At 42.1% G+C, this 144,179-nt stretch overlaps 2 protein-coding genes and 1 long non-coding RNA gene across 3 annotated transcripts; all 3 read right to left on the reverse strand.

Moving 5' to 3' along the window:
- Positions 1–13,144: 13,144 nt before the first annotated feature.
- Positions 13,145–13,618, reverse strand: LOC129039595 (small ribosomal subunit protein eS19-like). The gene has a single exon (XM_054493520.1). It carries the CDS (start codon positions 13,589–13,591, stop codon positions 13,169–13,171), a length of 423 nt encoding a protein of 140 aa, XP_054349495.1. The 5' UTR covers positions 13,592–13,618; the 3' UTR covers positions 13,145–13,168.
- A 20,546-nt stretch (positions 13,619–34,164) lies between these two features.
- LOC134738162 (uncharacterized) lies at positions 34,165–42,942 on the reverse strand. The gene is made up of 3 exons (XR_010123771.1): positions 42,905–42,942; positions 39,246–39,363; positions 34,165–34,268 (listed from the first exon to the last, which is right to left on the reverse strand). It is a non-coding gene; the product is annotated as an uncharacterized LOC134738162 (long non-coding RNA).
- Positions 42,943–52,037: 9,095 nt separating this feature from the next.
- On the reverse strand, positions 52,038–114,736 carry LRIG2 (leucine rich repeats and immunoglobulin like domains 2). The gene is made up of 18 exons (XM_054443359.2): positions 114,264–114,736; positions 92,328–92,393; positions 90,421–90,495; positions 90,128–90,262; positions 89,415–89,558; positions 89,142–89,285; positions 87,877–88,020; positions 87,530–87,673; positions 85,097–85,177; positions 83,594–83,665; positions 83,388–83,456; positions 76,191–76,354; positions 73,389–73,709; positions 71,182–71,463; positions 69,100–69,549; positions 67,543–67,692; positions 64,453–64,743; positions 52,038–60,119 (listed from the first exon to the last, which is right to left on the reverse strand). The coding sequence occupies exons 1-18, from the start codon at positions 114,500–114,502 to the stop codon at positions 59,893–59,895; spliced, it is 3,198 nt and encodes a 1,065-aa protein (XP_054299334.1). The 5' UTR covers positions 114,503–114,736; the 3' UTR covers positions 52,038–59,892.
- Positions 114,737–144,179: the final 29,443 nt, after the last annotated feature.

The raw sequence follows: 144,179 nt of genomic DNA on the forward strand, positions 1-144,179 counted from the left end.
GATTTGGCTCTTAGCTTAAACATTATTGGTATATAGAGTACTACTGATTTTTAGGCCAGGTGCAGTGGCTCACGCCTGTAATCTCAGCACTTCAGGAGGCCAAGATGGGTGAATCACTTGAGGTCAGGAGTTTGAGACCAGCTTGGCCAACATGACAAAACCCTGTCTCTACAAAAAATACAAAAATTAGCTGGGCGTGGTGGTGGGCACCTTTAATCTCAGTTTCTCAGGAGGCTGAGGCAGGAGAATCACCTGAATCTGGGGGGCAGAGGTTGCAGTAAGCCAAGATCACACCACTGCACTCCAGCCTGGGTGACAGAGTGAGACTCCATCAAAAAAATAATAATAATACTGATTTTTTTTGTACATTGATTTAAAGTATCCTAAAACTTTACTGAAGAGGTTTATTAGTTCTAGGAGCCTTTTGGTGGAGCCTTTAGGGTTTTCTAGGTATAAGATCATATCATCGGTAAAGAGAGATGGGTTGGATTTCTTTTACTAGTGGATGCCTTTTATTTCTTTCTCTTGCCTAATTGGTCTGGTTAGGACTTTCAGTACTATGTGGTGAGAGTGGGCATCTTTGTCCTGTTCCAGTTCTCAAGGGGAATGCTTCCAGCTTTTGTGCATTCAGTATGATGTTGGCCATGGGTTTGTCATAAATGGCTCTTATTATCTTGTGGTGTGTTCCTTCAATGCCTAGTTTGTTGAGAGAGTTTTTATCATAAAAGGGTGCTGGATCTTATCAAAAGCTTTTTGTGTCTATTGAGATGATCATATGGTTTTTGTTTTTAATTCTGTTTGTGTGGTGGATCACATTTATTGATTTGTGTCTATTGAACCAAACTTGCATCCCAGGAATAAAACCTATTTGATTGTGGTGAATTAACTTTTTGATGTGCTGCTGGATTCGGTTTGCTAGTATTTTGTTAAGGATTTTTGAATCTATGTTCATCAGGGATATTGGCCTGTAGTTTTATTTTCTCATTGTGTCATTGCCAGATCTTGGTATCAGGATGATGCTGGCTTCATAGAATGAGTTAGGGAAGAGTCCCTCCTCCTTGATTTTTTGGAATAGTTTCTGTAGGATTGGTACCAGCTCTTCTTTGTATGTCTGGTAGAATTCAGCTGTGAATCCATCTGGTGCAGGGCTTTTTTTGGTTGGTAGGTTTTTTATTACTGCTTCAATTTTGGAACTCAATATTGGCCTGTTCCAGTTTCTTCCTGGTTCAATTTTGGGAGGTTGTGTATTTCCAGGAATTTATTCATTTCTTCTATATTTTCTAGATTGTTTGCATAGAGGTGTTCAAATAGTCTCTGAAGATCTTTTGTATTTCTGTGGGATTGGTTGTAATGTCATCTTTGTAATTTCTGATTTTGCTTATTTGAATCTTGTCTCTTTTTTTTCGTTGTTAATCTAGCTGGTGGTCTATCAATCTTGTTTATCCTTTCAAAAAACAAACTTTTGGTTTTGTTGGTCCTTTGTATGAATTTTTTTCACCTCAGTTTCATTCAGTTCTGCTTTGATTTAGTTCTGTCTTTTCTTCTGTTTGCTTTGGGGTTAGTTTGTTCTTGTTTTCTAGTTCCTCTAGGTACAATATTAGACTGTTAACCTGAGATCTTTCTAACTTCTTGATGTAGTCATTTAGTGCTATAAACTTTCCTTTTAATGCTACTTTTACTGCATCGCAGTGACTTTGGTGTGTTATGTCTCTGTTTTTATTAATTTCAAAGAATTTTTTTATTTCTGCCTTGATTTCATTATCTGTCATTCAGGAGTAAGTTGTTTAATTTCCATGTGATTGTGTGGTTCTGAGATATCTTCTTGGTATTGATTTCTGTTTTTATTCTACCATGGTTTGAGAGTATGCTTGGTATGATTTACATTTCTTAAAATTTATTGAGACTTGCTTTATGGCTGACCATGTGGTCAGTCTTAGAGTATGGCTGATGTGCATATGAGAAAAATGTATATTCTATGGTTGTTGGTGCAGTATTCTATAGATGTCTGTTAGGTCCAATTGATCAAGAGTTGAGTTTAAATCCAGAATTTCTTTGTTAGTTTTCTACTTCAGTGATCTGTCTAATAGTGTCAGTGGGGTGTTGAAGTCCCCCACCATTATTATCTGACTGTCTAAGTCTTTTTGTAGGTTTAGAAGTACTTGTTTTATGAATCTGGGTGCTCCAATGTTGGGTGCATATACACTTAGGATAGTTAAGTTTTCTTGTTGAATTAAACTTTATATCATTATGTAATGCCCTTCTTTTTCTCTTTAACTGTTGTTGATTTAAAGTCTGTTTTATATGATATAAGAATAGTGAACCCTGTTATTTTTTGTTTTCTGTTTGCGTGATAGATCCCTTTACTTTGATCCTGCGGGTATCATTACATGTGAGACACCCTCTTGAAAACAGCAGACAGTTGAGTCTTGTTTTTTAATCCAACTTGCCACTCCGTGCCTTTTAAGTGGGGTGTTTAGACCATTTACATTCAATATTAATATTGATATGTGAGGTTTTGATCCTGTCGTCATGCTGTTAGCTGTTGTTTGGTAAACTTGATTGTGTAGTTAATTGCTTTATAGGGTCTATGGGCTATGTATTTAAGTGTTCTTTGTGGTAGTAGGTATCATTCTTTCATTTCCATGTTTAGAACTCCCTTAAAGACCTAAAATTCCTTTAATGTTTGCTTCTCTGGAAAAGATTTTATTTCTCCTTTGCTTATGAAGCTTAGATTGGCAGAATATAAAATTCTTGATGGGAATTTCTTTTCTTTAAGGATGCTGAAAATAGGCCCCCAATTTCTTTTGACTTGCAAGATTTCTGCTGAGAAGTTCACTATTAGCCTGTTAGCTATGTTCCCTTTGTACATGATCTGCCCCTTCTTTATAGCTGTCTTTAAGGTATTTTATTTTATTTTATTTTATTTTTGGAGACAGAGTCTCGCTCTGTCACCCAGGCTGGAGTGCAGTGGCATGATCTTGGCTTACTGCAAGCTCTGCCTCCCAGGTTCACACCATTCTCCTGCCTCAGCCTTCTGAGTAGCTGGGACTACAGGCGCCCGCCACCACGCCTGGCTAATTTTTTGTATTTTTAGTAGAGACGGGGTTTCACTGTGTTACCCAGGATGGTCATGATCTCCTGACCTCGTGATCTGCCTGCCTCGGCCTCCCAAAGTGCTGGGATTACAGGCGTGAGCCACCACACCTGGCCTAAGGTATTTTTCTTTCGCATTGGAAGGTGCAATGACTATGTGTCTTAGGGATGGTCATCTTGCATAGTATTTCACAGGGGTTCTCTGAATTTCTCGAATTTCATGTCAACCTCTCTAGCAAGGTTGGGGAGGGAAATTTTCATGGACCGTATCCTCAGACGTTTTCTGAGTTGCTTATTCTCTCTTTTTCTCTCTCAGAAATGCCAATGAGTTGTAGGTTTGGTCTCTACATAATCTGACGTTTCTCAGTTGTTTTGTTCATTTTGTAAAATTATTTTTGCTTTATTTTTGTCTGACTGGGTTGATCCAAAGCACTGGTCCTCAAGCTCTGAGAGTCTTTCCTCAGCTTGGTCTAATCTGTTGTTCATGCCTCTAGCTGAATTTTGAAATTCCTATAGTGAATTTTTCTATTCCAGAAGTTCAGTTTGGTTCTTTCTTAAAATGGCTATTTCAACTCTTGTATCACTTTATTGGCTTCATTGGATTGGGTTTCAGCTTTCTCCTGAGTACCACTGAGTTTCTTTGCCATCTAGGTTCTGAATTCTGTATCTGTCAATTCAGCCACATTTCAATCTGGTTAGGGTTCATTGCTGGGGAGCCAGTGCAACCATTTGGTGGTAAGGAAACACTCCTTCTTCTTGATTGCTGGAGTTCTTGTGTTGATTTTTCCTTATCTGAGAGAGCTGGTGTTTATCCTTTTGAAGTTGCTGTTATTTGGATGGGGCTTTTTGTTTTTATATGCTTTTGTTCTCTTGAGGCTTTGACTGTGGTGTGTATTGTGTATAGTTGATTGGCTTCATTTCTGGGTGTTTTCAGAGGGCCAAGGCTCTGTATGGGTTATTGAGTTGTGGCTAGATTCCTGTACTGGGTTTCACAGTCAATGTGTGCTAAAGGAATTTTTGATTGGTGGTATAATTCAGGCCGCATTCCAGTAGATGGAGCTTAAGAGTAAGGGCCAGCAAATAGGCTGTCACTCAGCTATGTGCCTCTTTTATATTTCAGGGCATTCACAGCAGTGCTCTGTGGAGGGAGAGATGTCTGGCGTGAGAGATGACCCCAAGTTTGTTCCTAGGCCTTGGAGGAGCACCCTGTAATCATTGGCATCATGCCTGCATTTCCTTAGCCCCAAGAGGGCCCCTGGGAGGCTACACTCCCACCTCCCTTGGGTGGCCAGAGTCAGTGGTTAGGTTGCCAGGATACCCACAGCTCCCCCGAGATCCACTGGTCCTCTGTGTTTGACATAGTCAGAGTGGGTTATGGAGTATGTCTGCGGATGGTCTGTAGATGCAGTGGGTCAAGACTGGAGGATCCTGAGGCAGGGCAGTGTTGTCATGGGTGCACAGCTGGTGCTTCACCGGTGACTCATGACTGGGGGGGTTTGCTCAGCAGAAAACTGTGGGGACTACCCAGCTTGTGCTCCCCTGACTGAATCTCCTTCCGGTGTCTGCCCCCATAGCAGACCCAAACAGCTAGTTTTGTTCCAAGCCTTCTGTGCCCAGATTGCTGGGCTGTTAGGTGTTCTGGGCTGAGGGGCTCCCTTGGGCAGAGGCTGTGGGCTGTTAAACAGGATACACCCTTCCCAGACTGATTTTTGTGGAGGGAGGCATGCCCAAATCTCACACTAGTACATGAACCTGCACCTCACTCTTCTGAGGTGTTCTGAGAGTGGGGGCTCCTCACCTGCTTGAGCTCAGGCCACAGATCTGAGCTCAATACCTCTGAGCTATGTGCTCAAACCCTGGTGAGTTGGGACCTGCCCCATGACTTTGTCCTTTGGCCCCTTGGGGTTGAGCAATGGCTGTGCTGAGGAATGGGGGAGGCTGAATCATTCCCAGGCCACCAGCAAAGCAATCAGGTGGGGCAGTGGAGGGTGTGCTGTGTGCACGCTCTTGCACAAGCAGCCAGGCAGGGGCCTTAGGAGGAGCCAGTGGATAGGGGGGTGTGCAGATCAGATGCACCCTAGTACTACAGGAAAGACAGCTCTGCTCTCTCCCAGCCTGGCAGTCAGCAAGGGCTAGAGTCACTCAGAGCAAAATGGAGAGCCTTGGAGGATGGACACCTATGGTCACATTTTGCTGCGGTTGTCCCCCATGCAAAACCTTTTGGGCTTAGCACAGGTTCGAGTTCTGCCTCTGCCTACTTTCCAGGCAGTTCCCCTGCAAATTCAAATGTCTGTGGGGGTCATGGGATCTCTTGTAGCTGAATCTCTTCCTTAGGACCTGCTTAGGGCCAGGAGCTGGTCCTGGTGCTCAGCAACTCTGTGAAGTATTCCCAGCTTCCACCCTCTTCAACTTTAGTGTCTGTGTTGCCTCTCTATTGACTTTCTGTATTTTCTCTCAAAAGATCTGTTTGAAGTGTGATGGATTAGTCAATTTTTGGTTTCTCTCAGTGGGAGAGGCATTTCCTGGCTGCATCTAGTCAGCTATCTTGTTCTTCTCAATCCTTTTCAATTTCTTTCATCAGTATGTTGTAGTTTTCCTTGTAGAGATCTTTCACTTTCTTGGTTAAATGTATTTCTAGGTATTTTTTTAAATTTATTTTTGTAGCTATCATAAATAGAATTGCCTTCTTGATTTCTTCCTTGGCTAGTTCATTAATGTTGTATAGAAATGCTGTTGATTCTTGTGTGTTCATTTTGTATCCTGCAACTTTACTGAATTTATTTATCATATCTAAGAGTTTTTTTAATGGAGTCTTTATGTTTTTCTAGGTATAAGATCATATCATTAGAAAAGAAGGACAATTTGACTTCCCTTTTCCAATTTGAGTGCCTTTTATTTCTTTTTCTTGCCTGATTGCTCTGGCTAGGACTTTCACTCCTACGCTGAATAGGAGTGGTGAGAGGGGACATCCTCGTCTTGTTCCAGTTCCTAGAGGAAAGGCCTTCAGCTTTTCCCCATTCTGTATAATGTTAGCTGTGAGTTTGTCATATACGGCCTTTAATTTGTTGCGGCATGTTCCTTCTGTGCCTATTTTGTTGAGAGCTTTTATCATGAAAGGATGTTGAATTTTTATCAAATGCTTTTTCTGCATCTATTGAGATGATCACATGGCTTTTGTCCTTCACTCTGTTGATGTGATGTATCACATTTATTGATTTGCATTTGTTGAATCATATTTGCATGCTTGGGATAAATCCCACTTTGTTATAGTGGGTTTTTAAAATGTGCTTTTGTATTCAATTTGCTAACATTTTGTTGAGGATTTTTGCATCTGTATTCATCAGATAGATTGGCCCAGAGTTTCCTTTCTTTCTTTTTTTTATTTTGTTTCATCTTTGTCTGGTTTTGGTAACAGGGTAATGCTGGATTCATAGAATTAGTTGGGAGAGGTTTCTCCTTTTCAATTTTCTGAAATAGTTTGGAGAATTGGTGTTAATTTCTTTTCAAAGGTTTAGTAGAATTCAGCAGTGAAGTCATTCAGTCCAGGGCTTTTTCTTTTGTTGGGAGAGTTTTTATTACTGCTTTGACTTCATTACTTGTTATTAATCTTTTCAGGATTTTCTGTTTCTTCCTGTTAAAGCAAACTATGGCCTGAGAAGGAATCCGTACTTCTATATTTCAGTCCTTATGGATGAACTGTAACCTAGCTTAATAGGCAGACAAGATTGAAAACCTAACTTAGGAGTATGAGCCTGGAACAATAGCTGAGTCTTGGCCAGTCCCAGTGGCCATATTTCAACCACTCATAGACTGCTAAGTGTTCATACTGTGTTCAAATAAGGCAAACACCAACCTTTAACCAATCCAGTTGTTTCTGTACCTCACTTCTGATTTCTGTACGTCATTTCCCTTTTTGTGTCTGTAAGGTTTTTTTTTTTGTTTGTTTGTTTGTTTGTTTGAGACATAGTCTTGCTCTGTTGCCAGGCTGGAGTGCAGTGGCACAATCTCAGCTCACTGCAACCTCTGCCTCCTGGGTTCAAGTGATTCTCCTGCCTCAGCCTCCTGAGTAGCTGGGATTACATACAGGTGCCCACCACAACGCCCAGCTAATTTTTTTTTTATTTTTAGTAGAGATGGGGTTTCACCATGTTGGTCAGGCTGGTCTCAATCTCCTGACCTCAAATGATCCTCCCACCTTGGCCTCCCAAAGTGCTAGGATTACAGGCATGAGCCACTGTGTCTGCTCTGTCTATAAATTTGTTCTGACCACAAGACATCGCTGGAGTCTCCTGAATCTGCTGTGATTATGGAGGCTGCCTGATTCGCAAATCGTTCATTGTTCAATTAAACTCCTTTAAATTTAATTCGGCTGAAGTTTCTCTTTTAACATTTCTGATTCAATCTCAGTAGGCTATATGTGTCCCAGGAATATGTCCATTTACTCTCGCTTTTCCAGTTTGATATTGTATCATTATTCATAAAGTCTCCGATTATCTTTTGTATTTCTGTCTTATCAGTTGTAATGTCTTCTTTTTCATTTCTGATTTTATTTGGGTCTTCTATCTTTTTTCTTGGTTAGTCCAGCAAGTGATTTATCAATTTTGTTTATATTTTAAAAAACACAACTTTTGTTTCATTGATCCTTTGGTGTTTTGGGGGTTTTTTTTCTTTTTAGTCTCTATTATGTTTAGTTCTGCTTTGATCTTTATTATTTTTTTCCTTCTGTTAATTTTGGATTTGGTTTGTCCTTGCTTTTCTAGTTCCTTGAGGTGCATCATAAAATTGTTTATTTGAAATCTTTCTACTTATTTGCTGTAGGCACTTATTTGCTATGAACTTCGCTCTTAGCATTGCTTTTGCTGTATCCCACAGGTTTTGGTATATAGTGTGTGTTTCTATTTTCATTTATTTCAAGAAATTTTTTTATTTCTTCCCTGGCCCAGTTGTCATTCAGGGGCGTATTGTTTAATTTCCATGTATTTGTTCAGTTTCCAAAGTTCCTCTTGTTATTAATTTCTATTTTTATTCCACTGTGGTCTGATAAGACACTTCATATAATTTCAATGTTTAAAAATTTTTCGATACTTGTTTTGTGTCTTAATATATCATGTATCCTGAAAGAATGTTCTGTGTGCTGATGAGAAGAATATGTATTCTGTAGCTATTGGGGGAAATGTTCTGTAAATATCTGGCAGTCCATTTGGTCTAGTATGTAGTTTAAATTTTTTTTTTCTGTTAATTGTCTGTCTAGATGATCTGTTTAATGCTGAGAATGAAGTGTTGAAATCCCCAACTATCATTGTATTGGAATCTATCTCTCCCTTTAAATCTAATGTTTGCTTTTATATCTGGGTGCTCCAGTGTTGGGTGCATATATGTTTAGAATTGTTATGTATCTTCTTGCTTAATTGATCCCTTTATTATTATATAGTGATCTTCTTTGTCTTTATTGTCTGTTTTTGACTTAAAGTCTGTTTTATCTGATGTAAGTATAGCTACTTCTGCTCACTTTTGGTTTCCATTTGTATAGGATATCTTTTTTCATTCCTTTACTTTTAGTCTACATGTGTCTATGTGTGAGATGAATTTCTTTTAGGCAGCATTTAGTTGGGTCATGTTTTTTTCTCCATTCAGTTAGTCTATATCTTTTCAGTGGAAAGTTTAATTCATTTACATTCAAGGTTATTATTGATATGTGGGGACATATTTCTGTCATTTTATTAATATATTTCTGGTTATTTTTTGTATCCTTTGTTCCTTTATCTCTCTTTTATTGTTTATCACTTTGGTTTGGTGGTTTTCTGTGGTGATAATGTTTGAGTATTTTTCTTGTTTCTGAGTTTACTCTATCTTTGGTTTTTATATCTGTATGTGTTTTCATGATGGTAGATATATTTCTTTCACTACTGAGTGTAGGATTTCTTAAGCATTTCTTGTATGACTGATCTAGTTATGATGAATTCCCTAAACTTTTGCTTGTCTGGGAAAGACTTTATTTCTCCTTCACTTATGAAGGATAACTGTGCTGGTTATAGTATCCTTCACTGACCATTTTTTTTTTCTTTCAGCACTTTAAATATATTATCCCGTTCTCTCCTGGACTGTAAGGTTTTTGCCAAAAATCTGCTGTTAGTCTGATGGGAGTTCCTTTATAAGTGACTGCCGAGACTAGCTCGGTTGGGGAGACCCTAATTCAGCAGCACTAGAGGAATTAAAGACACACACACAGAAATATAGAGGTGTGGAGTGGGAAACCAGGGGTCTCACAGCCTTCAGAGATGAGAGCCTCGAACAGAGATTTACCCACATATTTATTAACAGCAAGCCAGTGATAAGCATTGTTTCTATAGATTATAGATGAACTGAAAGTATTCCTTATGGGAAACAAAGGGATGGGCTGAAATAAAGGGATGGGTTTGGCTAGTTGTCTGCAGCAGGAGCATGTCCTTAAGGCACAGATCGCTCATGCTATTGTTTGTGGTTTAAGAACACCTTTAAGTGGTTTTCTGCCCTGGGTGGGCCGGGTGTTCCTTGCCCTCATTTCAGTAAACCCACAACCTTCCAGTGTGGGCGACATGGCCATCGTGAACATGTCACAGTGCTGCAGAGATGTTGTTTATGGCCAGTTTTGGGGCCAGTTTATGGCCAGATTTTGGGGGGCCTGTTCCCAACAAGTGACTAGATGCTTTTGCTGTTTTTAGAATTCTTTATTTGTCTTTGACTTTTGACCGTTTAACTGTAATGTGCTGTGGAGAATACCTTTTTGCATTGTATCTATTTGGGAATTTCTCAGCCTCTTGTATCTGGATGTTTAGCTTTCTTGCTAGACTTGGACAGTTTTCATCTATTATTTTGTTAAATAACTTTCATTTTGTCTTCACTTTCTAGGACTCTGAAATTTTGAATATTTGGTCACCTCGTGGTGTCCTATATGTCACATAAGCTTTGCTCATGTTTTAAAATTTTTTTCTTTGTTTTTGTCTGACTGGTTTATTTCAAAAGACCTGTCTTCAAATTTGAAGCTCTTTTCTTCTCCTTGATGTAGTCTATTGTTGAAGTTTTCAACTGTAGTTTCTATTTCATTCAATGAATTCTGTAGTTTCATAATTTCTGCTTGGTTCTTTTTATGATAACTATCTCTTTGGTAAATTTCTCATTCATACCTTGAATTGTTTTTCTGATTTCTTTGTATTTTTCAGGATTCTCTTGTATCTCACTGAGCCTCTTTAAAAATCAATATTTTGAATTCTTTTTTTAGGATTTTATAAATTTCTTTTTTTATTTAGATATGTTACTGGAGAATTATTATGTTCCTTTGGAAGTGTCATACTTCCTTGCTGTTTCATGTTTCCTGTGTACTTATATTGACATCTGTGCATTTGGTGTAACAGTTGCTTCTTCCAGTTTTTGAATTTGCTTTCATAGGGGAGGACTTTTTCCTGAAGATGTATCTATGGTATTGTTTGTGTAGGGAACTTTGGCCTTGATTCTGGGTGTGTACAGTAATGTAGTCTCTGTATGATTTCTATGGCTACAGGCAGTGTTAGTGATGTCTGTGATTTCTTCAATGGCTTAGGATGAGGTCATTAGTGGAGGCTGTGGTGAAGTATTGCTGGGGACTGGGACACCAGGTGGGCCAGTCTTTGGGACCTAATGGTGACAGTGGTAGGCTGAGTGTGTCTGTCCTTAAGCCCCAGGGTGGCATATGCTGGCACTAGTGTTCGCAGGTCCAAGCATGCTGATTCTTGGGCTTCCAGGTGGCTTGTTCATATGCTGGTGGCAGTGATTGGCTGGCAGGTGGGCAGCTTCTCAGGAACCTGGACAGTAGGCATGTTGTGAGTGATGGCAGTGGCAGTGGTGAGACAATTCTCTGGGTCCCAAGCAGTATGCAGTGGTGTTGGCAGTGGCTGCAATGGGCTGGGCCGTCTAGTCTCCAGGTCTGCAGGTGTTGTGTGCAAGTAGGTGCCAGCTGTGGTGGTAGTGGAAGGGTGGGTGGGGCCAACCTCAGGCCCCCAGGAGGAGTTTTCAGGTGCTGACACTAGTGGACTGGGCTGGATGAACCTCAGGCCCACAGACTGTGTGCTCTGGCATGGATTAGGGGAAAGCCAGCCTGAGCAGGCTTGTAGTCAGCTTGCCACAACAATGGTGCATACTGGCACTGGCTGTGGGAGGCAGAAACAGAGTGATCCCCAGGCCCCCAGCAGAATGCTTAGGGTGGTGGCAGCAGCAACTGCATTATGGCCCTGTTCCTGGAGAGGGTAAAGTTGCTTTCAGTGGCAGCAGTTATATGTAGGCGAGCTTGGTTTATGTTTCAGACCTAATGGCAGCAGCCCTTTCACTCACACTTTAGCCCCAGCAACTTAGTAACAACAGCTATGGGCAGAGGATTCTGTCTAGGCATGTGAAAATATGCAGTGGCTCTGCTTCTGGAGGGAGTGGGGTCAGTGGCCTGCACTTCAGCCTCAGTGGCAGCAGCCAGCGGTGGTAGTAGCTGCAGGTGGGGAATCTCAGTGGGCACCAGGGCCGTGGAGATGCAGGCACTGCTGGGCCCCAGGGAGAGTGCCGTTTGCATGGTGTTGGGCTCTCAAAATAGCACCTTATACAGTTGCTGCTGATGCCTTAGGGATGTGTGGGATCCAGTGTGAACTCCCTCTCTGGGGCAGTGCCATTGTGTGGTCTCCAGGAAGCTCTCTGTTTTCGTCGCAGGGCCCCCGCGGGTCAGGGGCTCTACCATGGCTAGGACTGCAGGAGTCCACGGTGAGAATGTCGACCACGAGGCATCTTTCGCTTCCCTTTTCTCCACAATGGGGAGTCTCTACAGACTCCTAGCTGATCCTGGCTGAGCAGGCTGCCTTGCTTCCCTTTTATTCCTTGCCTTAGGTGTTTCCTGACACTTCTCCATTGAATTCCAATGTTCTTTTTTGGATGACCTATTTGAAATGTGACTATCTACTCACTATTTAGGTTCTTCTTTGTGGAGGAGGCAAGTACCAGCCATCTTTAAGCCCCTCTGACTTGAACTTCTGAGAACCAGAATCTTCCTAGAGGCCTTAAGTACATGATGAGATGGTATCTAAGGAAGATGAATCTGTTTATTTGCAGTAGTGGAAGAAAACAGTGGCATAAGTAATCACAAATAGCAGATTATTATAAAACGATGTAGCAGGTGCCATAATATCCTCAATCTGTTGTTTTCAAGCTATGAGTTTCAGAATGCTAGGACTCCTGGGAAAGGCCTTGGGGATACTAAGTGGGGTGGGTGGATGAGGCAAAGCTGAGGGGAAGCGGGACTCAGCACCCCTCTCCTTTTCCCACCTTAACTGGAACAACACTGCTTTTATTGTTTTAACACATGGAATTCCAGATAAGGTTTATTTTCTGACAAGAATTTAATAGATCTTAACTGAACAACATCAATTAATTACAGAAATACATAGCCAGACAAATGTGCCAGGAGGGGGTTGTTTGAGGATAAATAGTTTGCTGGGCATTCACCTCCCAGAGCTGTTGGAGATTACTTCACATTTTCACCTGTGAGATCCCAGCTCTGACAAGGGGAAGATTCTCCCGGAGAAGACAGATTTGGAAGTCTGAGGATATGCCTGTGCCTCAGGAAACAATTGAATCTGGCTCACTTTATTCAACACGTTGTGCAGTGGCCTTTCAACTCTTAGCCCGGGGGCCTGTCTCAGGCCCAGTCAGGCTCTGTCTTCAACTTGATTCCCTCAGCAAGTTCCAAGGCCTACTTTCCTCTTCCGGTAGCTACCCCCTGAGGCAGATTTGGAGTGGGGCAATTCCTCTCTCCCAAACCCTCTCCCCTTCTCTTTGTTACCCCAGACAAACATTCAAGAGCTTTTCACCCTGGATAACTAGACCAGGGTAACAAAAACAACAAACCTAGGGAAGTTACACAGGTTCTAGATTCTTCTAAATATATTTTGAATACCCTGGCTTTTGTCTCCTTCACAAGAGATAATAATGGATAAATTCTGCCCTCCACATTTATTGATTTATTTTTATTTTATTTTATTTATTTTTACGAACGAGGCAATTTATTAACCTAGCATGGTTTGTTCTAATGCTTCTTGTTGTCAGCTGCCACCTCTCCGGTGATTCTGTCCACATCTCTCTGTCCCTGAGGTGTCAGTTTGTGGCCCCCATCTTGGCCCTTTTCCACCATTTTCAGCCCCTCCAGGGCTTGGAGGACCTGGTGGGCCACGCTCTTGGAGCCTCGACTGAAGTGGCTGGGCATGACGCCATTTCTTTGATGTCCCCCATCGATCTTGGTCATGGAGCCAACCCCAGCGCCACCCCGGAGGTACAGGTGCCGCGCTGTGGAAGCAGCTCGTGTGTAGAACCAGTTCTCATCACAGAGAGCAAGCTCTTTATGCTTGGCCACCCATTTGGGGACTTTCAGCTGCCCAGACTTTTTGAGAAATGCTGCCAGAGCTCTGACGAACTCCTGCTGGTCCACATCTTTTAGAGTAACTCCAGGCATCCTGCAGCCTCTGCGCTGCCAGCCAGGAGAAAGGGCCACATTTATTTTTAAATGACCTCACCAATGATCTTTCATTCAGACCTGACTCTTAGATGCCCCCAAGGAATGATGTGAGCCCGCCCCTTGTCTTAGGAGTTCTCTGATCTTCTGTCCCACATGAAAAGGATCCCCTTTAAGCAGTTTCTCATAGTCATGCTTTTATCCCATTACTTCATACATGACCTTATACTATGTGTTCTGGGTTCTTTTCTCTTTTTTTTTGAGACGGAGTCTCGCTCTATCGCCCAGGCTGGAGTGCAGTGGCACAATCTTGGCTCACTGCAGGCTCCGCCTCCCGGGTCCACGCCATTCTCCTGCCTCAGCCTCCCGAGTAGCTGGGACTACAGGCGCCCGCCACCATGCCCAGCTAATTTTTTGTATTTTTAGTAGAGACGGGGTTTCACCGTGTTAGCCAGGATGGTCTCGATCTCCTGACCTCGTGATCCGCCCACCTCGGCCTCCCAAAGTGCTGAGATTACAGGCGTGAGCCACCGCGCCTGGCTGGGTTCTTAAGGATGTGTAACAAATCACCCAAAATTTGACGGCTTAAAATAATGATTTACTATCTCTCATGGTTTCCACTGGTTAGGAATTTAAGGAGGTCTCCGCTGGGCAGTTCTGGCTCAGGGTCTGTCATACGCTTGCAATAATATGTGAGCTGAGGCTACAATCATCTGAAGGCTTTACTAGGATAGGAGGATCCACTTCCAAGGTGGCTCATACACATGAATGGCAAATTGGTTGCTGGCTGTTGTCCAGGGACTCAGTTCCTCTCCGTGTGGGCCTCTCCACATTGCTGCTTGAGTGTTCCCATGGCAGCTGGCCTCCCCCAGGGCAAGAAGTCCAAAAGACCAAGATGGGTGCTGGAATGACTTTTATAACTTAGCCTTGAACATCATACACTATCAATTTTACCCTCTTTTACTAGTCACAAAGGTCCAGCCCTGATTCAGTGTGAAAGGGGATTACGAAAGGAGGCAAGGGTCATTGGAAGTCATCTTGGAGGCTGGCTCACCATACTATAGAAGGGCCAGAGGAAGACCAGGCTCAAATAAAAAGAAAAGGCAGCTAGTAGATGCCCTGGAATGCAAACTAGGTATTGAGTGAGTAAGAGAGAGTCTCTGCCCTCTTGAAGCTTGTAATCTAGTGGGAATGACAAGTTTCATATGAATAATTGCACTTGGAATAAGACCCAATATCCTGAACCTTGCCCCTACCTATTCTTTTCTTCTCCTCATCTCCTTTCTCACTGAGCACCAGCCACACTTCATTCCTTCAACAGGCTGAGCTCTTACCCTCCTTAGGGCCTTTGTACTTGCTATTCCCTAGAATGCCCTCCCCAGATCTCTGCATGGCCGGCGCTTTCTCACCATTCAGGTCTCTGACTTAAATGCTACCTGATATTTTCTTGGGTATTTGTTGTCTGCCTCCCCCTGCTAGAAAGTAAGCCACGTGACAACAGAGCCTTGTTAAGTCTCCTTCACTTCTACCTCCCCAGACCTGAAATGGCACTTGTTACATATTAAGTGATGAATATATAGCCTAATGAGCAAATGAAATACCCACTTTCTGACCAAATTGTATAAAATTTTCCTTCTAGAATATTGTAAACTCAAGCTCTATCCCTATTTCTTGGCCATCTTGCAATCCAAAGGTTGGTGAATTACAGACTTATTCTACAATCTAACCTTGCGGATTCCTTGCCTGTGAGCAAATGGGTACCTCTGCCACGCCCGATTTCTAGATCTAGTTACTTATTCCCAGGCCGACTATATTATTTGTATTTTTCCACAGGACTGAGTCCTCCATTTCTGATTGCCTTTCCTTGGTTTCCTGTCCCATCTTTCCTCCCTCCTCCAAAGGAAGGGCAATTCCAGCCTTGTTTTGCTGCACTTGGGTTTTCAGCTATCTTGGGCTAAAATATTGAAAGCATTGCTCATTAGCATCCCAGATTTCCTGCTTTTCAGGGGAAACGACATGATGAGCAGGGCCCCATGTGTATTTATTTCGAAAATATGTTTTTTAATTTGAAAGCAAATGGACGCTGCAGGTCTGCAGGTCATTTCACCTGCTGTGGCATGTGATTAGTGAGGCCTTTTCTCTCTGGGTGGTGGTGCCAGCTAATGGACTCATGCTCCCTATGTATGTTTATCTTCAGTTAATTAAAATTTTGCCAAATCTTCCTCACAGCCCTTGTGCACAGCAAGGCCAAGCCTTGACTTGTGGCACTGATCCGGGCTGGCAGGGTGGATGGGGGTTGTCATCCTATTAAATATTAATCTAAGAAGGCAATCAAGCCTGTGGGCTTCCACCCCTGACATTTTCCCGCTGAGAAGTCACAAATCGATGCCAGAGCTCCATGCTTGTGGCAACTCTTCCTGCCAGGCCTGAGTCAGCAAAAGACGCAGTTTTACCTAACAGTTATTTGACCATAAATCTGAGTATAATTCTGGGAGATCTCTCTTAAATACTGGAATGAATTACACACACATCTACCTGGGAAGGGAGTGTTAACTAGCTGGTGAAACTGCACCTTATGAATGATATGGGCCACTTTGCCAGGATTTATTTTGAAGTTACGGGTCAGATGAAGACGCTATAGCAAGTATCCTGTACTTCAGATGGCAGTTTTGAAAATCTGCCTATACCAGGGATTGGGGAGGAGATTAAAGGTTCAGTTGGCTCCCAAAGCCTCCATTGCCCCATTTTCAGAAATGTGGACATTGCCTCCTCACAAGTTCACCTTCCTTCAATCACTTCAGTCACCTTGCTTCTGTCCTAACTGCCAAATCATTTCGGCAGATTCTTCTGCTGACAAACATGAAAGACAGAGCACTCTATTGTGGGCTGAATTTTGTTCCCCAAAAAGATACGTTAAAGTCCTAACCCCCAGGACTGTGAATGGGGCTTTAATTAGAAATAGGATCTTTGCAGATGTAATTAATTAAGATGGGTGGGCCCTGATCCAATGATGGGCGTCCTTATAAGAAGAGATAACAGACACACGCAGGAAGACCACCGTGTGACACGGGAGGCAGAGATAGGGGTCAGCCATCTACAAGCCAAAGAATGCCAAGGAATGTCAGCAGCCATAAGAAGCTAGGAAGAAGCACATGCGGATCTCCTAGAGCCTTCAGAGAGAGCACGACCCTGCCACCATATTGATTTCAGACTTCCAGCCTCCAGAATTGTGAAAGAGTACATTTCTGTTGTTTTAACGCAGCAAGTTTGTGGTACTTTGCTATGGCAGCTCTAGGAAACTAACACACGCTCTACTCCTAACCCTGATGCTGACGGCCATGGCCGTTTGCCTCCTCTGCAGACCTTGTTGATAGGCTCAGTCACCCTGATCTCCTTCCCTTCCTGGGAGCAAGTGGGAAACTAGGCTAGGAAGAAAGCCTCATCACATCTCAAGTCTTGCCCATGATTTTTGAAACATCTCTGCCCACACTCTTGCCTAAGTAGGGGTCAGTGAACATAATAATATCTCTTTAATGAGGGAGAATGTCACTCTGCTTCAGGCGTCATCACTCTAAATTCAGGTCTCATGGGCTGGCATCACAGATACAGAGAGAATAAGAGGGATACATTTGTACTGACCCTGACACATGTTCTAGAAATCAAATTTTTATTTTCACATTCCTGGCTAATTCTTTGTCTCTTCCAAAAGTTGAATGTTATAGGCCGGGCTTGGTGGATCACCTGAGGTCAGGAGTTCGAGACCAGCCTGGCCAACATGGCAAAATCCCATCTCTACTAAAAATACAAAAATGGCTCACACCTGTTATCCCAGCACTTTGGGAGGCCGAGGCAGGCGGATCACCTGAGGTTGGGAGTTCGAGACCAGCCTGACCAACATGGAGAAACCTGTCTCTACTAAAAATACAAAATTAGCCAGGCTTGGCAGCACGTGCCTGTAATCCCAGCTACTCAGGAGGCTGAAGCAGGAGAATCACTTGAACTCAGGAGGCAGAAGTTGTGGTGGGCAGAGATCATGCCATTGCGCTCTAGCCTGGGCAACAAGAACGAAACTCCATCTCAAAAAAAAAAAAAAAAAATTAGCCAGGCATGGTGGCATGTGCCTGCAGTCCCAGCTACGTGGGAGGCTGAGGCAGGAGAATCATTTGAACCCAGGAGGCGGGGGTTGTAGTGAGACAAGATCACGCCACTGCACTCCGGCCCGGGCAACAGAGTGAGACTCTGTTTCAAAAAGAAAAAAAAAAACGTTGAATGTTACAAAAATCCAGTTAAATGGAGGGTTTGAGCCAGGGAAATCTCTAAGAATAAAGGCTGTACAATATTTTGTTGTCTTGATGTAGCTAAGGAAAGGGACAATGAACTTGAGGTCAGAAAACTTAGGCCTGAATTCCAGCTCTGTTCATCCTTACAACATCCTTGCAGGGTACATATAATTAGCCCTGTGTACACGTGGCCAGATGAGCTGAGGCTGCTCCTTGTCCCACCTCAAAACAGACTTACTTACAGGAACTGGGAAGGTGGCTTCTGCTTGGTCTTTGTTTTGCTGAGTGGGATACACAAGCTGAGGGTAGAGATGAACTGCTCTGGACAACAGAATGAGTTTTAAGAAGTTGTAGAGGTAAAAAAGAGAAACAAAATTATTAGCAGGGAAAAAAAAATGTGTGAGGCAAGATGAAGAGGAGTGGCTGAGGAGGAATTTGGCTTAGTTTCTACTGTGTGGTATGCAATATGTATCTTCTTCCCTATGTCTCCAAAAAGATCTAATTAATATGTTATGGATTGGAACTGATTTTGGAGGTGGACATCTGATGAGGAACAGATTGTCCAAGGAGATCCAGCTATCCCAGGGCTACAGAGAAGCTGATGTCCAGAGAAGTTCAGCTAACCATAGGACTGTAGAGTGCTGCTGCTTTCCACAGATCTGACTGCCACATTACTAGAGGCCTGTTTACTGCGGTTCCTTTAAACTAGTATATCATGTCGACCTTTCAGCAGAAAATTACAAAGCATACTAAAAGACAAAAAACACAGTTCAAAAAGACAGAGCAAGCATCAGAACGGGAGTCAGATATGGCCGGAACATTGGAACTATCAGAACAGGAATTTTTAACACTACGATTAATATGCTAAGGGCTTTAATGAAAAAATAGATAATATGCAAGAACAGATGGGTAATGTGAACAGAGAGATGGAAACTCTAAAAGAGAATAAGAAGGAATAGCTAGAAATTAAAAAAAAAAACAATGTAACAGAAATGAATACCTTTGATGGGCACACCAGTAGACTGGACACAGCTAAGGAAAAAATTTCTGAGCTTGAGGATATGACAATAGAAACTCCCTAAATGAAAAGCAATCAGAAAAAAAAGATTTTGAAAAACCCAAAAAAGGATATCAGGAACCATGGGACAAATACAAATGGGGTAGCATAGGTAGAGTGGAAATGCCAGGAGAAGAAAGAGAGAAAGAACCAGACGCAATATTTAAAGCAATAATGACTGATAATTTTTCACCCAACCACAGATCCAGAAATCTCAGAAAACAGCAAGAAGAATAAATGCCAAAAACAAAACAAAACTATACCTGGGCATATCATATTCAAAATTCAGAAAATTAAAGATTAAAAATAAATCTTAATAGAAGCCAGAAGAAGGAAAATAAACACCTATAGAGGAGCAAAGACAAGAATTATATCACTCTTGCCAAGTGCGGTGGCTCAGGCCTGTAATCCCAGCACTTTGGAGAAGCTGAGGCAGGTGGATCACTTGAGGCCAGAAGTTTGAGACCAGCCTGGCCAACACAGAGAAACCCCATCTCTACCAAAAAATAAAAAATTAGTCGGGCATAGTGGCACACACCTGCAGTCCCAGCTACTCAGGAGGCTGAGGCAGGAGAATTGCTGAAACCGGGGTGCGAAAGTTGCAGTGAGCCCAGATTGCACCACTGCACTCCAGCCTGGGTGACAGAGCGAGATTCCGTCTCAAAAAAAAAAAGAATTATGTTGAACTCTGACTTCTCACCAGAAACCATGCAAGCATGAAGAGAGTGAAGTGAAATATTTAGAGTATTGAGAGAAAAAAATCCACCAACTTAGAATTCTGTCCCTGTGAAATTATCCTTCAAGAGTGAAGGAGAAATAAACTTTCTCAGACAAACAAAAATTGAGGGAATGTGTTGCTGGTTGGTCTGCCTTGCAAGAAATATTAAAGGAAGTTCTTCAGAGGAAAGGACAATTATGTAGGTCAGAAACTCAGATCTATACAAAGAAAACAAGAGTATCAGACAATGAATAGGTGAAGGTAAAAATAAAAACTTTTATTTCCTTATTCTTAATTGGCCTAACAAAGAAGTTTAGTAAAAATTATAATAGCAACAGTGTATTTGATTATGCCTATATTATGCACATATGTCAAATATATACACACACATAAATGAATATATATTATTTATTATATATGCTTATGTATAAGTAAAATGAATAACAGAAATGATATGAGGGATGGAAGAGAGGAATTAGGAATATTCCATTATTATAAGATACTTGCCAGCAAACCACCATGGCACATGTATACCTATGTAACAAACCTGCACATCCTGCACATGTATCCCAGAACTTAAAGTAAAATTTTTAAAAAAAGAAACATTAAAGTATTTCTATTTTTATACAGAGGGAAAAAAAGATACTTGCCCTACTCATTTTATTTGAAATTAGACTTGGATTAGTTATAAATAGACATTCCAAACTCTAAGGCAACCAGGAAAACAAGTAAAAAAAGAAGTACAACTGATATGCCAAGAGAGGAGAGAAAATGGAATCACATAAAATGCTCTGTTAAAACTACAAAAGAGCCCAGGCAATATAATGAGACCTCATCTCTACAAAAAAAAAAAAAAAAAAAAAAGCTTGGTGTTGTGGTACATGCCTATAGTCACAGCTACTCAGGAGGCTGAGGCAGGAGGATGGCTTGAGCCCAGGAGATTGAGGCTACAGTGAGCTACGATCATGCCACTACACTCCAGCCAGGGAAACAGAGCAAGACTCTGTCTCAAAAGAAAAAAAAAAAAGCCAGAAAAAGTGGAAGACAAAAATAGGAACAAAGAACAAGGGCACCCTTCTACTAGAAATGGACAAATCCAGCAGGCAGAAAATCAGTAAGGACATAGATGAGCTCAACAACACCATCAACCAACTGGATATAATTGACATCTCTAGACTACTTTATCTAACAACAGCAGATTACACATTCTTCTCAAGCTCACATGGAACATTCATCAAGATAGACCACATTCTGAACCATAAAACACACCTTAACAAATATAAAAGAATAGAAATTATGTTTGCTCTCAGACCACAATAAAATTAGAAATTAATAACAAAGATAGCTGGAAAATACCAAAATGCTTGGAGAGTAAGCAACACATTTCAAAATAACACATGGGTTAGAGAATAAATCTCAAAAGAAATTAAAAAATATTGTAAGCCAAATGAAAATACAACTTATCAAAAGTTGTAGGATGTAGCATAAGCACTGCTTGGGGAAAATTTATAGCATTGAATGCATGTATTACCAAAAAAGAAATATCTAAAATCAATAATCTAAGTGTCCTCCGCCTGGGTGACAGACTGTGTCTCAAAAAAAAATTAAAAACTAAGTGGCCACCTTTGGAAACTAGAAAAAGAGCAAATTAAGTCCAAAGGAAGCAGAAAAAAAGAAATAATAAAAATTAGACCAAAAATTAAAGAAATTGAAAACAGAAAAGCAATAGAGAAAATAAACAAAGCTAGAAGCTGGTTCTTTATTTTTGTTTTTGTTTTTGTTTTTTGAGACAGTCTTGCTTTGTCGCCCAGGCTGGAGTGAGGTGGCATGATCTCGGCTCACTTCAACCTCCGCCTCCCGTGTTCAAGCGGTTTTCTTGCCTCAGCCTCCTGAGTAGCTGGGACTACAGGCACTTGCCACTGCACCCGGCTAATTTTTATATTTTCAGTAGAGACAGGGTTTCACCATGTTGGCCAGGCTGGTCTTGAACTCCTCACCTCAAGTGATCTGCCCGCCTTGGCCTCCCAAAGTGTTGGGATTACAGATGTGAGCCACCCCACCCGGCCTGAAGCTGGTTCTTTGAAATTATCAGTAAAATCAGTAAGTATCTAGCCAGACTAAGAAAAAGAGAAGATTCAAACTATTAACATCAGAAATTGAAGATGAAACATCACTATAGATCCCATGGACATTAAAAGAATAATAAAAGAATAATATGAACAATTCTATGCCCACAAATCTGATAACCTACATGAAATGGACCGATTTCTTGAAAGAAATAATCTGCCAAAACTTACACTGGAAAAAAATAGACAATCTGAATATATCTATTAAAGAAGTTGAATAAATAATTAATAACATAAATAACATAAATAAACAAAACATGACATGCCCAGATGGGTTAATTGGTGAGTTCTACCATACATTTAAGGAAAATTTATACCATTCCTCTACAGTCTCTTTCAAAAGACGGAAGTAGAGAGAATGCTTGCTAACTCATTCAATGAGGCCATTACCCTGATATCAAAACCATCACAAGAAAAAAAAAACTTTGAACCAATATTTCTCATGAACATAGATACAAACATTCCCAATAATAATTAGCAAATCAACTCCAACAATGTATAAAACTAATTACACACCGTGACTGTCTTAGTCCATTCAGGCTGCAATAACGAAATAACATAAACTGGGTGGCTTAAACAACATTTATTCTTACAGTTCTGGAATTTGGGAAGTCCAAAATCAAAATGACAGCAGATTTGGTGCCTAGTGAGAGCCAGCTTCCTGGTTCACAGATGGCCATCTTTTTGCTACATCCTCACACGGCAGAAGAGACAATGAAGCCTCTGGGGTTTCTGTTTTAGGGGCACTAATCCCATTCATGGGGGTACTGCCCACATGCACTAATCACTTCCCAAAGCCCCACTTCCAAATACCTTCATGTTGAGGATGAGGTTTCAACATAGGAATTTTAGGGAACACAAATATTCAGTCTATAGCCATGACCAAGTGGGATTTATTCCATGTATTCAAAGCTGGTTTAACATTCAAAAATCAATTAATGTAACCCATCACATCAACTGGCTAAAGGAGAAAAATCACATGATCATATCAATAGATGCAGAAAAAGCATTTGATAAAATCCAATATCCATGCATGATTAAAAAAAAATCCAGCGCAAACTAGAAATAAAGGGTGATTTCCTCAACTTGATAAACATCTATAAAAAACCTATAGTTAACATCATACTTAATGGTGAAAAACTTAAAGCTGTCCTGCTAAGATCAGGAAGAAGGTAAGGATGTCCCCTCTCACCATTGTGTTTCAGCATTGTACTGGAAGCCCTAACTAATATAATGAGACAATAAAAATAAGTAAAAGATATGCAGATTGGGGAAAAAAAAACTGCCCACATTCACAGATGACATGATTGTCTATGTAAGAAATCTGAAAGAATTGACCAAAAAAAAAAGTCTCCTGGAACTAATAATAGAGTATAACAAGGCTCCAGGATATAAGGTTAATATACAAAAGTCAGTCACTTTCCTATATACCAACCATTGCTGATATGACAAGTAAAATTTGAAATTAAAAACACATTACCATTGCATTAGCACTCCCCACAAGAGACCTATCGGGGGACCTGCCCTGTTAATCATGTAGGTTCTTTTCTATTTTTCCTAAGTGTCGGCCGGCTTGAGAAATAAAGGGACAGAGTACAAAAGAGAGAAATTTTAAAGCTGGGCATCCGGGGGAGACATCACATGTTGCTAGGATCCGTGATGCCCCACAAGCCACAAAAACCAGCAAGTTTTTATTAGGGATTTTCAAAAGGGGAGGGAGTGTGCGAATAGGTATGGGTGACAGACATCAAGTACTTAACAGGGTAATAGAATATCACAAGGCTAGTGGAGGCAGGGCAAGATCACAGGACCACAGGACCGAGGTGAAATTAAAATTGCTAATGAAGTTTCAGGCACCATTGTCATTGATAACATCTTATCAGGAGACAGGGTTTTGAGATCAACTGGTCTGACCAAAATTTATTAGTCGGGAATTTCCTCTTCCTAATAAGCCTGGGAGCACTATGGGGGACTGGAGTTTATTTCACCTCTGCAATCTCGACCATAAGAGACAGGTACGCCCCGGGGGGGCCAGTTCAGAGACCTACCCCTAGGTGCACATTCTCTTTCTCAGGGATATTCCATGCTGGGAAAATTCTCCCATTTGCTTTTGAAAGAGAAATATGGCTCGAATGTTCTGCCCAGCTCACTGGCAGTCAGAGTTTAAGGTTATCTCTCTTATTGCCTGAGTAATTGCTGTTATCCTGTTCTTTTTTCAGGGTGCTCAGATTTCATATTGCACAAACACACATGCTGTACAATTTGTGCAGTTAACGCAATTATCACATGGTCCTGAGGCAACATACATCCTCCTCAACTGACAGGATTAAGAGATTAAATTAAAGACAGCCACAGGAAATCACAAGGGTATTGATTGGGGAAGTGATAAGTGTCCATGAAATCTTTACAATTTATGTTTAGAGATTGCAGTAAAGATGAACGTAAGAAATTACAAAAGTATTAATTTGGGGAACTAATAAATGTCCATAAAATCTTCACAATCCACGTTCTTCTGCCATGGCTTCAGCCGGTCCCTCTGTTTGGGGTCCCTGACTTCCCGCAACAGAGACCCTTAGATATAAAAATGCTTATGTATAAATTGTATATGTAGGTATTAAAAAATGAAATCAGTATAAATTATATTCAAAATCTACAGAGGAAAACAATGAAATTCTGATGAAAGGTATCAAAAAAAGAACTAAATAAATGGAAAGATAGACTATGTTCATGGATAAGAAGACTTAATATTGTCAAGATGTCAGTTTTTTACAATTTAATTTATGGAGTCAACACAATCCAATCAAAATACCAGCAAGTTATTTTGTGGATGTAAACAAACTGAGTCTAAAGTTTATAGGGGGAGGCAAAAGACACAGAATTACCAAGTCAATATTGAAATAAAAATCAAAGTCAGCCAGGCACAGTGGTTTACACCTGTAATCCCAGCACTTTGGGAGTCCGAAGCAGGCAGATCACTTGAGGTTAGGAGTTCAAGACCAGCCTGGCCAACATGGTGAAACCTCATCTCTACTAAAAATACAAAAATTAGCAAGGTGTGGTGGCAGGCGCCTGTAATCCCAGCTACTCAGGAGGCTGAGGCACGAGAATCGCTTGAACTCGGGGCAGAGTTTGCAGTGAGCCGAGATCTGCCACTGCACTCCAGCCTGGCTGATAGAGTGAGACTCAGTCTCAAAAAGAAAAAAAGAAAAAATCAAAGTCAGGGAACTGGCACTACAGAACTTCAAGACATACTACAAAACTACAGTTGTCAAGACATTGTGATATTGGTGAAAGACTAGACAAATAGATCAATGGAACAGAAAGACAGCTCAGAAACAAACTCACATAAATGTAGTCAACTGATCTTTGACAAAAGAGCAAAGGCAATACATTAGGGCAGAGACAATCTTTTAAAAATATGTCAGAACAAATGAACATATATGTACAAAAAAAAAAGAATCCATTTTTATTTTTTGAGACAGAGTCTTGCTTAGTTGCCCAGGCTGGAGTGTAGTGGCATGATCATGGCTCACTGCAGCCTTGACCTCCCAGGCTCAAGCAGTCCTCCCAATTCAGCCTTCCAAGTAGCTGGGACTATAGGCGTGCACCACCATGCCCAGCTAGTTCTTTAATTTTTTTATAGAGACAGGGTCTCCCTGTGTTGTCCAGGCTAAAAAAAAAAAAAGAATTTAGACACAGCTTACATCTTTCACAACAATTAACTGTAATAGATAATAGACCTAAATGTAAAACACAAAACTATAAATTTCTTAGAAGATAAAAGAAAAAAACCTAGATGTCCTTGGGTATGGTGATGACTTTTAAAATACAACACAAAAGACATAATCTATGAAAGAAATAATTGAGAAGTTGGACTTTATTAAAATTAAAGACTTATCTTTGAAAGACAATATCAAGAGAATGAGGGGCTGGGCACGGTGGCTCACACTGTAATCCTAGCACTTTGGGAGGCTAAGGCAGGCAGATCACCTGAGGTCAGGAGTTCGAGACCAGCCTGGCCAACATGGCGAAATCCTGTCTCTACTAAAAATACAAAAATTGGCTGGGTGTAGTGGTGCGCACCTGAAATCCCAGTTACTTGGGGGGGCTGAGGCAGGAGAATTGCTCAAACCTGGCAGAGGTTGAGGCAAAGGTTGTAGTGAGCCAAGATCATACCACTGCACTCCAGCCTGGGTGACAGAGCAAGACTCTGTCTTGAAAAAATAAAAAAACAAAAACAGAATAAGGAAAAAAGTCATAGACTGGGAGAAAATATTTGCAAAAGACACATCAGATAAAAGAACGTAATTCAAAACTTACAAAGAACCCTTAAAACTCAACAATTAAAAAAAAAACCAATTTAAACATGGGCAACAGACCTGAACAGACACTTTACCAAAGAAGATATACAGGTGGCAAGTAAGCACATAAAAAATGCTCAAACCAGGTGTGGTGGCACATGCTGATATAGTCTGGATACTTGTCCCCACCTAGATCTCACGTTGAATTGTAATCCCCAATGCTGGAGGTGGCGCCTGGTGGGAGGTGTTTGGATCATAGGGGTGGATTCCTCTTGGCTTGGTGCTGTCTTTGTGATAGTGAGTTCTCATAAGATCTGGTCATTTAAAAATGTGTGGCACCTCCCCAATCACTCACTCTCTCTCTCTTGCTCCTGCTCTGGCCATGTGATGTGCCTGGTCCCCCTTTACCTTTCACCATGATTGTAAACTTCTTGAGGCCTCCCCAGATGCTGAGCAGATGCCAGCACCGTGCTTCCTGTAAAGCTTGCAGAACTGTGAGCCAATTAAACTTCTTATCTTTATAAATTACCTAGCCTCAGGTATTTCTTTATAACAATGCAAGAATGGCCTAACACATGTGTCTATAGTTCCAGCTACTCAGAGGCTGAGGCAGGAGGATTGCTTGAGGCCAGGAGCTCAAGGCTACAGTGCACTGTGATTGTACCTGTGAATACTGTGAATAGCCACTGCACTACAGCCTGGGCAACACAATGATATTCTGTCTCTAAAGAAAAAAGGGAAGGAAGGTGCTCAACAAGGGCATATTTTCATATGCCATTCAAAAATTACAAATTAAAACATAAATAGATAACATTACACACTTATTAGAATGGCCAACCAAAACACTGACAACGTGAAATGCTTATGGGAATGTAAAATGGTACAGCCACTTTGAAAGACAGTTTGGGCTGGGCACAGTGGCTCACGCCTGTAATCCCAGCTCTTTGGGAGGCCGAGGCGAGAGGTTCACCTGAGGTCAGGAGTTCAAGACCAGCCTGGCCAACGTGGTGAAACCCTGTCTCTACTGAAAATACAAAAATTTGCTGGGCGTGGTAGTACATGCCTGCAATCCCAGCTACTTGGGAGGCTGATGCAGGAGAATTGCTTGAACCCAGGAGGCAGGGGTTGCAGTGAGCCAAGATCGTGCCACTGTACTCCAGTCCAAAAAAAAAAAAAGACAGTTTGGCAGTTTTGTACAAAACTAAACATAATCTTACCATATGATCCAGCATTTTGTATTCTGTGATATTTACCCAAAGCAGTTGAAAACTTAAGTACACACAAAACATGCACACAGGTATTTATAGCAGCTTTATTCACGATTGTCAAAACTTGGAACCATCTAAGATGTTCTTCAGTGGGTGAATGGATAAACTGTGGTACATCCAAACAATGGAATATTACTCAGCATTAAAAAGAAATGAACTATCAAGCCATGAAAGGACATGAAGGAAAGTTAAATGCATATTACTAGGTGAAAGAAGCCAATCTGAAAAGGCTACATTCTGTATTATTCCAACTATATGACATTCTGTAAAAGGCAAAACTATGGAGACAATAAAAAGATTAGTGGCTGCCAGAGGTGAGAGGAAGGAGGGGATGAACAGACAGAGCAAAGAGGATTCTTAGGGTAGAGAAACGGCTCTGTATGATAACATAGTGGTGGATACATGTTGTTACACTTTCGTCAAAACCCACAGAGTGTACAACACCAAGAGTGGACCCTAATGTAAACTATGAACCTTGGTTGATAATGATGTGCCAATGTAGGTTCATAGATTGTAACAAATGGACCACCCTGGGGCAAAATGTTGATAGTGGGGGAGGTTGTCCACGTGTGGGGATGGGGGACATGGGACATTTCTGTACTTTCCATTTAATTTTGCTGTGATGTAAAAACTGCTCTAAAAATGTTTATTAATTGAAAGAAATGAAGGAAAAGGCCAACAATGAAAAGAAAGTTTTTCTCTTCCCTATCCCCAAGTGACCCAGTTTCTTCTCCTGCCACCCTCAAGTTACTCACTGTGACCAGTTTCTTGAGTATTCTTTAAAGATATCCTTGGTATTTACACATATGGCCATGTTCTTTTGATACCACAGTTGCCTCCCTTAGGGAAAAAGAATGTTTGGAGTTAACCTGAGGGAACAATTCCTTCCCTCAACCCTCTGTATGCTTCGTTTAAATTTTTGAAGCTCAGATACCAAATGGAATATAATGGAGTATGTTTTTATGTTTCCTGGGAGTTGGTGAGGTGTACTGAAAAGAGCCTGGCATCTAACATCTGTTGGGACTAAGTTCAAATTCATACCTACGGTGGGTGACTTCACCTTTCTGAACCATTTCCACCTCTGAAAAATGGAGGTAATCATCCCTACCTCCAAGGGCTGCTGTGAGGATAAAATAAGAGATTGAGGGGGAAACATCTGCCACCCTTCTTCCTTCCCCTCCTACAGTTTCTCCAATGCTTTTTAAGAATAGAGAGAAAAGGAAAAGCAAATTCCCAAAATCTACACGCTGTGTAATGATCAGCTTTGACCTAATTCTACTTCAGAATGTTTCCTTCTCTTACCCCCCACTACCTCCCACCCAGATGCCTAGTATAAAGAACTCATGAAAACTTAGGCCAAATGGGAACCTGGAATATTAAAGCCTTTGAGAAAACATCTGTTTGTTCATTTATTACCATGTTTTTGCTTCTGTCTTGTTTGGTTATAAGAGCCTATGGGGAAGTCCTTTGCACTTTAGTCTATACAGGGCTCTTATATCCTTCATTTCACTTCGCAACTCTGGGAAAAAAGAAAACTGAGGTTCAGAAATCAAATGCTTCGGCTAAGAGGCATCTGGCAGAAACGGGGCTAGACCCAAGTTCTTCTCACTGGTTTCCTTGTCTTTTTCTATCTCTAGTTGGCTTTCATGCATAATCGCTACTGCATCAGTTAGGATGCATTTGGCTGCAAGCAAGAGAAAATCCAAGTCACCCTGGCTCATGTAACTGGAAATCCACAGATTCTGTGGCTTCAGAATGAGCTTAAGGCAGTGGCTCTGCTCTCTTCCTCTGCTCCTCCCTTGCTTTCTCCCTCCTCTCTGTGTTGGCTTTTTCCCCCTCATAATCTGGCCCTGCTGTGTTACATTTGTCTTTTTGTTAGGTATCCAGCATTCCCCCAAATTCCAACGGCAAATTGTTGCCTTAATTTCTCTTTTGGAGAAATTGTCACTTGTGTAATGCCTCCCTTATGCTGTGGGGCTAAAGTGGTCAGATCATTCGTCTCCCTGGCCCCCAGCTTGTGGGGAGAAGGGGAGTGATTCACAGCCTTGGCCAATTGGAGGCTCTCTGCTAGACTTTGAATCTTGGACAAGAGCCAGAAGGGCAGGCGGCAACAGTGCCCAGGACCAGGCATTTCTATGGGGTGGTGCTGCTTGCAGCTCCATTCCTGACCACTGAAGTCCTTCTGGCTCTTGCCTCATTTTCCAGGCCCAGCTCTTCAGCTTCTCCCTTGTGGATCCTGGAAGCCTCCACTATTCTGCTAGTAAATTTCCTCTTTGTTCAAGAGGGCCAGAGACATTTTCTATTGCTTGCCATCAAGAACCCCAATCATACCATGTACCCAGCAATTCCACTCCTAGGTAGGTACCCAAGAGAAATGACAGCATATCTCCATATAAAATTTTATACACCAGTGTTCATAGCAGCATTCTTCATGATGGCAAAAACAAACCACGTGTCCATTAACTGATACATGGGTAAATAAAATGTGGTAGGCTGCAGGTGGTGGCTCACGCCTGTAATCCCAGCACTTTGGGAGGCTGAGGCAGGCAGATCACCTGAGGTGGGGAGTTCAAGACCAGCCTGACCACAATGGAGAAACCCTGTCTCTACTAAAAATACAAAATTAGCCAGGCATGGTGGCGCTTGCCTGTAATCCCAGCTATTTGGGAGGCTGAGGCAGGAGAATTGCTTGAACCCAGGAGGCGGGGGTTGCGGTGAGCCGAGATCACACCATTGCACTCCAGCCTGGGCAACAAGAGTGAAACTCCATCTCAAAAAAAAAAAAAAAAAAAAATTAAAATTAAATGTGCTATATTCATGCAGTGGAATATTATTCTTCCATAATTAAGAAATGAAGTACTGGCCAGGCGCGGTGGCTCAAGCCTGTAATCCCAGCACTTTGGGAGCCCGAGGCGGGTGGATCACGAAGTCAGGAGATCGAGACCATCCTGGCTAACACAGTGAAACCCTGTCTCTACTAAAAATACAAAAATTAGCCGGGCATAGTGGCGGGTGCCTGTAGTCCCAGCTACTCAGGAGGCTGAGGCAGGAGATTGGCGTGAACCCGGGAGGCGGAGCTTGCAGTGAGCTGAGATTGCACCACTGCACTACAGCCTGGGCGACAGAGCAAGAGTCCGTCTCAAAAAAAAAAAAAAAAGAAATGAAGTACTGATACATGCTGCAACATGGATGAACTTTGAAAGCATTAAGCTAAATTAAAGAAGCCAGATACAGAAGACCATATATTATTTCATTCACATGAAAATGTCCAGAATAGGCAAATCCATAGAGACACAGAATAGATTAATTTTTGCTAGGGGTTTGGCAGGAAGCGGAAGTGATTACTAATTGATATGGGACTTCTTTTGAGGCTGATAAAAATGTTCTAAAATTGTGGTTGCCCCACTCTGAATCTATTAAAGTCCACGGAAGTGTACACTTTAAAAGGGTGAATTTTATGATATATGAATTATATATCAATAAAGCTGTTATTTTAAAATAAAAGATCCCTTCTAGTGTAGAGAGCTGAATGGAGAGGTAGCCTGTGTGCTGGGAAGAACACCACCACTGGAGCTCCAGAAGATTTAGTGGTAATCCCAGGTTTATTTCTTGCCAACCTTAAATTTCACCATTTTGGTCCTTGATTTCTTTATTACTAACATGAAGAGACTTAGTAAATCAGTGTTTCTAAAACTTCAGTCATTTGTGTGCCACCTTCATGATTTTTGTCACATCATTGTGCCAACTGAATGGTTATTTACCTGTTTTTTTTTTTTTTTTTTTTTTTTTTGAGATGGACTTTTGCTCTTGTCGCCCAGGCTGGAGTGCAGTGGCATGATCTCAGCTCACTGCAACCTCCGCCTCCCAGGTTCAAGTGATTCTCCTGCCTTAGCCTCCCGAGTAGCTGGGATTACAGGCATACGCCACCACGCCCGGCTAATTTTGTATTTTTAGTAGAGATGGAGTTTCTCCATGTTGGTCAGGCTGGTCTCGAGCTCCCAATCTCAGGTGATCCGCCCACCTCAGCCTCCCAAAGTGCTGGAATTACAGGCATGAGCCACTGTGCCCGGCTCACCTGGTTATTTCTTTAAATTAGTTCACCTTTTGTAAAATTTATTTTAGGTTCAGGGGTACATGTGCAGTTTTGCTCTACAGGTAAACTCGTGTCACAGGAGTTTGTTGTACACATTATTTCATCACCCAGGTATTAAGCCTAGTACCCATTAGTTATTTTTCTAGATCCTCTCCCTCCTCCCACCCTCCACCCTCCACCCTCCAATAGGCCCCAGTGTGTGTTGTTCCCCTCTGTGTGTCCATGTGTTCTCATCATTTAGCTCCCACTTATAAGTGAGAACATGTGGTATTTGGTTTTCTGTTCCTGCATTAGTTTGCTAAGGATAATGGCCTCTAGCTCCATCCATGTTCCTGCAAAGGACATGATCTCATTTTTTTTAATATAACTACATAATATTCTATGGTGTATATGTACCACATTTTCATTATCCAGTCTACCATTGATGGGCATTTAGGCCGATTCCTTGTCTTGGCTATTGCAAATAGTGCTGCAGTAAACATACGTGCGCATGTGTCTTTATGATAGAACAATTTATATTCCTTTGTAATAGGATTGGTGGGTTGAATGGTATTTCTGTTATCAGGTCTTTGAGGAATCACCACACTGTTTTCCACAATGGTTGAACTGATTTACATTCCCACCAACAGTGTATAAGCGTTCCTTTTTCTCCACAACCTCACCAGCATCTGGTTGTTGTTGGGTTTTTTACTTTTTAATAGCCATTGTAACAGCCATTCTGACTGGTATGAAATGGTATCTCATTGTGGTTTTGATTTGCATTTCTCTGATGATCAGTGATGTTGAGCTTTGTTTTATACACCTGTTGGCTGCATGTATGTCTTCTTTCGAAAAGTGTCTTTTCATATCCTTTGCCCACTTTTTAACAGGGTTGTTTATTTTCTTGTAAATTTGTTTAAGTTCCTTAATAGATGCTGGATATTAGACTTAACACCATATACAACAATCTACTTAAGATGAATTACAAACTTAAATGTAAAACCCCAAACTATAAAAACCATGAAAGACAACCTAGGCAATACCATTCTGGACATAGGAATGAGCAAAGATTTCATGACGATGACACCAAAAGCAATTGCAACAAAAGCAAAAATTGACAAATGAGATCTAATGTGACTGAAGACCTGCAACAGCAAAACAGAGTAAACAGACAACCTACAGAATAGGAGAAAATTTTTGCAAGCTATGCGTCTGACAAAGGTCCACGTTTTTTTTTTGTTTTGTTTTTTTGAAACAGTCTCGCTGTGTTGCCCAGGCTGGAGTGCAGTGACAATCTCAACTCATTGCAACCTCTGCCTCCCGGGTTCAAGCGATTCTCCTGCCTCAGCCTCCCAAGTAGCTGGGATTACAGGCACGCACCACCACCCCCAGCTAATTTTTGTATTTTTAGTAGAGACAGGGTTTCTGCATGTTGGCCAGGCTGGTCACGAACTCCTGACCTCAAGTGATCTGCCCACCTCGGCCTCCCAAAGTGCTGGGATTACAGATGTGAGCCACCACGCCCAGCCTCCACCTTTTTTTTTTTTTTTAACCTAGCATCACTCTAAACAAAAATATTTGTAGACTCATGGGTTTGCTGTGCTAGTTGTATTTTCCCAAAACATAATAAAATCAGCCCTAGACAGTAAAATTTAAAATGTCCATCCATCCCCCATGTCACCATTTCTGTTCCTACCGTTTGGGAACCCTGTACTTGAAGATTCCATTCCAAGCACAAGCACAGGTTTGTAGCTTGTGCTACAAACTAGCCTAGAGGGTAGGGACAAAAGTCTTCCCTTATTTCTTCCTTCAACTATCACAGATATTTTAGTCACAGGCCTCATGTGGCCTTGCCCTGCTCTGAGGGTGGGGTTTCTGGTCTGCTAAAAGAGGAGGGCTTGGCCGGGCGCAGTGGCTCACGCCTGTAATCCCAGCACTTTGGGAGGCCGAGGTGGGCAGATCAGGAGTTCAGGAGTTCGAGGCCAGCCTGACCAAGATGGTGAAAACCCGTCTCTACTGAAAATACAAAAATTAGCCAGATGTGGTGGCACGTGCCTGTAATCCTAGCTATTCAGGAGGTTGAGGCAGGAGAATCGCTTGAACCCTGGAGGCAGAGGCAGTGAGCTGAGATCACACCACTGCACTCCATCCTGGGCCACAGAGTGCCCAAAAAAAAAGAGGGCTGCCACAGGGCCAGCTCCATTCAGTAACCAGATGGGTGCCTCCTGGGATGCTGGGGATGGTCATTATTATTCTAATTTTGCTGAGGAGATTGTCTGAGAAACATTAACTAATATACCACAAGAAAACAAAACAGATCTTTTGACAATTCCAGTGCTCTCTTAACTAGTGGGCTGGTGCAAAAGTAATCGCAGCATTTTGCCATCACTTTAATGGCAAAACTGCAATTACTGTAAAATAATGGCATTTTGCCATTACTTTAATGGCAAAAATGACAGTTACTTTTACACCAGCCTAATATATCATAGTAGGCTCTGAAATTGGACATTTTGGGGCGGATGTAATTGTGGTCTTTATCAAACCAGGCTATACACATGACTGCCACATTTGCCTGTGGGTAGGATCAGCATTGAGGAATGAGACACAAGTGTGGCTCTTTTTAGGGGTAGAAAGGGTATAATACATTTCCTTCATCATAAGGGTCATGGCTAAGACTCCTATAATGAAAGACAGGTTAACGAGAGAAAAACATAACTGACTTATGTAATCAAAGTTTTACCTGAAGGCTGGGCGTGGTGGCTCACGCCTATAATCCCAGCACTTTGGGAGGCAGGCGGATCACGAGGTCAGGAGATCAAGACCATCCTGGCTAACATGATGAAACCCCGTCTCTACTAAAAATACAAAAAAAAAAAAAATTAGCTGGGTGTGGTAGCAGGTGCCTGTAGTCCCAGCTACTCGGGAGGCTGATGCAGGAGATGGTGTGAACCCGGGAGGCAGAGCTTGCAGTGAGCCGAGATCGCACCACTGCACTCCAGCCTGGGCAACAGTGAGAGACTCTGTCTAAAAAAAAAAAAAAAAAAAGTTTTACCTGATACAGGAGCCTTCAGAAATGAAGACCAAAGGGAAAACTGTCCACTTTTTAGATTTGATGAAGGGTGGACAGCTATATAGAAATGTGATTGGACAAAAAGAATGATGTGATAGTAATAGAGTGGGAAACTCGGCAAGGCCTGTCTGTTCAGGTTCTTTTTGGTCTCTCTGTGTGGCATTCCTTCTTCCCAGATATGAAGCAGGATCCTTTTTGGAATGAGGATCTTATTACCTACTATTGAACAAAGTTAGGGCTGATAATTTCTTTATGACCAGCTCCTACACAGAAAGGTGGGGGAAGGTGAAAGTAATATTTCTAGGTTGTGTGGTTTGTCCTGGGGGAAAGGGGCTCTGGTCTCTATGACCTGCCTTGGGGAGGGGCATTCAGGGTTCTGTGACTTGCCTCAGGGGAGAATGAAGGGTGAGAGACAGGAGGGCAGGAGAAAGTCAGAGAGCTTGGTTCTGAGGCTGCTTGCGAGGCCTTCCACTGTCCTTTAATTCAAAGTACTCAGCATGCCAAAGCGTTAGGGTATTTTTTCGGAAACAGCTTCTATGATGAAAATTCCATCCATTGAATTTCTAGCATTTCCATATATCAGTGATAAACAGTAACAAACTCCCGTTACTTCTTTCATCACACTATCCCACTTAGAGTTATTAGCTCAAAATCTCTATTCTCCGCTAGTCAGAAATCATGTCTTTCTTATTGGTTGCTGTGTCTGCAACTAATAAGCAGGCATTTAGAAGCAGTCCAGTATTTGCCACATAGTAGGCCCATAATAAATCTCAGTTTAACTAATGGTCCCTTGCCTCAAGGATCATATAGACCAGAGTGTGTGTGGCTGGGAGGTAGAATGGGGTAGGCTGAGACAAGCCCACAGACAAAGGGCAGATTTACTACAGTGCACAGGTGCCTGCACAGTGGGCAGGGGACTGGTGAGCCCTTCAGCCCTGTGTCCTACATCCTCTGCATGGAGCAGGATATTGCCACCACCTGGGTCCATTGGTAAGGGTGGTTTCCATCTGTCCAGATAGGAGACCAGAGCAGAGCAGTGATGCATTTATTCCATCCAACAAATAGCTGTTGACAGCCAGCCCCATGCAGAGCCCCCTGCCAGGCACCATAGAGGAGACAAATGTAACTCAGCCCTGAACTGAGTCCTGTGCAGAATTCCTGAGTACACCCATTCACCAGCCCAGTCCTGCCAATTCCTAGCTCAGTGTTCTTTCTACAACAGCACTGCCTTCCAAAAGTGATCCCCTAGCTGCCAGATTTAGGAGGATTCTTCTAGCAGTGTGCATGAGGAGGCTGTATATAGAGTTTTCTACTGAGATGTACTAACACAGGTGCCTGCAGTGTGCTCAGTGCTAGGGTGCAATGGAAGTAAGACTCATCTTTGCCCCAGGGAGCTTTCAGTGGTAGCTGTGTCTGTAGTCCAGGTCAGATGGAGGAGATAAGAGGGGCCTGCTCTCAGTCAGTAGTCTAGACAGGATGTGGGGTTAGTGTCTGGGAAGCTGAGAACAGAGAAGCCATGGGCAGAGGGAGGGAGGAGCGGGTGTGCAGGAGCACATGGAGCACTCGGGATCTGGGGCTTCAGTAACCTATGGCTGTCTGGGTGGTTCTAGTCATGGCATGAGGCACTTACCCTAATGTAACAAGCCCACATGTTCCTTCAGCAGCCCCTGGCCTTCTTTGGCCCAGCGATCACAATGGGCATGAAAGCTTTCCGTTTTTTGCTTCCTACTTTCAGCAGTCTTTTCCCATTAGGTTTCGGCTCTTCAGGCTACGTGAGCACCAAGGCCTGTTTTCTGAAATGTGTGTGCTCACTTACATTGGGTGGACCAGTGTAGACACAATTGCCTGAGCGATTCTGAGGCATGTCCAGTTGTCCAGGCAGATCGAGGACAGAGAAACAGACTAAAGAGGTTTCGTGAAGCCTAAAGTGGTGATACAATAGTTGGTGTACAGCAGAGTTTCTGAACTTCAGCACTATTGACATTTTGGGCCAGATAATTCTTAGTTACGAGGGGCTGACTTGTGCATTGCAGGGTTTAGCAGCATCCCTGCCTTCCACTCAGTGCATAATAGTGAGCAACTCCCAAGCTGTCGCAACCATGAATACCTCCAGAAACTTCCTGTGTCCCCAGGGGGTGTGTGAAATCATCCCCTGTTAAGAACCACTGGTGTACAGGCTTTGAGTCTGAGTCCTGGTTCTACCGTTTGCCAGCTGTATCAACATAGGCAGCTCATTTAACTGACCTGTGGCTCAGTTTCTTTATCTGTAAAATGGGAATAATAATAATATCTACCTTACAGGATTGTCATAAAATGAGTTAATATGTGTAAAGAACAGTGTCTAGCATATAGCAAGCACTCGATAAGTACTAGCTATTTTTCTTATCACAGAAATAAAATGTAGATGAAATGGATGGTCAGAAAGACTCCTACATAATTACTCATTGTAGTACAGAAATAAGAAATTTAATTCATTTATTTTCTGCCCTGCTTACTTCTGATAAACCATTTAAGGTAGCTTAAAATAAAGCCACACACACTACTGGGCGATTTAAAACTGAGTCAGATTAATAACCATTAAAATTGGAGGAAAAACTGAAGAGGAGAAAGTTAATTCTGTCAAGAACTCAAAATCAGATGGAGTGTTCACTTTAGCAACAAATAGAATCCCGAGCTTCCTAGCAGCCACTGCAAAATAAAGATGCAGCCAAGGGAACTCACCACCAGGACCTCCAGGAGAGATCAGCTTTTTTGACTAAGTCCAAAGGAACTTTTTGTCAGGTGAGTCCTAACACAAGGTCTTTGAGTAACAAAATGGATGATATTTCAATAGCAATTCTAGAGACAATGTTACATGTACCTTGATATGGTTTGGCTGTGCCCCCAGCCACATCTCATCTTGAATTCCCATGTGTTGTGGGAGGGACCCAGTGGGAGGTAATTGAATGATGAGGGCAGGCCTTTCTCATGCTGTTCTCTTGACAGTGAATAAGTCTCATGAGATCAGATGGTTTTAAAAAGGGGAGAGTTCCTGCACAAACTTTTCTTGTCTGCCACCATGTGAGATGTGCCTTTCATCTTCCACCATGATTGTGAGGCCTTCCCAGTCATATGGAACTGTAAGTCCAGTTAAACCTCTTTCTTTGTAAATTGCCCAGTCCTGGGTATGTCTTTATCAGCAGCATGAAAACAGACTAATACATACCTCGTCTATGTTCACTAGCAATAAAGGCTTATTTAAAGCACTGCAACCCTGCAGCTCTGCTCTGGCCAAGAATGTGCCTTAAAAAAGCAACTCCCAACCCTATCACCAAAGAATGAATTGCCTGGAAAATCCCACCCCTCTAGTAGCAAGCTGGGGTTGGCAAGAGAAGCAACCTCTCTCTCCTGGCTGCTTGGCTGAGCTGCAGGTCCCATTCCAGGCTAACTGGCAGGGCTGGCCACTATTGCACACTGCCAGCTGCCTCAGCAGTCCAGTCCCACTCTAAGTAAAGGGTTTTAGCCCTTCAGTAAAGGAGGCCCACCATGGGGTGTGGCACTGGGACTCTGGAGCCAGACTCTTCCACTGCTCAGTTCTGAATGGCTCTCTGAGGAGAAGTAAGAAGAGAAAGACGCCAGCACTGAGTGTGTGAAATAAAGGGAGTGACAACAGAGTGGAGGCTGAGTGCCCCAGGCCAGAGGAGAACAGTTATCAAGACATGATGTATGGTGAGGGCAGCATCTTGCCCTCTTAACTTCACTGTGCCTCAGTTTCCTCTTATGTAAAATGGGGATAAAATTGATCTTATGGACTTATTGTGCAGATTAAGAGTTTTATGTAAAGTGTCTAGAGCAATGCCTGACACACAGTAAACATTAACTATTGTTAGGGTTAATAATAACACTCAGCCTCTCTTGTGTACATCCTATACTGAAGCAACACATCTCCTTGAGCATAGAGGGTAACAGTAAAGGTTTCTGAACCTTTTAGTCACTGTCTAACCCTCAGCCTAGAGCAAGCAATGGGACCAAGCATTCGTTTACGATCTATTGGAGGAGCCCTAAGCATGGGACACTAGTGTCCACTCTGCCACCAAATGATGCCCTTGCCCATGTGGCCTTGGGCAAGTCCTTGCTCCTCTCTGGCTCCAGTCCACTCATCTATAAAATGAATTGGTGGGTCTAAATAATTCCTAAATTTGGCCGGGCACAGTGGCTAACACCTGTAATCCCAGCACTTTGGAAGGCTGAGGCGGGCGGATCACCCGAGGTCAGGAGTTCGAGACCAGCCTGGCCAACATGGTGAAACCCCGTCTCTATTAAAAAATACAAAAATTAGCCAGGTGTGGTGGCGGGTGACTTAATCCCAGCTACCTGGGAGGCAGAGGCAGGAGAATCATTTGAACCTGGGAGGTGGAGGTTGCAGTGAGCTGAGATCGAGCCATTGCACTCAAACCTGGGGGATAAGAGCAAGACTTCTCTTAAAAAAAAAATAATAATAATTTCTAAATTTGATTATACATTATAATCACTTGAAGACATCATAAAATGCAGATTCCCGGACTCTGCCAATCAAATCCAAGTTTCTGGAAATGGAGGCTGAGAATCTGCATTTTACTAAACTCCTTAGAGGATCATGATGTTAGCCAGGCGTGGTGGCTCACGCCTGTAATCCCAGCACTTTTGGGAGGCTGAGGCCTATGGATCTCCTGAGGTCAGGAGTTCGAGACCAGCCTGGTCAACACAGTGAAACCCCATCTCTACTAAAGATACAAAAAATTACCTGAGCGTGGTGGCAGGCACCTGTAATCCCAGCTACTAGGGAGGCTGAGGCAGGAGAACCACTTGAACCTGGGAGGTGGAGGTCGCAGTGAGCCAAGATCGTGCCATTGTACTCCAGCCTGGGCAACAAGCGAAACACCGTCTCAAAAAAAAAAAAAAAAGTGGATCTTGATGTTCAGTCAGGTTTGAAAGCCACTGACTAGATCAGCTGTAAGGCCCCTTTCAATATTCAGATTCCTAAGATACATTAATTATAGACTCATGGAGCAGAAAGGAGCTTTGAGTGGTCATGTGCCTTAGAGGACCAGGGCAGATGGCTGCTTTCCTGTGAGAAAGCTGTGCTAGTGCTCTGGTGGCTCTTCCAGGGTTTAATTATCCCTAGCATTAGGAAGATATACTTTCTGTCTAATCAAATGCTTCATCTCAGCAATTTACCTCCCACTCTGCTGGCTTTGTACTTAAGGGTGTAGAGAAGGGCTGGTCAGTTCCTTGTAGTGTAGCCCTTCACGTACTTGAGTGCTGTTGGAAGTCAGACTAGACCTGACATTATTACTGGTGAAAATGTCTCTTGACTTTGGGCCTTCCTTTCCATTCCCATTGCAACTGCCCCAGTTTAGGCTGCTAGCGTGTCTTGTTTGGACCATATAACACCTTTCTAACTAGTCTTCTGACCTTCAGTCTCTTCTCTATTCAATCTTCATGGTACCAACAGTTATTTTCCTAACCCCCAGTCCTGAATGTATCACTTCTCCTGCCCACAAATCCTCCATGCCTCCCAATCAAAACGAAAGCCCTCATCCTGTCATTCAAGGCCTTTCAGAGCCTGACCCCACCTACACTTTTGCTTTCTTAGCTTATTACATTTCTCTTCCATAACTCCCTCAGGCCAAAGCCACCTTGGGCTACAATTAACTTTGCTGAATTTTTTTGACAGGTTTCCGAAACTTGAATAACCATGGAAGTCCCCTCCCCACCACTGCCTATGTTTCATGGCAAAATACTTACAACATCTCATGGATACTAAGTGATTCACGGGACTCAGTTTGGGAGACACTCTCTCTGCCCTTCCTTCTGGTTGCCAGCGGCTTAACTATCTGTTTCAAGAGCTTCCCAGGTCTTGAACTGCAACTCAAAATAACTATCTAATGTTGTCATACCTGCTACCTCTCAATCTGATTTTATCTATTTTATTTATTTATTTATTTAGAGATGGAGTCTCGCTCTGTCGCCCAGGCTGCATCTCAGCTCACTGTAACCTCCCCCTCCCAAGTTCAAGCAATTCTCCTGCCTCAGCCTCCCGAGTTGCTGGGATTACAGGTGCCTGCCACCATGCCCACCTAATTTTTGTATTTTTAGTAGAGATGGGGTTTTGCCATGTTGGCCAGGGTGGTCTCGAACTCCTGACCTCAGGTGATCCGCCTGCCTTGGCCTCCCAAAGTGCTGGGATTACAGGTGTGAGCCATTGTGCTCAGTCCAATCTGACTGTTTTTAAATACGGAGAAGGCTCTACAGAGCTATGGAACTGGAACACTCCACTATCCTCACTCTTACTCCTTCTTTTTCTTCTTTCCTGAGCTGATACCACATTTTCCTCAATAGTTGAATTGCTCAAGGTCTATCATGATTTAATTAAATGAGCATAGTTGACCATTCAACCATCTTTGTTTTCCTAACTCCAAATAGCCTCCTGGAGCAGGTATGTATCTGTGCCTCCTGGGGCTACTCCCTATTCCTGCACTTGTGACAGACATTGTTGGTGAATTACAGCACTTGCCTCTGGGACCTAGATGTGATGATGGAGACTCAGAATCCAACTCAATACAATTCCCCAGGCAGGCTTTATCCATCAATCAGAGTTGGCATGCAGCTGAGACAGTCCTTACCATCAGTGACCTCGTTGATTAGCTAATGTGTTCACTAGAAAAGCTCTGTTTCAATTTCAACTCCCTTATAGAACATAGAGTAGTTTCTATTTGCATTCTGTCTACTCTAAGCCTTTCAGGCTAGAGGATTTGGGTTGTGGGTGAGGATCTATTATTAGTCTAATTTGGCATGAAAATTGGAGTAAGACTGCCAAGGTCAGAAAAGTTTCTCCTAAGAACCGCCCTAGAGCATTGTCTGCCTCCCATCTCTGTTTCCTGCCAAAACCCACAGAAATGTCTGGTGAGCTAGCTGGTCTTTAGCCATAAGAAAGAGTACCATAGAGGCTACAAAACAAGTGACAAACTACCCCTGGAAGGATGAAACTCTGGGGCAGGCAGCAATTGGAGATGCCTTGGATGTCCCAGAGCGGCGGGAAGGTTTTACACTTGGCCTGAGCTGATGGAACCATTTGCAATGGAAAGCCTGATATCTTCGGTCAGGTAACAGGCTGCTCCAGTTTCTTCTCCCTCCTCCTCCCCTTCCTTCTCCTCTGAGTTGATCACATTTCCTTGGTGATTTTCATGCTTAGTCAGTAGATCTTAGGGAACAAGTGTATACTCCATTGGGACCTTGTCCGTGTAAACTACTATGTACTAATTAATGTTTTCCTCTGTACTGCATCTTCTTTCCTCCCTTTCTGGCACAAGCATTTATTTAATACCTACTGTGTGTTAAGTGGTAAGCACTGCCATAGAGAAAAAAGCCCTTGAATTCTGTCTGGAGCCACCTGGGGATGCTGTATATGAAACAGAAATGCCACAGCCCTCATTAGCAGAAAAATACACTTCAAGTTGCTTCCTCTCTTCTTTAGGCCTCAAGAAAGCTGTAACTGAGTGGGAAAATGTTGAAAGCCTCACAGCTAAAATGAGAGCATTCCAGGGACTTCTACAAAATCATGAAGTGCCTCCATCAGTTGAACGCAAACCAATTCTCAAACCCAGGAAACCGTAACGAGAGATTGGGTGAACACTTCCTAGCTCTGACTTATTGCCAGGCATTGTTCTCATTGTTTTCTATATATTAACTCCCTAAATCCCCACAGTAATGTTATGAGTTAAATACTCTTATCATTTAAAAGATGAGAAATAGAGGTACAAAGAGGTTAAATGACCTACCCAAGCCCCAACAGCTAAGAGTGGTAGAGCTAGGATTTGAACCTATATAGTCTCATCGCAGAGTCCTAAACTGCCTGAAATATGTACATCTAAGCAAAAAACAAAAAGTGCTGATTCATGGATTGGAATGGAGTGGGATGAGTAATAACTGGGTGGTGCTTTTTATCTCGGTATATTAGATCAGCTAAAAACAGAAGGGTTTTGATAGCTGAGGAGCTCAGTGCCTATCCCATACTTTAAGGAAGGCCTCAGAAAGGCCAGCTGGTCCCCTAGATCCACCCACAGCTCCTAGTGTCCCCTGACAGACAGCAGACTGGTGCCAGAGTAGTTTCATGTGGTTGAGAGCCAGATATGCAAACAGATCTGCATGGGTCCCTTTATGTACTTACATACTGTATTTTTTTACTAGAAAACGGTGACATATTTAGTACCTAGTGCAGCAATGTTGCAGGTCCTACAAGTATGAAGCCTAACTTCTAGAATGGACTCTACCACCTGCTGTCCCTTGATTCAGTTATTTGCAACTATAAATATTTATTCATTCAGTAAATAATTTTGAGACCTCCTCCACGCCAAGCAACATGCACTAATTTGAATTCAATAGTTGCCCCAAGGTACTCACTGTTTGCTGGTGGTGACAGTCAGATAATGGGATCTTTATAAGCACTTCTGCACTGTGTCCTCAAAGTGTGCCAGGGAGTGAGGGAGGGCTCAACCTGTCCCTCTTCCCTAGGAGTCTGTGAACAGCAAATGAGATCACACAGGGGAAAGCGCTTTGTAAATAGCAGAAGGTGAGAATGGGGTATGTGAGGAGGTGGGGAAGAGGGGGAAGAAGGAGGAAGCAGAGGGAAGGAGGGGTGAAGAACAGAGGGAGTGGGGAGCGGGGGAAGGAAGGGGAAGTAAAGTGGGAGGACTTCAACTAGGAGCTGTCTGCCTTTTCTGGAGACCTCAGGCAGGCAGCCGCCAAGCTGAGTGCTCCATCAGGGGCTGTGAGCCTGAGCAAGGCCTCACAGGAGTGAGGGAACCAAGCCTGAAGCTCAGGGCTCACTCTCCTAGCAGGCCAAGCCCAAACCTTGCAACTGTTGCCAAACTACTCTGGACTCCGTCCTAGTGGGAGCCTTAAACTCGTGTTATATTGCTTGAGACTAGGTGCTTTCGCTGCTCCCCATGCACCCCAACCTCTTCAGGATCCCAGCTTGAACAGTGACAAAGGCCAAGCTGTCCCTCTCTTGTGACGCCCGATTTCTCATGAATCCCCTTATATAATGGTATCTCTGAGAAATGGTGGCTCGAGGTGACGCCAGCCACCACCATTCTCTGTACTGAATCGCCACCTAGAGGCCAGTTCTAGCCCAAACCAATGTGTAGGCCAAGTTTTCAATTTTGCCTCAAGATAGAAAACAAAACGAGTTATCTTTGAACAAAAAGATAAAAAGGCAAGAAAATGGCACAAGACCTTTAAAAGGACTCCATCAGTCCCTTCACCAACCCTGTGGTTTGCTGATGAGATATGCAAGGGCTGAAATGTCTCCACTTCTCAATGGGGCAGGATTTCCTCCATGGCTTGGGACCAATGTGAGAATGTCACTGTTTCTCACATATTCTAAAGTCTAGAATTTGAAGAACAAATATGCCAAGAAAACCCTCCAGTTTGCCCTGCATGTCAGACCCCAACCCATCTGCTCCTCTTCTTTCATGCCCAAATTCAGACGTGTTGGCTAGCTTGGGAAGACAGCTTAGCAGAAGATAGGATGTCCTTTTTAGGAGAGTTTGCTGATTTGGCTTACATTTCTGGAATCAGCTGCCCTACACTGAACATGAATACCCATTAATCCTGGACCATTTATTGAGAAGTAGTTGGATGAGTCTACAAAGGCATCGAAGGTAAGTTGATAGTTCAAAATGAGCATCAAGGCCGGGCATGGTGGCTTAACACCTGTAATCCCAGCACTTTAGGAGGCCAAAGCGGGCAGATCACCTGAGGTCAGGAGCTCAAAACTAGCCTGGCCAACGTGGCAAAACTCCATCTGTCTACTAAAGATACAAAAATTAGCCAGGTGTGGTGGCAGGTGCCTGTAATCCCAGCTACTTGGGAGGCTGAGGCACGAGAATCACTTGAACCCGGGAGGCAGAGGCTGCAGTGAGCCGAGACCGCACCACTGCACTCCAGCCTTGGGCATCAGAGTGGGACTCTGTCTCAAAAAAAAAAAAAAAAAAAAAAAAAAAAATGAGCATCGAGGTATTTTGGTCTGAAGAAAATCCAAGCTACATGGTTCCAGATCTTCAGTGCCCCAGCTTGAACAGTATCAGGAACAGCAGAGTACTAAGAAAAGTAAGCCAGGCTCCCAAACTGAGCAAGGACAGTTTTTTTAATCCTCTTTTTAAATTTTTTAGGTTTTTCTGTTCATTCCTTTGCCAGTCTAGTAATTCAGCTTCCTACTACTCAGCTTACTGAATTCTTAAGTATAATTGGAAAACAAGATACATAAAATATTCAAACTCATTGTCAAAGCATCCTAGTTTGTGACTGCTTGGGGATAGCAGTGTGTGCAGTGTTCAGGGAATGCCCACAGAGGCTGCAATACATTTTTGCAGGCAAGCAGCTGCTGGTCCCTCTTCAGACCAACAACAATTCAAACAAGGGGCTCCCTTTAGAGTAAACGTGGAGGAGCCTTGGGAAAATTAGAGTGATGTTTGAATTTATGAAAAAGCCACAGCTGTTCCCTAAGGATAAAGTGCAGTCCATTGATCGGCCAAAGGGCCCAGAGGAAATGAAGTTGACATTTCCTTTACCCATCTACCCAAATAAGTTAGACTTCTAAAAACTGAAGTGTTTCCTTCTCTCCAGCAGGAATGATTCCACTTGGTGCTCACAGTAATCTTGTGAAGTGAGTACTATCATTGCTGTCATGCAGAGAAGGAAACAGAGGCTAAAAGAAATTCAGTAATTTGCCTGTAAGAGGAGAAGTCAAGATTTGAACTCAAGTGCTCTGCTTCCAGAACATCTGCAGTTTTCCCAATACCGCCATTCCCCTTGGCATGAAGCCAACATACTAAGTCCTAAAGAGAATTTTCTGAGAAGTAATTCAGTTTGCCATAGATTGTTGCATGAATTCCTACACAACCACTGGAACTATACTATAGGCGGAATCAGTGGGCCAAGGACAACCCTCATTCAGGAATGATGCTCATTGTTGGTCAGTTAACACTATATACTTTCTGGGAGAGTCAAAACTTCTCAATCAAACAAAAGATTTCTCTTGACTGTTTCCTACTTCATTCTCTTCATTTAAGCCAGACAGGCTCTTTGTCCCCTACAAAATCTCCTATAAGACTTTGTCATTATTGTTCTCCAGATAAAGGGAGTCCTCTCCTGGGAAAGTTAAAAAGAACCACCATAAACCAATTGGAAGAAACAAAGACAATGGGGACAGTGATGGGGAGACATCAGGTGACATCAAGACTTCCCAGGATCACACAGTCAGTGAGGGGCAGAACTGCTCACAATCCAAGTCCAATGGACTCTAGCTGAACGAAGTTTTCTTTCTTTCTTTTTGTTTTTTTTTTTTTTTTTTGAGACGGAGTCTTGCTCTGTTGCCCAGGCTGGAGTGCAGTGGTGTGATCTTGGCTCACTGCAACCTCCACCTCCTGGATTCAAGTGATTCTTCTGTCTCAGCCTCCTGAGTAGCTGGGACTACAGGCAGAAACCACCATGCCTGGCTAATTTTTGTATTTTTAGTAGAGATGGGGTTTCACCATGTTGGTCAGGCTGGTCTTGAACTCCTGACCTGAGGTGATCTACCCGCCTTGGCCTCCCAAAGTGCTGGGATTACAGGTGTGAGCCACCATGCCTTGCCTGCACTTTTCATTTAATCATAGTTTCAGGACATTGTATGTTGTTACTAAGCAAAATCCAACTAGGAATCCCAGTCTCTAGGGCTAGCCCTAAAATAGCTCACTGGGGTTACTTCTCGCTAACATTCCCCATGCCCCATCTTGAATTGTCCCAGATAGAGAAGGGAGTGGGAAGAGGGTGCTCCATTCTGGGTGCCCATAACAATAGCTAATAGCAGCCAAAATGTATTGAGCACTGTGCTTATTACTTTATATGCATCAGCTCATCTAATTATCTCAACAAACATATAAGGTAAGCATGACTATTTCCATTTTACAGATAAGGGGAACAAGGCACAAAGCTTCTAAGAAACTGGCTTACGCTCCCACAACTGGTTAAGAGGTGGGGGTAGGACTGGAGTCTAGCTCTGTTCACCGTCAAAGGCAGTGCTCTGAATCACTCACTTTTAAAAACCATATAGTAAATGCAGGGCCCAAGGACTTTGGCTTACCACAAGGAATCCTCATATATGTAGCCAGCTGTCTCTGCAGGAAATTGGCAGCCCCTGCCTAGCCATGGAACTCCCACCATGGATGGCAAACTGGAGACTTGGGAGTTTAGTTTCTAGTTCTTTTGCCCAAACTCTTTTATTGGGGGTTGGAAGAAAGGAAGAGCAATGAGGAAGGAAACGTTCTGGCTTAATGGGGAGAGAAAGAAAACAGAACAGGTTTGTTTCTGTAGCCGAAGACCTTCTAAAAGCCACACCCCTGCATTCAAGAGCTGCAGAAAAAATGCTGTTCTTAAATTCTTCCATCAGCCTCAGTAACCATTTCACTAACAAGTCTTACATCAGATAGAACTTAAATTAGACACAAGAAAGGACTTCTGGTCAAAACGAACAGTCATTTCTGTAAATTGGGATTTATCTTTACAAAATCCCTTCCCTGAACTAAAAAAAGTCTTAGGGCCTTCTCTAAATAAAGGCTGCCCAAACGCAGAAATACTGCAGCTTTCAACAGGGGAAGACATGAGGTAGTTTTCAAACTTCTCCTCTCCTCCCTGGGTTTTATAGTCTTTTGCACTCAGGGGCACTTCGGGAAATGGTACACATTTGGCAGGTGAGACAAGTGACTGAGGTCTGGAAAAGGTGTGAGAAATCTGGTGCACGTGCAGGAGCGGGGCCCAAAAGGTAACGCTCCTGCCAACATGATGCACTGCTTTCCCCCAGACGTGCAACTGATGATGATTTTGTGCTTCTCCAAAAGTCAAAACACTCAACCTCACACACCTAAAAAAGAACTTAACCTTAAGTTCCTTTTTAGTAAGAGCCTATCTGTGTAGTCCCTGAGCCACCCCCAGGTTACATGTATAAAGAACAAAACCATGGAGGTAGCAATCATTCACTATTTGATGACAATTGTTTCTTTCTGCACTAGCTGTTTCTGGCATGGAACATATACCCGAGTGCTTGCCTCTGGAGCTTGGCCAGAATAAATAATTCAAACTAGCCTCTATAACTGCTGACCTTAAACCACATACCTACTGTTTTCAAGACAGACAAATTCACATTAGCTTTGATGGAGCATTTAGAAAAGAGACAAAATTAAACTACTTGATTTTGAGTATAACTCAAGAGCAGCCAGTCATTCCACATATGAGATTCTACATATTGATTTCAAAATCCAGTTTGTCCTTGGGAAGAAAGAATAAGACAGGAGCTTAAGAGCATTTACTCTTGAAAGCTCCAAATAACTTGCTTCTTTGTCCCCAGATGCACTCATTTATCTAAAGACACTCCAATTTCTTATTTTGTGGCAAGTATAGTTCAGTGCCGCAGATGCCTTTTGTTTGAACTTCGGTGAGGCTGGGGATGTGCAGTGCATCAGAACTGCTAGCATGCTAGCCAGTGTGTTCGTCAGTTCCACTGCCAATTTCTCCTCAGAATGTCTAGAAGAATATTAAGTCTCAGGCCCAGCGTGGTGGCTCACCCCTGTAATCCCAGCACTTTGGGAGGCCAAGACAGGCAGATCACCTGAGATCAGGAGTTCAAGACCAGCCTGACCAACATGGAGAAACCCCGTCTCTACTAAAAATTCAAAATTAGCCAGGCATGGTGGCATATGCCTGTAGTCCCAGCTACTCGGGAGGCTGAGGCAAGAGAATAGCTTGAACCTGGGAGGTAGAGGTTGCAGTGAGCTGAGATCATGCCATTGCACTCCAGCCTGGGCAACAGAGCAAAACTCTGTCTAAAAAGAAAAAAAAAAAAAAAGAATATTAAGTGTCTACAGCGGATTTCAGTATACAAAGAACCAGCTGGGGTCTGAGGACAGGGTGGCTCAGTAGAAAGAGCAGGGGCTTTGGAGCACATGACCTCTGCCAAATCACATAGCTTGAGACAATTTTCTTATTTGCAAAATTTGAAGAAAATCCTACCAGCCTGGCTGGGTTGCTGAAGGATCATATTAGTTTGCCTGGGCTACCATAACAAAATTCCACAGACCAGATGGCTTTAAATAATTGATTTTCTTACAGCTCTGGAAGCTAGAAGTCTATGTCAGCAAGCTTGGTTTCTTCTGAGAGCGCTCTCTGTGGTTTCCTTCTTGATGAATCCATACATGGTCTTTGGTTTTTGCTCTGAGCTCATTTTAACTTAATTACCTCTTTAAAGACCTTATCTGCAAATATGATTATATTCTGAGGTACTGAGGGATAGGACTTTGATGTATTGAATTTTGGAGGGTTGAAAGGACAACAGTTTAGCCAATAACAAAGACTAAATGACAAAGGAGTTTCATAAAAGCTCACTTTTTCCCTTTCTTAGGCACAGGGAAGGAAATGTGTGCTTTGAAATAATGAAGATATAATTTCAACTCCTAGCTGTACTGCTTGCTAATTATGTGAATGTGGGCAACTTGCTTACCCAGGATCATCCTCTGTACAATGGGGATGATAGAATTTGGATATTTGTCATCACTCAAATCTCATGTTGAAATGTAATCCCAGTGTTGTGGATGGGGCCTGGTGGGAGGTGATTGCATCGTGGGGGTACAGTTCTTCTGAATCAAGTGAGTTCTCCCAAGATCTGGTTGTTTAAAGGTGTGTGGGACCTCCCCACCAATTTCTGTCTTGTTCCTGCTTTCTCCATGTGATATGCCTGCTCCCGCTTTGCCTTCCATGATTTTAAGCTCCCTGAGGCCTCTCCAGAAGCTGAGCAGATGTTGGCACCATGCTTCCTGTAAAGCCTGCAGAACTGTGAGCCAATTAAACCTCTTTTCTTCATAAATTACCCAGTCCCAAGTATTTCTTCATAGCAATGCAAGAACAGCATAATATAGGCGATAAGAATATCTCCCTCAAAGTGATTTTTGTAAGTAAATGTTAAGTATGTAAAATGCTTCACAGTATCTGAAAGGAGTAAGCAGAATGTTATTTGCTGTTAGTTACATCATTTCTTCCCAGCAGTAACTGTGATTAAAACTTCCTATTTGCCTCTTTTTGTCAGTGCTTTGATGACTGGCCTTGGGGAGGGTCTGAGAACTAAATGAACAGGGACAAATCTCTATCCTAGAGATTTGAAGAAACATTTCTTGACTGGCTGAACAAAGCAGTAGAGGTGGTGAATGAAACAGCCCAAATGCGTGGTGGCGGGCACCTGTAATCCCAGCTATTCGGGAGGCTGAGGCAGGAGAATCGCTTAAGCCTGGGAGGCAGAGGTTGCAGTGAGCTGAGATCACGTCATTCCACTTCAGCCTGGGTAACAAGATCAAAACTCTGTCTCAAAAAAAAAAGAAAGAAAGAAAGAAAGAAACAGCCCAAATGGAGTATTACTCTAGTGATCACCCACAAGTCCACATCAGACTACATAGCATCAGACCACCTTCCTCCCAGTATAATGACCCATGTACTTCCTTTTCCCTTTCCCTCTCTTGTGATAGAATTTCCCTTATAACAAGTCACAGGCAGCCCAACCCTGAGAGCATTGGCCAGAAAGGCAGCAGGCCTGGAAAACAAATAGCATGCTACAAATGCTGTACCCAGCAAGTGAGGAGCTGAAGAACAGGAGGAAGTCAGTGAGCTGAAAAGGTGTTTTAATTGTTGCTTCTAGTCCGAGAAGCCTCTAGGCAAAAGTCCAGTCCTCAGTTTCAATCATATCATACCAGCAAGACTAAAAGGAATCCCCAAAATAAGTAAAACCGATTCCCATCCTGACACATAAATGCACTGTTACACAGTTACAGCAACACTACTACAGAAGTGATCTGCAGACTTGTGCCAATCCACAAACTATTTGCTCTTTGTCCACGATAAACTACAGAAACCGAGAATAAGCATTTAGAAATTTTAATTGCAGTTTGATAGTAATTTTATGTGTTGAATCTGTAATAAAAATTTTATGTTTGTATTTTATCTTAATTTTTCTAGAAATTCATTCTTACTGCATTTTACAGAAGTATTGATCCATGGCAACTAGTCCTTCAGCACAGATAGCTTAAGCACTGTCACAAACCTCTAAATATCTACAAGTGTGAACAAATATCTTTCATAACTCAGCAGGATGCTACCATATTGGCCCTAGCATGTCCCACTCCAAAACAAAAAATACAATTAACACTACGGCCTTTTTTTTTTTTTTCGCATGTCACTTTAAAAGAGAAAAAAAAAGTCTAATTTTTCTATTAGAAATTTAGTAAAAAGCATTTTTTTACTGGGGTAAATTCCAGTCCAAACTTTCAGACTGGAAGTGATCAGTGTCCGGAGGGTTTTACCGAAGTGTTTATGCAGACTATAGAGAAGATATTCTGCTTGAATTGGAAGGTATCATAGTGGGGAAAACCCTGAATCTGAGTCAGAAAACCTGGATTCAAATTCTGCTGTCTGGCCAATGCTCTCAGGGATGGGCTGCCCGAGACTTGGTGAAACTATTGCTTACCTAATATCAAAAGTTTTTAAACAAAGAACAAGAGGAAGTAGGTGAGCTGAAACAAAAACTTTTCATATTGGGCAAGTGATACTGTCACCAAGCCAGTTTCCATAACTATAAAATGTGGAAAGTAAAATTGTCTACCCAATCTATATCGTAAGAGTGTTGGGAAATTCAAGTGAGATGTCTGTGGAAAGTGCCTCCTAAAGAATAAAGTGCTTGGCCAGGCGCGGTGGCTCATGCCTGTAATCCCAGCACTTTGGGAGGTGGAGGCGGGTGGATCACAAGTTCAGGAGTTCGAGACCAGCCTGGCCAATATGGTGAAACCCGGTCTCTGCTAAAAATACAAAAAAAATTAGCTGGGCGTGGTGGCACATGCCTGTAACCCCAGCTACTCGGGAGGCTAAGGCAGGAGAATTGCTTGAATCCAGGAGGTGGAGGTTGCAGTGAGCCGAGATTGCACCACTGCACTCCAGCCTGGGTGACAGAGCAAGACTCCGTCTCAAAAAAAATAAAAAATAAAGTGCAGTAGAAGTACACAATGGGGTAAATATTATGAGCTTTCCAAGAGTTGGTAGCCTCAAAGAAAATGGCCCCTATGATATAGTATAGTAACAAAGTTGACCAGAATATTGACATTCTTCAAATATCCTGTTAATCAAAGATTTACCAAATTAGAAAATGCTGCGTTCATATCCTTCCCTGTGCAGAAAACACTCTTATTTTCTAGTGAATTATGAAGTGTATTTGTTTCTATACCTGCCAGGCATCTAGCACCAGGGAGGAAGCTGGAGAGCACACAGTGCCTGTCCTCACAGCTCACAGCTGCAGGGGCAGCCAGGGGCAGGCTGAAGGCAATATGTGACTTGGCAACAACTAAAGGAAAACAACTCTGCCCTGTTCTCACTTGTACAACTACTTGAGGACCCCCTCAAAAGGATACAAACTCATAAATGTACCATTTCACTGCTGTACGTTAGGCAAAAGAAGACCAGAAAATCAGAATGTTTTTAGCTTTATTAAAGACATATTATAGTAGACAAACAAGTAGACAAACACATGCTCTATAAAATATACATTCTGATGTGTGACAAAATATAAACAGATACTAAGAAATGACTACACTGAACAATGACTTGGCTTATATCTCTTTTTAGGTACATCTAGTGTTAGGGCTGCTCAGACTGGCATTATCCAATAGGGGAAAAAAATAATAGTGGAAAGTAGAGGGTAGAAATAAGTCTCACCATTGTAAAGAGGCCACAGTAAACAGCAAAGAGACATCCCAAGAGTACTTGACCATCTGATGATCAATTTCTCTTTCAAGATAGTTACAGTCTGTAGAAGATCACTTTACTCCTTTATCTGAAAACAGGCACAAGTCAAGCTGTTTCTTCACCTTCACCCTATTCCATCTTCACACACACACACACACACACACACACACACACACACACACACACACACACACAACCTACCTTACTACTGACAAAACCTTCAGATGATTCTTGAGTTTTCAGGTGGTGTTAAGTGCAGCTTGTAACATATCTCTTAGTTCCAAACTTGTTACTTTTGTCAATGAACCAGACAGTTGTCCAAAAAAGGAAGAAAATCAAGGCTAACTGATGTTGGTTTAGACTGTACTGCAAACAAAAAAGTGTTAAGGTAGAAAAAGGGGGAAAACATCTGCCAACTGTATGGGGGAAAGAGATCACGTAATAGAAAAATGAAACATTACTTGCAGGTTGCCAAAAAAAGAATCTTAGCTCAACCTTCTAAGGTTCAACTGTCTTCACAATTACCTCTATAATCTGTATCAAGAAGCAAAGTAAGAAAAGAGGATGTGGTATAAAATAACAGCAAATTTACCTCTGTTATTCCTTTACGCTTCTGGCATTTCTGGGGATATTAAAATGATTAGAAAAGGCCATGACACACTTAGGTAAAATATTGGTATAAAACTGAACACCACAATCTCAACCCCATTCTAATTGGAGTCCCACAGATAAGAAGAAACAAGAATAAAAATTATCAAGAGGGCTGGGCACAGTGGCTCATGCCTGTAATCCCAGCACTTTGGGAGGCCAAGGTGGGCGGATCACTTGAGGTCAGGAGTTCAAGACCAGCCTGGGCAACATGGTGAAACCCCATCTCTACTAGAAATACAAAAATTAGCCGGGCATGGTGGTGGGCATCTGTAATTAATTCCAGCTACTTGGGAGGCTGAGGCAGGAGAATTGCTTGAACCTGGGAGGCAGAGATTGCAGTGAGCTGAGACCGTGCCATTGCACTCCAGCCTGGGCAATAGAGTGAGACTCTGTCTTTAAAAAAAAAAAAAAAATCAAGTAAAAAAGAGTTTTAATACATTATAGGCTTTTAAATTTGTTAGTATAGTAATGCCATTTATGCTAGTAACTACTTACAGATTTCTTCAGAAGATTAAACCTAGAATTTCGTGTTTCATGTTCCCAGCTACGAACACAGGTCAGACCCCTTTTGTCAAAGTCCAAAATTCTCTAGTTTCCTGAAGAGCTCTAAAATGAATACAAAGGACTTCGAAAGGAAAAAGTTTTAAGACTATCAGATTGCTTCTGGGGTTTTCCAATGATAAAAGTGAAAAAGACCTTAAAGGTCATCTTGCCCATATTCCATCTCAATGAAGAAATTTCTTAAACACTATTAACAGATGATGATTTAGCTTCTGTATGTACCTTTCCACCAAAAAGGCTGATTATTCCATTATCAGATAAATTTATTAGCAAGTATATAATACACCTCCCTGTGTATAACTCTGTCTTCTGGAATAGAATTATTTTTCATGATGACCCTTTAAGTAGTTAAAGACTTTTAACACATCTCTTTTCATAGGGAAATGGGTAACAGAATCTAAATTGCTTGACATCTTATCTTCCTTTTACAACCTCACAATGGGCAATGTGAAGACAGCTGTTTTTAAACATGAAAGTTATTCTGAGGTGGCTCTTTAGGGGAACTTGCACATTGGAATGGGCTCCTGCTATTTTTTTCAAGAGAGTAGCTTGTATACTAGGGAAAGTACTGTGGGGTGCGGTGGCTCATGCCTATAATCCCCGCACTTTGGGAGGCCTAAGCGGGGAGATGGCTTGAGCCCAGGAGTTTGTGATCAGCCTGGGCAACAAGGTGAAACCCCATCTCTACAAAAAATACAAAAATTAGCCAGGTGTGGTGGCACAGCTACTCAGGTGGTTGAGGTGGGAGGATCACTTGGGCTTGAGATACCAAGGCTGCAGTGACGACAGTGAGCCACGATCACACCATTGCACTCCAGCCTGGGTGACAGGGTGAAACCCTGTCTCAAAAAGAAAAGTAGAAGTTGCGGAGTGACAGAAAGCCAATGGCATAAGTGCAGATCCTGTGCCAGTAGGGCATGGAGTTCAAGGAATACTGTCTTTTCTTCCAGGTAGAAGTGGAGAATCAGCCTGAAAGGGGACAAACAAATCAAGAGAATGTATGTATTCCTACTGAAAGTGGTCACTAGGGGGCAGTGGGGAAAGGAGGTATTTCTCTCAGCATTTTCAGTTCACCTTGCTTTGCAACATTCCTGATTAGCATTAGGCAGACATGATTCTGCTGGAAGAAATACTCATAGGACACTAATCCTACTTAGAAGGTTAACATATTGCTTGATCAGAAACATATGCAATAATGAAAAGTTTCAGGAATTTCTTTTCCTAGGGATGTGTGTGTATGTGTGTTTATTTAAAGACTAGAGATAGGCTCTTCACATTTAACTAGATTGCTGACTAGTTATTTAGGCAAGCTAGGAATATCTAAGAAGGACATCTCAACCATCTGAGTTGACATAATGGAAGATGACCTGGCTCTTTAGGAGACCAGACTCCGACAGCACTGTCAGTAGAAGGACCACTGCTAGAGCAGAGAGGCAGTACTCCTACAAGGTTTTTTTTTTTTTTTTTTTTTTTGAGACGGAGTCTCACTCTGTCACCAGGCCGGAGGGCAATGGCGCAATCTCGGCTCACTGCAACCTCTGCCTCCCAGGTTCAAGTGATTCTCCTGCCTTAGCCTCCGAAGTAGCTCGGACTACAGACGCGCACCACCACGCCCAGCTAATTTTTGTATTTTTAGTGGAGATGGAATTTCACCATGTTGGCCAGGGGTCTCGATCTCTTGATCTCGTGATCCGTCCACCTCGGCCTCCTAAAGTGCTGGGATTACAGGTGTGACCCACCGTGCCCGGTCTCCTACATGAAGTTTTCTAGAGCACTGGCTCACAGGCTGTCTTCTGCCCTCTCACACATGACAGGTGATGCTCATTGGCACAGTCTCTGGCAGCCTAGCCCTAACTCCACCTATTCCATTCAGGAAATCTATCAGAATTTGAGCAAGAGTAATATAATTATAGGGATAACTTCGAATACATTAGAAAGGTGAGTCACAAACTAGTTAAAAATTAGTTGTGATACATCTGTCAGCTCATTCTGATACTCTAGTGTGCTATAAAACCAGCATTCAGACATTCTGCTCTAGAGAGCAATGGGTGGTTTTTCAACTGAGTCAAGATTCTTTGTTTACTAATGCTGTTTAGAAGCAGAATTTTTTTCTCCTAATGAGTATTTCTTAGACCATTACTCCTGCTATAAAGGAAATACATCTGGCTCAAGTCAGAATGAGCAGCATCACTCTTGTTCTACTCGAACAAATGTCACCAAAGCAGCTTTTTATTAAAGTAACATAATCCTCCTTAGCTCCTGGAGGGAATTACAGATTCATAGGATGTTACAGCTGGAAAGGGCTTTACAGCATCTAGAAAAATGTCCTCATTTCATAAATGAGAAAATCTAGCCTAGAGAAGTAAAAAGACTCACCCTTGATTACAAAGCCAGTAACAAGCAGAGTCAGGAAGCGAACAAGGTGTTAAATTCTGAATCAGTCTAGTACAAACTACACCATAATCTAGTAAGAAAGGAAGAAGAGGGATCGCAGATTGAAGGGATAGGAAATTGTGATCTTTAGGAAGTTCAAAGTGAAAATGATCAGAGGCTGACATATTAAAGAAAGAAAAAGGTGTGGCAGTACTAAACAGCTCAAGAACTGCTGGTGCCCTTAGGAGAACACTTAGGACTGAAAATAAGTATGAATAAACGCTCAACTTTCTGGCAAAAAGTTGAGAAATTATGTGAGTTTGGAACCCTTGAACAAGGACTTAAAAATAGATATTTTTATTTAAGTGGCTGAAATCTAGTGAGTAATATTGGATTTAGAGGAGAGAACTGGACAGGAAGTGTAAGGAAATCTGAAAGCACAAAGAATTACATTGCATTAGAGTGTGAAGTTCTTTATTTACCTAAAGCTCTTTGGTATCAGAAATTCAAGAAAACTTTTTGGCTTAATCACTTGTATAAAATAAGGACCACTCCAAGGCTTTACAGTATAAGAATTGTGGGGCCAGGTGAGTGGCTCATGCCTGTAATCCCAGCACTTTGGGAGGCCAAGGCAAGCAGATCACCTGAGGTCAGGAGTTCAAGACCAGCCTAGCCAATATGGTGAAACCCCATCTCTACTAATACCAAAAAAAAAAAAAAAAAAAAAAAAAAAGCCAGAAATGGTGGTGTGCCTGTAATCCCAGCTACTCGGGAGGCTGAGGCAAGAGAATTGCTTGAACCTGGGAGGCAGAGGTTGCAGTAAGCCGAGATCATGCCACTGCACTCCAGCCTGGGCGACCAAGAGGGACTCCATCTCAAATAATAATAAAAAAAGAATGTTTGCATGTTCTTCTACTCCCAAGGGCACTCTTCCCTTCTTAAGATATACTGCGCATTGGTAAAAGATTAAAAACAAAACAAACTCGGAAAAGAAGCAATCTTTGGTTTCCTGGTCAATGAATAACTTTGCTGAAAGAAGATATTCCCATTCAGAGAAAGCACAAAGTGAACACAACTAGAAACAACTAAAACTCAGTCTGGTATTTCAATACTGTGTCATAACAGCCAGACAACTTTCCAGCTGTTCTTCAAGAGGGAAAACTCAGATTCTGACAATGAAGAAGATGGATGTGGCCCAGTGCAGAAGTCGGATGGACCAATTGGTTCCAGAAGCTTTCTACTTGCAAATAACCTGAGTGATGAAGATTACAGGCTTATGAGTGATAACAATTTGCTAGGCACTATAGGTGAAGTACAGAAGAGTTGCTGAGAAGGTTACAACAAATTAAAGAGGATTCCCCACAAGAATCAGGTGAAAATAGAGGTGGATGATGTCTAGTACTAGTAATGGGTCTGTAATAAAGTGGCTTACCTCTTTTGGACAAACTGAAAATATGACAGGAAGTAAGCAAAGAGAAAACCAAGCTTGGACAGCAGTGAGCCAGAGTAATCCATATAGTGGTAATTTCAGATTCAATGTAGGGATCAATTTTATCCTTAATAATGGAAGGCTGAATACAGAAAATGAATATGCATCATCTGCAAGACTTCCCAGGGGAGAAAATAGGGAAAACAGAGGAAAGTGGAAAATCCACAATCTGAGTCAACATTTGCAAGGCCACCTAGGTCAGGTACAAAGTACGACAGAAGTATTAATGAAAGTTCCACTTACCAGAGGTCAGAGAAGACTGAGAAGCAGGAGCCCAGACCAATGGAGAACCAGAGCGAGAAACAAAAGTAGGTTGCCTCCAAATTCATGGTGAGGAATTTCACAAATATTTCATGATAATACACATCTCAGACTTTTGAATGACCCCTGGTAAATGAGACAGAGATTTTCTAGAACTCAGCAACATGAGACATTGAGAGAGCAAATAACTGACCCATAGTTGCAAAGTGGCATGTTTTTGCAGCTTTTGGAACACAGAATGCCTTTCCAGGAGAACGTTCTCCAGACACAATCAGAAATGGTGAATCTGGGGCACTGAGACTGAGAAATCCAGTCATAGTCCTCATTGTGATAGTAGGAAGAGTTCATCATGGGGAATATTTGCCAAGATATAGCACACCTAATAGAACCCAGTTAACATCTCCAACACCAAAACAACAGTCACTTTAGAAAGTGAACAAAGAGAACTCAGAAATAATATTTTCACATTCTGAGCAAGCAGGTGTGAGAACCTATTTCACTACGAACAGAATTCCTGTTCACAGAATTTCAAATACTCCTTTAAATAATACACTTGTTGCAACTCAAAGAGCATTAAAGCAGACAATGACAAGATTTGCAGACTCAAATATGGACAGTGATAGTGATTTATATCCTAGCGGCTGACTAACACGGCAAGAGCAAAGTCACAGAATGAAAGAGATGGTTCTGATATCAGCAACTGTTCTGGCTCCAATTCATGTCACAGTACTGCTTATGATTCTGACTCAAGTTCTGCATTTAAATCAGCCTCCAGTTTTTGAAGCGTTCATTATACATAAAGTAACAACCCGATCTAACTCATTGGTTCCTGTAGGAATGACTGAACCTTCCTCAATCAATTTCTGTTTCAGTAAAAAAGAGGGAGGGAGGGAAAGGGGGAAGAAATGAAAGGAATTTCCAAACAAGTTTTCCTCTAGGTGCATACAGCTGTGACAGGACTACCAGGCTCTGAAAGAACAAGCTTTTTATGTTAGAAAGGGAGTATCACCTAGCACTTTTAAACAGCTGGCAAATGACCAGAAGTATGAACCTCTAGGCATGAAGAAGGCGGTTAATTACACCAAGACTGTGTTTATGTGTATACAATCACTAAGTAGCTGCTTCTGTAGATACACTTCTTAACAAGTAAGTTTTTAAAACTTTTATTTATTTTATTTTTGAGCCAGGGCCTCGCCGTGTCACCCAGGCTGGGGTGCAGTGGCTTCACACAGCTCACTGCAGCCTTGATTTCCCGGGCTCAAGTGACCTTCCCACCTCAACCTCCCAAGTAGCTAGGACTACAGCAGCATGCCACAATGTCCAGCTGTTTTTTTAATTTATTTTTTGCAGAGACAGGGTCTCACCATGTTGCCCAGCCTGGTCTCAAATTCCTGGCCTCAAGCAATCCTCCCACCTTAGCCTCTCAAAATGCTGGGATTACAGGTGTGAGCCACCCTTTTTATACTTTAAATAAAATTTTTAGATCTCACTAAATCGAGTTATTTAAAATCTGTGATCTGAGAAGCTACTTGTCAATATTATAACTGGATATTATATATAATTTTGGCATATCAAAAATATTTACACTGCAGCCAACACATATGGTCAATGAATACAAAAATTATTTATAAATGCACATATATTTACAATGACATCCCTGGGCAATAGGGACAAAAAAAAAATTCACAAGAATACAAAAACCTTTGACCTGGTTACCAGTTGGTCAAGCCTGGGATTCTTGCCAAAGACCTTGAATATCAAAGCCCCAGTCTCAACTATCTGCCTGAAACCACTGAAGAATCCCAGGCACACTTCCCAGAAGGCTCCAAAGTTATTTTTGCTCCTTGGAAGGCAAAGTAGAACATCAAAGTAGTGATGTTTTCTCAGGACCATTCTGAAGACTAGGGCAATCCAGCATGTTAAGCAGCAATGTGACTCTTCCTGACAGGCAGATGCACACCAGGGCACATCCCCATGGAACCATCAGGAAGCACATTTGCCCCGTATCTTCCCTCTGCCAGTGCTGCACATTTTTGATGAGCTGTACCCATTTCTGTCAGCTGTTGCCATTTCTTCATCAGGTATAAGACCAAACAACGCATGGCCCACCTTGGTGCAGTCAGATGCAATCATAAAGAAAGAGTAAAGCAAATGCTGACATCGGAGTTTCTTCTGAGCTCTGAGGTAGTAAATGCAAAATTAATTAATGAGTCTCTACCCAGATTTCATCCTCAAGTGAGTTTCATGTGCCCTCACTACCATCTTGAATGTTCCGAGTCCTACTAAAATCAAAAGCATGATCCTGTAACCTGTGGCAGGACATGGAAGAAGTAGAACAGTCTGGCTCTCTCCCTGCCAGGCCCTCATTTTGATGAAGTTGTGGTGACTCATGGACTGGCTGCTGGGAAAAAGGAGGATGAGGCAGGCCTAGTTCTCTGTTTATGTTCCACACCGGCCGCTGCAATGTTTCTGAGAATGAAAGACAAGAATTATCAGTAGTGACTGGTAAAACTTAATATCCTTTTAGCCAAATCCTCAAACAAATAAAGATGTTCAATATTCCTGAATAGGGACACTGAAATCAAACACATACACACACACACATGAAACACCACTAGAACATGCTCTTTCAAATCCCTCTACTTCACAAACCTAACCAATTATTTACTGAGATCATACTATATATCATCTACTGCAACCTGTTATTTTAGCGATTCTGTTGCTACAAAATTTTTTATTTTTATTTATTTAATTTTTTTTTTGAGATGGAGTTTCGCTCTTGTTGCCCGGGCTGGAGTGCAATGGCGTCATCTCGGCTCACCGCAACCTCCGCCTCCCGGGTTCACCCAATTCTATTGCGTCAGCCTCCCGCGTAGCTGGGATTGCAGGCATGTGCCACCATGCCCGCCTAATTTTGTATATTTAGTAGAGACGGGTTTCTCCATGTTGGCCAGGCTGGTCTCGAACTCCCAACCTCAGGTGATCCGCCTGCCTCAGCCTCCCAAAGTGCTGCGATCACAGGCATGAGCCACCGTGCCCGGCCATAAAATTTTTAAATAAAACTCTTTAGACACATGGAAAAGAGCTAAAAGACAAAATGGTATCCATATTGTAATGAAACTTTCATGATAGATAATAATCATTGATTCAGTGCAGCCATTATATCTTTAAATATGTCACAAAATTGTTTTAAAAATAAACAGCCATTCCCTTCCAACTCCTAGCATGTCAACAATTCTAACAACAAATGATAGTCAAAAGGAGCTATATTAAATCATATCTGCACACTGGTTTCAAATATGCATTTCTCATTCTTCTTTATTACAATGGTGAACTATTTTCCCAAAGACTATTTACTGAAAGTTATATTAACTTCATAGGGTGCATTTTAGAAAAAGCTAGCCAAACATCATAAAAACAAATACCCAGAAATAAAAATAAAATCCATGTGAAAAGTAAGCTAGAGCAGGGTTTCTCAAGTTTTAATTAATATGCACACAAATAACTTGAGGAGCTTGTTAAAATGTAGACTCTGATTTGTTAGGTCTGCGCTGGGATCATTATTCTGCATTTCTAACAAGCTCTTAGGTAATGGTGATGCTGATAGTCAATAGACCAGACTTCGAGTAAGAAGAAGCTAGGATACCCCACATAAAAAACTGCCAATGCGCCAAAGCACTCTCATTTGCTGATTTCCTTACTTACGGACCAGATTAAAAATTAAGGCATCCCCAAAGTTAGAAAAAAGATGGGACTACATTTCTGGTCCTTCTTAAACCCTTTTTGTATTAACTCTTCTAAGACATCCAACAGTAAAAGTGGATTTACTGTTGGTGCATTTCTTTCATGAACACTTAATGTAAAGATAACTTCAATAATAGTGCTTTCCTCTGACCTGTAACCTCTTTAGAAGTCTTTAATCTCTTAAGAACAACAGAGGCTGGGCGCAGTGGCTCATGCCTGTAATCCCAACACTTTGGGAGGCTGAGGTGGGTGGATCACCTGAGGTCAGGAGTTCGAGACCAGCCTGGCCAACATGGTGAAATCCTGTCTCTAGTAAAAAAAAAAAAAAAATACAAAAAATTAGCCAAGCGTGGTGGTGGGCACCTGTAATCCCAGCTACTCAGGAGGCTGAGGCAGGAGACTCGCGCTTGAACCTGGAAAGCGGAGGTTGCAGTGAGCCGAGATCATGCCACTGCACTCCAGCCTGGGCGACAGAGCAAGACTCTGTATCTCGGAAAAAAAAAAAAAAAAAAGCGAGCGTAACTCAGATACTTGCAGGGATGGTTCTGGCAGGAGTAAATGCTCTAATGTGGGACATGAAGTAGTAAATGCAAAATTAATTAATAAGTCTTTGCCCAGATTTCATCCTGAAGAGAGTTTCATGTGCCCTCACTACCATCTTGAATGTTCCAAGTCCTACTAATATTAAAATCAAAAGCATGATCCTGTAACCTGTGGGACATAATCTAACGTGGTACATTAGATCATTCACTCCTGCCAGAGCCATCCCTGGGAGTATCACAGTATACTTTGCCTCCCTCTGTAAACCTGTAGTTCTCACCTCCTACCTTTTTTTTTTTTTTTTTTTTTGAGACAGAGTCTCACCCTGATGTCCAGGCTGGAGTGCAATCACTCAATCTCGGCTCACTGCAACCTCCGCCTCCCAGGTTCAAGCGATTCTCCTGCCTCAGCCTCCCAAGTAGCTGGGATTACAGGCACCCACCACCACGCCCAGCTAATTTTTAATTTTTTTAGTAGAGATGGGGTTTCACCACGTTGGCCAGGCTGGTCTCGAACTCCTGACCTCGTGATCCACCCGCCTCAGCCTCCCAAAGTCCTGGGATTACAGGTGTGAGCCACCACGCCCACCCTGACCTCCTACCCTATTCCAGTGCTGTTCCATGTCAGGCTGACAGAAGGATGAAAGCTGATGAAAAGCTTGGATGGACAGGAAGACATACATGCTCAGCATTACTCTTCATGATCTAGAAAGAGTTTTGTTTCAAATGCCAAGTGGTTATCAAATGTCTAATCTATACAATATAACGTATATTTCTTTTCCTGGGCCATGTGAGACAGAGGACACAAGCCCAAAACTGCATTCTCACTTATGACCTTGATCATACCTCATAGAAAAAAACACCCACCAAGTGAAGCTGAGATTAAATGTTTACCTGCTAGAACAGCAACAAAACAAAACATTTAAAACTCTTCTCAGCCAGGCATGGTGGCTCACGCCTGTAATCCCAGCACTTTGGGAGGCCAAGGCAGGCAGATCATGAGGTCAGGAGTTCGAGACCAGCCTGGACAACATGGTGAAACCCCATCTTATAAAGATAACAAAAAATCAGCCGGTCGTGATGGCACGTGCCTGTAATCCCAGCTACTCGGGAGGCTGAAGCAGGAAAATCGCTTGAACCTGGGAGGCAGAGGCTGCAGTGAGCCGAGATCACACCACTGGACTCCAGCCTGGGTGACAGGGCTAGACTCCATCTCAAATTAAAAAGAAAAAATCTCAGTAGGCCGGGCACGGTGGTTCATGCCTGTAATCCCAGCACTTTGGGAGGCCAGGTGGGTGGATCACCTGAGGTCGGGAGTTTGAGACCAGCCTCACCAACATGGAGAAACCCCATTTCTACTAAAAATAGAAAATCAGCTGGGCATGGTGGCACATGCCTGTAATCCCAGCTACTCGGGAGGCTGAGGCAGAAGAATTGCTTGAACCCGGGAGGCGGAGGTTGTGGTGAGCTGAGATCACGTCATTGCACTCCAGCTTGGGAAACAAGAGCGAACCTCCATTTCCCAAAAAAAAAAAAAAAATCTTCTCAGTAAAAACCATCACCAAATTATGCCCAAATTTTTTTATTACTGTTTTTTGGAGACAGTCTCACTCTGTTGCCCAGGCTGGAGTGCAGTGGCACAATCTCAGCTCACTGCAACCTCCATCTCTTGAGCTTAAGTGATTCTCGTGCCTCAGCTTCCCGAGTAGGTGGGACTACAGGCATGCACCACCATGTCAGGCTAATTTTTGTATTTTTAGTGGAGACACGGTTTCACTATGTTGGCCAGGCTGGTCTCAAACTCCTGACCTCAAATGATTCACCCGCTTTGGCCTCCCAAAGTGCTAAGATTACAGGTGTGAGCCACTGTACCTGGCCCCCCATATTTTATTCTTTTATTTAAATAAAGATGAGAGAAAAATTAATACCCTATATGATACCGGGTGCAGTGGCTCACACCTGTAATCCCAGCAGTTTGGGAGGCCAAGGCAGGCAATCACATGAGGTCAGGAGTTCATGACCAGCCTGGCCAACATGGTTAAACCCCATCTCTACTAAAAATACAAAAATTAGCTGGGTGTGGTGGTGCACGCCTGTAGTCCCAGCTTCTTGGGAGGCTGAGGCATGAGAATTGCTTGAACCAGGGAGGCAGAGGTTGGAGTGAGCCGAGATTGCGCCACTACATTCCAACCTGGGTGACATAGCGATACTCTGTCTCAAATAAATAAATAAATAGCCTGTATGAAACCTTTTAAAAGCTTTTTGTGTATGGCCTCTGAATTTTCAGTAGTGTGATCCTGTTACCCCCACAAAAGTTGTTTCCATCTTATAGATGAAGACTTCTTTGTGACTCTAGTATGCAGAACTCTCTGGCTATAGTTTACACCATTTAACAATGGCCAGTTACTCCTATATACCAATCTGTTTGCTTCCTGTCAAATGAGAGCACTACCTACCTATATGATAGAAGAGTCAATTAGACGAAAGTAAAAACAAAATAACAAAAATGCATCCCTTACCACCGCTCATCTGTGTGGAGGGAAGTTTCTTCTCACTTATCCTTTCACGGTTGGTGGGAAAGGCAGATGGCTCTCTGTTGGCTGACGATATCAGGCTCTCTAGGGCAGTAGTATCCTGGGGAGGATGTGCTAAATATGTCTCTTTAGGCATTTGGACCATGAGGCTGGACAGTGTCTGATCAAGAACGTCCTCCTCAGCAATATAGGTGTATGGACAGTATTCTCGGGTCCTGGAGTAGATGTTGGCATTGTCATAACAATCTGAGCAAATCACCCGGGTACCAGTGCCACCTAATAACAAGAAAAAGAATCTAAATATCTTTCTGTTAAGGAATTATTTTTTGCCAATCATCAGTTTTCTTCAACAGTTGTCATCATCATCGCTAGCATGTATTGAGCACTTACTTTATAAAGTAGGTGAAGTTTCAAGCCATTTCTGTGAATTGATTCCTTAATCCTCACAACATCCTTATAAGGTAGGTATTATTATTATCCCCACTTTACAGCACAGAGAAGTTAAGTAACTTAACCAAAGTCATACCGCTGCCGGGTGCGGTGGCTCACGCCTGTAACCCCAGCACTTTGGGAGGCCGAGGCGGACAGATCACAAGGTAAGGAGATCTAGACCATCCTGGCTAACACGGTGAAACCCCGTCTCTACTAAAAATACAAAAAATTAGCCAGGCATGGTGGTGTGCGCCAGTAGTCCCAGCTACTCAGGAGGCTGAGGCAGGAGGATGGTGTGAACCCAGGAGGCGGAGCTTGCAGTGAGCCGAGATCACGCCACTGCACTCCAGCCTGGGCGACAGAGCGAGACTCTGTCTCAAAAAAAAAAAAAAAAAAAACAAACAAAAAAAAAACAAAGTCATACTGCCAGAGTGAGGAGCAGAAACAGCCATTCTGGCTCCAGAGCCCATGCTCTTGAAAACTACACTGAACCATCTCTGTCTATCATGGATAGATAGATCATGCCTAAATCAAGGGAGCAAGGTAAGGCTGGTACTGTGCTACAAGACACACGCTTGGCTTAAGCAAACTAAGAGAATAAGGAGTTATGATGACGTCACTTCATGAAAAACCATGTTACTTTCATGAGTCAAGAAGTTAAGTAACATCAATTGCTACAAGCATCTCTAGAGAAAGCTTCTGACAATGAGTCCTGCCTGACAAGTACATGGTTGACAGAAGTATAGGTTTAACAATGAACTCCCTGGATTATTATGTGCTTTGAAAACTGAATGATGAAGGAGAGAAGGGACAGTGAGAAATAAAGAGTGAGTTACTTATTCAAAATCATGCAACAGGCCAGGAGCAGTGGTTCACACCTGTAATCCCAGCACTTGGGGAGGCTGAGGCAGGTGGATCACCTGAGGTCCGAAGTTTGAGACCAGCCTGGCGAATATGGTAAAACCCCGTCTCTACTAAAAATACAAAATAAGCCAGGTGTGGTGACGGGTGCCTGTAATCCCAGCTATTCGGGAGGCTGAGGCAGGAGAATCGCTTGAACCCGGGAGGCAAAGGTTACAGTGAGCTGAGATGGTGCCATTGCACTCCAGCCTGGGCGACAAGAATGAAACTCTGTCTCAAAAAAACCAAAAAACAAACAAAAAAAATCATGCAACAGAATGTCAGAACTGGAAGAGAGTGAAAAGTAATTTAGTTTAACCCAGAAAGCAGTGTTATTTCCCACATATTTCAAAGAATAGACTTTTAAGTATTCTTTTAGAAGTCAGAAATGCCAGCCAGGTGCAGTGGCTCATGCCTGTAATCCCAGCACTTTGGGAGGCTGAGGCAGGCAGATCACAAGGTCAGCAGTTCAAGACCAGCCTGACCAACATGGTGAAACCTGTCTCTACTAAAAATACAAAAATTAGCTAGCTGGGTATGGTGGCACACACCTGTAATCCCAGCTATTTAGGAGGCTGAGGCAGAGGAATCGCTTGAACCTGGGAGGTGGAGGTTGCAGTAAGCTGAGATCGTGCCACTGCACTCCAGCCTGGTTAACAGAGTGAGACGCTTTCTCAAAAACAAACAAAAAAGAGTCAGAACTACTATATTTTTCATGAAAAGCCAAAATCCAATTTATCAATTAGATAAAAGTTCTGTTGACACCCAGCCTAAAAAAGTCTCTGAAGAAATGGAATAAATCTTTCATTTGTATAGTATTTGAAGTACCACACAGATTTGTTGAAAAGATCTGTGAGAATCTTGGGGCAAGTGCTTTACAAATTATTGTCTCTTTATTTAAAAATTAGAAAAGTAAAGCTCAGATCTTAAGTAACTAGTTCACGGTCACAGAGCTGGAAAAAGGAAGAAGTATCAATCAAACCCAATTCTTCTGTCCCTTAATTCATTCAGTTCTGTCACTCCCTATGGGAGCGAGGGTATGAAAAAGGTGGAGGGAGAAGAGCTCTGTGTATGGGTATGCATCTCTACATGTTGGAATGTCAGGTTCATTTAATTAGAGAACTCTTTACATCTCTCTGATGTTCCCCAATATATGCTGAGAACCATTGCTACCCTTTGTTGATTTCTTTTAGAGGTGGGGAGTCTTGCTATGTTGTCCAGGCTAGAGTATAGTGGCTATTCATAGGTGCGCTCACAGCGCAATACAGCCTCGAACTCCTGGCCTCAAGTAATCCTGCTTCAGCCTCGTGGGTAGATGGGACTACAGGCATGCCACCATGCCTGGCTCCTAGCTACCCTTTAAACTTTACTGAATGTCTACCTGTCAGGAAGAGAAACCAGCCTCCCTTGGATGTGGTCTGAAGGATGCCCATGCCTGAAAAGGGTAAGAAAGAGATACCTGAAAAAAGTTTGCAGAACATCCCTTTCCTATAATTACACAAGTTTGGGAGCCTCTGCTGTGTACTCTGATCTCTTGTTTAATGTGTTTCTCTACTCTGTAAGATGATTTTCTTATCCTTTTAAGACTTTAGTCAATTTTCATCCTATTTTGCATGTGGCTAAATGCTTTCATTAGGTATCTTACTTTAAAACATTGCTTCAGATTAATGGAGAAACTACACATTGAAAAGTAAACTCAATAGAATAGGCTGAAATTGTAACCATAAACAACAGAGTCATTACCATCAGTGCCTTTGTGTATATATCCATTGGCAGGAGGCATAAGTTGCTGATGACTGCCTGCCTCAGAGTTGCTGTAGCCTTCCTGTGGCTCAGACAGCGTTCCTTGGGAAGACAAGTAGCTGGGAATGTCTGCAGGCAGATTGAGCTCCTCTGTAAAAGAGACATTTTTAACTCTCAAAGGTAGGCAGTTGAAGCCAACACTCAGAAGACTATTTTGCAAATGTGTTCCACTTTGATACTGTTAGCAAGAAAAACTGTATGTACCTAAGACCGCAACAGCTCTTGGTACTTCCCCTAAAACTATTTCTCACTAGAATTCTTCTCGAAGCTTCACTTTAAAAGTTTCACCGAAAGAAACAAAACCTAAAGGCTGAAATCTTATCTACTGCCACACTTTCATAATCTATCTTTTCTTGCAAGATTTCAGGGTGAGAGGTGTAAAAGACTGACCTCAATGATCCAGTTTGATATTCAAGGGAAAAAAAGAGAGCCTGATCTCAATCACAAGGGCTCCACTCTTCGTTACAGCAAAATTATGATGAAAAGGAGCCTTAGACGTTGAAGAGAATGCATCTGTAATGCGTTTTTAAGAGTAAAGTTTGGCCGGACGTGGTGGCTCACGCTTGTAATCCCAGCCCTCTGGGAGGCCAAGGTGGGCGGATCACGAGGTCAAAAGATTGAGACCATCCTGGTCAACATGGTGAAACCCCATCTCAACTAAAAATACAAAAATTAGCTGGGCATGGTGGCACACGCCTATAGCCCCAGCTACTTGGGAGGCTGAGTCAGGAGAATCGCTTGAACCCAGCAAGTGGAAGTTGCATTGAGCCGAGATCATGCCACTGCACTCCAGCCTGGCAACAGAGCGAGATTCTATCTCAAAAAAAAAAAAAAGTATTTACAAATTCTTGAAATTGGTCAGATGCAGTTGCTCATGCCTGTAATCCCAGCACTTTGAGAAGCCAAGGCAGACAAATTGCTTGAGTCCAGGAGTTTGAGACCAGCTTGGGCAACATGGCAAAACCTGACTCTACTAAAAATATAAAAAATTAGTCAGGCGCGGTAGCACATACCTACAGTCCCCAATTCTCAGAAGGCTGAGATGGGAGAATCACCTGAGCCCAGGAAGTCAACGCTTCAGTGAGCCATGAATGTACCAATACACTCTGACCTGGGCATTAGAGTAACACCCTATCTCAAATAAACAAACAAAATTATTTCCTCAAAGAGGTTCTATTATGAACCTGTTCCTCAAAGAGGTTCTGTTATATCAAAGAAGTTGAACATTTTAACAACAAAAACTTACTTCTATCACATATCAGGTAATGCATCACAGCTCTTCAGTTTTTTGAGGGGGAAGATGAGGTCTCACTATGTTGCCCAGGTGGGCCTTGAACTCCTGGGCTCAAGCAGTCCTCCCACCTCATCCTCCTGAGTAGCTGGACTACAGGCATGTGCTACTATGACCAGCTCTCAGTTTTTTATATTGTACAATTAATCCTATACTACATTCTTGACTCAAGTACAAGCCATAGGTGTCATGTGGGTACTACTTACCTGTGTTTGTGATACTATAGTCTTCATTTTTCCTTCTCATGTGGTAAATAACAATGACCCAGATCAAAGAAGTGCCAACAACACAGCAGACCACAACAATGATGACAATGCCAACTGTGGTCCAGCCATCATCTTCATGACCAATGCTACTCTGGGAAGAGTCACAGTTGGGGGATGAAATGACATTTAGGTAAATGTGGCCACGTTCTGTCCCAAGGGTGTTAGACATAATGCAGGTATATTTCCCAGCATCTTCTAGCCCGGCATCTACAATGATGAGAAGCTGATTGGCTGCAGCAAAGAAATGTCGTTCTGTCACCAGCAAAGGCCCATCATCTTTAGTCCAGTTGAGACGAGGGGCAGGACTCCCTCCAGCTATGCACTGTAACACCGCCGTTTCACCTCGGGTTACTGTCTTATCCTCCAGGGGTCTAATAAATGAGGGTGTCTCTAACAGGAAAACATTAAAAAAAAAAAAAAGAAAAGTTAGGCAATTTTATTCCTTAATTCCTACTGAATTAGACCAATGGGGGTATAATAAAATGAGTAATTTTATATACAGGAGGATTAGAAGTTAATGTTTCAGAACAAAATCCTGAAAAAAGCCTCAATCTTTTCTCAATAATTCCAGCTTAGGCAAGCTATCCTAAAAAAGAAGTTCAGGGCAGCTGCAATAGCTGAAGGGGGTGAGCAGGGGTGACCCATTAAAAAAGATCAAAAATTTTAAAAAAAAGAAATTCAAAGATTTATATGCAAAGATATTTAATACAAAATTTGTGACTTTAAAGAATAAAGACAAATATTTTAAAATCTAGCAGAAAAATGATTAAGTAAATTATACTATAGTCACATGATGTTTTACAAAGACTTTAATAACAAGGTAACTTGTGGTACAATATTAAATGAAAAAATGTAGGTATATTTAACTACATAAAAGTGAGAGGGGAAAGTCTAGAATATGCCAAAATCCTTAAGTATTTGAGTGACTTTCCTCCCCTTTTCCTAATTTTCTGTATATCTTAACATTTTAAAACAATAAATGACTTATTTTTCTAAGGCTGAGGCAGGCGGATCAGGAGGTCAGGAGTTCGACACCAGCCTGACCAACATGGTGAAACCCCGTCTCTAAAAAAAATACAAAAATTAGCTGGGTGCAGTGGTACATGCCTGTAGTACCAGCTACTCAGGAGGCTAAGGCAGGAGAATCGCTTGAACCCGGGAAGTGGAGGTTGCTCTGAGCCGAGATCGTGCCACTGCATTCCAGCCTGGGCAACAGAATGAGACTCCGTCTCAAAATAAATAAATAAATAAATAAATAAATAAATGACTTCTTATTTTTCTGGTTATACAAGTAAACAATACAAACCAACAAACTTAAAAAATAATAATAATAAATGACATCTAGGAAAATAGAGAACTGGAAAGTAGAATTTACCCTGGATTTGAGTTCCATGAAGAAAAGTATTGTAATAAGGAAGAAAAAACAAAACAAACAAACAACAACAACAACAAAAACCCAGGCTAGCCAAGGGAAATTTTTAGGAAAAAAGGCATTTTACCAGAAATAGGGTTAAGAAGAACACACTGAAAAGGAAAGCAGAAACTCTAACCAGAAAACACATCTTTTTCTTTTTGTATTAAATTTTTTTTGAAAATGAACTATGAGCAAACAGTTAAATAGTCTTAGGTTCCTATCAAGCAATAAGTGAAGCAGCATCAAATGACTGGGATACTCCTAAAAGAACAGTGGAACTCTCAATGCAAACTCACTGAATAGTAAACACACCTACATGAAATAGAAACCTTACAGAGAGGGACTTAAAAAGATAAGTTGATAAAGGAATTTGAACTTTCAATTACTGTGATAAGGATGCCTACCTAATTTTGCCCTATATATTTTCCCATATTTCAGTTATCTGACCCACTAATTCCTAGACTGACATAACCTTGCATAAAATTGTGAAATAAGATAAAGATCTAAGAATCTCTGTAATCTCAAACTTATTTTTCTTGCTCATTAAGACCAAGAGTAGCTCCCAAAGACTCCAGCAAAAGCAGGGACCCATGGAGCAGTAAACGTACCTAACACTGTTAGGGAAGCATTTGCTGAGAGACCTCCTGCTGTATTTTGTGCCATGCAGCTATAGATTCCCATATCTTCTATTTTCACATTGGCAATAAAGAAGACGTCATCCTCGGGCATGACGTGCATGCGTCTTTCTCGAGCCGCAGGAAAGTCAGTACCACCATCTTTCTGCCAGGAAATCTGAGGTGCAGGGTGTCCCTCTGCAGCACATTCTAATCTGGCCATGGCACCAGTGCGAATAGTCAGATCCATTGGCGTTTTCAGAAAAGATGGCATCTCTGTTTCCAGAAAGATCACCAAGAAAAAGTGGGCAAGAGAACAAAGCACATATATGCATACAAACAGGCATGAAGGAGTCTAGTAGGCAAAACACCCCCTAATGCTCCATTTCTTTGTGAAGACAGGCTCTCTGATTGAGAGTGAATATAGTTTTATAAATTTAAAAAAACAAAAACAAACTTTAGAGATAGGGTCTTGCTCTGCTGTCCCGGTGGGAGTACAGTGGCGCAATCATAGCTCACTGCAACTTCAAATTCCTGGCCTCAAGCTATCCTCCCAACTTGGCGTCTGAAAGTGCTGGGACTACAAGCCTGAGCCACAGCACCCAGCCAACAGTGAATATGGTTTTGAGAACATCTTTTCTTCCAGAACCTCAGAGTATCTGGAGCACACTGATGCCTGTGTCTTCTAGGATGCATGATACACTTAATCATCAGCTGGAACTAGGGAAAGCAGAAGGCCACAGACCTTCGTTGAACTTCATATTTTAGAACCTGATATTTACTATGACTCTCTCACTTATGAAGCTAAATGATGCTTCCCTGGGAGGCTGAGGCAGGAGAATCACTTGAAACCAGGAGGCGAAAGTTGCAGTGAGCCAAGATCACACCACTGCACTCCAGCCTGCATGACAGAGTGAGACTCCATCTCAAAAATGTTCCCAAACCAACATCTACAAAGCTATCAAGGAAACTGCATGCTAAAAAAAATTTATGCCTTCAAAATTATCATTAAAAAAACACAGAAGCGAAACATAAGTACATCTTTTGGTTGTACAAACCCTAAAATGTTGTAGTTATTCAATTTGATAGGCAATAGATAAATCAAGCTGTTTTCGAGAAGCTTTTGCAGGAAAGAAGAGTATTCATTTTTAAAATGATCCTGTGTGGAGTGGAAAACCAAACACCATATGTTCTCACTTATAAGTGGGAGCTAAGTATGAGTACACAAAGGCATACAGAGTGGTATCATGGACTTCAGAGATTCAGAATGGAGAGGGTGAGCGGGGGCTAGGGATAAAAAACTACACATTAGATACTATGTACGCTACTCGGTGATGGGTGCACTAAATTCTCAGAATGCACCACTGTAATTCACCCATGGGGAAAAAAACTCACTTGTACCCCAAAAGATACTGAAATAAGGCTGGGTGCAGTGGTTCATGCCTGTAATCCCAATACTTTGGGAGGCCAAGGCAGGCGGATCACTTGCGCTCAGGAGTTTGAGACCAACCTGGCCAAAATGGTGAAACCTCGTCTCTACTAAAAATACAAAAATTAGATAGGCCTGGTGGCGCACATTTGTAATTCCAGCTATTCGAATTACAGGAGACAGGAGAATCACTTGAACCTGGGAGGCGGAAGTTGCAGTGAGCCGAGATCATGCCACTGCACTCCATCCTGGGCGACAGAGTGAGACTCCATCTCAAAAAAAAAAAAAAAAAAAAAAAACCAAGAAAAATTAAAATAAAAAATTAAAAATACACACACACACAAATGATCCTGTGTAACTACATTTAGATAATGATAATGACCATTAGACCCAAAAATGTCCTAAATATTCCCAGTTATTAGAAGGCCCGTCAGGAGTAAATTTCATAGTTATCAAGAGAGATTTATGGTTCTGGAATGAAAATTGAGAATTTCATAAGAATATCTCCAAAAGCATAAACAGCAGTGAAAGTAGCACATCTCCTAGGGCCACAGCATTTACCCTTCAACCAAAGACCAATTAGAGACCATAAGTGGGCAGACTGACTAATCCAAAAATCCCACCCACTTGATAAGTTACCACAACTCAAAAGACAGTAACAGTAAGAGTCCTATTTAAATGTCAGGTTTAGCCTAATTCTCTCAAGTGATTCAAAACTGAACATGAAAAATCCTTCTAAACTAAAAAAAAATCAAAGAGCATAATTCCTTACCATTTACAGTCAGTTTGGCTTTCTGAGAATAATTAGAACCAAAGTGATTAGTAACAATACACTGATATTTTCCTTCATCTGTGAAATTCACGTTGAAAAGATGTAAGATACTAGTATATTCCAGAGCTTCTCCAGCTTGCTGCCGATAACGAACAAAATTCTCAATATCCACGTCATACAGGATTTCACTGTCTTTGCGCCACACAGTGGACATAGGTGAATCACTGCTGCTCACTGCAGTGCACGTCAGAGTCACATTCATGCCTCTTAGAGCAATTATGGTTTCAGGATGTGTCCTTATCTGTGGCTTGAGGAAATCATCTAAGGGGAAAAAAATGCATCCGTAGCCAAGTCAGTTATTTATTTTTGCTTTAGATTCAATTTTAAAACAATTACTATAAAATTGTGTGTTCTGTTTACAAAGTGGCATATTAAAGTTGAAAGAGACTACAGAGCTAGAGTCCAATTCCCTTGTTTAAAGATGGGGGAAATGAGGCCCAGAAAATTCAAATGACTTGCTCAAAGACATGTCAGTCAGTGGCAGAGCCTGGACTGGAACTCAGGTTTCCTGACTTCAGGATCCAGCACTTTTCTACTAGTCCTTACTGTCACCTGTGTGCTCAGAATGTACTTCTCAAGCATTATCAGTTATTGGGGAAAAACAGAAACTTTATATTAGGATTTCAAGACAAGTTCTACTTCTATTACCCCTTGTATATATGTATGTGATAGATAAACATGTATATGGCCAGGTGCAGTGGCTCACGCCTGTAATCCTAGCACTTTTGGAGGTCAAAGTGGGTGGATCAACTCAGGTCAGAAGTTCGAGACCATCCTGACCAACATGGCGAAACCCTGTCGTTTCTAAAAACACAAAAATTACCCAGGCGAGGTGGCGGCCGCCTGTAATCCCAGCTACTTGAGAAGCTGAGGAAGGAGAATCACTTGAACCTGGGGGGTAGAGGTTGCAGTGAGCCGAGATCACGCCACTTCACTCCAGCCTGGGCAAAACAGCGAGACTCTGTCTCAAAAAATATATGTATATATATAACCATTATCCTTTCTGTGCCAATATAAAATGGGGGGATTATGAATGATTTATATTTCACACAGAATACCTAATAAAACAAATTATTTGAAAGCATTTTGTATGTGCACAGGTTTCACCTGAAGTAGTGAAAAAATCCGAATAGGTCAAATGTCCAACTGAAGATTGGCTTAGGACTGGCTAATAAAATATGGGTTCATAATTAATAATGTTATTGGACTGATTGAGAGAAGCAGGTATATAAATTCTTAACCAGTATCTCCATTGGATAACATTTCATTGTGCCATAAAAGCAGTAAGTGGAAGGGGAGGAAAAAATATATGGTATGTCTATATTTAAAACTAAGTAAAAAGGGAACGTGTGGCAATGTCAGCAGAATTTAACCTTTACTAGATTCTGTTTTCTTCTTTAAACTTTGTAAAAAAAAAAACAATGGATGTATTTTGTGAGCCCGAACTTCCAAGTGTGTGTTCTGTTCCAACCATCTTTAAGTACATTGTGAAAACAGATTTGGCAATATATAGGTACTCAAATGATCAGAGATACTAGGGATATGCAACATAGATAAGCTGATCTAAAAGTTCTCCTATGTAAAGCTAAGAATCAGTCATTCCACTTTAAAGAAAAAAAAATTTTTTTTTGACACAGAGTCTCACTCTGTTGCCCAGACTGGAATACAGTGACACAATCTTGCCTCACTGCAACCTCCAACTCTCGGTTCAAGCGATTCTCCTGCCTCAGCCTCCCGAGAAGCTGGGATTACAGGCGTGTGCCACCATGCCCAGCTGATTTTTGTATTTTTAGTAGAGTCGGGGTTTTGCCATGCTGGCCAGGCTGGTCTCGAACTCCAGATCCCAGGTGACCCACCTGCCTTGGTCTCCCAAAGTGCTGGGATTACAGGTATGAGCCACCGTGCCTGGCCTAAAGGAAATTTAAGTGTAAAGGAAAATTTTCCAAATTGAGAAATAATAATGTAGAAGTATACTTGAAATTGACTGGGCACGGTGGCTCACACCTGTAATCCCAGCACTTTGGGAGGCAGAGGCAGGCAGATCACCTGAGGTTAGGAGTTCAAGACCAGCCTGGCCAACATGGCAAAACCCCGTCTCTACTAAAAATACAAAAATTAGCCGGGTATGGTGGCACACGCCTGTAATCCCAGCTACTCAGGAGGCGGAGACAGGAGAATCACTTGAACCCGGGAGGCAGAGATTGCAGTGAGCTGAGATCGCACCACTGCACTCCAGCCTGGGTGACGCAGCAAGACTCCATCTCAAAAAAAAGTATATTTGAAATTATAAGTGCTAGAATCAGGACAACTTGTCTATGACTATCTCTCTCCCCTCAAGGAAAAAAACAAAACTCTGCCACTTTAATGTTATGAAACCGCATAAAAAAATATGAAACACACAGAATCAGTATATTCATACATTGCTGGTGACAACTTTAAACTAGTGCTATCTTTTTGGAAAGTACCTGGTGGCACTTTTCAAGATCTACTAAAAATGTTCATATAAAAAAACTCATATTGCTTGATTCAGGAATCTGACTACCAAATACCTAACCTAAGGTTAACAATCCCCCTAAAAGAGAAAAGCCTTCATTCATTAAAATGCCTGTGATCATTTTTAATGGCAATTAAAACTGTATGATTACAAAAATTCCTAGTGGAAAACCATTCTGGTTTAATTTTTTTAATTCTGTTAAGATTATAAGTGTGTAATATATAAAATTTTAAAACAAAAATACAAACCACAGACAAAATCTTTCAGATCCACATTCAGGATGCTTTGCCCTGCTAGCCATTCAGGGTGTGCACAGCTTACATTCACAGAATGTTGAAAGTTATTATCAACCAACCATTGAAGTAGCCACTTCAAATGGCAGTCACAGAGCAAACTGCTTGTGTTCAGAATCCTGCAAGAAAGAAAAGAGGAAAAGCATCCTGTTTTTACTTTTCATTCTAAAAGTCTTCAGTATTAAAACCTTACCGCACACCTATCCGTTATTCTTGTCAAAAACATTTAACATAAATGTAATCATGAGAAAACAAATTGGGACTGTCAGCCAAAATTCTTTAAATATATCAACCTCATGAAAGGCACTAAAAAAAGAGGGGGGAAGAAGGGTGGCCAGGGATCTATTTTGAAGACGACTAAAGAATCATTACAATAAAATGAAATGTGTGACTCTTGATTGAAAAAAACCATCTGCAAAGGACTCTTTTTAACATTGGGGAAATTTGAGTATGGACTGTGTATTAGTTAATATTATCTTATCAATGTTAATTTCTTTGGGTGTGGTAATGGTGATGTCTTCGTTAGAAAATGTACTTGTTCTTAAAAAATACATGCTGAGATATTTAGAGGTGAAGTGTCATCATGGCTGCAACTTTTAAATGGTCAGCAAAAAAACTGTGTATGTGTATATATATATTTGTGTGTATGTGGAGAGAGAGCAAGAGAAAATGAGAGAGGAGGAGGGAGGGAAATAGAACAAATTTAGCAAAAAGTTAACAATTGGTGAATTTAGATAAAGGGTATGGGGTGTTAATTGTACCTTCCTTTAAATTTTTGAGGTTTAAATTTTTCCCATGAAAGTATGGGGAAACACTTACTATATATTGGAGCATTGAGAGATCTTTGTTGTAGACAACATATAATTATTGTCAAATTATTTCATCAACACTAAAAACACTTCAGCACTAGGCCAGGCTCAGTGGCTCACACCTGTAATCCTAGCACTTTGGGAGGCAGAGGCGGGTGGATCACCCGTGGTCAGGAGTTCGAGACCAGCCTGGCCAACATGGCGAAGCCCTGTCTCTACTAAAAAAACAAAAATTAGCTGGACGTGGTGGTGGGCACCTGTAATCCCAGCTACTTGGGAGGCTGAGGCAGGAGAACTGCTTGAACCCAGGAGGCAGAAGTTGCAGTGAGCCGAGATCACGCCACTGCCCATCAGCCTGGGCAACAGAGACTGTCTCCCAAAAACAAAACAAACAAAAAGAAAACCCGCTTCAGCACCGTGCAATGTGTAATGCAATCTAAACTAAGAGCACTGAAAAAGTATTTGTGGTTTATAACCCTGTAAAACATATCTGAAAAATCAGTATTTTCTCTCAATGACCCCTTAAATGTCCCATCCACTTAGAAGCAGGGAAAGTAAATGATTTTGAGAACTTGCTTTATGTGCATGATCAAATCCTTATCAAGTTTAATGTTTGGCATAAAGTATCTAAGATCTGATTCCACAGAAGTTTCAATTTTAACTCTTTTTGAGACAGAGTCTCGCTCTGTTGCCCAGGCTGGAATGCAGTGGCGCAATCTCAGCTCACTGCAACCTCCACCTCCCAGGTTCAAGTGATTCTCCTGCCTCAGCCTCCCAAGTAGCTGGAACTACAGGGGCCTGCCCCCATGCCCAGCTAATTTTTGTATTTTTAGTAGAGACCGGGTTTCACCATGTTGGCCAGGATGGTCTTGATCTCGTGATCCACCTGCCTTGGCCTCCCAGAGTGCTGGGATTACAGGCGTGAGCCACCATGCCTGGCAAAGTTTCAATTTTAAGAATGAAAAAATTGACTTACATTGTTCAACTGTTCAAAGTTGACTTATATTGTTATTAAACAAAAGAGGCACTGGCAAAGATTACTATGCTTTTATAATGCTTTAACAAGTTCCACTGAGTAATTTTTTCTCTAACAGTTGGTTTGAACAAACTGCTGTTGCAGAAACTTTAATGCAACTGTGTTTTGAGACAGGAACTCGCTGTGTTGCCCAGACTGGTCTCTAACTCCTGGACTCAGAGGATCCTCCCACCTGAGCCTTCTGAGTATCTGGGATTACAGGCATGAGCCACCACACCTGGCTCTAATGCAACTTTTTTACTGAGAATTGTTGGTTGCTTTTGGTTACTTTAAAAGTCATATTTATAATACTTTTTAGGTCAACATTTATTAAAATCTCTCTTTATACTTTTTGGTGTTCCCCACAAGGCTTTGCATCAATAATAGGAGGTATATGAAAAAGCTGCATATAAATTTTAAAATACTTTCCGTTAAAATTATATAATTATAGTAGAAAACTAGAAAGTACCACTAAACCAAGAGGGAGAGAAAGCCCCCCAAATCCTCACTACTCAAAGACAACCACTAGCAATATTTTAGTATAATCTATCCACACACTTGTTGAGAGAATACTGTATACTCTGTTAAGTACTTGTGGTCAGCATTTGGTTAGTATATGAAGAATGGAAAGAAGCAAAAGAAATAGAAGTGAAGGTAGCTACTGTGAATTAAGTTTTGTCTGTGGCCAGGCACTGGGCTAAATACTTTATTTATTTATTTATTTATTTTGAGACAGAATCTTGCTCTGTCACCCAGGCTGGAGTGCAGTGGTGAGATCTCAGCTCACCACAACCTCCACCTCCCGAGTTCAAGTTACTCTCCTGCCTCAGCCACCTGAGTAGCTGGGATTACCTGAGTAACCATGCCTGGTTAATTTTTGTATTTTTAGTAGGGACAGGGTTTCACCATATTGGCCAGGCTGGTCTCGAACTCCTGACCTCGTGATCTGCCCGCCTCGGCCTCCCAAAGTGCTGGGATTACAGACATGAGCCACCGCGCCTGGCTGAGGTAGGCATTTTCAATTCCATTTTCTAGAAATGGAAACTGAGATTTTGGAGGCATTCAGTATCATATCTAAAATAAATAGTAGAGTTAGGATATGAGCCCAGGTCTTTTGAGTCCAGCTTATATTATACCTAAGAAAACATAAATTGGATGAAGTCACTCCTCTTTTCTAAAGATACAAAAATTAGCTGGGTGTGGTGGCAGGCGCCTGTAATCCCACCTGTTCAGGAGGCTGAGGCAGGAGAACTGCTTGAACCTGGAAGGCAGAATCTGCAGTGAGCTGAGATCGTGCCACTGCACTCCAGCCTACGTGATAGAGGGGGACTCCATCTCAAAAAAACAAACAAACAAACAAACAAAAAACAGACTTTTATTTTGCCATGATGTGTAATCTTATGGAGGCTGAAGAGACATCTAGGGGCTCTGTCTGGATATCTCCAAAGCCCATCTGAGTGTAGATAAAATACTTAGTCTATTTCCAATTATTCTTTTTCCTTTTCAACCTCAAGTCATTACTTTTGGGAGTCCCCAAGTCCCCTGAGACATCCCTAGGAAGGGTGGGGGGCCTACAGTCCCAGTGACTAAGAGTCCAGAGTGGGAAGAAAAAAGTCTAGCAGTGGGTAGACAGATGGACGGAGGATGTAACAATTTGAAGGGAGTCATATCAAAGGGCTCAAGGGAACTGGAGGGAACATTAAAGGTGGTAAGAGGAGGAATAAGGAGCAGTAGCAATGGGAAGAAAGACAGCTTACAGGATGCGGTCTGGGGAGATCTTAAGTATCCCAAACAGGCCAATAAAGGTCCAACAAGGAGGCAGTGGACAGAACCAGTGGTGGAGCAATATAGTTAGCAGGGGCTCAAACAGAGGGGATTCAGATGCCAGAGAAATTGCCATGGGAGAAGAGGATCCATTAGAGAGAACAGAGTAGCCTCACAGAGTTCCAAGGACTTTTAGTCCAGGGAGTCAGGGAATAAACCCCACTCAGGAAAGAGAGCCAGGAAGAAGACCTTTAAGCCCAGGAGGTACCTTTCAAAAGAAGTCTGGCCTCTAGCCCAACTCGAGAGAATATATTCACAATCTTGAGAATCGAAATCTTTCCTTACCAGCTTCAACGGATGTTTGTCCGGAGCAATGGTTCATTAGTCTGACTCACCATTGGATCCCCGATCTATCAGTCAGGAGTGAAGACAATGGCTTCAAAGGTGCACACTTGGGGTCCTGGGTGAGAGGTCTGGGGGTCCAATGATGAATCTGATCCTATCGGAGTCACAGCACCATAACTGTTAAATAAAAAATTACTCAGTGATACTTGTTAAAGCATGGTAAGGTAGACGTTATTCAGGATCATCTCAATAGATATAGGGACCACAGCAACGTGATGTTGCAGTTGGGGAGAGAGACTGGGTTCAACTCAGTGAGGGGGAGACAGTAGGGAAACAGCAAGGGCAAGTATAGCCAAGGAGCAAGGTGGGTTTGCTTTCATCCCATTCAGTGGATGTGAAATTACTAAAAAATAACATCCAGAGTAAGGAAGATTCTGGCTAAACCCTAACAGGATTCTTGCTGAAGACAGGCCAGGGTGATCAGACATCACCTGGGAATGATCTAGAATGCGGAAGAGTTCTTGCTAAACTGGTTTTACAGGGTTTGTGCTAAAATTGGATTTTACACAGCTAGGCCTAGGAGAAGGTTTAAGGGCTTGCCTACGGGTTGGTTAAGCAAAGAATCTTTGTCACAACTCCCAAATTACTAAAACTCTCTGAAGATTGAGACTGCAATATTTGCTTTGACCTACTGTTTAAATTTTATGTTAAACTGAGTTCTCGTAACAGTTAAAACTTTCTTGCTAGTTCTCAGGTTATCACTGGCAAAAAAAAAAAGGGGGGGGGTGAGTATACTAATTTGTAGTAAGTCACAACTTATAATTAAAGTAAGCCTATGAGAAATAACTCAAAATATCTCAACAGATCAAAATATCTACTTTAAAAATCTGGCAGAAAACTAATGATGATTTTCATAACATTTTAATTTTAGTTCTTATTGTTAACATTACTCAACTTCTACTCTGTGCCAAGCTCTGTGCTGAGCATTTTCTCAAAACCCTCCAGTTTCCTAAGGCATTCAAGAAAGCAAAAATCCTAATTCCTCATGGTCTATTATGATCTGCCTCCTAATTCTCTCTTTAAAAAGAAAAATATGAACATAATTTTATTGTTGGACCTATTAAAACTGTAAATTCGATATGCTTTTCAAGAACAACAAAAAAGGTAAGTTAGAACAAAGCAGTTTGGGGTAAAAAAAAATATCTTGACAGGCCAGGCGCGGTGGCCCATGCCTGTAATCTCAGCACTTTGGGAGGCCGAGGCAGGTTTAGGATAACGAGGTCAGGAGATCGAGACCATCCTGGCTAACAGTGAAACCTCATCTCTACTAAAAATACAAAAAAATTAACCACGCATGGTGGTGGGCGCCTGTAGTCCCAGCTACTCAGGGGGCTGAGGCAGGAGAATCACTTGAACCTGGGAGGCAGAGGTTGCAGTGAGCTGAGATGGCACCACTGGACTCCTGCCTGGGCAAGAGCGAGATTCCATCTCAAAAAAAAAATTAATTAAAAAAAAAAAATACTGGAACAAATGAAGAGAACGACTAATGAGAAATAAGATGATTAATATCAAAAAAATTGTAGATATTTAATTATTCTACTCTGCTTAACTCTCTAAACTCATCTTACTTCCTATTCCTTGTGCCTGGAAAGCCATTCACCCAGTGTTCACATGGTTTGCCATTTCATTAAGGTCCTGGTTCAAATGCTGTATCTTCAAAAGAGTTTCCCCTCACTGCTTTATCTAAAATAGCAACCCCCATCACTCTTCATATCTTTGACCTAGTTTTATTTTTCTTCAGTTGTTACCTGATGAAATATTATATATCCACTGGTCTATTATTTATCTTCCTCACAAGGATTTACTGTAATATGCTATGAGTACAGAGACTCTGTCTTATGCACTACTGTTTTCATCATCCAGAACAGTATCCTACATAGCAGATGATGAATAAATATTTGAGTAAACAAGTTATCTCACTTTATCTTCACATAACCCTGAGGGAGGTGCTATTCCCATTCTGGGAACAGAAACTGAGTCATAGGCTAACAGTTTGCCCATTGTCACACAGTTGTAAGGAATGGAGTAAGGATTTGCACCTAGGCAGTTTGAAAACTCACACATTTCCAGTGCATCTCAAATTACCCATGGTAAGGACCAGTCTTTTAAATTTCCAATCCACTGCAGACCAATACTTTTATAAACTACAACAAAAGTGTCACAGTAATGTCAAATTGTTCTAAAAGTTTCTAAAGGCTTATTCTGTATTTCTATCCTTATCTTCTCATCAACCAGTTCTGCTCCACAGAGTATCCTTTGAGTAGCTTCCCAGGCAAGGCAAAATAATTTCTATAATCTAGTGGTTCTTACCCCTGACTGCATATTTGAATCAACAGAGTTTAAAAATAATACCAGCACTTTGGGAGGCTGAAGCAGACAGATCACCTGAGGTCAGAAGTTCAAGACCAGCTGGCCAACATGGTGAAACCCTGTCTCTACTAAAAATACAAAAATTAGCCAGGCATGGTGGCAGGTGCCTGTAATCCCAGCTACTCGGGAGGCTGAGGTGAGAATTGCTTGAACCCAGGAGGCAGAGGTTGCAGTGGGCCAAAATCGCACCACTGCACTCCAGCCTGGGGGACAGAGCAAGACTGTCTCCAAAAAAATATAAAATATATAAATATAAATAATACCAATGCCCAACTAACCTCCAATCCCCTAGGGAAATCTTGAAACCAGTAAGAGCAATTTTTAAACTCATCAATGAAAAAGGGCATAAAATGATACATACACACACTTGTCTACTTTGACATTTTAGTAGTTTGAACAGGTTAGAGAATCTTCTCTGACAATTATACTAACTGTTAAATCACCTCGGAAACTATAAAACAAAATCACATAATACCTTTATTGTAACCCACACAAGGTGTTAAGAACTGGTAACACATGTTTCTGATAATCCAAAAAGGAACAGTAGGGTATAAAGCATAAGGAGCAGTGCTGAGGTCTCCTAATTATAAGCATTGGTAGAACAGGCAAAACAGAAGGCTAATTTTAAAATTACCTCTAGCCACTTAAATAACTGAGTATTAATACTTTCTTTTTTCCTGCCTGAACTGTGTGCTTTTGGAAATAACTTGGGTCACTGCCATCACACTTTAAGCACAACAAGCAGGAACAATGATCCAACTGGTGATTTTAAAAAGACAAGTTACTTACAGTTCTTTCAAATGAGTCTGAGAAAAAGCATTTTCTTGGATAGACATTATAGCATTATTGTTCAAATCTCTGAAATAAAGAGAAATGAAACATTATCAGTCACCATTTCTATATCAAGTTACATAAACACTTTACATGGTCATGAAAACCTCTGCTAATAGCAAAGATTATTTATAGAGTAAGCAAAATGTATGCAAAATACTTACAGATGCTCAAGGGATTCAAGACCAATGAATGCTTTCTTTGTAATTGACTTAATCTGGTTTCCCTGTAAGATTCTGAAATATAAACAGACCTTTCTAAGAAAGCTCTCCACTAAACAAAATTAAATTCATTAAACATTTACCTAGAAAAAGTGAAAAAGTGAAAATAAGTTTAGCATACATTTTTATATACTTAACAGCTTTACTGAGGTACAACTGATATACAAAAAACTACGCATATTTAATGTGTACAATTTGATGAGAACATGCGTTTTTAAGAAAGTTATGAAATTTATTAATCAATGCAAAACATAGCATAAAAGTGTCTATCAAGATGTTAAAGCTCAATGAGGTGAACAACCATCTTGACCACTGATAAACTGGTAATTTTCAGATGCTAAATTCATTATATTCCTCATGTCTCCATCCATAGCAAAAGATTGTCAGATCAAAGAAATTCAGACAAGTGTGAACCTTTGGAGAAATTCTTCTCATGGGAAAGATCTAAAACCTTATGTGAGAGAATGCTCTACTTCTGCTAGATAAATTACTCATAAATCTCCTACAATTAAACAAACTACAAATTAAACAGATTACCAACACATTACTTTCTCAATGCATTCCTTTTACTTGAATAGAAATTCTACTTCCATAAATAACTTCTCTTTAAGTGTCCATAGGAATGCTTTTTCAATAAAAAGTACCCCGACAACAACAACAAAAAAACACAAAAACAAAAAAACTAGCTGGACATGGTGGCTCATGCCTAAAATCCCAGCACTTTGGGAGGCCAAGGTGGGAGGATCACTTAAGCCCAGGAGTTCAAGACCAGCCTGGGCAATATAGTGAGACTCTGTCTCTACAAAAAAAATTTTTTTAATTAGCTAGGCATGGTGATAAACACCTTTAGTCCTAGCTCCTTAGGAGGCCAAGGTGAGAGATCACTTGAGCCCAGGAGGTTGAGGCTGCTGTGAGCTGTGACTGCGCCACAGCACTCCAGCCTGGGTGACAGAGCAAGACCCTGTCTCAAAAAAAAAAAAAAAGAAAGAAAAAAACCAGCCAGGTTCAGTGGCTCATACCTATAATCCCAGCACTTTGGGAGGCTGAGGCAGGCAGTTCATAAGGTCAGGAGTTCAAGACCAGCCTGGCCAAGATGGTGAAACCCTGTCTCTACTAAAAATACAAAAAGTAGCTGGGCATCGTGGCACGCACCTGTAATCCAAGCTACTCATGAGGCTGAGGCAGGAGAATTGCTTGAACCAGGACCCAGGAGGCAGAGGTTGTAGTGAGCCGAGATCGCGGAACTGCATCCCAGCCTGGGATACAGAGTGAGACTCGGTCTCAAAAAAACGAACAAACAAACAGACAAAGAAACCCCACAGAGCTCCCAGAGTGTCAGAAAGCTCAGACTTTGTAGCCATATGAAATAAACATAATTCAATCATATTTACAGCCAGTTCTTGAAAACACGCCTATGTAGACATACATAAATATTATAATACATACAATTTAGTGAGACTTGTGAGTCCAGCAAAGGCTTCACTAGCATCTTCTATGGCCCATGAAATTTCATTGTTTCTTAAGTCTCTACAAAAATGTCAGAGAAAGACAGGTTCTTAAGTCTCTACAAAAATGTCAGAGAAAGACAGGTTCTATTAGTCAATACAACTATCACGACATTGAGCAGCATCCTGGCATGGTGATGTCAAGGTGCACATGCTAATTCTGATCCTTACTTTAACAGTTATTTATGATGAAGGCTCAACTCTGCTTCTTAAGAAATATCTGTAATAAACATGTAAGAATTGATTCTTATAAGCTCAGAATTAAGCTGGCCTTGATAAATAAAGCAACCTGCTAAAAGTATTACTCTTCCGAGCTAAGAGCCCCTCATTATGTTAGCGTATTAAAAATTATAGACAGGGTCCTGAAAAGAGCAGGAGGGTTTCAAGATGCAGGGTATATGGCTTATAAATCTGATTTCAGACTAACAGGATTTCTGGGTGACCCAAGCCTTCCTCTGGGACCTTGAACTTACAATGGCTGACAAAGAGTAGTATCAATACAGAGCTTCACTGCTCAAGAGCAATTAAAGATGCCCCATGGGAAGCAAAAATGATAAACCCATGTGTTAGAGTGTCATCAGATTTTCTTTCAAAGGGAAAGTATGGATCTTTTAAAATTCACTGTTCCATTCTCAGAGGAAATGCAATTGTACCACATCATGTTACGATAAAAGAATTATTTCCATATAATTAAAAATATTTAATCACTTTTGCTTCCTTAAGTCATCTCATAATAAAGCACAAAGCTTTCTACTTTATGAGGGACATGTAGAGTTGTGTGATTAGCAGTAAAGAGGAGATCCCTGTTTTCACTTAGCTTTCTTTAAGTGACAAGCTAATAAAGCTCATTTTATTTTGCTAAGGAATAAATAATGAAAGAACCAATGGCTGAACTCTTCAGGACTTTCCCCCTCCTCCACAGCACAGCATAAATAGAAACCATTCAACAAATTAAGAACTGTATCTACTACCCTGGCAAGAGCATGAGGCTAAAGCCAGAATTCCCCAGATTTGATCCTAACTCTGTCTTAACTATCTCTGTGGCATTACACAACCATTTACTTCTGCTATTACTTCCCTAAACTTTAATTGTAAAAGTAATAAGCAGTGGTATACTAAAATAACCTATTTGCCATCCCTTCAACTGCCAAAGGGCTGCAGCTACATCTAAGTTTCTGAGATTGCATTGATCCAGTTTCACTTCTGATAATATAGGAAAAGGAAAAATACAATCACTTAATTTTTCAAGGCCAAATCTAAAGGAAGTTAAAAAAAAATCAAATACACACCTGTGCATGTATATACCCTTCACAAAATTATCTTGCTTTCCCTCTCATTGATGGTTAGGTCTCCAAGTTGGGAACCTGCCTCTTCTCTGAACCATTTCAACTCGAAACCTAATCACCACAAAGTCCCCTATTCAGGAAACTTAAGAATCTACAAATTCTACTAATTACTCTTTGTTTTCTTTTATTCTGCTCTGTGTTTGAGATTACTATATTTCATTAAATTACCTCTTCATTTAATAAAATTATATTCTAAAATTAGATATATTTTTATATAAACATATAAAGTTCATAAAAACACATTCTTATATTCTGTAAATTGAATAACTTACAGAACAACAGAATTTTAGCGTGGAAACTGCCTTTAGCAACCACCTAATCCTATATCCTTTCTTCACCGTATAAAAGAGAAAAAAAATGATGCCCAGGAAAAGCTAAGTGATTTTGTTCTTCTGGTGGTATGATAAAATGGACATGAGCTTTAGCATCAAACAGACCTGGGATCTGATTCTGGCCCAACATTTACAAGCTATGTGACTTTGAGAAAATTATTTAAATTTCTCTGAACCTCAGCCTCCTAATATGGAAAACAGCAGTATCATCCTAGTATTTGAAAGTACCTGGCACATATCAGATAATAAATATTAGTTTTTTCTGTCCAATGTCATGTAGCAAACCAGTAACAGTGAAATGGTCTCCTACCACGGCAGTTCCCATTACACATTCTGCATCCTTTTGAATGAGAACTGGTAGCTCTGGTGTATTGTCAAAGTCAAAGGAACACGAAAATGACTGCATTCCTGACACTAGCAACTGTGTTTTCTTCCATAGCAACTAATAATAAGACATGCTTTGATGCTTACGGGATTAACTCAGAATTAAACTACAAACTGAATTGCCTACAACAGGCTTGGGATTTTTATGGGGATGGAGACAAATAAGACTGTCTTGCTCTGAGGCATAGGACAGAAGAACCACAAAATATTAGCATACATAATTTGCAGACTGATTAGTTGTTTTAATTAATTTGCTTTATTGTCCTAAAAAAATCAGTAACAACAACCAAAAAAGAGAATGGATATACTTACAATGTCTGAAGATTGGAAAGAAATCTAAACACACCATCAGCAATATGAGTGACTCTGTTGTCTCCTAAATTCAATCTCTCCAATAAGCTCAGACCCACAAAAGCAGATTCATCCAGGCGGGTCAGCTGGTTATAGGACAAATCACTGAAAACAAGAAATGTGGAAGGTAAGGAATTCATTGTATTTGGTTCAACTTATAATTCTTATTATATCTACATGGTAAATTTAGAGCTTTCTACAAATTTCTAGTAAAGAGGGATGTTACATCTCATTACTGCCTATGGGAATGATTTATTCCAATCTGCTCTAGTCTGACTGCCTCCAGTGAAATGCTATCCAACACTTACAGTTCGGATAGTCTTTGGCAGAACTCCCATGCGTCAGGGCTGATTCTTTCAATAGCATTCTGGCTCACATAGAGCTGCTGTAACATTCGCAAGCCATACAACCACCCCTTGTTCACTCGTGTAAGGTTGTTGTGTTCCAGTTCTCTGTAGAATTAGAGAAAGAGAAGAAAATATGTTCCAAAACAAGGCAGTTCAATAACTAGCTTTAAATCTTAAGTTTTTCCCAGAGAAGCATATACCTTTGTTCAACCCAACTGAGCTGACCAATTCTATTCAATAAAAATGTATATCTTATTTAAGATTTAGTGGTTGCCCAGGCGCAGTGGCTCACGCCTGTAATCCCAGCACTTTGGGAGGCCAAGGTGGACGGATCACAAGGTCAAAAGATCGAGACCATCCTCACCAACATGGTAAAACCCCGTCTCTACTAAAAATACAAAAATTAACTGGGCACGGCGGCACACGCCTGTACTCCCAGCTACTGGGGAGGCTGAGGCAGGAGAATCACTTGAACCCATGAGGCAGAGGTTGCAGTGAGCCGAGATTGCGCCACAGCACTCCAGCCTGGCAACAGAGCAAGACTTTATCTCAAAAAAAAAAAAAAAAAAAAAAAAAAAAGATTTAGTGCTAGAAGGTAGTAAGACCGTCTAAAATAGGAGCTCTACAAAACCAACAGGCCAAGTGGTATAGTATACCTGTTTGGATAAATTCTGATAATTTTCATTAGCCAAAACATTAAGAATATAAATTTTTGGCCGGGCACGGTAGCTCATGCCCATAATCCCAGCACTTTGGGAGGCCAAGGTAGGTGGATCACAAGGTCAGGAGTTCGAGACCAGCCTGACCAACATGGTGAAACCCCGTCTCTGCTAAAAATACAAAAATCAGCTGGGCCTGGTGGCGCACGCCTGTAATCCCAGCTACTCAGGAGGCTGAGAGAGGAGAGTCACTTGAACCTGGGAGGCAGAGGTTGCAGGAGCCGAGATCATGCCACTGCACTCCAGCCTGGGCAACAGAGTGAGACTCCGTCTCAAAAAAAAAAAAAGAATATAAACTTTTTAGATGAGAAGTTTGTAAGAATTATTTCAAAATTGATCAGTTAGCTAACAAAACTGTAAAGGTTTTTTGTACACTTATTTCACATCAGTGAACAGGGAATGAATGAATGTATCTCTATAATCAGAACAACTACCCTAGCCATTTGACATTGAAAAGTCCCAGACAGACTACTTTCCTAATAATCACCTCTAGTCCCAAGTACTTACAGTTCTTCCATGTTATTCAAGCCAAAAAATGCTCCATCCTTAAGTTTGCTAATTCCATTCCGCTGCATTTTCAAAGATCTTAAGGAGTCAAGCCCTTGGAATGTAAGACCTTCCACAATTTTAATTCTGTTTCTTTTAAGTTCCCTTTAACAAAAATAGTTTTACAGTCAGGAAATTGGTTTGCTAAAATGCTCTAACAGTAATTAAATTAAAAAGAAAAAGACCCTGTAAGAAAAAACTATCTTCTTATAATCCATCTATTTCGTTACTCACAAGAATTGGAGATGAGGCAGCTTGAAGATCTTAGGTGGAATCATGCTAATTCGGTTACGGTTTAACTTTACCACTAATAAGGAACTCGATAAATTATCGAAGCAACCAGCCTCCAAGGTGGTTATTCTGTTATTACTTAAATTCCTAAAATAAACAAGATAATAGCAAAAGAAAAAATTTAGTAAAATAAAAATTCTACCACCAGAAAGCTGCCAAAAATCTACGTCTAAGCCCCCAGCTGTGCCACTTAATGCCCATCCACAACTTCACAAATCATTTAACTGCTCTGGTTCTTCATCCACAAAATTAGGAGGCTACCTACTTAATTTAGGTTGTTACAAAACAGCATGTGTGAATATGCTTTGTAAACTGGAAAACACTGGCACACATGCTAATTATCATTATATACGGTAAGCCATTGTTTAACAAATCTCTATTTACCTTTTAGAAAGCTTGGTTCAAAAAAAAAACAAAATTGAATCTCAAAATTACCCTTGATATCTACCAATATTTTCTGACAATAGTGCGGTCTTTCTTTAGGGGGCTTGTGGGGTGAGCGGGCAAAGCCAAACACCCAATACACTAACTCTAGGTTTGTCTCACATATGCATATAAAACGCACAATAAATAACCAAATATTTTTGAAAAGATAGGTACTGATGAATAATAAACATGTGCTTTAAAGTAAATCTAATTTAATCTGTGTTACTTACAGGTATTTAAGCTGCATGCGAGGAAATGAAGATGTCTTGATTTCTGATATTATATTTGAGCTGAGGTCTAAACTCTCCAAAGCAGAATAAAACTGGAGCGCCTGTGCATTTATTTCTGGGATTATATTATGGACTCTGTAAAACAAACATTATAATGAAGCTGCTGCCACTGATCCACCCCAGGCCACAAAAATGTTAAATAATTAGAATCAACAATATATGTGCTTTAAAAAAAAAAAAAACTGTATACTTTTCATAATTTAAGTAAAAAACCTGAAAACTTATTAACTTACAATGAAAGTAGAGTAATATTAGATGTTGGCTCTCCAAAATACGGGATTTCTGTTAGTTCATTGTAATTCATTTTCCTAGGCAAGAGGAAAAACAGATTTAAATGTTTAGTGAGGGAAATATTACCGCTTGGATTCTACCTTCTGGCTAACACATATTCTTTAGAATAGGTGCCAAATTTGAAAAAGAATTATGACTCAGAATGAGTTAGACTAAAATAAAAATGTATTTATTGAGAAATTAGAGGTTTTAATGAGAAATGTATTTTCTTTCTTTTTTTCTTTTTTGAGACAGAGTTTCATTCTTTTTGCCCAGGCTGGAGTGTAATGGTACAATCTCGGCTCACTGCAACCTCTGCCTCCTGGGTTCAGGTGATTCTCCTGCCTCAGTCTCCCGAGCATCTGGGATTACAGGCATGCACCACCACGCCTGGCTAATTTTGTATTTTTAGTAGAGACAGGTTTCACCATGTTGGCCATCTCAAACTCCTGACCTCAGGTGATCCGCCCACCTTGGCCTCCCAAAGTACTGGGATTACCGGCATAAGCCACCATGCTGGCCAAGAAATGTGTTTTCATAGTGTTGATCTACTATTGATATTAATATCAGAAAGGCTACGAAGTATTTTGCACATTAAATATTGTTAGTTCAAGCAAAGTTCTTTGAATAAGTTGGGTTTATGACAGCTAATTTGAGTCCTTAAACAAAGAAGGCATAATCAGTCCATCCAGATCTCTCTTTCTCTAAATATATATAAACACACGCATACGAATGTATATTTTTTTTCTAAAGCTATACAAATGTTAGAGAGTGTTACTTGAGACCACAGATGAAATTTATCAGCCCACCCAGAGATGGAATCTATGACTAATTTTACAGATAACATAACATGTTGCATCTGATCCCAGCAGCCCTTTAAACAGTTTGTCTCAAATGTTTTAGTAGCAAATCTAATACAATCACATTTCATTAACCTGGTTTTTAGTCACTGAACAACCTCAACAATCTAGAACACAGAAAAGAAACCAGAAGTAAAGACCTTCAGGAAACCAACCAAAGTTACAAAGTCCATGCAATAAAGCTCATGCACTTCCCACTGAAGCATTTTCAGGCCTTTCCTCAGTGCCTACTCTTTCAGCTAACAAACTTGTCAACTGTGTACTCATCCACAACACATTAGAAGCAATGAATCTGGGGCCAGAAGGAGAGAATGCAGAGACAATGAGCATGAAGAAGTTATCCCTGTCAGCAAAGAATTAAAAGGGAAAGTAAATCTCAGGGTTCCGAGGGTGTTAAGTGTAGAGGCAAATAGGCCTATATACCTTAATGGTCGTGCCTCTAGGAATGTAACAATGCTCTAGGAATGTAACAATGCAAAAACTAATATTAATAATATCTTAGAAAACTCCCTCCAAAATTACATAATACATCTCAGTATTAAAGGAAAAACTTTAGTTGTTAAGAGAAAAACTTAATTCTATCAACCATTACATTCTCATACGATATCAAGAATACTCTATTTCATATAAATCTACTTTAGATATGATGCTCCCAATCTTAGATAACATGTCAAGACATTTAAAAAGGTTATACAGTAGAGTTTCACTGGCTGAAAACTTGGCCAAAATCAAAACATATTTACTCTGAAGAGGCGTAAATCTTACTTTTAGCCCCATGAAGGTAAAATATTTCCCCCACAGTCTGCAACTTGAAATCACCAATCCAATGCCAAGACAGTCTGATAATAACAAAGCCAAAGAAAACATTTTAGATTTTCAAATAATTTCTTTTAACTAATTTTTTCCTTCAATTTTTTTATGGCATCTCTGGATTGAACATCCCACAAATCACAATTTATTAAGTTCCCTCAGGAATTTAACATAACTTTAAATAAATAAAAATAACTTACACTTCCTGTAATGTTTTTGATTCCAAGCTGATGTTCCAGTTAGACAACCGATTATGACTCAAATCCCTGAAAGAGGACAAAATATCATTCTTAGTTTAGTGCTGGAAAGTAGACCTACAGAAAAAAAAAGAAACTAAACAGAAATACTAAAAGTTCTCTTGGCCAGGTACAGTGGCTCATGCCTGTAATCCTGGCACTTGGGGAGGCTGAGGCAGGCGAATCACCTGAGGTCAGGAGTTCAAGACTCACCTGGCAAACACCATCTCTACTAAAAATACAAATATTAGCCAGGTGTGGCGGATCATCTGAGGTCAGGAATTCAAGACTCACCTGGTGAAACCCCATCTCTACTAAAAATACAAATATTAGCCAGGTGTGGTGGCACTCGCCTGTAATCCCAGCTACTCGGGAGGCTGAGGCAGGAGAATTACTTGAACCCGGGAGGCAGAGGTTGCAGTGAGCTGAGTTCACGTCACTGCACTCCAGCGTAGGTGACAGAGCGAGACTCCGTCTCGCTCTGTCGCCCAGGCTGGAGTACAGTGGTGAGATCTTGGCTCACTGCAAGCTCCACCTCCCAGGTTCACGCCATCCTCCTGCCTCAGCCTCCCGAGTAGCTAGGACTACAGGCGCCCGCCACCACACCCGGCTAATTTTTTTGTATTTTTAGTAGAGACAGGGTTTCGCCGTGTTAGCCAGGATGGTCTCGATCGCCTGACCTCGTGATCTGGCCATCTCAGCCTCCCAAAGTGCTGGGTATACAAGCATAAGCCACCACACCCAGCCAAAAAAAATTTTTTAATAAAAAAAAAAAATAGAAGTCCTCTTAAATGTCAATTTGAGTAGTATAGACAAACAAGAATGTTTATAAAGGATTAATAAAAATGTATCTGAATTTCAAAATAGCTATTTTACTTTACGTGTGTGTGTATTTATATATGTGTGTGTAGCTTCCGAGTTTGGGAATACATTCACATGGTCCAATAATCAAAAAGTGTAAAAAGTCTCCCACTTTTGTCTCCAGCCACCCAATTCCCCTTCCCAGTAACAACAAATGAAAATATGCCATTTCTTGTGCAGACTTCTGGATATTTTATGCACGTACAGCAAATTTTTACAGAAATGACAGAAGAATTTACACATTATTTTGCCCCTTGCTTTTTTCACTCAATAATACATCTTAGATCATTCCATAGCAGTATTTAGAGAGTTTCTTTATTCCCTGTAGTGATTATGTATTAAGCCTTAACTGTAAATACATTTGAAGATATATTTCGCAAGTCAAAATGGTGAGCTTCTAAATTAAAATTGAAGTTGACCACATCCTTGATAGGGATGTGGTCTTCCTTTAAAAAAAAAAAAAAGACCAGGCATGGTGGCTCACGCCTGTAATCCCAGCACTTTGGGAGGCCAAGGCAGGTGGATCACCCGAGGTCAGGAGTTCAAGACCAGCCTGGCCAACGTAGTGAAATCCGTCTCTACTAAAAATACAAAAAAAATTAGCCAGGCGTGGTGGCACGCACCTGTAATCCCAGCTACTTGGGAGGCTGAGGCAGAAGAATCGCTTGAACCCTTGAGGCGGAGGTTGTAGTGAGCCAAGATCGCACCACTGCACTCCAGCCTCGGTGACACAGCAAGACTCTGTCTCCAAAAAAAAAAGCAATCCACCTTCAGGAAGAGGAAATTAATCTCACTCCAAATTATGTTAATAATAATGACGGCATTGGGGGCTAGCATTTATTAAGGCAGGCATTCTTCTATGCACTTGACACATATTAACTGGCTAAATCCCCACAACAATCTTATGAGGCAAATACTTTTAAAATACTCACCTTCCTAATATGGAAACAGGCACAGAAAGATTACTGATTGGCCAATCTAAGGTCACACAACTAATAAAAGTTATAAATCTGAAATTTCATCTCACTTCTAGCAAATACTTTATTAGATACAGTAGACATTTCACTAAAATTAGTCAAGTCTAAATAGTTAAATAGGCTTTAAAAATTCACCTTGATGCTCTGGCATCTTTACAAGGCTGAGGTGGAATGCAGCCCACACAAGCTGTCTGCCTAAAAGATGTACTATATGTTACAATATGGCTAGCAACAGGGACACATTACAGAAACATTACAGATCACTTTATCTGACTATGCCACCATAGGCAGTTGACAGATGCATGCAGCTTTGAATAATGTCTCTATCACATTAGAACAATTTGTTCTCAGCTAGATTCATGCCGGCCCATCTGTAAAAGCTAGCCACTTTCATTTAAGAGCTTAATTTACACCATGACATAACTAAAGCTGTGTGTTAAACCATCACTTTTCCACAACAGTTCTAAAATATTCCAAGATGTCTGGCACAAGGTATCAGCTCAAGGACACTCATGAATGGAGGAGGGTGTCGGAAAATATAAAAGATAAAAATATGAATTCACTACATATAAAAATCTCATATTCAGATACTTCATCCAAGTCACACTTGCTACTAAACAACAAACACATACACTTGTATAAAAATATAAGTGAAAAGATGTTTTGTGTTGTTGTTTTGTGGTGTTCTGACTCAAGGAGAAATTCAACTGTTCTAATTTAAGTTAGATATTCTATATTCTACTCCAAGCTGGTTTGTCTGGCAAATGAAGAGCTAATATCATCTGTGTAGCAGGCTAGCATAATATGATCTAATTTTGTATCTGGTGACTACTATAACTTAGCAGCTTTCCCCTTCCAGATTAAGGGCTTTCATTTTAATCCTAACAGTGTTCATAATGCCTTTCCCAACCCTAAATCTTCCTGGCAATGTAACTTTTGACTGTACTCATCCCATAGAGTTCTCCTACGAATGTCCATAATCATTGACCCACATAATCATTTTTAAAGAAAATAATTATTAAAGAAATCGAAAGCAATAAAATTAAACTCAATTTATACGTTATAAATAACTTAGTATTTGGTATTAGTGAAAACTGTCCAGTGTCCTCTGTTTTGGGAAAGAGTAATTTTCTCCTATCTTTGAAGAACCTATAGGCTTTTCAATGCAACCCAAAGGATACCTGAAATACTTTGCAGCCTCTGTACCAGATAATGTTGTTGAAAGGATATATGCTTTCAAACAGCCTCATAGGTCAGAGCCCCATATAATGAGGCTCTCTAAACCCTTCTAAAACAAACCCACATTTAGTAAGATTAAAAAACACTAAAGGTGAACTGAAATATATTCCCAAAGTAGTACTATCATAGAAAGCAACTAATATACATCAACATCAGTACAAAACTGTAAGAAAATTCAACATCAACTCTACTATTCTCCTTTACTGCGAATGGGTAAATTAGCTTTTACGCCTAATTTCACTCTGGAATTTAATCAAATGACATGCGCACACAGGAGTGCACAGGTATACTCTTGTTCCCCATAAGCATGCCTTTCCTTTTTTTAAAAGTACCTCCCAAAAGACAGAAGACTAAAATATGAAGACTTCAGGACCAGGCGCAGTGGCTCACACCTGTAATCCCAGCACTTTGGGAGGCCGAGGCGGGTGGATCACCTGAGGTCAGGAGTTCGAGACAAGCCTGGCCAGCATGGTGAAACCCCAACTCTACTAAAAATATAAAAATTAGCCAGGCATGGTGGCAGGCACCTGTAATCCCAGCTACTCAGGAGGCTGAGGCAGGAGAATCGCTTGAACCCAGGAGGTGGAGGTTGCAGTGAGCTGCGATCGTGCCACTGCACTCCAGCCTGGGTGACTGAGCTAGAGTCCATCCCAAAAAAAATTAAAAAATTAAAAATAAATAAATAAATGAAGACTTCAAATATCAGATTTAAAACTCTTGTAATACGGATTTGGATGATTTTAAAAATTGAAGTCTCTCACTATTCTTCCCAATGTCCATTAATTCCAGGTGGTTTGCATAATTTTTTTTTAAAAAGCAGGAGTCCTGAAATGGAGAACTCTCTTTCAAACATCCTTAAAATGTACTTAAGAACTTGAAGTAATCTAAAGCTCTGTTGCCTAGGCCGAAATGCAGTGGTGAGATCACACCTCACTGCAGCCTTGACCTCCCAGGCTCAAGCAATGCTCCTACCTCTGTCTCCTTACAGCTGGGACCACAGGCAAATGCCATCAAGCCCAGCTGATTTATTCTGTTTTGTAGAAATGGGGTCTCCCTATGTTGCCCAGGCTGTAAACCTAATGCTTAATAAACTTAACCTAAAGTCTAGCTTTGTAACAGTCTTTCCTTTATTTTCTAACACCACTAATATCTGAATATTTATAGATATGATGACAGAGGAGTAAAGGTCTCTCAGAGGGCCTGATCTCAATGTTGTAAACTCAGTTCCCACTCATGCTAATCTACAGGGATATAGCTGTAATAAATGATGAATTATTAATGTCCTTGATATCATGTGGAGCCAGAGGTGCCATTAAGGTAGTCGTTCAGTACCATCAGGAGTAAATTATTTATAGGATGTACAGAGCAATCACAACAGTTCGAAGAGAAAATCAAGTTCAGCAAGCTAATTGCCACGAAGTCCTACAGCAACAGAAATGGAGGGGTTTTCTTCTGCATAGTCACACATACATCTGAATCATCAACAATTTTGTTTTCAAGAATATGCAGCAATAATAGGCTGAACTGGGAACTTCAGCAACTTCTGACAAAGAGGCCCTTTGTAAAAGTTAAAGCATAAGAAAATACTGTATCTAATATTTTGGGTATGACAGTGCTTCATTTAGCCCGCATAATTTACACTCCCTTTTGTGAATGGAAATCCTTGCCTTGTTAAGAGTGTACCTAGCATAATTTAGTTTTAAAAATAATACTCAGCCGGGCACGGTGGCTCACGCCTGTGATCACAGCACTTTGGGAGGCAGAGGCAGGTGGATCGCCTGAGGTCAGGAGTTCAAGACCAGCCTGGCCAACATGGTAAAACTCCATCTCTACTAAAAATACAAAAAATTAGCCAGGTGTGGTGGTACGTGGCTATAATCCCAGTTACTCAGAGGCTGAGACAGGAGAATCGCTTGAACAGGAGGCGGAGGTTGCAGTGAGCCAAGATGGTGCCACTGCACACCAGCCTGAGCAACAAGAGTGAAACTGTCTCAAAAAAAAAAAAAACTCAGGGTTACCATTATAATCAATTACCATACTGTGATTTAACATGCCTATGATCTTGAGTATTCTTGGAGTAAACGGAACTAAACACAAGAATTCTAAAACAACTCTGAAAATTGTCTCCTCTTGTAAGTTGGCTTTTCCTCTACAACTAACAGCTTTACACTAAAAGCTCTCACTTCTTGAAACTTTCAGTCTTCCTTTCTGTAACAGGCTACTTAACTTTTTACAAAATTTGTTTCTAATCAATTGTCATAGGCTAGGAGACCCCAGCTCCTGTTAGAACTATCTGAATTAGGAGTAAATGAGATCTGAGTCTTTTCTGTGAATAAATGCTTCCTGGAAGCATTTTTGCTTTGTGGTTGAACTAGAAATGGCTAGCTATATTGGATAAACATTAGGTAAAGATCTTCAGGATAGGCCGGGCACAGTGGTTCACGCCTATAATCCCAGCACTTTGGGATGCTGAGGCTGGCGGATCACGAGGTCAGGAGATCGAGACCATCCTGGCTAACATGGTGAAACCCCATCTCTACTAAAAATACAAAAAATTAGCCAGCGTGGTGGCGGGCACCTGCAGTCCCAGCTACTTGGGAGGCTGAGGCAGGAGAATGGCGTGAACCCGGGAGACAGAGCTTGCAGTGAGCAGAGATCGGGCCACTGCACTCCAGTCTGGGTGACAGAGCGAGACTCCGTCTCAAAAAAAAAAAAAAAAAAAAAAGATCTTCAGGATAAATAAGATTGTATTATAGCTTGAAGCATAAAGCTGTTCCAAATTAAACTTTCTATATTTCATTTGCGCTGCTTATTTGTAATACACCATACAATACTTTTTATATGAATTTTAAGTCAGAGGTGCTGGACATGGTGGCCCACACCTGTAATCCCAGCACTTTGGGAGACCAAGGTGGAAGGATCGCTTGAGGCCAGGAGTTCAAGGCCAGCTTGGGCAACATAGTGAGACCTCATCTCAATAAAAAATAAAAATTAGGTGGCCATGGTGGCACACACCTGTAGTCCCAGCTACTCAGGAGGCCGAGAGGGGAGGATCACTTGAGCCCAGGAGTTTGAGGTTACAGTGAGCTATGCTCACCAGCCTTGGTGACAGAGGGAGACCTTGTCTCCAAAAAGAGAAAACAAGTTAGAAGTAGTATGAAGATAGGAACATTCATTTCAAGAATAAGGGGCATGTTTTATTTTCTTCCTTTATCTTTCCTTGAGGTTTTTTGTTTGTTTTTGTTTGTTTTTTTTTAAGATGGAATTTTGCTCTTGTTGCCCAGGCTGGAGTGCAATGGCGCGATCTCGGCTCACTGCAACCTCCACCTCCCGGGTTCAAGTGATTCTTCTGCCTCAGCCTCCCGAGTAGCTGGGATTACAGGCATGCTCCACCACGTCAGCTAATTTTGCATTTTTAGTAGAGCTGGCATTTCACCATGTTGGTCAGGCTGGTCTCGAACTCCTGACCCGTGATCCACCTGCCTCAGCCTCCCAAATTGCTGGGATTATAGGCGTAAGCCACCGCACCCAGCTCCTTGAGTTCTTAATAATTAAAAATATTGTTTCACTAGGGAATGTAACAACAATAAAAAAACAGAAAATATTAATTCTACAGATACATTTAAAAATACAATCTTAGCATGCCCAGTTTTGGGACATTGGGCAAGTCACTGAACCTCAACTTCAGTCTCTTCTACAGTAAAATAAGAGTATTAGTACCACGCTTACCAGATTGCTTAGAAGATTAAAAGAATATATGTAAAAAGAATATAAAACCTTAATTGGGACTACTCCCCTAATTAACTTATTGAAATAGTAATCTAAATATTGCTTCTGAATCCTAATTTTCTGAGAGATGCCGGTAACAAGTCAGCTCATCAAAGATTTGGTCAAATTACTGGAGTATGTATATACATCATAAAATTTGATGTTTCAGAATTACCCAGTGACACCATTTCTAAGAATCTACTCTGTATATATACCTATAGTTATGAAAAGATATCTACCAGGAAATTACTATAATAACAAAATCATAAAAAGAAACCTATATGCTTATCAAGATGAGATCAGCTAAATAATTTATGCAAGTCCCACACAATGGAATTATCTGCGGTCAATAAAAACAGTAATACAGAGAGTTACACACATAGTATGGTTTTGTGTGCTTTTAAAGAAAAGGAAAAAAAGATAGATGTATGTGTAAAACTTTGGAAGCAACCCAGGAAACAATTAACAGTGAATTTTCTTTAGGTAAGACAAAGGAACTTGTTACTGTTCCACTTTAAATGTTTTGTACCATTTTAATAGTTTATCATGGGCTCCAGCCTGGCCAACATGGTGAAATCCTGTCTCTGCTGAAAATACAAAAATTAGCTGGACATGGTGGTACAAGTCTGTAATCCCAGCTACTTGGGAGGCTGAGGCAGGGGAATTGCTCGAACCTGGGCGACAGAGGTTGCAGTGAGCTGAGATCACGCCACTGCACTCCAGCCTGGGTAACAGAGTGAGACTCAATCTCAAAAAAAAAAAAAAAAAAAAAAAAAAAAAATGCCAAGTGTGTAGTCCCAGCACTTTGGGAAGCCGAAGCAGGTGGATCACCAGGTCAGGAGTTCAAGACCAGCCTGGCCAAGATGGTGAAACCTCGTCTCTACTAAAAATACAAAAATTAGCTGGGTGTGGTGGCAGACACCTGTAATCCCAGCTACTCAGGAGGCTGAGGAAGGAGAATCGCTTGAACCCAGGGAGCAGAGGTTGCAGTGAGCCGAGATCGTGCCACTGCACTCCAGCCTGGGCAGCAGAGTGAGACTCCGTCTCCAAAAACAAACAAAAAAAAATTTACCATGGGTATTAATTTATTTAAATATATCTTTAACCTAGAATGTACCAGGAAATAAGATTTTATTTTTCAAGACAGGGTCTCACTCTGTTGCCCAGGCTGAGTGCAGTGGCTTGATCATGGCTCACCTTAACCCCCAGGCTCAAACAATTCTGCCACCTCAGCTTCCCAAGTACCTGGGACTACAGCCATGTGCCACTGCACCCAGCTAATTTTTTATTTCTTTTTTTTTTTTTTTGAGACAAGAGTCACGCTCTGTCACCCAGGTGGAGTGCAGTGGCGCGATCTCGGCTCACTGCAAGCTCTGCCTATCGGGTTCATGCCATTCTCCTGCCTCACCCTCCTGAGTAGCTGGGACTGCAGGCGCCCGCCACCACGCCCGGCTAATTTTTTTTTTTTGTATTTTTTTGTATTTTTAGTAGAGACGGGGTTTCACCGTGTTAGCCAGGATGATTTTTTTATTTCTTGTAGAGACAGGGTCTCGTTATGTTGCCCAGGCTGGTTCCAAAATCCTGGACTCAAGCATTCCTCCTTCCTCAGCTTCCCAAAGTGCTGGGATTACAGGCATGAGCCACCACACACAACCAGAAATAAGATTTTAATTTTGTTACTTTTCTGAGATTGGAATTCTTCCTACCAAATGTTTTCAGAATAATACCATAAATTGACCAAATCTGGTTAATTATGACACTTGACAAGGAACAAGAAAAACTTACCAACTCCACGTCCTTTTGCCTTCCTAATCAGTAAGCTACCTCAGAAAGATAGTGAAAAATACAAATATACTAGACTGTTTTTTTAGACTGATGTATGAAATCGTAAATTCCACTTTAGAACCTAGTGTCTGGCTTTCAAATTTCAAATGAACAGAGCTGAATTTTTAGTGAGCAGTACAAAACCATGGAATACCACTCCTATCCATGTTTTTAATATCTGTCTTTCCTGCCCCCATTTAGAATAATAGTTCAGTAATAGTGGAACAGAGGTTTCTGCTTATATATGAAAATATGCAGAAAGCTGGCTAGGCATGGTGGCTCACACCTGTAATCACAGCACTTTGGGAGGCCCAGGCTGGCAGATCAACTGAGGTCAGGAGTTCAAGACCAGCCTGGCCAACGTGATGAAACCCTATCTCTACTAAAACTACCAAAAATTAGCCAGGCATAGTGGCGGGCGCCTGTAATCCCTGCTACTCAGGAGGCTGAGACAGGAGAATCGCTTGGACCCGGGAGGTGGAGGCTGCAGTGAGCTGAGATGGTGCCATTGCACTCCAGCCTGGGCAACAAGAATGAAACTCTGTCTCAAAAAAAAAAAAAAAAAAAAAACAAGAAAATATGCAGAAAGCTATGACATTTTCCATCACTACTAGTGAGCACTTTTTAGGTACCAGCATTTTCTAGGTTCATATCTTTGTATCAAACTACTTATATCTTACAATTATTACGTTATTGTAAAGATTTTTTTTTTTTTGAGACAAAGTTTCGCTCTTTTGCCCAGGCTAGAGTACAGTGGCGCAATCTCGGCTCACTGCAACCTCCACCTTCTGGGTTCAAGCGATTCTCCTGCCTCAGCCTCCTACTGGGATTACAGGCACCAGCCACCACACCCAGCTAATTTTTTTGTATTCTTGTTTTAGTAGAGACAGGGTTTCACCACGTTGGCCAGGCTAGTCTGGAACTCCTGACCTCACGTGATCCACCCGCCTTGGCCTCCCAAAGTACTGGGATTAACAGGCGTGAGCCACCACGCCCGGCCCTATTGTAAAGATTTTTAGAAGTTATTCGAGAATAAAATAAGTCATCTTATCACTTATATTATTGGTAAAGAAGGTTTAATCAAAGCCAAGCATCAATTGGGTTTCTTATTATTAATGTAATCCACCATTCCTTAATGCCTATGTAGTTTAACCTGGCACCAAGTATAATATCTCCTCAAATAAGCACACTATGCTCAGGGTTGGCTATGCTTTTCCTGCTGCAACCTACCAAGATTTTGATTACAGAAGAAAGTTCTTATAGTGATTCTGAAATAGATACGTAAAAATATGTAAGAGAAGCCTAAAATTAAGAAACATTTAGCTGGCCGCAGTGGCTCACACCTGTAATCCCAGCACTTTGGGAGGCCAAGGCAGGCAGATCATCTGAGGTCAGAAGTTCAGGACCAGCCTGACCAACATGAAGAAACCCCATCTCTACTAAAAATACAAAATTAGCCAGGCATGGTGGCACATGACTGTAATCCCAGGTACTTGGGAGGCCGAAGCAGGAGAATCACTTGAACCCGGGAGGCGGAGGTTGCGGTGAGCCAAGATCCCACCATTGCACTCCAGCCTGGGCAACAAGAATGAAACTCTGTCTCAAAAAAACAAACAAACAAAAAAACAAGAATTTAGTTACAAGTTGATTTACACCACACTTCACTATTGTTCCTCTGTTAATGGTTTAACTTTAAAACTGCTAATCACTGCTAGTTATTCTGGCAATTATTCTGCCAGTTATTTGTTACAAATAACATAATTACAGTCTTTTTTGGGAAAGGCTGAGGAAGGGCAAAAGGAGAAGAGATAAAGAATACAAATATCTTAAAAAACTGGTTTACAACAAAGTAAAGATCAATTAACTATTCCATTCTCCAGGTTTTTCTGCCAAACATGAAATCAATAATTTGGATAGAGTGTAATTACTTAAATTGCTTTTATTTTTTATTTGCACCAACTGAATATTGTAACCTTTTTCATGACTGAAATAATACAGAATAAATGTGTTGAGTCATTTTCTCTAGCATAGGAAATATAAGAATGCTTTCAGAGTATTTCTAAAAAACATTTTGCTAAGCCTTTACTTAATATGATATGATCTTTTCTCAACTGGTTAAATGCCAGTTTTCCATTAGGATTGAAAGACCTTTAAAGAATAAAGCATATAAAATGTCATGGATCTAAGATGAAGGAAATGTATTTTCTAGCATTAGGAAACCAAGTGATTATCTTAATATACAAGTAATCCTTTGATTACTCATGTGCTGATTTTATTTGTTTTACATTGGAAAATGCAAAACATTTTTAATATAATGAAACATAATTAGGACATTAATCTCTATAAAAATAAACGGGTCATTCAGAGCAGAAAATAATTTTAAAGAATTAAGTATGCCGGGCACCGTGGCTCACGCCTGTAATCCCAGCACTTTGGGAGGCCGAGACAGGTGGATCATGAGGTCAGGAGATCGAGACCATCCTGGCTAACACGGTGAAACCCCATCTCTACTAAAAATATAAAAAATTAGCTGGGCATGGTGGCGGGTGCCTGTAGTCCCAGCTACTCGGAAGGCTGAGGCAGGAGAATGGCGTGAACCCGGGAGGCAGAGGTTGCAGTGAGCCGAGATTGCGCCACTGCACTGTAGCCTAGGTGACAGAATGAGACTCTGTCTCAGAAAAAAAAAAAAAAAAAGAATTAAGTAAAGCACAGATTTCCTCAACTAATATTCAATAAGCAAAAATTGCTTATGGTTCAGTGGTTCTCCATCATGGCTGCACATTAGCCTCACTAGGGAAGATTAATATTGATAGTTAAGTCCCACCCCAGACTAAACAAATCAGAGAATCACTAGGATAAGGCCAATGTTTTTATTTTTATTATTATTATACTTCAAGTTCTAGGGTACATGTGCACAACGTGCAGGTTTGTTACATATGTATACATGTGCCACGCTGGTGTGCTGCATCCATTAACTTGTCATTTACATTAGGTGTATCTCTTAATGCTATCCCTTCCCCCTCCCCCCACCCCACAACAGGCCCTGGTGTGTGATGTTCCCCACCCTGTGTCCAAGTGTATTCAACAATGGTATTTTGTAAAAGCTCTCCAAGCAACAGTCTAACGTACAAGTGGGGCTGAGAACATTACTAGTCCAGAAATCCATCTAATAACCCAAAGCCTGATGGGCAGAGGATGTTCCGAGTTCACATGAGATCTGGTGGCTTAAAAGTGTGCAGCTGGCCGGGCACAGTGGCTCACACCTGTAATCCCAGCACTTTGGAAAGCCAGGGCAGGTGGATCACCTGAGGTCTGGAGTTCGAGACTAGCCTGGCCAACATGGAGAAACCCCATCCCTACTAAAAATATAAAAATTAGCCAGGTGTGGTAGCACGTGCCTGTAATCCCAGCTACTCGGGAGGCTGAGGCAGGAGAATCGCTTAAACCCAGGAGGCGGAGGTTACAATGAGCCAAGATGGCGCCACTGCACTCGAGCCTGGGCAACAGAGCAAGACTCCGTCTCAAAAAAAAAAAAAAAGTGAGCAGCCAGGCGCAGTGGCTCATGCCTATAATCCCAGCTCTTTGGGAGGCCGAGGTGGGCAGATTACTAGAGTTCAGGAGTTCCAGACCTAGGAGACTCCATATCAAAAAAAAAAAGTGTGCAGTAGCCAGGTATGGTGCCTCATATCTATAATGCCAGTAATTAGAAGGCTGAAGCAGGCAGACTGCTTGAGCCCCAGAGTTCAAGACCAGCCTGGGCAACATGGCGAGACCCTGTCTCTACAAAAACTACACAAAATTAGCCAGGCATGGTGGCACACATCTGTAGTCCCAGCTACTTGGAAGGCTGAGGTGGGATGATCCTCTAAGCCCAGGGAGGTTGAGGCTGCAGTGAGCCATGATTGCACCACTGAACTCCAGCCTGGGCGTGGTGGCTCATGCCTGTAATCCCATCACTTTGGGAAGCCAAGGTAGGTGGATCACCTGAGGTGAGGAGTTTGAGACCAGTCTGGCCAACATGGCAAAACCCCAACTCTACTAAAAATATAAAATCATTAGCCAGGCATGGTGGCAGGCACCTGTAATCCCAGCTCCTCAGCAGGCTGAGACAGGAGAATTGCTTGAAACCAGGAGGCGGAGGTTGCAGTGAGCCAAGATCTCACCACTGCACTCCAGCCTGGGCAACAGAGAGAGACTGTCTCAAATAAATAAACAAATAAATAAGAGAGAGAGAGAGACTCTGTCTCTAAATAAATAAATAAATAGCGTGACACCTCCCCTACACAACTCTCTCTCACTCCTGCTTCTGCCATGTGAAGTGCCTGCTCCTGCTTCGCCTTTTGCCACGAGTAAAAGCTTCCTGAGGCCTCACCAGAAGCCAAGCTGATGCCAGTGCCACACTTCCTGTACAGCCTACAGAACTGTGAGCCAGTTAAACTTCTTTTCTTTATAAATTACCCAGTCTCATTTAATTGTATATAGCAGTGCAAGAGACTAATACACCAGGGTATAATTGTGTAACAACCAAGCCCAAGTGATCTGTATCAGATCTGTATTAGATCAGATTTCTTAAGGCTCTCTTGTTGTAGATTTTCTTGTTCAGATATCTTACAAACTAACAAAAATGTCTTGAAGATATCACCAGATTTTAAAGGCTCATATTTGCTGTTTACCACTTCCCCAGATACACCAGGATAAAGATAAAATATGTTAAAATCCTTAATACAGTGAAAGCATGGTATATGCTTTGAAATGATTGTTGCAAGTGAAACAGTTCATTGTAACAGTATCATGCAAGCCAGGGGCAAAGTATATTGGATTCTGGAAACATAGCAGCTTTTCCCACGCCTCATCCCCAATTTGTTTTAGGGATTTACTACGTCTTTTATTTACTTAATTTTTTTACTTGGCCACTAATATCCAGTTAAAGTGTTTCTTTTGCAAACTAAAACTGCTGTTTCTGCTACTGTCTAAAAAAGATAATCTTACTATTAAATGAGATTATGTGAGAGACATCCATAATACTTTTGAAGTATCTCAACTTTAGAAATGGGTGACTGGAGGCCGAGCATGGTAGCTCACGCCTATAATCCAGTACTTAGGGAGGCTGAGGTGGGTGGATCACCTGAGGTCAGGAGTTTCAGACCAGCCTGGCCAACATGGTAAAACCCCATCTCTACTAAAAATACAAAAATCAGACAGGCGTCGTGGCGGGTGCCTGTAATCCCAGCTACTCGGGAGGCTGAGGCAGAATTGCTTGAACCCAGGAGGCAGAGGCTGCACTGAGCTGAAATCACCCCACTGCATTCCAGCCAATCACGAGGTCAAGAGATCGAGACTATCCTGGCCAATATGGTGAAACCCCGTCTCTACTAAAAATACAAAAATTAGCTGGGTATGGTGGCGCGTGCCTGTAGTCCCAGCTACTTGGGCGACAGAGCAGTACTCTGACTCAAAAAATTTAAAAAAAAAAATAGAAATGGGTGACCGGTATACAGTTTCAGACCACTAAAAACACCTCCATCTACAGCTGTCAGCCCAAATGACACTGCATGCAACTACTTATTCATTAATATTTAGTAACTGTCTAATGGATGCTGCAAGGCTCTATAAAATCAAAGATAAGAAAAAAATGAAAGGTTACTTATGGATACGTTTTTCTGAATTTGAGGCAATTAGACGAAACATCCCAGATGCAGAGTCGGATGGGAACCAGAGTTAGTAATAACTTTTTGGGCCAGGCGCAGTGGCTCATGCCTGTAATCCCAGCACTTTGGGAGGCCAAGGTAGGCAGATCACAAGGTCAGGAGTTTGAGGCCAGCCTGGCCAACATGGTGAAACCTCGTCCCTAGTAAAAATACAAAAATTAGCCAGGCGTGTGGTGCATGCCTGTAATCCCAGCTACTCAGGAGGCTGAGGCAGGAGAATCCCTTGAACCCAGGAAGCGGAGGTTGCAGTGAGCCAACATTGCGCCATCGCACTCCAGCCTGGGCAACAAGAGCAAAATTCCGTCTAAAAAAAAAAAAAAAAAAAAAAAAAACCTTTCAGTGTTCCCATATGTAGAATTTTTCTTTGTTTAAAAAGATGATTTTGAAATAATTAGCTAAGATAATGCCCTGATTCATTCACAACATTTACTATGGATAATGAGGTACCTTGAAAAGAAATCATATAGTAAGATATTTAAAAGACCAGAAGCAGGCCGGGCACGGTGGCTCACGCCTGTAATCCCAGCACTTTGGGAGGCCGAGACAGGTGGATCATGAGGTCAGGAGATCAAGACCATCCTGGCTAACAAGGTGAAACCCCGTCTCTACTGAAAATACAAAAAATTAGCCGGGCGTGGTGGTGGGTGCGTGTAGTCCCAGCTACTCCAGAGGCTGAGGCAGGAGAATGGCGTGAACCTGGAAGGCAGAGCTTGCAGTGAGCCGAGATTGCGCCACTGCACTCCAGCCTGGGCAAGAGAACGAGACTCCATCTCCAAAAAAAATTAAAAAATTAAAAAGACCAGAAGCAAATGAGAATGGGTTGCTTTAACTTGTTTTAAAATTTCTCCTGATAGGCTGGGGGCAGTGGCTCACGCCTGTAATCCCAGCACTTTGGGAGGCCAAAGTGGGCCAATCACGAGGTCAAGAGATCGAGACCATCCTGGCCAACATGGTGAAACCCCGTCTCTACTAAAAATACAAAAATTACCTGGGTGAGGTGGTATGTGCCTGTAGTCCCAGCTACTTGGGAGGCTGAGGCAGGAGAATCGCTTGAACCTGGGAGGCAGAGGTTGCAGCGAGTCGAGATTGTGCCACTGCACTCCAGCCTGGCGACAGAGCAAGACTCCACCTCAAAAAAAAAAAAAAAAATTTGGGCCGGGCGCGGTGGCTCACATCTGTAATCCCAGCACTTTGGGAGACTGAGGCAGGTGGATCACGAGGTCAGGAGTTCAAGATCAGTCTGGCCAACATGGTGAAGGCCCGTCTCGACTAAAAATACAAAAACTAGCTAGGCATGGTGGTGGGCACCTGTAATCCCAGCTACTTGGAAGGCTGAAGCAGGATCGCTTGAACTCGGGCGGCAGTGAGCCAAGATTGTGCCACTCTACTCTAGCCTGGGCAACAGAGCGAGACTCTGCCTCAAAAAAATAAAAAAAAAAAATTTCTCCTGATTTCCCTCAAAAGGTATAACCTTTTTTTTTTTTTTTTTGAGATGGAGTCTTCCTCTGTTGCTAGAGTGCAGTGATCTTGGCTCACTACAACCTCTGCCTCCTGGGCTCAAGCGATTCTCCTGCCTCAGCCTCCAGAGTAACTGGGATTACAGGCGCCCGCCACCGCGGCTGGCTAATTTTTGTATTTTTAGTAGAGATGGGGTTTCACCATCTTAGCCAGGCTGATCTCGAACTCCTGACCTCGTGATGTACCCGCCTCCGCCTCCCAAAGTGCTGGGATTACAGGCATGAGCACTGCACCCGGCCATCTGTACCTTTTTTAAAGGGGCTCATTTTCTTTCTCTTTTCTTTTTTTTTTTTTAAAAAAAAATAGGATCTTGCTCTGTCTCCCAGGCTGGAGTGCAGCGGCATGATTTTGGCTCATTACAACCTCTGCCTCCCAGGCTCAAGCAATCCTCCTACCTTAGCCCCCCAAGTAACTGGGACTAGAGGTGTGTACCAGCATACCTGGCTAACTGTTGCACTTTTTTTTACAGAGAGCGGGTTTTGCCACGTTGCCCAGGCTAGTCTTGAACTCCTAGGCTCCAGCGATCAGCCGGCCTCAGCTTCCGAAAGTGCTGGGATTACAGGCGTGAGCCACTGCACCAGGTCACGGGGCTCATTTTCAATTTACTACCTTGTGGTTTAAAGCTATTAAAGTAGATTACCTTCACATTTTAGCTAGATTATCCAACTGCAAGTTACAAAGTTACCTCAAAAAATATTGCTTCCTCTGGCGGGTTGTGGTGGCTCACAACTGTAATCCCAACACTTTGGGAGGCCGAGGTGGGTGGATCACCTGAGGTTGGGAGTTTGAGACCAGCCTGACCAACATGGAGAAACCCCATCTCTACTAAAAATACAAAATTAGCCAGGCGTGGTGGTGCATGCCTGTAATCCCAGCTACTCGGGAGGCTGAGGCAGGAGAAGTGTTTGAACCTGGGAGGTTGCAGTGAGCTGAGATCGGACCATTGCACTCCAGCCCAGGCAACAAGAATGAAACTATTCCGTCTCAAAAAAAAAAAAAAAATGTAGAAAGGAACTGCAAATGATCTGCCCCTTTAGGAAGGAAATACGACATACAGGCAAAGCTATGAAGTTTTTGCTTGACATCACACAAGTTATTGCTAGTGAGCTCATACTCTTTTAAGGGATCAAGACTAAATCCATGGGAGGCCAAGGTGGGTGGATCACCTGAGGTCAGGAGTTCAAGACCAGCCTGGCCAACATGGTGAAACCCCGTCTCTACTAAAAATACAAACATTAGCCTGGCATGGTGGTGGGCACCTGTAATCCCAGCTACTTGGGAGACTAAGGCAGGAGAATCGCTTAAACCCAGGAGGCAGGGGTTGCAGTGAACCAAGATCCCACCACTGCACTCTAGCCTGGGCAACACAGCAAGACTCCATCTGAAAAAAAAAAGACTAAATCCACATGTTAATGGTGAAAACATAAAGACACATGCACATGTATGTTTACTGCGGCACTATTCACAATAGCAAAGACTTGGAACCAACCCAAATGTCCATCAATGATAGACTGGATTAAGAAAATGTGGCACATATACACCATGGAATACTATGCAGCCATAAAAAAGGATGAGTTCATATCCTTTGTAGGGACATGGATGAAACTGGAAACCATCATTCTCAGCAAACTATTGCAAGGACAAAAAACCAAACACCACATGTTCTCACTCATAGGTGGGAATTGAACAATGAGAACACCTGGATACAGGAAGGGGAACATCACACATCGGGGCCTGTCATGGGGTAGGGGGAGGGGGGAAGGAAAGCATTAAGAGATATACCTAATGTAAATGACGAGTTAATGGGTGCAGCACACCAACATGGCACATGTATACATATGTAACAAACCTGCAAGTTGTGCACATGTACCCTAGAACTTAAAGTATAATAAATAAATAAATAAATAAAACAGTGAAAACATTTTGCCAGGGTTACAAAATAGCTACAGAGGTTGAAGCTCAAGTCACACATGGAAAGACTTCCCTAGAGCTATTCAACATAAGCTTATGTCCTCTATATATGCTAAAAAACGAATCTGTTCACAACTATTATAAAGAAACAAATGCAAACTAATTTTAAACAATTATAATGAAAATAGAAAGAACTAAAAAACTATAGGTAACTAAGTATATATATAATTCAATAAATTAATCAAGTACAGCACTGGTTCCCAATACTGATCCATGACAAAATTTTTAGCAGTTGGCCAGGCACAGTGGCTCACGCCTGTAATCCTAGCACTTTGGAAGGCCAAGGTGGGTGGATCACCTGAGGTCAGGAGTTCGAGACCAGGCTGGCCAACATGGCAAAACCCCTTCTCTACTAAAAATACAAAAATTAGCTGGGCATGGTGGAGGGCGCCTATAATCCCTACTCGGGAAGCAGAGGCAGGAGAATCACTTGAACCCGGGCGACAGAGGTTGCAGTGAGCCGAGATCAGGCTGCTTCACTCCAGCCTGGGCGAAAGTGAGAAACTCCATCTCAAAAAAAAAGAAAAAAAATTTAACAGTCTACAGTGAAATAAAACAGTATGGAAAAGGTTACTTTTTTTTCACAAAGCTAAATCTATATAATCTACAGAAGCGTCCTTAACCCTAAAAATACATACTTCTTAATGTTTTGGTACTATCATGAAATGACCAAGACAACACATCACTGGGGGAAAGGGGTTCTAACAAAGTTACTTTGCAAAATAAGAAGTTGAGTGATAAACCTAGTCTTTCAATGCTGTGTATATGTGTGTGTAATCAGAACAACGTGAAACAGAGCTCTATACCCACAGAGAACCCAGTCAAGCTCTGAATGATCAAATAATATTCTAGAGAGTTTCTCATACAGAGAAGCATAAAGACAGTATCTGAGTAGGTTTCCAAAAACCAGTATTAATGAATTTTGTCCATAATCATTTTGATGGTCACAAGTTTGAGCATATATTTGAATCTCTAATATATTTAAAGCATTACATGTATTTCAACATTCAAAATTACATAAAGAAACCCAAATGTACCTGGTGGTTTTAGCAGTAGCTAAAGGCAACTGCTGAAGAATGTTTCATTTCTCAATTTAAAATAGTATGGTACTATCTTTTAATATTCTAAGAGTTCTACCAATGTAAGACTTCCATCCAATTACATTTCTACAACTGAATTGTTCTCTAAGGCATTTCACTTCAACTGAAAATGTCATTTCATTATAGGACATTAAAAATTCTGAATGTCACTTGGTCTAGGCAATTGGTCTTGATTAAACAAAAATCAAACCTTAACACAAAAATATATCTTACATAAAATTACTTCTAAATGTTTACCAACCAACAGAGAATCTTAAATGTAGGCCCAGCTGTGGCCAGGCACAGTGGCTCGTGCCTGTAATCCTAGCACTTTGGGAGGCCAAGGTGGGCAGATCACCTGAGGTCAGGAGTTCAAGACCAGCCTGGCCAACATGGTGAAACCCCATCTCTACTGAAAATACAAAAATTAGGCGGGCATACTGGCTCAAGTCTGTAATCCCAGCTACCTGGGAATCTGAGGCAGGAGAATCACTGGAACCCAGGAGGCAGAGGCTGCAGTGAGCCGAGATCGTGCCACTGCACTCCAGCCTGGGTGACAGAGCAAGACTCTCTATTTAAAAAAAAAAAAAAAAAGTAGGCCAGGCCAGGCTTGGTGGCTCATGCTTGTAACCCCAGCACTTTGGGAGGCTGAAGTGGGTGGATCACCTGACATCAGGAGTTTAAGACCAGACTGGCCAAGATGGTGAAACCCCACTTCTACTAAAAATACAAAAAATTAGCCAGGCATGGTAGCGCACGCCTGTAATCCCAGCTACTTGGGAGGCTGAGGCAGGAGAATCGCTTGAACCTGGGAAGCAGAGGTTGCAGTGAGCCGAGGTCGTGCCATTGCACTCCAGCCTGGGCAACAAGAGCAAGACTCCATGTCAAAAAAAAAAAAAAAGTAGGCCACATTCATTTCAATTACAGCTTAATGAAGTTGTTTTGTCAAATCTGTGCCAGACTTATTGTTATAATCAGGTAGCTCTTCCAAGAATGTCTTAGAAAAAGGCACTTGCTGCATAACAAAGAGGCTGTGCTAGGTTTAAGTGAGACTACACTGCACACTGACATGAGTTTTTAAATTTGGGTCAATAAAACCAGAATTGACTACAGGTGTCACTACCATAAAAGAGAAAGCATCTTACTACACTGCAGTTCTATGTTTACTAAACCATTTGATTATTTATGTTAATTTTCTCAATGACTACATGAGGTAGCTTTCTTTCCTATCTGTGCTAACCTATTTGCAAATATATAAATACTTCTTAATCTCCGCAACACCTCTCATTTGTATTCTATTTCCAATAAAAATCCAAGCAGCCTCTCATATTTTAATTGCACTTCAACCTATTTTTTTTAGTGATGACTTTTTTTTTTTTTTGAGACGGAGTTTCGCTCTTGTTGCCCAGGCTGGAGTGCAACGGCACGATGTCGGCTCACCCCAACTTTGGCCTCCCGGGTTCAAGTGATTCTCCTGCCTCAGGGTGTAGCTAGTACTACAGGCATGCGCCACCACGCCCAGCTAACTTTGCATTTTTAGTAGAGATGGAGTTTCTCCATGTTGGTCAGGTTGGTCTCTAACTCCCAACCTTAGGTGATCCGCCCGCCTCAGCCTCCAAGAGTGCTGGGATTACAAGCGTGAGCCACCGCACCCGGCCCCTCTTCCTCCCCGCTCCCTCCCTCCCCCCTCCCCCCCAGACGGAGTCTCACTCTGTTTCCAGGCTGGAGTGCAGTGGCATGATCTCAGCTCACTGCAACCTCCACCTCCAGGGTTCAAGCGATTCTCCTGCCTCAGCCTCCCGAGTAGCTGGGACTACAGGCGCGCACCACCACACCCAGCTAATTTTTTTGTATTTTTAGTAGAGACGGTGTTTCACCACGTTGGCCAGGATGGTCTCGATCTCTTGACCTCGTGATCCGCCCGCCTCGGCCTCCCAAAGTGCTGGTATTACAGGCGTGAGTCACCGCGCCTGGCCCAGTGATGACTCTTAACGACTCCATCAGAAATCTGTCAGTTAATAAACGTGCTGCTCAGTTAGTGACGAGAAATAACTGTATGTTAGTGGTTAAGAAGCCCCATAATTGCAGTATTTAATACCTGCTGTTGTTCCTAATACCACCAGGCTGACTCAGACTAAGGAGCCCTCCAAGTTCCACTGTCTAATAAAGACCTGTCAAAGTGAAAACTCAACAGTGGAGACTCCAGAATTCATTCAACCGTTGTACCTGCTTTACATACGTAAATAAGCAGAATTGGTTTTTGGGTTCTTTGCCACAAGAAGATGCGCTGAAAACAAAGCATCAAATGGTTTTGGAAAAAATACTCCTCCTCTTTACAGTGAAGTTTAAATTAGATCAACAATGCTACTTACAAAGATATTCTGAATTACAGGATCTCCTGATTCATCATAATGAACTTTCAACCCTGTTAAGTATCAAAACTGCAGCACAAAATCAGCCAACATGCGAACTAAGGACAAAAGACAGTTCATAGGTCTTTGGCGATTGTGATTATAAAATCACGTGCCTGAGGACCACTAAGTCTGAGGTACACACTAAATAATGCAGATCAAAATAAGCAGAAAGCACTGTTCCGTGCTCAACCCACCCTCCGCCCCCCCAACTATCCAAAGTCAATGCTGGTGCCCAGGACCCGTGAGTCCTTATCATTAAATATGCCCGGCCCAATTCCTCCCCAGTTGAGGAAATCACAAACTCCTTGGCCCCAAGAATCTTAACCCTGGTCTTCATCATACAAGTCTCCAGAAACCTTAACACCGGCTTTTTCAGGCTCCCACCACCTAAAACAAAGTTCATAAAATCCTGACGGCAGTTTCCTTCAGATCTTAGGCTCTCGACCACGCCCTCCGACCAGGCCTGTCTCCCTCCTGCCTGCCCCCTGGGGAGGGAAGGCTCCCCCTCCTTTTGGTCACTCTGCCTGGCCGCTCTACTCACAGGATAGCGGTGTCGGGGGGCAGCAGGCCCGACAGCGCCCTCCAGCTCGGTGCGGGCAATTTCCTGCGACTGCAGTCCAGGAGAGGAATGCGGCAGGAGCAGGGCGCGGGGCAGAGAACTGCTCCGGCGGCAGGCAACAGGAGGAGAGCGGTCTGGGCAATGAAGAGTAACCGAGAAAGCAATCTAGATCGACACCCCAGCAACTGCTCCTCCAGGACGCCTAGGGGCGCCGGCGCCATTTTCCCCCTCGACCTGGACGTGGCCTAGAAGAGCTGCCTGCTAGAAAAGGACGATCGGCGGAGAAGCTCAGCAGAAATGCTCGGCGGCTGCACTGTCTCCCGAAGCACCGGCTGAAGGCTTTACCATCTAAAGGCATGCAAGGAGCAGATGCAGCGCGACAGCGGGGGCGACGGCCTGGGACACACGGCCTGACGGACACCGCTCGTCCGCCCCGCCCCACGGCGCAGCGTCCTCACGCACAGGGGCCAGCCAATCGGTGCCATAAGATGAGGTTGCGTCCGGGGCGGAACTCAGCGAGGGGCGGGGCCAGACGCAGCCGAGTATCTTTAGGAGGACTTTAAAGCGTTCAGGGATTTTAGGTGCCGCTGTGGAGTTCCGTCGCTGTTCTTCCACTGGAGGGCGCAGTAGTTCCTTAAGAGGGAATGGTGCGGCGAATAGCTGTGAGTTCAAAGTCCTGACTACAGGTATATCTACTGTAGTAGAAAAGGATCTTTTATTTGCTCTGGGCTTTAAGAAAGGGGAGTGGTAGAAGGGCTGCCTTCCAAGTCGCACACACGAATGGGTCACGGGAGCTTCTATCCTGGCTTTGGCCAGATCGGCCTCCAGAGCCGAGCTCGAGCCTCTTCTGCCCCCTGCTGCTTGACTGTAGCCCCTGCTCTTCTGCAAGTAGGAGGCAACTCCCACTTGCATAAGATCAATATCACTCTCTGTTAATGGCCTTATAAGCTCCTGAAGGCAGAGGCCTCTTTGTTCATCGGTGCACCTCCACCTTTTGTTCTAGCTTGGAGTTCAATAAATTTTGGTGGGACTGCACCTGCATGTCTATATAAGGGAAATACCCTTCTCTTTGGAGGAATGCTGTCAAGGTCACTTTCGGAAAAGCAAGCGAGACAAGTAAAGAGAGTGTTGAGCAGTCAACAAAGCAAAGACTGGATGTGAGGAAATTTATTTCTCCTAAAGCAGAGGCTATGGAAAACTTACTAGGAACAGTGAAGTCTGGCCACCTTATTCTCATTCAGCCATTCAAGGTTGTAAATAAAACTTTGAGAATAATAGTGATGGTTCACTTATATGTAGTGAACTTTTCAAAGGGCGTTTGCATCTGTTACCTTGTTTGCTCCTTCAGTGACTGTGACATTGGCAAGACAATTATTGCTGATGATGAAACAAGCCCCAAGAGGTTAAACCAGGTTACTCTGAGGCAGGGGCAGGTTCGACATTAACATGGGTTTTCTGACATAAATTGAAAATCTGAGCAGGTTAAAAAGAATGATAATGCCTAGATTAGGGTTCTCATAGAAAGTAACCGAAAGCAATCTTTCCCATGGCAGATTATGGAGTCATAATTATGTTTTTAAAAACCTTTTTCTGTTTTTTTTAATATTGAAGTGTCTATTGGAAACAAGGCCGTATCCAATGCTACAGTCCAAACCAAACTTTTAAAGCCAAGACAGCGGAATGAAACTTACTCTTAGCCTCCTTCCCTTAGCTGTTGAGCAGACTTAACAAACTCTGGTAAGAAATCCGGCATAGGCAGGAGCCTTACAAAAAAAAAAAAAAAAAAAAAAAAAAAAAGGAGGCAGTTTAGTTCCTTTCTACATTATAGTTTCAGAGCTTTCCTATGAAACTATACCAAATGTGGCCATTAGAAATTAATGCTCTCTAACCTGTGTCCTCCCCAATAAGTGGCTCCCGTAATTCAAGCAATTCTCCACCTCCCGTATTCAAGCGATTCTCCTGTCTCAGCCTGCCGAGTAGCTGGGACTACAGGTGTGCACCACCATGCCTGGCTAATTTTTGTATTTTTAGTAGAGACGGGGTTTCACCTTTTTGGCCAGGCTGGTCTCAAACTCCTGACCTCAGGTGATCCACCCACCTCAGCCTCTCAAAGTGCTGGTATTACAGGTGTGAGCCACCGTGACTGGCCACAAATACATGTTTTTATTGGTTTGTTTTTTTTTTTTTGAGACGAAGTTTCATTATTGTTGCCCAGGCTGGAGTGCAATGGCACGATCTCGGCTCACTGCAACCTCCGCCTCCTGGGTTCAAGCGATTCTCCTGTCTCAGCCTCCTGAGTAGCTGGGATTACAGGCATGTGCCACCACGCCCGGCCAATTTTGTATTTTTAGTAGAGACAGGGTTTCTCCATGTTGGTCAGGCTGGTCTCGAACTCCCAACCTTAGGTGATCTGCCCGCCTCGGCCTCCCAGAGTGCTGGGATTTCGAGCATGAGCCACCACGCCCAGCCGCAAATACATGTTTTTAACAGAATTTAATGATTCATTTCTGATTAACAATGGAATATAGAGTTTTTATATTCATTTCCCTAAATTGTCTAATTAATTCGTGGGTGCTAAAGTACTTGGGCCGAGATTTTAGAGTTCGGTGGAATCCATAAGCACAGAATACCCCAGCTCCAGATTACTTAAAAAAAAAAAAAAAAACTACTCACTTGATATCCCTTGTTCCACACCTTAGCATAAACCCCAATCCCTTACAGTTTAGCCGCCCTATATCTCCTTACCTCGGGACTTTACTCTTTGCAAAGTCATAGCTAACTAACCTGATCAATTCTATTCTTTCAAACTAGAAGTCTCAGGATTGCCTGTGCTTTCCCCCTGTTCTTTCCTGTCACATCTAATCACTAGACTCTCTTGATTCCCCCTCAGGAATGTCTCAGATCTTTCCCCAGCTCTCCATCCCCACTGCTACTTAGTTCAGACCTTCATCTCATATGACTACTATTCCAATAACCTTTGAACCCATCTCCTGTCCTCCAGTCTCTCCTGTCTCCAAGTCTCTAAGCTATCACTAGAATTATCTTTCCAAAGCATAATGTTACAGATATGTTTTCTCATTTTATATCTCCATTGCTAAGAGCAGTGTCTGGAATATAGGCAATGCTGAATAAATATTTATTGTTGACTAAATTACTGTTAATTTGGCCGGATGCAGTGGCTCATGCCTGTAATCCCAGCACTTTTGGAGGCCGAGGCGGGCAGATTACTTGAACTCAGGAGTTCAAGACAAGCCTGGCTAACATGGCAAAATCCCGTCTTTACTAAAAATACAAAAATTAGGCTTGGTGCTGCATGCCTGTAATCCCAGCTACTGGGGAGGCTGAGGCACGAGGATTGCTTGAACCTGAGAGACGGAGGTTGCAGTGAGCCGAGATTGCACCATTGCACTCCAGCATGGGCAACAGAGAAAGACTCCATTTCAAAAAAAAAAAAAATTACTGTTAATTTCACTGCTTCTCTGTAAATATGCCCAAATCTAGTGAGAATGCATTTTTGTCTCCTTCCATCTCTTCCTTCCCCTATCTCCTTTTCCCACTAAAGCAAAGAAGGAATAATTATAACAGTTGTAACTACTATTTATTGAAGTGAAACCTAAAGCCAGAAAAAGTAGATAAATTGTACTTCATCAAAATTAAAAACAGTTCATTAAAGGACACTATCTACAGAGTGAAAAGGTACCCCATGTGATGGAAGAAAAGATTTGCAAATCATATATCAGATAAGGGATTAGTATCCAGAAAAACATAAAGAACTCCTACAACTTAACAACAAAAAAGCAACCTAATTTAAAAATAGGCGGAGGACTTGAATTCCTCCAAAGATACACAAATGACCAATAAGCACAAATAAAACATGCTCAAGATCACTAATCATCAAGGAAATCCAAATTAAAACCACAATGTGATACTACTTCACATCTAGTATGGCTATTATATATAGTATGGCTATTATATATATATGTATATGTATAGAAACCAGAAAATAACAAGTTTGGTGACGATGTGGAGAAACTTGTAATTCTTGTACATTCCTGGTAGGAATATAAAATGGTGTAGCTGGCTGGGTATGCTGGATCACACCTGTAATCCCAGCACTTTGGGAGGCCAAGGCGGCAGATCACCTGAGGTCAGGAGTTTGAGAGCAGCCTGGTCAACATGGTGAAACCCTGTCACTGTAATTAATTTTTGTAATTTTGTAAAAATACAAAAATTAGCTGGGCCTCGTGGTGCATGCCTAGAATCCCAGCTACTGGGGAGGCTGAGGCAGAAGAATCACTTGAACTCAGGAGGCGGAGGTTGCAGTGAGCTGAGATCATGCCATTGCACTTCAGCCTGGGCAGCAGAGCAAGACTCCATCTCAAAAAGAAAGGAGAGGAGAGGAGAGGAGAGGGGAGGGGAGGGGAAGGGAGGGGAGGGGAGGGGAGGGGAGGCTGTGGAAAATGGTACAGCATTTCCTCAAAAAATTAAACATAAAATAATTGAAACGACTTGAAGAAATATGGGTATACTCATGTTCCATAGCAGTATTATTCACAATAGCCAAAACATGGAAGCAACCCAAGTGTCTTATCAATGGATGAATAAACAAGCAAAATTTGGTGTGTATATACATGATTCAGCTTTTGAAAGGAAGGGAATCCTGGCCGGGCACGGTGGCTCACACTTGTAATCCCAGCGCTTTGGGAGGCTGAGGCGGGTGGATCACCTGAGGTCAGGAGTTCAAGACCAGCCTGGCCAACATGGTGAAACCCCATCTCTACTAAAAATACAAAAAATTAGCCGTGTGTGGTGGCGCACACCTGTAATCCCAGCTATTCAGGAGGCTGAGGCAGGAGAATCGCTTGAACCCAGGAAGCGGAGTTTGCAGTAAGCCGAGATTGTGCCATTGCACTCCAGCCTGGGCAACAAGAGCGAAACTCCGTCTCAAAAAAAAAAAAGGAATCCTGATACTTGCTACAACATAAATAAACCTTGAAAACATTATGCTAAGTGAAATAAATCAATTATAAAAGGACAAATAGTGTGATTGCACTTATATGAGGTACTTAGAGTAGTCAAATTCATACAGACAGAAAATAGATTGGTGATTGTCTGGGCTAGGAGGGGCTAGGAGGAGGAGAGAATGGGGAGTTATTGTTTAATACATAGTGAGTTTCAGTTTGGGAAAATGAAAAAAGTTCTGGAGATAAATGGTGGCAATGGTTGCACAATAATGTGAATGTACTTACTACGACAGAACTGTATACTTAAAAATAGTTCCAAATTGTTACATTTTATGTTATATATTTTTTACCACAATTTTTAAAGAAAAATCTCCAGAAATTTAGAACTCACCTTTGAGTCTTTTCTTTCCTTTCCCTTTATTCTCCATCTACTCCTTACCTTACTCCAACCCATCAGCAAATCCAAAATATATTTTTAAACTGACTACTTATTTCCATCTCTCTTATCACCACACCAATCCAAGACACAATAATCTCTCATCTATACAACCTTAGTAGCCTCGTAACTGAACTCTTCTTTCCATCTTGTTCCCGTCAAAACCACCCACACAGCAAACAGGCCTATAAATGGCCTCTTTAATAGGTAAACTAGAAAGTGCTAGCAATCCACTACATTATCAGAGTAAAGGAGAAAAAAAAAACTATTTTAGTATATGAAAAAATACGACTTTTTATATGATATATGTGATATGTCATATATATAGCATATATTTGTACATCCTGAAATAGTATGGTTTTTCCTCTTTAACACATATGTACTATTTGATATATATATCACATATATATGTAGAAAATATGTAAATATATAATGTATGATATACAATGTATCGCCAAGATTTGGCCGGGTGCGGTGGCTCACACCTGTAATCCCAGCACTTTGGGAGGCCGAGGCGGGTGGATCACCCGAGGTCAGGAGTTTAAGACCAGCCTGGCCAACACGGTGAAACCCCATCTCTACTACAAATACAAAAATTAGCTGGGCATGGTGGCAGGCATCTGTAATCCCAGCTACTCAGGAGGTTGAGGTGGGAGAGTCATTTGAACCTGGGAGGCGGAGGTTGTAGTGAGCCGAGATCCCAGCATTACATTCCAGCCTGGGCAACAGGGCGAGACTCCATCTCAAAAAACAAACAAACAAACAAACAAACAAAAAAACTCTTAGCCAACTTGGAATAGAATGAACTTCTTCTTGCTAATAAAAGGTGTTTACCAAAACCTATAGTGACTTTTACTTAACAGTGAAACATTAAAAAAACTCCTTTTACCTTAGGATCAAGACAATGATGCCTATCATTGCTTCTACTGGACACTATTCTAGAGGTCCTAACCAGTACAAGATAAGAAATAGATATTAAAGATATAAAATCATAAGGGAGCAAACAAAACTGCCCTTACTTACACAGGATATGATTCTATGCAGAAAAAAATCCAAAAGAATCTCAAGTAAACTATTTAACAAAAAATTTCAACAAGGATGTGACTACAAGATCAATATACTAAAATCAATTTTATCATAATAAATCAGCAATTATAAAATATTTTTAAGATGGCATATTCAATAGCAATAAAAACTAAAAGATACCTAGATCAAACAAAGAAATACAAAAGAAAAAGTATATAGAGAACATTATAAAACTTTATTGGAAAGTATAAAAGAGGATCTAAATAGATGGAGAAAAATACTATGCTCTCAGACTGAAAGAATCAATATTATAATCCAGGCAAAATGGCTCATGCCTGTAATCCTAGCACTTTGGGAGGCTAAAGCGGGTAGATTACTTGATGTCAGCAGTTCAACACCAGCTTGGCCAACATGGTGAAATCTCGTCTCTACTAAAAATGCAAAAATTGGCTGAGTGTGGTGGCAGGTCCCTGTAATCCCAGCAACTCCGGAGGCTGAGACAGGAGAATCAATTAAACCCAGGAGGCATACATTGCAGCAAGCCAAGACTGTGCCACTGCACTCCAGCGTGGGCAACAGAGTGAGACTCTGTCTCAAAAAAAAAAAAAAAAAAAATCACTATTATAAAGATGATGACCAGGTGTGATGGTGTGGGCCTGTAATCTCAATTACTTGGAAGGCTGAGGCAGGGGGATTGCTGGAGCCCAGGAGTTCAAGACCAGCTTAAGCAACACAGCAAGGCCCTTTCTCTAAAAATAAAAATAAATTAAAAACAAACAAATAAAAGATGTCAATTCTCTCAGACTGATTTATAGATTGAATGCATTCCCAGTAAAAATTCCAAATGTGCATGGTGTTCTAAGATGAAAATAATCACAAAGACACTCTCAGGGTTAAAAAAGTAGAACTGGCCAGGCACAGTGATTCATGCTTGTAATCCCAGCACTTTGGGAGGCCGAGGCAGGCAGATCACGAGGTCAGGAGTTCTAGACCAGCCCGGCCAACATGGTGAAACCCCGTCTCTACTAAAAATACAAAAATCAGCCGGTGTGGTGGCGCAGGCTTGTAATCCCAGCTACTTGGGAGGCTGAGGCGGGAGAATTGCTTGAAATCGGGAGGCGGAGATTGCAGTGAGCTGAGAGCATGCCACTGCACTCCAGCCTGGGCAACAGAGCAAGAAGCCATCTCAAAAAAAAAAGGTAGATGTAGTAGGATCACAGATAAATCTAAAAACAGTGGCAAATGGAAAAAAAGCAAACTGCTAACAAATATTTACAATATATCTAAAATATACAATGTTCAAAATATGTGGAAAATACTAGGTAGAGCCAGGCATGATGGCTCACGCCTGTAATCCCAGCACTTTGGGAGGCTGAGGCGGGGGGATCACCTGAGGTCCGGAGTTCGAGACCAGCCTGACCAACATGGAGAAACTCCGTCTCTATTAAAAATACAAAATTAGCCAGGCATGGTGGCGCATGCCTGTCATCTCAGCTACTAAGGAGGCTGAGGCAGGAGAATCGCTTGAACATAGGAGGCAGAGGTTGCTGTGAGCCAAGATCATGCCATTGCACTCCAGCTTGGGCAACAAGAGGGAAACTCTGTCTCAAAGAAAGAAAAAAAGAAACAAAAATACTATGTAGGAAATACGTAGTAAAAACATGCACAGGAATGACAAATACCAAATTCAAAAATGTTGTCACCTCTGTGCAGAAAAGGTGAGGAGTGAGTTAATGTGTGAATGTATGGGTACATGCTTTCTATTAACAGTAGGAGAAAAAAATCAACCTCTACCACGTGGACCTCCAGAGAGGGAAGCAAAACCCCATGAAAGACGCTTTTTATATTCCTGTAGGCTTTTGTTTGTTTGTTTGTTTGTTTGTTTGAGATGGAGTCTCACTCTGTTGCCCAGGCTGGAGTGCAGTGGCACAATCTTGGCTCACTGCAACCTCCGCCTCCTGGGTTCAAGCGATTCTCCTGCCTCAGCCTCCCAAGTAGCTGAGACTAGGAGCATGCCACCATGCCCGGCTAATTTTTTGTATTTTTAGTAGAGACGGGATTTCACAGTGTTAACCAAGATGGTCTCAATCTCCTGACCTCATGATCCACCTGCCTCAGCCTCCCAAAGTGCTGCGATTACAGGCGTGAGCCACTGTACCCAGCTGCTCCTGTAGGCTTTTAAACAGTTCTATTTACAACTCAGTTTTGGCCTGGCATGTTGGCTCATGCCTATAATCCCAGCACTTTGGGAGGCTGAGGCAGGTGGATCACCTGAGGTCAAGAGTTCGTAACCAGCCTGACCAACATGGTGAAATCCCATATCTACTAAATACAAAAAAAATTAGCCGGGCATGGTGGCCCATGCCTGTAGTCCCAGCTACTTGGGAGGGTGAGGCAGGAGAATCGCTTGAACCCAGGAGGCAGAGATTGCAGTGAGCCAAGTTTGAGCCATTGCTCTCTAGCCTGGGCAACAAGAGTGAAACTCCATCTCAAAAAAAAAAAAGAAAAGAAAAAAAAAATCAATTTTAAGTTTCCTTCCTTACATTGTAACTTTTTTTCAAGTCACCCTTAAACATACAGCAGTAAGTTCTTAAACTTCATCAAGTATCAGAATCACTTGGCGGGCTTGTGAAGGGTGCAGTGGCTCATGCCTGTGACTCACTCCTGTAATCCCAGCACTTTGGGAGGTCGAGATGGGTGGATCACTTGAGCTCAGGAGTTCAAGACCAGCCTGGGCAACGTGGTGAAACCGTGCCTGTACTAAAATACAGAAAATTAGCCAGGTGTGGTGGTGCACGCCTGTAGTGTCAGCTACCCAGGAGGCTAAGGCAGGAGAATCACTTGAACCCGAAAAATGGAGGTTGCAGTGAGTCAAGATTGCACCACTGCACTCCAGCCTGGGTGATAGAGCCAGACTCTGTCTCAAAATAATAATAATAATAATAATAATAATAATAATAACCATAAAAGAATCACTCAGAGGGCTTGTTAATATACGGATTGTTGAGCTGGCCCCCAGACTTTCTGATTCAGTAAGTCTAGAGTGGGACCTGAGAATTTGCATTTCTAACAAGTTCCCAGGTATTGCTGAAGTGGCTGGTCCATGGATTATGCTTCAAAACCACACTGTGAGACCTACAGTAAAGTCTGTCTACATAACATAGGTGTTTTTGTGGTTGTGAGGAATTAAGAGGCAAACAATGAATGAAAGCGTGCCATTTTCTACATTCTCTTTGGGCTGAGGCCAGCACAGAAGCTCATAATTCTAGGTGGTGAATAGGAGTATTGACAGTGCAGCAGGTAGGAGCCAGATGTCAGGAGAATTAGTGTGATATGAACCCCCTCTTCCAAATACATGCCTGAAGAAGTAAGTACAATATAACTGGTTGAGAAAATCAAACTATGCCCCTCATGCCCCGACCCTAGTTCCCATCCTCAGCACAAACTTGATTCATACCCTGAAGGTGTGGGGAGGGGGGATTGAAAATGCTGACCTCCATCCCATACCCAGCAAACCATCCTGTCCCTGGGCTGCTTGAGCTTCTGAGCTAACCTGCAGCAAGTCCCATTTTTGTGTTTTCAGCTAGCTGGGCTACTCCCCAGACCTATCCCTTTATCCTTCCAAGGTTGGGAGGAAACCTTGCTGTCACTCTGGATGAGACACTTGTATTAGTTTAATGGGCTCTTGGTGGGAACTTCAGAGTTTGATTATTCTCAGCAATCAGCAGAGGCAGTCATGCGTTTCTGGGCCCTCCAGCCTCACTCTGTTCACCAGCTTTCCAGGCTGGGAATGTACCCACAAACCCTTGAGCTGACTGAAAGCCCAGGGAACTTGTGTGCGTGCCTGCATGAATGCGTATGTGTGCATGCCGAAGAGGGAGCTGAAGGCCAGTGCACAGAAGGCCAGAGGCCCCAGGCTGGTCATTATCTCTAAGCCAGAACCTTCCTGTCCCTGAATAGGACCCTGGCACAATGCCAAACAGCCAGACTCTCACTCTATATAATGAAGTTCTCACTGATTATCCTGATGATGGCCCAGGAGACCTGGGCCCAGGGAGGGTCATCTGCTGCCAACCCTGGTTTCTATTTCCACTCCACTGTGGAAATTAGGATGTCCCTGCAGCTCCCCCACCATCTCACTTCCCCAGCATAATGCCTATCCCCAAGGGACCCTGATCCTGGAGCTGAACTGAAATGACAGCAACAGTTTATTAACTGGACTAATGAGAGGCCTCGGCAGGGAGAGAAAGAGAAGCTGGAAGAGTGAGAAGGAAAGGGATGAAGAGAGGAACATTGTATAGCACAGGAAGACAGGACTAGATTTAAGACCGGAGCCAGCGGCTCACTTTCTGAGTGTTTGGGGAGAGGCCGGGGAGGCACTTAGAAGATGGTTTTACAAACTTCATATTCTATATAGGAAACATGCTATTTTTTCATCAGCAGCAAATTAAAACAGCCTCATTTCTTGATTGCCTGTGTTCCAGGCACTTTACTGTTTTACATGTACTCAGTTAATCTTCATAAGATTCCTATGAGATGAGAATATTCATTTTACTGATGAAAACGCTGAGGCCCAAAGAGCTTTGCCCAAAATCATACTCATAATAAGGAATAGGCCAGGCACGGTGGCTCACACCTGTAATCCCAGCACTTTGGGAGGCCAAGTCGGGCAGATCACGAGGTCAGGAGTTCGAGACCAGCCTGGCCAACATGATGAAACCCTGTCTCTACTAAAGATACAAAAAAGTAGCTGGGCATGGTGGCATGCGCCTGTAACCCCAGCTACTTGGAGACTGAGGCAGGAGAATCTCTTGAATCCGGGAGGCAGAGGTTTCAGTGAGCCAAGATCACGCCATTGCACTCCAGCCTGGGTGACAGAGCAAGACTCCATCTCAAAAAAAATAAATAAATAAAATAAGTAGTAGAGCTAGGATTTGAACCTAGACAATCTGATTCCAGAGCCCAGACTCTCTTTTTTTTTTTTTTTTTTTTTTTTGAGACAGAGTCTTGCTCTGTCGCCCAGGCTGGAGTACAGTGGCGATCTCGGCTCACTGCAAGCTCCGCCTCCCGGGTTCACACCATTCTCCTGCCTCAGCCTCTCCCAGTAGCTGGAACTACAGGCGCCTGCCACAACGCCTGGCTAATTTTTTTGTATTTTTAGTAGAGACAGGGTTTCACCGTGGTCTCGATCTCCTGACCTTGTGATCCGCCCGCCTCGGCCTCCCAAAGTGCTAGGATTATAAGCGTGAGCCACTGCGCCCAGCCCAGAGCCCAAACTCTTAACCACTGCCATTGTGGGGATTGATAGGAAATGAGGCTCAATGCATAAATGAATATAGCACTTGCATTCCTCTATGTCCAACCCTATGAGGCAGGTATATTTATTTTCCCTATTTTACAGATGAGGAAACAGTCTAAGAGAGGTGAAGTCATTTGCCTAAAGCCACATGATTAGAAAGTGTCAGAGCAGAGATATGATACCCATCTTCCTGCACTTCATCCACTACAGCTGCACTTCTTACCTTGATTCGCTTATAATTAATTTCCCTTTACTCTGAGCTCCTGCAGGCATCCGGCATAAGAGAAGGCTAGCTGCAGGAATGGTGAGACGTTTTATTTTTCCATGGAGGAAGCTTTAGTTTGACATAGGGGGATAAGGATTGCCATGGTATTTAGCCTGTGGAACGTAACCCCTAACCAAGTGTTGGGGGCAAGTTGCTAGGACGTGGAGCTGGAAGTTTATTACATGCAACTGTGAGGATTCCTTCCGAGCAACCCAAATCCAGTTCACTGCCTGATCTAGGCAGAGGCATGAGGGAGTTGTTAATAGTATGACATTTTCCTCAACATTTTAAGGTTTAAATTTTTTTTTCCTGTCAATAAGGCTAACAGGGTAATCTGCACTGGCAGCTGCATCCTTCCTGTTTGTCTCCTGAAGCAGTTCCAGCTGACCAGCCACTGGGAACCTGCTGCTTAAGCAGCTGGTAATGAACTGCAAAACAGAACAAGAAGAACCAGGCAGGCAGGGGTCAGCACCCTCCCGGGACAGTAAACTGGCCTTGCAGAGAGGAGCCAAGGAAGAAGAACACAGGAGTACAGCTGATGTGTGCATATCTAGCTATTCTCTGCTCTGGGCTTATTTCACTTTTGCAAAAAACAGTGAATGCTTGTAAACAAACTATACAGAAGAATATTAAATAAAAAGTGAAACTTCCCCTCCCAGACACCCCACCCACGAGGGATAGCCATGGTTAATTTAACCATTTGTTTATCTTTTTGTACCTTCTCTGTGTAAATCTTGGTATAAATGTGAGCTTAATATTTTGTTTTTTATTATCTAATACAAAGTGGGATTTATATGTTGATCTTCAATTTGATAACCAGCTCTTTAAATTTTTTTTTTTTTTTTTTTTTGAAGATAGTGTCTCACTCTGTCACCTAGGCTGGAATGCAGTGGCGTGATCATAGTTCATTTCAGCCTCGACCTCTGGAGCTCAAGCGATTCTCCCACCTCAGCTTCCCAAGTAGCTGGGACTACAGGCCTGAGACTACAGGCGCATCCCACTACACCTGGATACTTTTTTTTGTTGTTTTTAATTTTTAGTAGAGTCTTGCTATTTTTTTAGTAGAGTTTTGTTGGTCTTGCTTGTGTTGCCCAGGTGGGCTTTAAGTGTTCCTCCCATCTCAGCTTCCCAAAGTGCTGGAATTACAGGCATAAGCCACATCACCCAGCCCCGCTTCAAAATTTTTAGCAATTTACACTTCCAACAATAGTGTATAAACCTAGCCAACAGTGACTCATTTTTCAGTTAAAAACAAAACAAAACATGCTAGTATGTCAATTGAACAAATATTTCTCTCACTCCCTTTCCTTCTGTCCTTTCCTCTGTTTTCTATTACATTTCCAACCTCTGACCCATGCTTATTACACAGAATTCCAGAAATTTGTCCGTAGGTGAGAAACAGGGGAGGGAGAGTTTATGGCTAATCAAGAAAGATACACAAAGGTGCAATATTACTCTGTAAAAGGTGATAGCAGCTTTTACATATATATTTACAAGAGTTCATAGGTACAGCTCATTAGCTGGCAAATAAAAATGTACAAGCAAGACACCTTGCTAGGTGTGGGATCTCATTTGATCCTTAGATAATAGTGCAATTAGGAAAAGCACGCATTATCTCCCCGTTTTACATATGATTAAAAAGAAATTCAACAAATGTGCCCGTAAGGTCACAGTGCTAGTCAAATATGGAACTCTGAGTCAATATTCTCTTCCCTACATTATATTCACCATTTTTATATGTGTGTAAAATATGTGTGTATATAAACTCTAAAGTGCACAATATGTAATCCATAAGCACATTTGTCACACCCTTTTTTATACCTGTGGCTATATACTAAATGTAATCTGGGTGTGTGCAATACAGTATATATAAAACATGGAAGATGGTGCAGGAGGCACTAAGAGGTAGTTAAAAAAAAAAAAAAACCCCCACCTAAATGTGACCTGGCAGGCCCTGACAAATACACAGGTGGGTCAGGGACTAAAGAGCGCTGGGAAATTGTTGAATTCTAAATGAGATCTCTTCTAGTCATGGTTCTGGAACAAACAATGCATAACAGGGGTTAAGTGCATGGAGTTTTGAAGTCAGGTACATATGGGTTCAAGTTCTGTCTTAGCCACATACTAGATATGTGAACTTGGACAACTAAATTAAGTTCTCTGGGCTTCAGTTTTTTTCATCTATAAAAAAGAAATAGGCTGGGCGCAATGGCTCATGCCTGTAATCCCAGCACTTTGGGAGGCCGAGGCAGTCGGATCACGAGGTCAGGAGTTCGAGACCAGCCTGGCTAACGTGGTGAAACCCCGTCTCTACTAAAAATACGAAAATTAGCTGGGTGTGGTGGCACACACCTGTAAGCCCAGCTACTCAGGAGGCTGAGGCAGGAGAATCACTTGAACAGAGGAGTCGGAGGTTGCCATGGCTGAGATTGCACCACTGCACTCCAGCCTGGGTGACAAAGTGAGACTCCGTCTCAAAAAAATAATAATAATAATAATATTCTGTGTTTCACAAGATGAAATGAGACAATGTATTTAAAACATCTTGCAATGTGCTTGAAACATATAATTCTCAATAAGAGTTATTATTATTTGTATTATATGTTTGACTTTATCATTATTTGTTTAGTTTCAGCATAGTTCAGCTGTACATAAAACTAAGCATACGACTGCAGAAGTGGCAATCATGAAAGATTAATGCAGTGCTTCTCAGCTTTGTCTGCTCGTTAGAATCACCTGGCGAGCTCAAAACAAAATGCTTATATCTAGGCCAGTGAAGTCAGAATCTCTGAAGGTGTTGAGAATCAATGGATTAAACAGAGGCTTTGAGTGTGAAGTTTTCAGGGCTACTAAAAATCAGTAAGATTATGTGAAAATCAAGGCTTTTAGTGAGTCCTCTGAATTTTCATTATGACTGTAGAGGATGGTTGTTGGTTGATCTCTTTCCACCTTCCCAGGAGTCCCGTTTTACATTTGGACATCTTGAGTCCTGGAAAAGTTGATTCTTTCCCTGATTTCAGGGGTCAAGCAAGAAATCCCTAAAAGCAAAAGTAATATTGCATTTTATCCACTGCTATTATGATTGGTGCATATGGCCAAAGCTTTGTAATCAGGGTGATTCTCAGAACTGTTGGAAACACTGGGACAAAAATGCTGTCTTTCTTGCTGAGCATAAAGAGAAGGCAGGTAGGTAGCCCATCTTGGGATTGCAAAGGAGGTCAGCTTTAGTATAAAGACAGCAGAGAAGAAAGAAAGACATTGTTTTGGGGCTACATCAGGCCTCATCTAAAGCTAGTTGCCTCTGGACTTTACAGCATAATGAGGTGACAAATTCCTTATTCAAGTTTATTTTTCTGTTAGTTGAAACTGAAAGCATCCAAATAGAATAATACCCTTCCTTATATAGGTTGTAAGAACAATGAAGAGGGAAGCATGCCTGGTGTTTCTATTTTACAAGAAAATAGCAAGCATTTTGCTGGAGCCTCTCCCTGCCGCTTCTAAAACCAGTAGCCCAAGCAAATAAAGCAAAAGCAAATAAACAATAAACAGAGCAGTAACTCCTCTTCTTTCAAAGTCATAACCAGTTTGAGCTCAAGGTCTCTTTGGACTTGTGGTGAAAGTCTCAGGTTCTCCATGTTAAGCTGATAAGGTGGAGTCACACCAGCATCCTCACCACAGCTCTGACCCTGTCATTCTGTTCATACACTTTCCATGGCTCCTGAACAGCCATCAAGGCCTCTCACAATCTGGCTCCGTCCTCACCTCCCACTGTAACACCCTATTCTCTCTTCACATGATTTGCTTTTCTCCAAAATATGAAATGCAATATGAAATGCTTTCATGTTTCATTCTCCAGTGCCCTTTGTACACGCAGTTCCCTTTGCCTGCTATGTCCTTTCCCCCTTCTCTATGTGGCAATCATACCTATCCTGCAACGTCCAGCTCAAATGCCACTTTCTCTGCTTTCCCCAGGCAGGGCTAGGGGAACTTTCTTTGTCCTTTCTTTTTTCTTTTTTCAGACGGAGTCCACTCTGTTGCCCAGGCTGAAATGCATTAGCGTGATCATGGCTCACTGCAGCCTTGACATCCCCGGGCTCACAGGATACTCCCACCTCAGCCTCCCGAGTAGCTGGGGCTACAGGTGCACACCACCACACCTGGCTAATTTTTTTCTTTTCTCCTTTTTTTTTTTTTTTTTTTTTGTAGAGACAGGGTTTCAGTATGTTGCCCAGGCTGGTCTCAAACTCCTGGGTTTAAGCGATCCATCCACCTTGGCCTCCCAAAGTGCTAGGATTATAGATGTGAGCCACCACACCTGGCCTCCTTGGTCCTCTTACGGTACTTTGTACACACCTTGTGGTAGGGTCAATGTGTTTTGGTACCCATCTCCCCACCAGACCATGAATGCCTCAACAGCAGGGCCTCTATCATTTTCATTTCAGTACCCTAGAGAGGCAGTATAAAGTGGTGGTTAAGTAAACTGGTTCTGGAAGAGCCTAGAATAAAATCCCAACTCTATCACTTATTAACTCTGTAACTTAAGGTAAAATACTTCTCTTTGCCTCAATTTCCTCATCTGTAAAATGAAAATTAAAAATAATAATAGCTGGCCAGGCACGGTGATTCACCTTGGGAGGCCAAGGCAGGCAGATCAACTGAGGTCGGGAGTTCCAGACCAGCCTGACCAACGTGGAGAAACCCTGTCTCTACTAAAAATACAAAATTAGCCGGGCGTGGTGGCGCATGCCTGTAATCGCAGCAACTCAGGAGGCTGAGGCAGGAGAATCACTTGAACCTGGGAGGTGAAGGTTGCGGTGAGCCGAGATCATGTCATTGCACTCCAGCCTGGGCAACAAGAGCGAAACTCCATCTCAATAATAATAATAATACTGTACATGACTGTCAGAATTAAACAAACAATATACTCCATGTAAAGACGTCTAACTGAGTGTCTTGTACAGGTTAACTATGGTGATGATGATAATGATGATTACAGTGACAATTACTATGAAGATAACCATTCGTTTCCATTCTAGTGCCTTGCATGTTCTAAGCGAAGTACATGTTATTGAAGATGAACAAAAACCAGATTTCTTTTTTCTTTTCTTTTTTTTGAGACAGAGTCTCGCTCTGTCGCCCAGGCTGCCGTGCAGTGGTGTGATCTTGGCTCACTGCAAACTCTGCCCCCCGGGTTCACACCATTCTCCTGCCTCAACCTCCCAAGTAGCTTGGACTACAGGCGCCTGCCACCACACCCGGCTAATTTTTTGTATTTTTAGTAGAGACGGGGTTTCACTGTGTTAGCCACGATGGTCTCAATCTCCTGACCTTGTGATCCACCCACCTTGGCCTCCCAAAGTGCTGGGATTACAGGCGTGAACCACCTCACTGGTCCCCTTTTTTCTTTTTTGGAACGGAGTCTCACTCGGTTGCCCAGGCTGGAGTGCAGTGGCGCCATCTCGGTTCACTGCAGCCTTCGCCTCCTGGATTCAAGCAATTATCCTGCCTCAGCCTCTTGAGTAGCTGGGATTACAGGCATGCGCCATCATGCCCTACTAATTTTTGTATTTTTAGTAGAGACAGGGTTTCCCCATGTTGGCCAGGATGATCTCAAACTCCTGACCTCAAGTGATCTGCCCGCCTTGGCCTCCCAAAGTGCTGGGTTACAGGCATGAGCCATCGCACGAAGCCTATCATTTTTTCCTTTTTTTTTTGAGATGGAGCCTTGCTCTGTCGCCCAGGCTGGAGTGCAATGGCGTGATCTCCGCTTACTGCAACCTCTGCCTCCTGGGTTCAAGCTATTCTCCTGCTTCAGCCTCCTGAGTAGCTGGGACTACAGGTGCACACACCACCATGCCCCGCTAATTTTCTGTATTTTTAGTAGAGACAGGGTTTCACCATATTGGCTAGGCTGGTCTCGAACCCCTGACCTCGTGATCCGACCGCCTTGGCCTCCCAAAGTCTTGAGATTACAGGCATGAGCCACCGCGCCTGGCCCTTATTTATTTATTTATTTATTTATTTTTGACAGAGTCTCGCTCCCTTGCCCAGGCTGGAGTGCAATGGTGCAATCTCGGTTCACTGCAACCTCCACCTCCTGGGTTCAAGCAATTCTCCTGCCTCAGCCTCCCAAGTAGCTGGGATTACAGGCACCCACCACCATGACCAACTAATTTTTTGTATTTTTTTAGTAGAGACGGGGTTTTGCTATGTTGGCCAGACTGGTCTCAAACTCCTGACCTCAGGTGATCCACCCACCTTGGCCTCCCAGAGTCCTGAGATTATAGGCATGAGCCACTGCGCCCGGCCGCCTGGCCCTCATTTTTTATAACAGATTTAAACAGCACAAAAAAGGAAAATTAAGTCATCCCTTCCACAGTCCTAACTTCAAAGGTTACTGCTTAGAATTTCCTGTATTTCCTTTCACACATTTTCTTTTTTCTTTAATTTCAGCTTTATTGAAGTATAATTGACGTAACGTAAACTGCCTATATTTTAAGTGTACAACTTGGTGAGTTTCAACATATGCATATACTTGTGAAACCATAACCACAGTCAAGATTAAAAATGCACTATCCGCCGGGTGCGGTGGCTCATGCCTGTAATCCCAGCACTTTGGGAGGCCGAGGCGGGCAGATCACGAGGTCAGGAGTTTGAGACCAGCCTGGCCAATATGGTGAAACACCATCTCTACTAAAAATACAAAAATTAGTTGGACATGGTGTCAGGTCCCTGTAATCCCAGCTACTCTGGAGGCTGAGGCAGAAGAATCACTTGAACCAGGGAGGCAGAGGTTGCAGTGAGCCAAGATCGCACCATTGCACTCCAGTGTGGGCAACAAGAGCAAGACTCTGTCTCAAAAAAAAAAAAAAAAAAAAAAAAAAATGCACTATCCATCACCCATCATTCCTCATGCTCCTCTGTAATCCATCCCTCACTCCCCCACCCACCAACCCTGTTTGCAGACAACCACTGATCTGCCTTGTCACTATAGATTAGTTTATACATTAAACTCTTATATAAATAAAATAGTATAGCATGTACTCTTTTTTCCTGGCTTCTTCCACACAGTATAATGTTTCTGAGATCTGTCTACATTGTTATGTGTATCAATAGTTGATTCCTTTTCATACTTTTGTATTTCCATGGTATGGATGTACCTTAATTTTCCTACGCATGCATTATTGATGGACATTTGAGTCATTTCTCGTTGTTTATGACAAATAAAACTGTTCTGAATGTTTTTGTACAAGTCTGTGTACACATACAAACCAATCTGATTTGAATAACTGTTAAAACAACAATAGCAACAGCTGTGAGTGACTGAGGAGAGGACCTGGGTAGAGTGGTAGTGGCAACATGGGAGCTGTTTCCTTTTCAGTGTGTGAGTAGCAAACATTTTAATAAAGTTGTAAACATCCAGTTATCCAAATGTTTACAAATATGAATTATTGCTGAGCGTGATGGCTCACGCCTGTAATCCCAGCTCTTAGGGAGGTAGAGGCAGGAGGATAGCTTGAGCCCAGGAATTCGAGACCTGCCTGGGCAATATAGAGAGACCCTGTTCTCCACAAAAAGGAAAAAAAAAAGAGACAAATAGGAATTACTGAGTTCATTGCAAACTTAGATTTCACCAGTCCAAGTGCCCATCTAGTATAGGCCCAATGTGTACGTCACCACTTCTGGAAAGAATCTGGAGAGGCCACCAGCCATGTTTTCCTTGCAAACTTAGAAACATTGGAAATAGCCGGGCGCGGTAGCTCACGCCTGTAATCCCAACACTTTGGGAGGCCGAGGCAGGCGGATCACCTGAGGTCGGGAGTTCAAGATCAGCCTGACCAACATGGAGAAACCCCATCTCTACTAAAAATACAAAAAAATTAGCTGGGCGTGGCGGCGCATGCCTGTAATCCCAGCTACTAGGGAGGCTGAGGCAGGAGAATCACTTGAACCTGGGAGGTGGAGGTTGTGAGCCGAGATTGCGCCATTGCACTCCAGCCTGGGCAACAAGAGCGAAATTGTCTCAAAAAACAAAAAGAAAGAAAAGAAAAAGAAACCTGGAAATAAACTCCCTGAGGACAGGAACTTAGGTCACTGCTCTATCCCAGTACCTAGTGACCTGACACATGTACACACAAATTATTCTTTTCTAAGCAGTTCATTCCCTTTTTGGACCGTTCCAACGATTATAAACTTACATGGAGCAGATAAGTGATCTATCTTTTTGCCCTAATTATGCCCTCAGGAACCATATTTTCTAAATAAGACTTTAAAAATATTTTAAAATAGCTCCACTCCCTTTACTTCTCTAAGTTAAACAGACGCAGAGTCTTTAACCATTTGTGTTAAGGCACCGTTTAACTTAGGAAAGTACTGACCAGGTCTTCTTCTGAAAGGCAGTGTGCTTAGTGACTAAGCGTATGGGTGGAAAAGTCTGCCAGATCTGTGTTCAAATCCTGAGTATTGTGGTATGGTTTGTGGCAAATTCTTAATTTTATTATGCCTTAGTTTCTTTGTTTGTGGAGTGAGGATAGTAATAGCTACCATACAAGATTGTTGCTAGAGTTAAATGAGAACATTTTTGTTGTTGTTGTTGTTGTTGTTTTTTGAGACGGAGTCTCACTTTGTCACCAGGTTCGAGTGCAGTGGTGCGATCTCGGCTCACTGCAACCTCCGCTTCCTGGGTTCAAGCGATTCTCCTGCCTCAGCCTCCCAAGTAGCTGGGACTACAGCATGCACCACCATGCCCAGCTAATTTTTGTATTTTTAGTAGAGACGGGGTTTCACCATGTTGGCCAGGATGGTCTCGATCTCCTGATTTTGTGATCCGCCTGCCTTGGCCTCCCAAAGTGCTGGGATTATGGGTGTGAGACACCGCATCCAGCCTGAGAAAATGTATTTAAAGCCTCCTGCACAGTGTTCTTAGCATTAAATATCTCCCAGGTTTTTTTCATTTGTATAAATTTAAGAAATACAGTTTAAGGAGTATGGTTTTGTTACGTGGTTATATTTTGTAGTGGTGAAGCCTGGGCTTTTTTCTTTTTTTTTTTTTTTGACAGAGTTTTGCTCTTGTTGCCCAGGCTGGAGTGCAATGGCGCGATCTCGGCTCACCACAACCTCTGCTTCCTGGGTTCAAGCGATTCTCCTGCCTCAGCCTCCTGAGTAGCTGGGATTACAGGCATGTGCCACCAAGCCCAGGTAATTTTGTATTTTTAGTAGAGATGGGGTTTCTCCATGTTAGTCAGGCTGGTCTTGAACTCCCGATCTCAAGTGATCTGCCTGCCTTGGCCTCCCAAAGTGCTGGGATTACAGGGGTGAGCCACTGCGCCCGGCCGAAGTCTGGGCTTTTAGTGTATCTATCACCTGAATAATGTGTACATTGTACCCATTAAGTAATTTCTCAACCCTCAACCCCTCCCACCATTCTGAAGCTCCGTCATTCCACACTCTATGTATAGGTGTACACATTATTTAGCTCCCACTTGTAAGTGAGAATATGTGTTATTTGACTTTCTGTGTGTGAGTTGTTTTACTTAAGATAATGGCCTCCAGCTCCATCCACGTTGCTGCAAAAGACATGATTTCATTCGTTTTTATGGCTGAATAGTATCCCGTTGAGTATATATACCACATTTTCTTTATCCAATTATGGTTGATGGATACTTAGGTTGATTCCATATGTTTGATATTGTGAATAGTGCTGAGATAATCATATGAGTGCAGGTGTCCTTTTGATATAATGATTTATGTTCCCTTGGGTAGATACCCAGTAGCGGGATTGCTGGATAGAATGGTAGTTATTTTTAGTTTTTTGAGAAATCGCCATACTGTTTTCCATAGAGGTTGTAGTAATTTACATTCTCACCAATGGTTTTTAACCTATTGGATTACTGACATTTAAATAAATAATAGCATGTTAATATCTAATGAGGTTTCAAAATATTAACTGAGTGTTCATAGGCAAATTACTCACCCTCTCTGTGCCTCATTTTCTTCGTCTATGAAAATGGAATAATAACAGTACCAACTTCATAAGATTATGACAATTAAATAAGTTCACGTATGTAAAATACATGGAACAGTATGGTACATGCAAATGTTACATAATTACTTGTTTTATTAGTTATTAGCCAAAGGTATTAGTGTGTATATCAGACCCTGGAGAGGGAGGGGGTTTACCTTGTAGAGACGGAAACACTGCAAAAGTGAATCTGACCATCATTTCTTTCCCAACGCCTCCTTGCTAATTCCATTTTCGGGCACCTCTTCCTTTTCCCTTGGCCTCCCCAAAAACTCAATTCCCCTCAATTCTGTTACACAAACAACCGACCTCTCTACCCCCTATTCAACCCCAGGCCTTCTTTGCAGAGCTAACTTTGTGACTGTGCCCTGATATCCTGTGAGCATTTTCCCCAGATCCAACCCCTCAGGACCACTTTGAGCTCTCTTTTCCTTTTGCCTCCCCCAATAGCTTCTGGGAAGAGCAGGGAATAAGATAGAGATTTATTTCCCCACCAAACAGAATTTTGTCATCTCTCTTAGAAGAAGAAGAAGCAACAATCAATTCTTATGTTAAATGGCAATTTTAATTATTTTGACTCATAAACATTTTTAAAACATATTTTAACCACAGTTTAAAATACATATTTTAAACATATCCTCCACATTATGAAATTTCACTGATGTGTTACCTAGGTCTTGATGTTTTAATGAGTGAAGTCTGTGAAAATGAGGTTCTAAATGCTAATCAGGTTTTCCTAATTCTGAGAAAGAAGTCAGGAAGGATGTCGTTAGCTCATCTGACCACAAATATAGCACTGATTCTGCCTAGGAGAGGAAGAAAATAAAGCAAAACGTGAGCAGTGCTGCTTTCTCAACCTCCATTAACACCAGAACACCATCTCCTCCACTCTCTCCCAAGGACCTGACAAGACAGGCAGAAGCCCTTGTTCTTGAACAATTCAGAGGGTTGGTAGGAAGGTCTCCAGGGAGATACTGGACCTCCTGCCACTAAATGCAGTTGGGGTCTCAAGTGATTAATGGAAAAATAAAAGATGAGACTATATTTATATCCCAAACTGTGGAGTATGTCATACCAGTTACATCTGATTATACAGCTAAGTGTTCCAAAACTTCATCAGCCTGAGACTACAGAATCAGGTTACATTTCTTTTCTTTCTTTTTTTTTTTTTTTTTTTTGAGACAGAGTCTTGTTCTGTCTCCCAGTCTGGATGGAGTGCAGTGGCGCCATCTTGGCTCACTGCAACCTCTGCCTCGTGGGTTCAAGCCATTCTCTTGCCTCAGCCTCCTAAGTAGCTGGGATTGCAGGCATGAGCCACCACGTCCGGCTAATGTTTGTGTGTTTTTTTTTTTTTTTTGGTAGAGACAGGGTTTCACTGTGTTGGCCAGGCTGGTCTCGAACTCCTGACCTCAAGCGATCCACCTACCTAGGCCTCCCAAACTATTGGGATTACAGGTGTGAGTCACTGTGCCCGGCCACATTTTCTTTTTTTTTTTTTTTTTTTTTGAGTCTTGAGTCTTGCTCTGTCACCCAGGCTAGAGTGCAGTAGTGCAATCTCGACTCACTGCAACCTCTGCCTCCCAGGTTCAAGCGATTCTCCTGCCTCAGCCTCCTGAGTGGCTGGGATTACAGGCACACACCACCACACTCGACTAATTTTTTGTATTTTTAGTAGAGATGGGGTTTCCCCATGTTGCCCAGGCTGGTCTCAAACTCCTGAGCTCAGGCAGTCAGCCCGCCTGGGCCTCCCAAAGTGCTAGGATTATAGGCGTGAGCCACCGCGCCCGGCCTGAGAGGCTAATTCTTATTATTAGACTTCCCTTTACTTAATTGTTTGCTTTTTTGTGGCAGGAATACTGGGAGAAAGTCAATATCACCCTGGCATTTGCAGGTTTCCTCCCCAAGTACATTTGCCACCCTTGCTGTGCTCCATAGCTCTCAGGTCACCTGATGCTATCTAGGGACTGACTTCTCCCTGACTGCTGCTGCTTTCTCTCCGAGATGTGTTTCCCCAAGCCTGGACACAGGCTCTACCCTTTACTCCCCAAAGAATACCTAAAATCAACAAGTAGGTGCCAGGAAAAAAAAGCCTGACAGAAGTCTTGAGGATCACAGAAGGGAATGACACTAAAATTGAGGAAAATCTAAACACGAGGGGATGTCCCACTGCTCTTTGAATCTGTTAGCCCACACCCTCCCTAAGGTACCCTCTACCAGGGCTGGCTTCATGGGCCTGTGACCTATGCCGTCACACAGGTCCCCAGTCTTAGAAGGGGCTTCATGCTTAGTGTTCTGCTGTCATCATCTTGAAATTCTTAATAATTTTTGAATAAAAGATATTCTGAATTTTCATTCTACACTTAGCCCTGCAAATTATGTAGTGATTCATGCCTTCTAGTAACCATTCTTCTCTTTAACCCCCTACCTGCCTGTATGTACAGAGACCAGTCCCACGTCTTGCCAACAAAAGCGCCCATGATTATAGTCAACTCAGGCACACTATTGCTCCAGAGATGCAAAAAACCTTGCTCATGATGAAGACTTAGGAGTGACGAAATTGTCCTTCAAGTACCATAACCACAAGGTAGTGATACGAACAGATAACCAGCATATATTTGGGGTAATATTGACAAAATTATCCAAATGTGGTAGATTCAGATATTTGGTCCCATGTAGACCAAAAACCAAGCAAATAAAATTTTATTTAAAGATGTTTGTTTTGGTTAAAGGGCTTGGCCTCACTTAGATGGACTAACCCTATACATGAGGGTGCTTGGGGGAGAGGCTAGAGTGTTTCATGACACAAAAACATTCTATTTACTTTATTATTATTATTTTTTGAGATGGAGTCTCGCTCTGTCGAGCCCAGGCTGGAGTGCAGTAGCGGGATCTTGGCTCACTGCAACCTCCACCTCCTGGGTTCAAGCGATTCTCCTGCCTCAGCCTCCCAAGTAGATGGGATTACAGGCACCCGCCCCCACATCCGGCAAATCTTTTGTATTTTTAGTAGAGACTGGGTTTCACTATGTTGGTCAGGCTGGTCTCGAACTCCTGACCTCAGGTAGTCCACCTGCCTCGGCCTTCCAAGGTGCTGGGATTACAGGCATGAGCCATCGTGCCGGGCTGACACGAAAACATTCTGAAGAATTTGGCTACTGCACTGATCTCCAGCCCACCTGCACTCTCATCTCCACCCCCAATTCTCCACCTCCTACACCCCTCCCCCTACTCCACCTCAGCCCCTTAGGGCGATTTAAGTAATTTTCCAGACCTGACTCTGAAGTTATCTCCCCAGCAGGAGTGGCAAGGGTGAGTGGTAGAGGGGTGAAGACCCTCAGTGACCAGCTATAGTCTGAGCTGGGAAGGGACAAAGGCAAGAAGAAGGAGGAAATGGGTCACTGCCCATGGCTGGCAAAGCAACTGCTGTGCCTGAGCTTTTATTCTGTGAACAAATCTTTGCTCTCTTCACCAGTGACCCACATGAACTGTCATTCCCAACTGTAATAAAGTGGGGCAAGGGCTGAGAAGGGCTGAGAAGGGCTGACTCCACAGCTGTGGAGTAAGAGTTCCCTGGCAGGAGAAGAAAGACTGAAAGACACAGGGCTTTCATGGAGGCAAAAGAAACAAAGAAAGTCTGAGACAAGGAGATTAAAAAACAAAAACAAAAAAACAAACAAAAACCTCTGAAAAGCCTAATTGCCCCTAAATGCCTCAATACCAAAACTTTGTCACTTTTTCTTTTTTGTGGCTGTCTTCCCATTTTATTTTTAATTTTTTTTTTATTTTTAATTATTTTTTTTTCTGAGATGGAGTTTTGCTCTTGTTGCCCAGGCTGGAGTACAATGGTGCGATCTTGGCTCACTGCAAGCTCTGCCTCCCAGGTTCAGACGATTCTCCTGCCTCAGTCTCCCGAAAAGCTGGGATTACAGGCGTGCGCCACCACGCCTGGCTAATTTTTGCATTTTTAGGAGCATCGGAGTTTCACCATGTTGGTCAGGCTGGTCTGGAACTCCTGACCTCAGGTGATCCACCCGCCCGGGCCTCCCAAAGTGCTGGGATTACAAACGTGAGCTACCACACCTAGCCTGTCTTCCCATTTTAAACACCCTTTATGTTCCAAGTGAGGTAAAGCTGAGGAATAAAAGGGAGAATGGTTGCAGAGCCTCATTAAGCTGGGAGCTAGGATCACAGGAGCTAGTGGAGATCTTGGGTGAATCCTACTGTTTCTTGAATGAGTCCTGGAAACGCCTGCTCATTTGGCTACTTCTTCCTTTCCTGCACACAGGAATTCAACAAGATTCTTCTACAGCCTGGTGACTTTGTGATCTCTTGGCCTTAGTCACGTCCTCTTTCCCTCCCACCCTAGCCCCAGAGGCTCTTCCTCTTTTCCTTGGCAGTTCGAGTCCCAGAGTGTTATTTATCAGTCAGCAGTAGAGGGCGATCTGGCCCCGGAGAATGACCCGGTCAACTCGGGCCGTACGCCTGGGTTGCTAATGACTTGCAGCTCCATCAACATAAAGCTGAATTCTTCACAAAGGAACACTGTCACTAAGCTTTTTCCTTTTCATTCTTGAAAGCTACACTGCCTTAGCTAACCCCTTCCCCCTCCCGCCTTCATTCCTGCTCTCTTTCCTCTCCCAACCTCTTGGAAGCAGCAGGAAATGAACAAGGTCCACAGTGGAGAAAAACAAATCCCAGGGCCCTGCTGAGGAAAACCACAGGAAAATGACCAAGTGGCATTAGCAGCTGCAGGAGTTTTAGGTAGCTGCGTGGTGTGCGTGTATGAGAGAGAGAGAGAATCCCACATAGCAGTACTTCTCATAGCATAACATAAAAATCACCTGGAGAGCTTGTTAAAACACAGCTTCCTGGGCCTTACCCAGGAATTCCAATTTAGTAGGTCTGCAGTGGGGCCCAAGAATTTGCATTCTTAACACTCCTAAGGTATTTTAATGATGCCAGTGGAGGACTGACCACATTTTGAGCAGCACTGCTGTACACAAATGCAGTGAAATAGAATGTATAGACCTGAGTCAGGGGCTTGCTTGGATAAAATCCCGATACGATGGCCTCCCCCAGAAGAGTCAGGCCAGATCCTTCCAATTCCAGGCCAGAAGATTTCATAGATCAGCCTACAGCTGTTCCCTCCCTTTGAAAAAGAAGCAGAGAATGTATCAACAAGAGCATTGTTTGGAGAGGGCTGAGCTCAGATAATAGGCTGGTTCTCCATTGACTGTTTCTTTCATCTCAACTGGCAGAAGAATCACAGAAGGCCCCTCCTTTCCCCTCCAGCAGAGATGGATAGTCTACCTACTTAAAAATCAAGAATTCTTCTGACTTTGGCTGTGTCCAACAACTCATGCCCAGAGGCTTCTGACCTGTCCCCTCCTTAGCACCCTCCAGATCTGAGAACCTCCAGAGTCACAAAGGCTTGTGGAAAGAGCTGGTTATCTTCAAGATACCCAGAGGCGCTTGGGCTGATTTAAAGAGCACTACTCCCTTCTGTTTATGCAGCAGAAGATAACAAGACAGACAGAAGTGCTGCTATGGTCTGAATGTTGATGTCCCCACAAATTCATCTGTTGGAATTTAGTCCCTGATGTGATACCAATTAAGAGATGGGGACTTTAGGAATTGATTAGGTCAGAAGGCTACAGCCCCCATGAATGGGATTAGTGCCCTTATAAAAGAGGGTGGGGGGACGGGCGTGGTGGCTCACACCTGTAATCCCAGCACTTTGGGAGGCTGAGGCAGGCAGATCACTTTGGGTCAGGAGTTCTAGACCAGCCTGGCAAACATGGTGAAACCACATCTCTACGAAAAATATTTAAAAATTAGCTTGGCGTGGTGGCGCATGCCTGTAGTCCCAAGTATTTAGGAGGCTGAGGCAAGAGAATCGCTTGAATACAGGAGGTGGAGGTTGCAGTGAGCTGAGATCGAGACACTGCACTCCAGCCTGGGCGTCAGAGCAAGACTCCATCTCAAAAAAAAGAGGCTGGAGGGAGATTGTGAGACACATTTAGAAAGCATCATTTATGAGGAACCAGCCCTCTTTGGCAGCTTGATCTTGGGACTTCTCAGCCTCCATATATGGTACCAATCCTTCTTTAGTTTTAGTGTCCATATCACAGAAGTGCTCATGTTGTAAAAGAAGTCAAAAGCAGCCTTGAATAATCAGAACCCTTCTGCCAGATTGTCTAATGTCAATTTGTTTTCTAGAACTACTGCTTCTACATGTTCTTCCTTTTCATCTGGCTCTGGTTTGGAAGCACTTATCTCCATCAAGTCATCTTCTCTTAATTCCTCAGGTGTGGTGTCTACTAGCTTTTGAATTTATCCAAGATCTATATCTTGAAACCCTTTACCTCCCACCTTTTTTGGCACATCCACAATCTTTTTCATGATTTCCTTGATTGCTACTGTCATATATCCTGACAAGTCATGCACAACATCTGGACACAGTTTTCTCCAGCAGGAATTTATTGTTTTGGGCTTGATGGCTTTCATAGCTTTTTCTGTAACAATGATGATGTCTTCAATGGTGTAATGCTTCCAGACTGTCATGATGTTCTTGTCTATCAGGGTTATCTTCAATACTGTTGACAATCCTTTCCACAGAGTATCATGTGTAATGAGCCTTAAAGGTCCTTATGAACCCCCCATCTAGAGGCTGAATTAGAGACATATTTGGGGGCAAATAGACCACTTTGACACCTTTAGTGTTGAACTCATGGGGTTCTGGGTGGCCAGGGGCATTGTCCAATATCAAAAGAACTTTAAAAGGCAGTCCCTTACTGGCAAGGTACTTCTTGACTTCAGGGACAAAGCATCAGTGGAACCAATCCAGAGAAAAGGATTCTCATTATCCAGGCCTTCTTGTTCCACAACTAAAAGACTGGCAGCTGGTATTTATCTTTTCCCTGCAAAGCTTGAGGGTTAGCAGCTTTACAGATAAGGGCAGTCTTAATCTAAACCTGACTGCATTTGTACAAACAGTAGAGTTAGCCTATCTCTTCCTGCCTTAAATCCTGGTGCTCGCTTCTCTTCCTTACTAATAAATGTCCTTTGTGTCATTTTTTCCCCAGAATCAAGCACTTTCATCGGTATTAAAAACCTATTCAGGTAGATACCCCTTTTCCTCAATGATTTTCATAACATCTGGAAAATCATCTGCTGCCTCTTAGTTGACAGAAGCTAATTCTCTTGTTATCTTGACATTTTTAAACCCAAACCTCTTTCTAAAATTACCAAACAATCATTTGCTCGCATTAAATTCTCTCGCTTTAGATTCCACCTTCTTTTTGCTTCAAGTTGTCATATAATGACTTTGCTTTTTCTGGACTCATATTAGAGTATATACATATGAATTTCTTATAGCAATACCACACCAATATAAAAGTTGCATTTTCAATACAAGATATAAAGGTAGTTTGCAAAAAGTGCAAGGTTTTCATGACTGCTGGTGTAGCTGCAGTGACAGCTTCACAAATTTCCTTTCCTTTTTTTTTTTTTTTTTTTGATGGTTCTTATACTGGATTCATTTATCTTGAAATGGCAGACAACTACAAGCTGCAGGCCTCAATCTATGGAAATATCAAGCAATTCAACTTTTTGTTGTAATGATATAACTATTCTGTGCTTCTTGGGAGCACTTCCAGCATCACTACTGGCACTTCATATGGTCCCAAGGTGTTATTCAAGGTTTATAGTATTGCACTAAACAACATGATGAAAACTACATGAGAACTGAGAGATCACTTTTTTTCTTTTGAGACAGTGTTTCACTCTTGTTGCCCAGGCTGGAGTGCAATGTTCGCGATCTCGGCTCACTGCAACCTCCGCCTCCTGCATTCAAGCAATTCTCCTGCCTCAGCCTCCCGAGTAGCC

This window comes from Pongo pygmaeus, chromosome 1, assembly GCF_028885625.2.
Source record: "Pongo pygmaeus isolate AG05252 chromosome 1, NHGRI_mPonPyg2-v2.0_pri, whole genome shotgun sequence".
Classification (NCBI taxonomy): domain Eukaryota; kingdom Metazoa; phylum Chordata; class Mammalia; order Primates; family Hominidae; genus Pongo; species Pongo pygmaeus.

Coding starts and splice junctions, on each gene's coding strand:
- LOC129039595 (XM_054493520.1), bottom strand. CDS start 13,591: ATGCCTGGAGTTACTCTAAAAGATGTGGACCAGCAGGAGTTCGTCAGA.
- LRIG2 (XM_054443359.2), bottom strand. CDS start 114,502: ATGGCGCCGGCGCCCCTAGGCGTCCTGGAGGAGCAGTTGCTGGGGTGT. Junction 89,286..89,414: donor CTGCCTCATCTCCAATTCTT/GTGAGTAACGAA, acceptor TTTTTGTTAAAG/GGAACTTAAAAGAAACAGAA. Junction 73,710..76,190: donor TCTGAAAGATTTTGTCTGTG/GTTTGTATTTTT, acceptor TTTTCCCCTTAG/ATGATTTCCTCAAGCCACAG.